Source organism: Tachysurus vachellii, chromosome 2 (genome assembly GCF_030014155.1).
Source record: "Tachysurus vachellii isolate PV-2020 chromosome 2, HZAU_Pvac_v1, whole genome shotgun sequence".
Taxonomy (NCBI): domain Eukaryota; kingdom Metazoa; phylum Chordata; class Actinopteri; order Siluriformes; family Bagridae; genus Tachysurus; species Tachysurus vachellii.
This window is the reverse complement of record NC_083461.1, coordinates 9,627,787-9,763,665: the sequence shown is the minus strand read 5'-3', so window position 1 is coordinate 9,763,665 and position 135,879 is coordinate 9,627,787. Positions and strand designations below refer to the sequence as shown.

Genomic DNA, 135,879 nt, shown 5'->3' with positions numbered 1-135,879 from the left:
AATTCCAATAAAATCCATGTCTCATAGTGTATTGTTATTATTATTATTATTATTATTATTATTATTATTGTTATTATGTATATTATATAATATACGTATTATTATTATTATTATTATTATTATTATTATTATTATTATTATTATTATCACTAGATAGATAGATAGATAGATAGATAGATACATTATTTACTTGGGTAATATGGCATATTATAAATTGTAAAAGAAATTTTTATAAATATACATTTAAAAAGTCTGTGGAAATCTGGGTGTTAGGGCGCATTGTTTAGTATGTTTCAGAACAGTAAAAATTGCCTGTCTTTAACTTGTTAGATTACATGCATGTATTACTATCAATTATTTAAAATACGACAATAACAATAAAATATAATCCAAATCGTTAAATTCCAAAATATAAAAAAAATGTCAAATGTGTTGCAGTACCGTGATGCAGCATCAAGCAAGGGCTTAAAAACAATTCAACTATCATTGAGCGAAATTGCTTTTGAAATAGCTTCAAACGGCTTTCACCAACTTTGTAATAATGTCAGAGTCGACATATTGATGCTAATTTCTTTCAGATCGCTAAACAGAAGTTTTAAGAGACAATTATGCAAAATAATCATACATTATATTATATATATAAAAAAAAGATAACAAGAATGTTTGTCTTATGATATTTGTAGACCATATTTGTACCTGCAAGGTGATATGAAAATTCACTGCAGCTTTGTAAGTCAATAATTTAAAACAAGATAAAAGAAACACTTAATAAGAAGAATAAAACATTTAAATAGTTATAACACACCTGCTTATTAATTTATTTCTACAAAAGGTTTTGTCTTAAGTGGCACAAGTGACATTATATATGTATATGTTATTATAACCGCCCCTTAAATCAACCTTTGAGTATAAAAGCCACTTTGGTATACTTTCTTACATTTATGGCATTTGAGAGACACCCATTATCTAGAGCAACATACATTTTTTTTCTTTTTCTTTTTCAACTAATAAAAGCAAGTAGTTGTTGCCTTTTCCCAGTACAAGAGGCTGCACTTTTGTAGGTGTGCAGGTGTGATATGGATGTGGCTAAAGAGTTCAGAATAAAACTAGTAAATTGTTTGATCTGTAATTTATCAGAAGGAGGTAAAACACAGACAAGGTAAGACAAATAAAATCACTGAGAAGCACGTGTAAAAATCCCTATGTAGATCTAATCTGATCCCATTAAATCTTTATTGCCACTTTTGTTGGAATTTTTTTGATTGCTGTTACTTGCGTCATTCAGACATCATTGATTCCTGGGAAAAGGTCTCAAGATAAGATTTTATGGTTTGTAACACCTTACTCCATACTCTCTGTATAGTGACCTCAGTCCAGTTAAAATGGTAATGAAAAGAATGGTTAATAGTTAAGAATGTTAATTCCAGAGGCTGGTTAAATGGTTTGTTATAAGGTCATAAAGATAGTAATAGTAAAATAATCCAGTCTGAATATGACTATATGAAAAGCTATGATAAATTGCAAATGATCGAATTAAGCCACATGATAAAATGGATGAATCATAAGCTATAGATTACTGGCACTTTCACTGGAGCCTATCCAAGAGGACACAAGACAGGGGACACCTTGGACAGGGTGCCAAACCATTGCAGCGCACAATTTAAAATCCATTCACACATCTTACACTCCATCCTAGAGTCTACAGCACATGTCATTGGACTGGGGAGATTACAGGAGTACCCAGAGGAAATCCCTAAAGCATGGTGAGAACATGAGATCTGTATGGTCTGGTCTTTATCAGCAATCAAGTCTGTGCTGAGTTTGCCCATAAGGATTCATTAGTTCCTCAGGAGCACTCGGTTGCACTATTATAAGCTGTTGTAGAAAGGACATTGTTTACATTTACAATATTTACTGTAGAGTGTCACCCAAATGAGGATGGGTTCACTTCTGTGCCTGGCTCCTCTCAAGGTTTCTTCCTCATATCATCTCAGGGAGTTTTTCCTTGCCACCGTCGCCTCCGGCTTGCTCATTAGGGTTAGGGATAGATATATACAGTCAGGTCAATTCTAACATTTTTGGCTCTATACACCACCACAATGGATTTGAAATGAAACGAACAAGTTGTGCTCCTATTTAATTGTATATATTCATTTATTTATTTTCTATCTTATATCTTCTTCTTCTTCTTCTTCTTCTTCTTCTTCTTCTTATTATTATTATTATTATTATTATTATTATTATTATTATTATATATTTATTTCTTTTTCTCTCCCTTCTGTTTCCATGCTTCTGTAAAGCTGCTTTGAGACAATGGGAATTGTTAAAAGTGCTATGCAAATAAATTGAACTGAACTGAAACATGCAAACTCTGCACACACAGGGACTCGAACTCAAACCCTCATCCCCCAGGGGTGTGAAGCAAACATGTTAACCACTGCCCTCTAGAACTTGGAACCAATGTACACATTTGAATTAAGTAAATTCAATAAGCTTTTTTTCTTTAGTGTGTGTTCTCAACTGTACTGTACAAAAAAAAGTAGCCTCGTCAAGTAAAGGACACTACATATGCGAAAGAACCGCAAAACACGGGATATTAAAATCAGTGAGTACGCTGTCCGTTTATTTATTTTTTGGTCCATATGGCCTTCCATAGCAGGCTTTAAACTTGCCCTCGCCAAGACGCGTGGCTGAGAGAGTTTTCCGACCTTAAAGCGCTCGCACCTCCCCGCCTGCTTTACACCGGAGAAGCAGTGCAATCCTCGGCAGTGTTCTGAGACTGCACTTTACTACTCCGACACCTCATCGGAAATTATTTTGAATCCAGAGCATGGACATTTCATCAAAATAAATAAATAAACGACAACGCTGGAGTTGGATACTGACCGTACTTTTACGCATCAAACTTTTCTACCCAAGAGTTTTATGAACTGCACTATTTTAGGGTCGGGAATTAACCATGGCTTCTGAAAAAGACAAGAAGAGGTAAGTCGTGGGAAGAGGTTATTTATTTATTTATTTATTTATTTATTACTTTAGTCTATAGTAGGAATAGTATGTTTGTAGAATGGTGTTTGGTGGGTTTGTTAAGTGCGCAGTTATTTCCCGGTGGAGAAGCGCACGGTTTTACACTCATCCACCTGTGTCCAACACTTTTTTTTTTTTTACTTAAATACAGGAAAAATAAATAAATAAAATCGCATCTTATCTATTGACAGTCAGAAAGCATCTTAGAAAAAACTTATTCAATGGTTTTTCATTGGGTTGTTTGAATAGTTCAAGGTGATTAGTGTCTACTTGGGTTCTAACTTGGATTCCCTTCTGAGAGGGAAACAGATTTATAGGGTTCCAGGATATAAAATATTCACCAAAGGGTGAAATTAATTTTTATTTATGACTCAGTATTTAAAAAAAAAACTTTATAAAGTCTGATAAAAGAAAAAGTGCTTAATAAGACGAGGTGCCAAAAGAAATAAGCATGTTATAGTCAGTGATTTAGTTCAAAATCCTGATGATCACCTAGCTCAAAAACCTGCTTTAGACTTCTGAGGTGGTTTCCTCACTGTTTCCTTTTTATTCATAACCATTTCCTATTTTAGACACAAACAGAAAGAAAAACAATTCTACTATTTATGACTAACATTTTTGGCAGTTACAATCCAACAAGGGTCATTAAAGTTGAACCAGATAAGATGTTAAGCTTGTGTCGGACCTTCTGAGAATATCCTGAAGAAATGTAGCATTCATTATTCAATAATTCATTTCCAGTACAGTTACTTTGTCAGAGAACATCTACTGCAGTTCTCTGTTATAAAAGAAAAAAATCATCTGGAAATATATAGATGTTGAATGATGTTTTTAAATGTTGTGTTTTAGTAAATTACACTTTACAGCAACTTCACATCAGGTGGTTTAAAGTTTCATTTAAATTGTATTACAGGGTAAATTCTCACGATAAACTTAAAATGAATAATAAAGACACTTCGGGTAATATCACTCTTTCACTGTCTCCCTATCTTTCTCTCAGTCTGTCTGTCTGTCCGTGCTAAAGAAATTGTTCTGTTTTGCATTTAGTACAAGCAAACACTGAGCTCGCTTTTATTGCCACCTTCACTGCACTACACAGTCAAAAAGATCCCTGTTTACTACATCGTCCCAATTCACTGCTACTGGTATTTTCTTTAGTTGAGGTTTTTTGCATGATTTTCATTTTGTATCCTCATATCTACTGTTTGGGTATTTAATCAGTATTAATCAGTGCGTTAGTGGTGTGGTTAATGGATGTTCAAGGGACATTTACAGAAGGACTAATTTGTTCTTAGTTGCTGCACTATTCAGGCTATTATTTGTTTGTTAGAAGGAACATAATGTTCAGGGAAGATTAAGATTATCCCCTTTCTAAATTGCCATTAAAGGACAAAATGCATGGTTAGGTATATTCAGTATAGCTCCAGTCTTGTCTAGTCCTGTCTTCGCTTTATCAGGTCGTCTTAAGTGCCTCGCGCTTAATTTTATTTTAACTTCATTTCTTTTGAGGGAGTTTGTGGTTTGAAAAGAGCTAATGCCTGCACTTGTGTCCATAATCATTTAATCAACTATAAAGACATTATCAGTGATTTTCTTTTCTTTTATTTAGTTAGTCATCATCATTTTTCAAGCTTGCGTTATTTTATACAATAGCACCCTTTGAACATGTCTGTTATAAATGGCTTCTTGTAGATTGTGGGGCTTTTGTATAATAATTTAAATACCCTTTCAGTGTGAATGGATACACTGTGTTGCCAGAGGTCTCTTTTTTCTGAATTCAGTGTAATCTTGTTATGTGGAGAGAGCGATTTGAAAGAGGGGCGAGGGTCAGCTAAGCAGTCATGTGACTACCTGTTTTTCTTGCCAATCAAGAGTTAAAAAGGCCACTTGCTATTTGAGGATAGATTGAAGCTTTACCTTATTTAACCCTGATTATAACCAGCGTTGTGATATGGATTTGAGAAGTCAGTTTCCTTCTCTTTTATATTGATTGGTATGTTTTATTGAATATTACAGAATATATTTGCTTAAATGTATGGATTTAAGTCTATAATTAATCAAATGATTCTAGGTTACAAATACACAATTGTTTTAGTATAGCTCTTCATTTCAAAGGGGCGCACAGTTACTGCTGAGTCAGAGCATGAAAAATTGGATTAAACTGTTGCACGAAACAAAAAAAGTTGCCTTCCCTTTCTATCTCTTCCTGTCCCTCCCGAATGTCTTTTACATCTCCACCAAATCTGCTTTAACATGAAGCACTTTTCCCCATCTAGTGCTTGATTGACATTTTTAATCAAAGGCAATCTATAACTAAAAGCCAAAGGTAATGGCTAGTAAGTTGCTGTCAAACCACACAACATTTATAGCTCATTTTGTTGTAATAATTCAGTGAAAGAAATAAGAGTGATTATGCTGTCAGCCTAGGGCATGTGCGAATAACACACACGTGTTAAAATTGCTGACAGCAGAATGTGCAGCAGCACACCTTGACCTCCTTTTTTTCGTTATCGAATGCTACAGAAGCTTGTGAATTCTTTTAGTGAGTGTATGCAGAGGCCCCTTTGCCCTGCTAAAGCTGAAGCCCTGTACAGTGCAGACTTGAAGTGGAGGTCAGCAGCTGGAGTGTGTGGGAAAACGACTTGGTACACTAGGCCACTTCATTCTGATGAACAGAGCCAAGAGGAATGAAGCCAAGGCTACTGCAGAGAGAGAGAAAAACAGCAGACGAAAGAACGGGAACAAACTATCAGCCAAAACAACATAGCTACTCAAATACATTGAGTTATTTTAATAACTACGTAATTGCTTTTCGTTTATTATAACAGCTTCTATGTTTATTATAGGATAGCTATTCAAATTGTGACATTACTCCAATATGTTATCATAATTCTGTTGGGTCTCATGTTTTGGAGGCTCCTACTGTATGTTATACTGTAGTGGGCCTCTGTACACTTCTCTTCTAAATAATGGCCTGGTTTATACTTGCGTGACTGTGTGTTTGCGTGCGGATGCAGCAGCAAGGTGAACAGCATTGTTCACATACCTGTGTGTCTTAAGTACTTCTGTAAGATTAACAGCGACATCCACTAGATGGCACGTCAGAGCCGAGCCATCACTCACTGTCAGGTTTTAATGTAAAGCTATAAAATAGTGATTTCATGTCATATCTCTCTCTGTACAGAAGCATGAATCTGACCGTATGTTAGTTTCTTGTTAAAACTTTACATTGTTGCCATGCTTTGCCTCTTAAATGGAAAGCTGTCCCTTCAAACATATTCAGATATAATGACTACACTAGAAGCTGCAGAAATGTGTAATATATCAATCTGAAGTAAAGGCACAGTTGTAGTTTATTTGTTGTGGACAAGAAGAAACCTTTATTGGTCACATATACATTACAGCACAATGAAATTCACTTTTCTGAACATATCCCAGCTTAGGAAATTGGGGTCAGAGCACAGTGTCAGTCATGAAACCCTTTTGACTAGACTAGAGGTTAAGGGTCTTACTCAAGGGCCCAGCAGTGGCAGCTTTGCAGCGCTGAGACCTGAACCCACAACCTTACAATCAACAACCCAGAGCCTTATCCATTTGAGCCACCACTGGCCCTGTATCATATATCATATCATATCATATCCAACTAAACTATTCCACCATCACTATTTACACTGTGTCCACCCAGAGTTCAAAATCAATGCAGGAGAAAACAAACGCAAACCAATTAAAGCAAACCATTCAAAAACTGCAGCCCTCATCCTGTAGATAGATTAGTGTGTAGTCTGAGAATGGGCTATTAAATGGGTTTATTAAATCAAACCATAGATCAGCCTTTGAAAACCAAGCTCTAGCTACAGCATACAAAGTATAGACTAAGCTGGAACCTTATTTGCACATGTTGCTTTGCCTCGGGCTCGAAAAGTTTCAATAACAGATTAAATAAAAGCTGACAGGGAGAACATCCATGTCATCATCTGTCATCTTTGTCATTTGCACCTCTTGCAGTAATTTATCATCACCGGTTTTTTACTCTTTATCTTTTTTCCTTTGGACTGCAGTTTGCAGTGATGGCCCTGTGTTTTCACTGCATTTCTGTCACTGTGACGACTGAGGATGCGTCAGGTACACTGACTGTCAGACTGATTGATTAATCAGCTGTAGGTTTTGTTTGACACTTTAAAAACCATGTACATTTTTGTATATTTGCAAGTCCTCTTTTCCTAGGGTTTTGTCTGCTTGCACGGATATTAGTACTGTAGTTGATGGTATAGTAGTATAGATAAACAAATAAATAAATAAATAGATGCATAATATTTTTAAGCTTGCTTAACTCCTTGTTCCTTTAAAAAAAATCTTTGTGTTTTTCCAAAATGTCTTGATAGATTTATGTTTTATTCATATTGAAATTTCACCCTAAAATTCTCATCATGATTCACAGAGTATTAATATAATCTACACTAACCTTTAATTAACTTTCCTAACACCGCAGAGACAAGCATGAGCCCACATTTCTGCTCGACATTTTAATCTGCAGTTTATGTTTAGCATATAATAAGATTGATGAAAAAAAATCATTTCCCAAGAACTATCCTAACCGGCTTCTTACACCAGTGGCAAATTTGTCTCTCTCTCTATCTATATAAAACCAACTCTCACAATAAAAGCACAACCACCAGACAGCAGTTAATGCAGTTCATAGCTCTGATTTTTGTGTTTCCGTTTCTGTCTGTGTGTATAATAATGCAAATAAAGGTAGTAAAATCCCAGTGTACTGAGTAATTTCTCTTCTACAATGAACGAAGAAGCAAAGGAATATGATTTGAGCTGTGTGTATTGGTGGCATGGGTTACTGTGGTGTGCCACACTGGGGCATGTGGAGTTCAACTTCTCTCTGCCACAAATTTTCATACTTTCATAACCCAAAATTCTAAGCCTCAGACCACAATGCCTTCACTTCCGGAAAGATAATGCCTTCTATATAGAAGTCTGTTGATCATTGTGCATTTCTATATATAGAATTTCTTTTCAGCTAATATCAATGATACAGTTTTCCTTATGTACATACAGTATGTACAAATATTAGACAGGGGTAAAAAGTTTCTTTTTTTTTTGGCTAAACTATTTCTTTAAGACGATCTATATGTTTTGTCAAGCGTCACTGCTAGTACGTCAATGGTCATGGTATTTAATAAAGTCAGACTATTGAAGAATTAAAATAAAGTTGAGGTCTGTGAGTTCAAGGTCATTAAGGACCCTCATGATGATAAGCCACATTTGGCCATGCTGTAATAACCCTGCCTCACCCACGCGTTACTGTCTAATTTCATACTGTTGTCTGGCTCTGTGCGTTCTGATAATGACTTCATTGTTTCCCTCGGAGGGCATGTCCGCACACTCATTTACAGCGGATAAACAGGAAGTAGTAGCGGCCTGCTCAGGTATAAACTGAAAAAGATCACCAGACATTCTGGCTCTGTGCTACAGTACAATCAAGGCCACTGGAATATTCATCCTGTTTTAAATATAGTAGAGCTGTTTGGCACACCCTGACATCCTCCAGCAGTTGATTGAATTGTGTTGACTTTTGACCTTTGGCCTGTGTCCACAGGCATCCTTCAGAACGGAGAAAAGAGAAATCGCGAGATGCAGCACGCTGCAGGAGGAGTAAGGAGACGGAGGTGTTCTATGAGCTGGCACATCAGCTGCCACTGCCTCACAGCATCCGCTCACACCTGGACAAAGCATCCATCATGAGGCTAACCATCAGCTTCCTGCGCACACGCAAACTGCTCACATCAGGTTTGGGTTACACACACACACACACACACACACACACACACACAGCTCCAGTCATATTAATTGCTGAACTGCTCCCACCCATTTACATATATTTATTTGGTTAATGGGTTTATCCAAAGCATTGGGCAGAGCAGATGAGGGTTTTCCTCTGTACACACCCTTAGTTTTTTTCCACTGCAGGTTCTGCTGTGTGTCTTATTATAATTATTTCCACTGAAAATTGTTTCGTTTGTTTTCATCATGGTGCCTTCAATTTTTAGCCTTTGTTAATCAATTGTATTAGTTTTAAGCTGAAGCATACAGATATTGCCGTATGCAGTATTGCACTGCTCAGGAGGCAATGAGGGGTAAGCAATATTGATTTGATAATTAATTTCATTTTACAGAATATTATGATGCTTTTATGAAGTCTCGCCTGATTTTCAGCGAGGCTAAAATAATCAGGTTTGTAAGGAGAACTCTAAACTCTGTGGTGTTAGTCAGACCGAAAATAAATAAATAAATAAATGGGGCTATATGTATTTGGGATTTAGTAGCAGTAATAATAATAATAATAATAATACATTATGAGACATGGATTTTATTGGAATTAAAAGTAATGAATCTACACAAAATAGCCAATATTATAGCAGCCAGGGGAAAAAGGCTATTTGTTAACAATGCTGTGATGTAATATATCTATATGTAATCATGTAATACACTTAATTATTTTCAAACCTCCTCTTCATATCTATCTATGACTGTTTGTCTCTATCTATCTATCTATCTATCTATCTATCTATCTATCTATCTATCTATCTATCTATCTATCTATCTATCACAAGGCACTGTACGCAGCACATTTTAATGCAAGTTAAAGGTTGAAGCTAATTATTTATACTTGAATGTAACAAATTACAAATATGATTTAACGTGTCTTTTAATATCACAGTGCGTTTTAGTGTCATTTGAGTTAACTCAAGACGATGAGCAGTAATATTAATATATAACACATTACAGACAGAAATGGTCTAGTTTTTTTGCTGTTGTTGTTTCTTTTGTATTTCAGATTCATGTATTAAAAAACAAAAAAAACAATGGCCATGAGTTTACAGTGAACAACCGTCCACTTTAATTGAATTCTGTTTTAATACACAGTTGCCAACCATCTGAATCCATCTGCTTGCTGTCCAAACCGTCTGTTCTCACAGGCCCTTAAGGCTAATGTTTGCAGTTGCTGCATGTTTTTGCTTTAGTAAACTGCAGGTCAATGTGGTCCAGCTTAGATGAGTCAGTCAAGAAGTAAATTTAATTTGCTAGACAGGAACATTTTATTTTTTTGACCTGAATAATGCATCTATGCTTTTAGAAGTATGATGCAGATCATCATTATGTCTTTGAATGTGGGTGTGTGAGTGTGGGTGTGTGAGTGTGTGTTTGTGGGTGTGTGTTTGTGGGTGTGATTGTGTGTGGGTTCATGGCTGTGTGTTTGTGTGCTTGTGTGTGTTTGTCTGTATGTGCAATTGTGTGCGAGCGTGTGTGTGCTTGCGTGTGTTCATCCGAGCGTGCTCGTGTGTGTGTTTGTTCATGTGTTTTTTTTTGTGTTCATGTATGTGCTTTTCGGGTGTGTTCTCGTGTGTCTGTGTGTGTCTGTGTGTGTGTGTGTGTGTGTGTGTGTGTATGTGCGCGCGCCATTACAGAGCAGCAGCAGAGACGTTCTGTACTCTGTGACACAATAAGATTATGATCTCAGGAACATAGACAAAGACCGTGGGTGGTTTCTAAAGTTCATCACTGATTACTAACTCACATGGTTGTGTGTGTGTGTGAAAAGTGTTTGCAATGGCAGGGAGCATAATTCAAACAGAAATATGGTCAGAGAGTAAGCAGGTGGTGATAATGCAGAGTGATGTAAGACAAATTGTGGTGAGATTAGATGATGTAGTATTCTGTGAATGATAGTCTTTCTTGTTCATCTTCTTCATCCTCTTTGTGGTGGTGTTCTTTTTCTTCTCGAAAAGCCTAAGGTCAGATATCACACCTTGATGTTAACAAATGAGAACTATGTTTTTGTTATTTTGTAGGTGACGTTATTCATCAAGCAATATCAAAGTGTTTTGTCTTTTTTCCAGTACTGTAGTTTCTCTTATCTTTCTAGTGCATCTGATGGCCTACAACATTTGCTTGGTCTCGTGTTCTTGTGATGTTGAATTGAAAATTAATTTCATTTCAGTTCAATTCATGTATTTAGATTTAGATTAGATGAACAGCAGTTTATTTTTAGTGTCCTTTACTGCATGCAATTCAAATTTTAATGAAACCATTAACCAGTGCTTGACTTCACACCCACCTATTAACTAAAACAGCATTTCTATTCTTGATGTGGAGGGAGATCATTTCTGGAACGAAACAAACTCTGATGAAAAAAAAAAACAAAGAAAACTAACATAGTCCACTGCATTATTATACGACCAAACACAATTTTGCGGAGATATAAAAGTTATACCTATAAAGACCTATTAAAAACACAACTGTACTTTTAACCTTTAGCTTATTATTCCATTATTCCAGCATTGTTGGTATTACCATGAAAACACTACCCTTTTATTTACACATTGTCCTGCAGTGCTAAGAAGCAGTAAAGTTGTGTTCAGGTATTAGCATTACTGATTGACACAATCTAGAAAAATCCAGTCCTGATTGGATCTGTCATCTAGATGCGATCAAGCGTGCACTTGGCAGCTCAAGCATATCTGCTTGCCTCACTGTCAGTGGTCCGTGGCGTTCTATCAGAAAAGCGTAAGAAGATATTTCTGCTTCATGTCAGAAAAGCACAGTAGAATAGTCCAAAATGAATTATTATACACTGGCACCATTAATGTTAGAACACTACTACTAGCCAAAGTCTGGGTTGTTACTGTTACCATCAAGCTATTTTAACTAAATGGTGTGTTAAATGTGGTTATTACTTGCATATCTATCAAACTCAATTTTGCACCATTAAGCATCTATTGAACTGATGTTACTTGCACTATTAATATTCATTTAGCATAATAATCAGTCAGACGTACATTTAAAAAAAGAAATGTACCACAAAAAAGGCTTTTGGGAGGTTATGCTAATTTTTTTATAGCATAATTAAATTTCATTCATTTCATTCAATTTTATTTATTTGTTATTTTTATTTAATATTTTTTATAGCAAGAACTGAAGAGTAACAGATAAATGAGAAATTGCTTATTTTTCTAACATTTCTCAAATATTCAACATCTGCTTTATTTTAAATAGGATACAAATGCAAAGTGCTTATCTGTGCTTATTTGCATGTACAAAAATATTTGTACATCTCTAGGGAACAAAAGTGGGGGAATAAATGGCCTTCAGTAGAAAACGTGCTTTTATTTCAACTGAAATTTTCATGTGGTTTTGATTTTAAAAGTCATTTTTGAATCCAAATCAAATCATAAACTAATGAGTGCAAATTGAAATTTTGTATTAGTATTTTATATTCTAATATTTTATTTATCTATATAAAAAGGGTTTTATTTGATATTTGCAATTTTGGCTAAATGACTCATACAAATTATGGCACCTCCAAATTAAAGTACTTAAATAAAGTTATTCAGTAAAGATTGCTTGGTAAATACACTGAAACCTATAGAAAGCTAATGTAGTTAAGAGAACACAAGGAACCTACTATAAGTTTAAGTGGTGAAAACAGGCTAATTTGAGAAAAAATGAGCACAGTTAGACATGCTCAAACAAGAACTGCTTCTCAGGCTGTGGTAGTGATTGACAGAAAGCATCAGAAGAATGCCAGGAATGTCAAAGCCTGGCACAGAAGTAACCTAGTTGGACATCAAGGTGCAGTATTTTATAGTGTGCAGATGTTTTTAAATACTGTAGTTGTAAAAGTAGAAGAAAGAACAAGGAGCCTGATCACTTGCTTGAGGAGAAAAAAAACTCTGAATGTAGCAGAAAGAATGATGTCCCGTCTGGGTCAGAAAGACCACAGTCAGACCCTCGCGCCCACTCCCAGCCTTTGAGGGAAGGAAGGTCTTATCAAGGGGAAGCAGATTTCCACCTCCCAGCATGAGGCCTAGCTTTAATTATTGCCTCAAGTTCTTGAGATTGTTCAACAGCATTGTGTGTGTTGAAACTCCTCCTAGTGCTGATGTTAGATCTGAGATTTGTTTTGGTTCTCATGATGAATTAGTCAATAAAATAAATAAAGGGTTTTTTTTGTAATGTAGTTATTTGGTGAATTAATAAGATTTAGAATTTCACATTTAAATGTTTTTAATGCGTGTTATTCACAGCATGCTTTAGCGGACAAGTGAAGGAGGATACACAGATGGACACTCTGTATTTGAAGACTCTGCAAGGCTTTGTTGCTGTGGTGACATCAGAAGGTGACATGATCTTCCTCTCCGAGAACATCACTAAATTCATGGGTCTCACACAGGTGAAATTTTTTGACCTCTGTCAGTCCAGTATGTGTATGATTGTGATCGAGCTAGCCAGGATGCTAAAGTGTTGTATGTTGTCTCTCTCTTTCTCTTTGAATCTTTTTGGTACATCTAAACAGGTGGAATTAACAGGACAAAGCATTTTTGATTTCACACACCCCTGCGATCATGAGGAAATCAGAGAAAACCTTACTGTCAAAGCAGGTGTGTAATTGTTGACTTCTTGTTTTATTTGTGTTTTGAGATGCGGAGCCTAACATTTAACCCTTTTTACATTTACAGCATTTGGCAGATGTAATTGTCCAGAGCGACTTACAAATTTTCTCTCATTTAATACAACTGAGCAATTGAGGGTTAAGGGCCTTGCTCAAGCGCAATTCAGTATTGGATTCAAACTCGCTAGTCTAATACCTTATCCACTAGGCTACCACATTTTGGCTTTCAGAGTGAGATGCTTTTTCCTTCTGTTGATAACCTTACACTGAGTTTTAATGGTTTAAGATAATACCTTCAACTTTTAGATGCACTTGGGGCATCTCACAGTGCAGAAATAGGTTTGATCACTATTCAATGTGAAGATATAAACCTTTGTGTTAAAGGTTTGTTTTTCAAAACAATATTCCTATTAATATATTACCCAATGCAAGCTAGGGTAAACCAGAAATACTTATACTTACAAAAAAATATATACTGAGCCGATAATAAATTTATTATATTGCTAATAAATGGCTTGAATGTGTTTGTTAGGGCCAGCGTATGGCAGGAGATATAAAGAGCTAAAAACAGAGAGAGATTTCTTTATGAGGATGAAGTGCACGGTCACCAACAGAGGACGCACAGTCAACCTTAAATCAGCTGGCTGGAAGGTAGGTGCATGTGGATACATGCAAACATAAACACGATTATTACTCTTCCATTATTACCTAAGTTTTTTTTACTGTTATGTTTAGATGTAGTGTGTGTCTTTCCGCAGGTGCTACACTGCACGGGGCATTTAAAGGTATACCCCAGCCGGCCTCCTCATGTTTTGTGTGGGTTTGCTGAGCCCCCGCTAACTTGCCTGGTAGTGCTGTGTGAACCAATTCCTCATCCGTCCACTGTGGACACACCAATCGATGGCAAGACCTTCATGAGTCGACACAGCATGGATTTGAAGTTCACCTACTGTGATGAAAGGCATGTAACACTCTGTAACTATTCTGGCTGTTAAGTGTTTCAGAAACACCTAAGGGGTAAAATGAGGTGGAAAAAACAAATATATATTTATGATACAGCGATTGCTGTACAAAAAGGCTTGATGTCTATTATTATTTATGGAGTTAATTAAGTTAGCAGTTTATATACAAGTTGATTTTCTGTGACATTTTGCCACTGGTTTTAATGGAAAAAAGAAACAGATGTTAATCTTGTATGAAAAAGTATACCGGCCATCGGATATATAAAGATTTTAGATGACCGTTACTAAGAGGTCAAAGCAATTACAAGGGTAAGAGGAGAAAATACATAAGGATATTAATCAACGATATAAGTTGTGTGTTGATTAAGGTCTACTCTCAAAAGGCAACTTCTCAAAAGCAACAACGTGCCCTTTACTCGCACCGTGTTATTTCAACAAGCAGGAAAAAATCTCAAAAATAACAGACAGGGAAACATACTACAGAGAAAATGAGTGAGAGAAGGATTTATTTTCTCAGAAAACAAAAAGCTCCAATTGTCAACAGTTGGCACTAAAGTGGGAAAGGCACTTACTTGGCTCCTCTGGTCTCATTTAGTGAACTGATTGCTTGTCCTGGGTTTCCCCAGCATGTTGCAAGATTTGTAAATAGTTGCTCCCACCCAAACTCTTCCCCACACACTTTTATGGAATTTTTTTTTTTATGGAAAAAAATCATTTGGATTTTATTTTTATTGCTTATAACAAGTTCGGAGTTGTGATTCTGAATCGTTCTGTTATTTAACCTCGTTTTGCAGTGTGAGAAATTTAATGGGCTACACGTCAGAGGACTTAGTGGGGCGCTCTGTCTATGACTTCTACCATGCACTGGATGTGGACAACATGACTAAGGGCCACCAGAACTGTGAGTACATACTTCTCTTATTAGCTACTGTATGTTTGTACATTCTGTACTTTTTCTACTGCACTGTTGGTATATAACATACAAAAACAATATTCATCCTCACACTTCAGCATGTATATCATGTCCTGAATCTCACTTCATGAGCAATCAAATCATATCATAAGCAGATCCCGTTCCAAGGATGCAGTATGACCTTAACCAAAATGACCCTTTATTAGGCAGCGATCCATGTTTTTTATCTCTTAGAATGGGTTTGACGGCTGTCTTAAAATCAGGCTTCCCTGGACATGAGGCACTTCCCATGCACCCGCTGACTGAGGGAAGCAGATGTCCAGCTTGCGCCTAGGAATTGTTGAGTTATTTATAAGCTCAATGGTTATTGCACTGCACTGTTTATTTGCTTAGCAGATGCCATAGTGCAAATTTTCCACTCTGGCCCAATAGCAATACATGTTTACATAGTGGCTTTACCCTTTAAAGTAGTACGGGATTGAAAAAATCATGCGGTTTACAGACCTTGGCTCTGTTCTTTTCAGCCAGCAAAAGATGAATTGAGTTTTGGATAGTAGTGTGTTAGTCAGAAGGATCGTCTTGTGTCCTTTTTATGTTTTTTCCACTGTGTAGTTTGGTATGTGCAACCTGACCCGTACGTGAATTCAGCTTGGATCTGTCTACACTATATCTGTATCACCACCCATGGCATTTTCTGTATGACATTACTATTTTATAAATTGCAAATTCTTGGATGGCTTTTGCTAACCTCATGTGTCATCAAGTGACTGTTGACCTATCCATACTGACCATCTGCTATTTTTATTCAGATATGAAAGAGCTTTCTCTTATTATTACATGTATTAATAATCACAATTGTCAACACGAGTTCATATAAAGACTTTATCTTCAGGTTTATACATAAAATCTTCAATTATGTGCTTAAATACTACTACTACATTTACTTTAACAATTTGTCAGAAATCATGATGGTTATCTAGCATTATCAAAAGCAGTTATGAGTGTTTATGACTAAAGTTAATTTTAGCAATGAATTTTTTTGTTTGTTTCCTTGTTTGTTTTTTGTTTTTTATAATATTTAGAAATTTTATCAAAGATTCTGTCTAGTTGGCTCATGTGGCAGGCCTGCTAGCATGATACTTAGACAGTGATAATTATGGGTTACATTTTCTGTCAGCAAACCTGTCAAATTAAGTCTTTAGCTATTGTCATCACATTATTATTATTATCACATTAGGTCAAGTTAGATAATTGGCAAATATTTGAAGTGACGATTATGAACAATTATGATTTTCAAATTCTGTCAGAAGGGGGCACGGTGGCTTAGTGGTTAGCACGTTCGCCTCACACCTCCAGGGTTGGGGGTTTGATTCCCGCCACCGCCTTGTGTGTGTGGAGTTTGCATGTTCTCCCCGTGCCTCGGGGGTTTCCTCCGGGTACTCCGGTTTCCTCCCCCGGTCCAAAGACATGCATGGTAGGTTGATTGGCATATCTGGAAAATTGTCCGTAGTGTGTGATTGTGTGAGTGAATGAGAGTGTGTGTGTGCCCTGCGATGGGTTGGCACTCCGTCCAGGGTGTATCCTGCCTTGATGCCCGATGACGCCTGGGATAGGCACAGGCTCCCCGTGACCCGAGGTAGTTCGGATAAGCGGTAGAAAATGAATGAAAATGAATGAATGAAATTCTGTCAGAAATCCTGTTGACGCATGTTAGCTAGTTAGCAAATCAAATTAAAGACTACTACACATCCTCTCAAAGCTTTATTGTGATCTTTTGTGATCTATGATATGCAGATGTACTATATACAAAATGTACTACATTTTGTTTAAGGTTAGTCATTATGTAATGTCCTTTGCACCACTAACATGTATGGACACAAGCTGGTCCTGTGTACAACTCATTTGTTGCCTCTCTGAGGTAAAATTAGCCCATTACAAGTGTGAAAGTCTGATTCAATTTATCAGAGACAGTGACAAAATTTGATTTAAACAGGAATGTCCACAACATCCTTTTATCCGAATTATTATCTTATGAGCAGGAAGGTCCTCCTGGGTGCTGGGGGCTTGATTAATACCTACTAATTGAAGTGTCCTGTGACTTATATGATTAGTGTCTTGTGACTGCTTTAGCAACTGTTCAATCTGGAGTCTGTTAGGCAAGTCACCCCCAAATGAATATCTCACTGATTAATGACATGACCAATTGCCATGGTCTCTCTGATCTTACCCCAATAGTGCTGTCATGTCAGTTAGGTTAGCATCAACAATGAAGATTATGAATCAGGCTGTTAAACTCACTCACTCTCACTCATTTTCTACCGCTTATCCGAACTACCTCGGGTCACGGGGAGCCTGTGCATATCTCAGGCGTCATCGGGCATCAAGGCAGGATACACCTTGGACGGAGTGCCAACCCATCGCAGGGCACACACACACTCTCTCATTCACTCACGCAATCACACACTAGGGACAATTTTCCAGAGATGCCAATCAACCTACCATGCATGTCTTTGGACCGGGGGAGGAAACCGGAAAACCGGAATACCCGGAGGAAACCCCCGAGGCACGGGGAGAACATGCAAACTCCACACACACAAGGCGGAGGCGGGAATCGAACCCCCAACCCTGGAGGTGTGAGGCGAACGTGCTAACCACTAAGCCACCGTGCCCCCCGGCTGATAAACTCTGTAGTAAAAATACATCTGCTGTATGAATGCCAGTGGCGTCCTTCTTTCTGTTTGAAGACAAACTCTGAGAGCTACTCTTGCTTTCAGATGTCAACACAAGGACATACTTTCTGCAGTCTGTGATGTACAGACATCTCCGAGACACTTACTCATCTCTCACTCATAGTGTGGTTAAAGTGCATTAAAGTACACACATTAGTGTGTATGTGTGTATGTGAGAGTGTATGTGAGAATTTCTATAACGCCTTCTCACTGATTTCTGTAAAGGCTTTTTTCTTCGTTTCTTGTAAAAATAAACTATACAAATAAAACTGAATTACCATTATGAATTAAATAACATAAGTAAAAGTAAAAACAGCAAAATAAGAAATACAGTCTAAACATATTTAGATAATTATTTAGCTGTATAGAAACTGGTCAATGCTACAGCTTAGTTGATTGATATTCCAAACATTACAGCATAATGTTGCAATTTTCTGTAAAACCCATATGTTTAGCTGTTTTTTTGGGGGTTTTTTGGCGATTTTTTTTGTTGCAATGTTTTTCCATAGCTGTTTAGTCCAGCCCCTTTGGGTGGCAGTTTGTATAAACAGAAAGGGAAGATTAATCTTCTTAGAAAAATGCACCTTTAAATGTGTAAAAGAGGTCATTGCACAGCCTGTTCTATTGAATAACTTTGGACAATTTGAGAATTCTCTTTGAGAATTTCAGTTCATGTGGAATGGGCAGTAATTGAATTATCACGGTTATTATATCATCCACCATGTATTGTACATGAACCAAATTGTGAACACCTATAATGAATATCTTTTAAAAAAAGGTTTACATGAAACATTATTAATTTCTTTTGTGTGCAGTGTGTGCTAAGGGCCAAGTGGTGAGTGGTCACTATCGGATGTTGGCTAAGCACGGTGGTTATGTATGGTTGGAGACACATGGCACGGTCATCTATAACAGTCGTAACTCTCAGCCACAATGCATCGTGTGCATTAACTACGTCTTAAGGTAAGAGTTCATACGACGGTAAGACCATATAATAGTATATTCACCAAAACCTATGCGGCGTATAACAATTTACAACGACATGCAATATGCCCAGTCTGTTTAGTGCTTAGGTTCCAGCATGATCTCAGATTTTATTACTGTTCTGTTTCAGCGGCATTGAAGAGAAATCCATTGTGCTCTCCATGGACCAAATGGGGTCATTTTTCAAACACCAAGACATGCTGGTCACCAGTGAACTCTTCTGCCCAACCTCAGAAACATTTACCAAACTCAAGGAAGAACCTGAAGAGATCCCACAGCTTGTGCCAACACCGGGAGAAGCAATCATTGCCCTGGACTTTGGTCAGAATTCCACCCACCGCTACCTCTATCCCCACAACAACTTCTGCCTGTACTCCACCCTATCCTTTGACAGCATGCCGACTCCCCTCCTGCATGCATGAACTCATTTAATTTATCTCAGTATTTATCACTGCCTACCTCAGAACCACAACACACAGGTTACCATGCCCATAGTCATGAGCTTTGCATTTGCAGCCTTTGTAAAGATGCATGATTGTAGCTTGGCTTTGCAGCAGGGTGATTCCTTATATAGTGATTTATACAAATGAAAATGATTTTTTTTTTTTTTTTAAATAAATGTTTTTTGGGAATGTTTCCCTGGTAAAAAGCATCGAGTTTCATACTGCTGGGTTGCTGGTGGTGTGTCATCCTCTTTTGGTTTTGGGTTATATTGGGTATGCACTTTCATCTATTATCAAAACTTATTGCATGCAATGGAAATCAAACTAATTTCTCTTGTGTCCATTTTAGATGAAACCCTGGGAGCATGTGTGGTCTCATTTTATCTTTGCCAATCTAACAGTCTCATTTTTCATTCATTAACACATTTTGGCCAGAAACACTAATATCCTGTTTTGATGGCTTACAGAGGACCAGATGCAAAGCATATGATATTGGTCTCAGAATACTTCAGTTTTTTTGGTCGAGACTATTTATACCACATCTGTAGCATATGTGTGATTACCACAAACAAGAATTGTAGCACATTGCGCTTTGATGAGAAAACAGTAAACGTGTTGTACACTTTTAATTAATGTCTAAGGAAATGTATAAAATATAAAATTTCTTTTCTTTCATAACACAGAGACAGCAGCATTCTTTTTCCATTGTATCCACACATATGCTACGAATATTAATATGCAAAATGCTGGACTATTCCTTTAACATTTTATATAATACGATATTTGTATGTATAGATGTACTGTACGTAAATCAGTGTTTCAGTCAGCATTCAGCTTTTAGACTGAATTTTGGCTACAACAATGACATCAACAACCACATGCACTTTGTATTTGCAGGAAATCCAGATTTTGAAGCTTCTGCTACGTTCTATAAATCTCCAAGTCATGTTTCAGTCAATAAGCTGTGGGAAATGGAGTCTCCACACCATAGATCTGACAGCAAGACGGCCAAAGCTTCATCCAGCACAAATTCAACCCTGAGCAACAGCAGCAGCTCCACTGTTCGTTCCCTCTGTGTCACTCATATCAATTTAACAAACAATGCTGATTACCACTTAAGCACTAGTTGTTTACCTAATCATGTTGTTTGCTTGTGGTGTGCAGCCTGATAATGCAGCAGGAGGTTACTATGGTGGTGAAGAGACTGAGCTGAAGGTTGAGCTTACAGAACGGCTTTTTGCCCAGGACACTGACAATGAAGTAAGCTCATTACACGTTTTGGCACAATTTGAGGTGCCAGCGTCTACTGTTTAACCATAGCATTTATCATTTCTGACTCCTGAATAATAAGGCTAAGTGACTACTAAAAGGCTTTTGGTTTCTTTTTTAGCTAAAGCTGCAGTCACAATAAACAGAAATCTAATGTGCTCGGCAAGAAAAATAAATTAACTGAAGGGGAAAGGACTAGAAAGATGTGCATTTGTTGTTTACATTACTGCAAAAAGAACAAAGCATTTTATTAAGTTGAAATATATTGAATATAGTTACATTTGACCAGTGTTTTTTATTATAAAATTAAAATTACCCCAATTTACAATTAGTAAACCAATACATTTCTACTAAGTAATTTTACTGTCAGTTATGTTTTATATTAAATACTAAATGGTCTTCTCTCATGGCAGATACTTTTGCCACTTCACTTTTTTTAATTTAATTTAATTTTTTTTTTTACTATTAAGAAGCTATAGTATAATAATGAAAGTTTGAAATAGAATAAAAATTCTCAAAATATGATTATAATCACCTTATATTTGGTTTATTGGAATCTTAAATACTAGATAAATTTGAACATTCGGATAACATGCCAGATTTATCTAGGTGAACTTTGTCATCTGAATCCACAAGCTTTGTGAGCTAACAGAAACCATTTGTGTGAGATTGTAGTTTATTTGAAAGGTAAATAAAAAATGTAGCTGCTTATAATTATATATCAGTCAAACTGGATTTTTTCTCATTTTCTTGTTTTCTTATTTTTGTCTACTGAAATTTTATTTTTGTGGTAAAATTCTGTTCTTTTTTTCTTCCTGAACATTCAGATCATTTCAAAATGTCTGCTAGTAGTTGAGATGACTTGACTTGTTATAATCAATCTCTAGAACTGAGACAAACTCAGTCATTTTTTTGATATGTTAAATTTAAATTTAAAAGCGAGTGTAAACTGAATTTGTCATTCTGCTGTTTGTCATTTTCAGCAGTGGGACTTTAGTGAACTGGACCTGGAGACTTTGGCTCCTTACATCCCCATGGATGGTGAGGACTTCCAGCTCAACCCCATTGCTCAGGATGAGTCCTTATCCGAGGCCAGCTCAAGCCTTTGTGTTCAGCCTCTGTATTCATTCAGCAATGTTACGAGTTTCTTCCAGCCTTTAGCTCCCCTCAACTCAGAACACAAGAACTGCCCAAGACCTTACCCGGAGATACCACTTGTTCCTCCTTACCAGGCTCCTCCAAATATCCCGCACTCATCCAGAGCAGCCATGAGCCTTGAACAGATTACACTGGATAACAGCTTCAAGCGCAAGAGACAGGATGAATTTAGTTTTTCCTGCTCGTTTCCAGATATTCCTCAAGTAAGGTTTAAGGAAATTTCCCATGCAGATTTAAAAATGATAAATATTCACACAATTGTCCAAATTAACATGCTTCTGTTTGTGTTTGAAGTCTATTAAACAGGATGGAATAAGTCGCAGTGAGTCAGTAGACAACATGTGGAAGCGAATGAAGACTGCAAACACAGATGGGTGTGCCTTTTCTACCAGGAAATCCCCTGATCCCAGAGGTACCTAGTTTCTAAATATGCATATTTTTGTTTTGTCTGTCTCCCATTCCATAACATTTGATGTGCTTGATTTTTGTTTTTTTTTTCAGACCCCTTCTCAGCTAGGCAAGTAGGCAAACATTCTCAACCTCTTCGTTGTCGGCCTCCTCCAGATCCCCGGATCTCTGGAGAGCTCAAACAGCCTTTTATTGAGCGCTTCTGCTCTTCAGCATACAGTCCGAACAGCATGCCACCTTTCAGTAAACTCACAGGTCGGTGCTGTAAGCTACTTTCATGCATGCATTTCTTCCATTTTTTATATTATTTTCTATACACTTCTATAGGCAGTGGTAAAGATGTTGGACAATTGTGAATTTTCCACTGGGACGAATAAAGTATCTATCTATCTATCTATCTATCTATCTATCTATCTATCTATCTATCTATCTATCTGTCTGTCTGTCTGTCTCTCTGTCTATCTATTTGTCTACCTACCTACCTATCTACTTATCTATCTACAGTACCTACCGAGCTACCTGCCTACCTACTTATCTATCTATCTACCTGCCTACCTACCTATCTACCTGCCTATGTTACTTTACTTACTTATCTGCCTACTGTACCTGCCTACCTACTTACTTATCTGCCTACCTACTTACTTATCTGCCTACCTACGTATCTATCCATCTCTCTCTTTACCCGAAGGTTGTTCAAACCCCAGCAATGCCAAGTTGCCACTGTTGGGCCCTTGAGCAAGGTCCTTATAGTGTTCAGTTGTATAAATGAGTTAAATGTGTGTTGCTATGAATAAGGCCGTCTGCCAATTACCATAAATATATTTGCATCTTAAACAAATTTTGACAGCGTAAAGGCCAAGATCTTTGAGTATTTGAAGTTTCAACCTTGTGATTTCTAGCTCACAACCTGAGACTTAACATCACCTTTAACGCATCTTGTGTCTCTTAGGGATTACAAATCGATTGCTAGTCCCCTCCTTTGGCCCATACTGCCTGGCGGAGCTGACGCAGTATGACTGTGATGTGAACGTTCCACTGCAGGGAAATCTTCACCTGCTGCATGGCAACGATTTGCTCAAAGCTTTGGACCAGTCCACGTAGACTGAAATATTTAAGTTAAACCCAGTCTGGGGGTCTCTGTTTATTCAATGCCTACTACTACAGCCATGCCATTATTTAATGGTTGCCTTTTCAGTTACATATATCTACAATGTTAGAATAGAATATTCAATATGCATATCTGTTTCAGCTTCAAACTATACAGTAATTGTTTCTACCTTATAAGCTGTTAATACAGGTTAATAATGTGTAATTTTACATGCTTTTGTTTTGGTGTTGCAATTTTTGCCCACATTCAGACCTATTATTCTGAGAGTAATTTGTTTAAGATGGTATAGCTGAATATTGGTATGACTAGTGCAATTTTCTCGTTTCACTTTTAGATATGAAACATTATTTTATTAGATGGTCTCAAGTCAGATTTAATGTAGTTGTTTATGAGTAACTAAAACATTTTTGTTTTTAAAAAAAAAAAAATTTAAATATTCCACCTGCAAAAATGTTTGGAAATTCCAATCATGAATGTGTGCTGCAATTTAGATCATTTGTAAAATACACTTTTATTTCTTTTTTGTTTCATTCGCTCTTTCCCAACCTACCTAATCAACTGCGATGCTGTATGTTACGTATATCTTCTCTACATCATGTGAAGCACTTTATTTAAAGAGCATTAATATGGACCCTTATTTGTTCATTGACCAAATACAAGAGAACGCTATATTAGTTTTGCAAGTGGTGCTTACTGTAGCTTTCAGTTCTTAGCATCTCTTGACTACATCTCACTTTAACCTGCACCAACCATTATCTGTCTAATCCTTCCCACCAGCATCAGCAACATGATATTCTCAGATATAAACAGTTAAAAATATATATATGCAGTGTCTGATCAGTGCTGATCGGTACCTTATCTTGTGTACCCTAGTACAAACTGTAGCTTTATTATTTTTGCATTCTTAATGCCGTTTAAAGTTAAATGTATTTTTTTGCAGCTCAGCTAATGTACATACGTTCTGTTAATACTGTGGAGTTCTTATATCTTTCATTAATTTACATCTAAAAGGTTTTCTGTAAGTAAAGGTGATAAACATTTGGTGCACCAAACAGTGGCATATAGTAATAATAGTAGTTTATTTTTATCTGTTCTACTCAAACTATGTAGCAGTTCGAAAGTATTCAGGATTCATCATGAAATATAACTGAACATCTATTTAACACATAGCCTTATAAGCTATATTACTGTAACTCATGCACATTTTAATGATGATCCATTGTACCTGGTCAGTATTTATTTTTCTAATGATCCTCATATTTCTGAGTGCCTTGTTTAAATGTTGCTGATAATAATGTCATAGTAATTGCCTTTCATGCAAATATTAATCTCCCAGATATAAACACTGTAACACAAAAAGTACACACCATAGTCATTTTCATCAGTTGACATTTATTCAATTACTGCATAGCATTTTCAACATAAAAGAATTTATTATCAGTTCATTAATTTATTATACTAGTGTGTCCATAAACTGCATATTTGTTATCCATGCAATGTATGACTTAACTAGCTCTGCGTTTAGGACAAACAGGGTAAACCAATTGCAATGTTACATAACTTCTCTGAAGGGAGATCCACTGCTGTTTTTTTTTTTTTTTAGTCTGTAAGTCAGGAAGCCTAAAATACTGAAAGATTATTCTAACTTTACATGATATACTATACATGATTGCCTAGATATCAAGATGTTACCACCTTCTTGTTTCTTTTACTCCATGTAAAGAAGCACTTTGTTGGGCTCTTTTTGATAATAAAAGAGTAGTCAATAAAGTCTGTATCTTTTTGTACTTATTTTATTTGTGTGTGTAATATTATAATGTGCATTAGCTGTGAAGAAGCTTCAGCAGCGCACCAGTTTGTGATAAAGTCTGTCCAGAGCAATGCTACAGCTCTGTGGAAGAAAAGATCTCTGTGTCTGGAACTTTTGGGTATCTACAGTAAATAGGTATCTTACCCCTGAAGGAAGTGGTTAAAGCATGTGAGAATGGTGTGAGAGGTCAGAGACCAGATCTTAACTGCATTCTTTTTGGCTCGGCTGTTATAAAGGTTGTTGAAACGCTCCCAAGAATTTCACTCACCAAGGCACATGTGCTGTGGTGATGTGACAATAAAAGTGACTTGACTTGACTTGACTTGAAAGAGTATAACATATAACACATTGGTGGCAGGTTGTAGAGCCAAATACTGCAAGCAGTCATGAAGACACATGTAACTTAAACACACACACATTTGGTTACATTTATTACAAAATGATGCAAGATGAGGTTGAAACAGAAAAGGTGTGTTATAAATTAACATTGCACTACTGCATGGCACTATAGTAATACATAACTGTTTGTTATATGCATCTTCATGACTGCTTGCAGTAATCTGCCCATTATCCAACAATGTCCTTTTTATTGACAAATTATTATTATATTTATAATCTGAAATGGATTTTTCCCTCACACCAGATGAATGTCCGAGTTCAGGGATTTCCGAGATGCTGAAATGATCTGAAATGAAACTTATGACCTTATGACCATGTCTGACTTCTTTTTTTTTTGTATTTCGTGGCTGCCACTAATTCAGTGCACAACACAAGCTGACTGTTATCTTGTTAATTTTGTTCTATTTTGTATTGAATTTAAATTTTTTTATGCTGGTAATATTAGCCGTGGGCATCTGTTTCTCTAAGCTTCATAAACAGAGCTGTTCTTTCTCACAAAAAGCTATGGAGCCCAGCCAAGTGCTCTTATTCTCGGTGGAGCACACAGATTTCTTTAAGAGGTGCAGGGTCTCTGTAGTGGAGCACTGTTTTCCATTGCTAAAAGGCAAATCACTGTGTCCACATATCACTTTAAGCAAATAGGAATATATTTCAATAATTTCTTTCCAAATGTGAGACACGACTCCAGGTAAGGAGTTCAAAACCTGAATGAACTTGAAGGAATCATATCTTTTATTCTTACGATGATTCTCCAAAATGACACATCATGATAATACAGAGTAGAGTAGACTTTTCTGGAACAGGAAATTCCCATTGACTTGTTTATCCCAATAGTCCCATTGAACTTAAATTATGTCGTATTATACAACAAAGTCAGCTGGTTTATTAATTTTTTTACCAGTACACTCACTTGCTTTGATTAATATGTTGGGGCCAGAAAGGCTTAAAATAACAAACTGATACAAATGTGAACCCACTGCTAAAATCTTATTCCCGTATAGATTACAGAACAATTTAATATATTTTAGAACTTTTCAGAAAAGATGTTTTGTCATTTTTATTTATTTATTTTTAATAATGATCACAGATCTCTTGATGGCTGCAGTGTAATGTTGCTGATTTACGACTACATTTTTGACTTCAAACAATGATATCTATTAACTCAAATGGTTTTTCATGGTTTTAGTTTTTAGAGAGAAGCAAAATAACATAAGAATTTACACAACCATTAACTGTGTATTGATTGATTGAAACCTTTATTGCCCCGAAGGGAATTTGTTTTGCACTCAAGGAAGCCACATTAACATCCAACAACATTACAAACATAGAAGACACACAAAAAAAAAAAAAACCATAAACAACACAAATACAGCAATGATAGTGACATACAATAATCAGTCCAATATCTAAACATGAATCGATAGCTAATTAAAAAATCTCTTTAAAAATTCTATGTGCCTGTGTCTGATCTGTTCAGTAACTGAATGCTCCTCGGTACAAATGATGTAATGGCACGTTTAGTTTTTGTTGGTGGCATCGAAATCTACATCCAGATGGGAGTAAGGAGAACTCTAGGAAAAGTGGGTGGGATGGATCATCCAGTATCCTCAATGCCAGATTGAGGGTGTACTGATCTGTAAGATTGGAGATGCTTTTAACATCGGATCCAGTAATTTTTCTGCCCATTTTAGTCACCTTATCCAGCATATTCCTGTTCTGGACAGAAAGACCTCCCCCCAGCACTGGATGGTGAAAGTCACCACACTCTGAATAAAAGTTAAGTAAAACAATGTCAAAGTCGTTGTGTCTGCATGAATCTATGAATTTATGTCTGAGTTGATATTTTTTTTGCAGACAGAGTACTTTTTTAATGTCATCAATCCTAGCTATAATCTTAATTTTTCTGACAAACTTTATTTTGTAATTTCTTTTCATTATTTGGAAATGAAAGTTTTATTGCTACCCAGAAATGACAAAACTGTAAATGAACTAGTTTAAGATCTAGAAGTTTAGAAGGCTTGATCGATGGTTGGTAACTGAAGCATCATATACTGTTGTCCTGGTGTCAACAACTGGTGATGAAGAAAAATCAAAGTTATCAGGAAGAAGAAAGCAAATTTATTTGACTTCATGTGTTAAAACCTGTGTAAAATGTATTCACCTAAAACACAAGATTTTTGATGGATCTTCAAAAGTGGCATTCTGTCTCCTCTGTCATTTTTATTTACAGTTATAAATAGAGCTTACACTTGGCTAACACTGGGAGTTAGATGAGACACAAGAGAAACCTGGCTGTGATTATATCTGGGTACAACATCCTGTGTGACCTCTGGATGACTTTTTGACCTGAATGTATCAAGGCAGCCATTCTGTGGCCATGTGTGGAACATGTAGCTATAACCTGTGAATGTAACATGGTTCCATCTGTGACTTGCCATTGGCAAGTGCGATTCAAACATGCTCTGGTCTGGCATGATAAAATACACATCTGAACATCTCGTTTGAGCTGATAAGGTTGTAACTGACTTCAGTCTGCTGTGCTTTGTGATGTCTCTCAGTCAAGTCGATGCTGTGTTATAAACACAGTAAAAACCACACTAACCACAGCTTCCGGCATCGAGGCACACGACAAGAGCTTTCTCGTGGGAACTTGTTCGTTTCTTTGCTTTGCAGCCCTCCCACACACACTTCTGTCTGTCATGTGTTTCATGTGTTCTTATGCATGTAGTGTATCTGTGGATGTGTGGGTATGTCTCTGTGCTTATGATTATGTAATGAATCTGTGTGTGTGTGTGTCTGTGTGTGTGTGGGTGTGTGTCTGTCTGTCTGTGTGTGTGTCTGTCTGTGTGTGTGTTCATGCTGGAGGCAGAGGTATAATTTGTGGTCATAAGAATAAGAAAAAGTCCCTTTATAAGCCATCATGTGATGGCTGTGTGTTATTACAACTGACTCTACACCCTCTATACAACAACTGCAACAGCAAAGATCATTCTGTAGAAATTCTAAAGTTCGCTGGTACTTGATTTCACCATCAACTTATTTGGCTCTACAACCTTCCACCAATGTGTTATATGTTATACTCTTTCAACAACCTTTATAACAGCTAAGCCAAAAAGCATATCAAAAAGAGGTCTCTGACCTCTCACACCATTCTCACATGCTTTAACCACTTCCTTCAGGGGTAAGATATCTATTTACTGTAGATACCCAAAAGCTCCAGACACAGAGATCTTTTCTTCCACAGAGCTGTAGCCTTGCTCTGGACAGACTTTATCACAAACTGGTGTGCTGCTGAAGCTTCTTTACAGCTAATGCACATTATAATATTGCGCGCACACACACACACACACACACACACACACACACACACACACACACACAAACACACACACACACATTTCCATTTTATTTCATCCCATTTTTCCTTGTATCTTTTTAGTTTATTTCATTTAGTCTCTATCACTAATTACTCAAATAATTGAATTATTCTCATGATTAAAATAATTTAAAATACAATTAAAATGATTACTCATTATCCATTACTTATTTTAAGTGGAATTGTACTTCTTTCTGAATCTAAAGCTAATATCTAATGTCTGACAGCTATGTGGCGCCCTCATGTGGCCAACAATATAAGCAACAACTGTCTATTTACTGTCTAACATTTCTCTAATTTTATTTCTGTCATAATTCTTTAGTGAATTTCTTTAATATAAATGCAGATATAAAGAGTTGTCTTTAATAATATGATTATAAACAAATCTAAGATATTGTTACAAGCATGTTTGAGCTGTGGACTTTCATGATCTTGAGCTTAGCTAGTAGACCATTGGAAAAATATTTACTGAAAGGTTTCCATGTGTAAAATGTGTCTGAGAGTTTTCTGTTTGCTTTTGGTTTGTTTTTTGCTATTTAATTCCTGCTGCTTATATGATTACAGACCTAAATGTGTCTCTGCCTAATTTGTGGAAATTCTTCTCTACATCATGATACGACTTTTTGACTTGAATTGATTCCTTCAGTAGTAATTAAAGACGTAGTCTAAGTGGAAGACAAGCAACCTCATAACATGATGCCACAACCACCATGCTTCACTGTGAGTATGCTGTTCTTTATGTGCCTTGTTTTTGCACAAAACATTTTTGGTCTCCTCAAACCATTGCACATTTTAATACATGGCCTGTCCTACATGGCCTCTGATTTACTGTAGATATTTTGTTTTATTGAAAAATGGCTTCCGTCTAACCCTTAGCCCAGACATGTGAAGAATACAATAGCGTCCTATTCAGGAAGTGACCACTACTTTCCAGATATTCCTGCAGATTCTTAAGTGTTGCCATAGGACTCTTGGCAGCCTTCCTGATTAATTTTCTTCTTATTCTTTCAGACGTTTTGGAGGGATGTACCATTCTTGAGAATGACACTTTAGTACCCTGTTTTCTCTATTTTGTTGATGATGGCTGTCACAGTGTTTAATGATACTAATGTTTTGGAAATTCTTTAGACAGTGAGATGCTGTATATGTTTTGTAAGCTTTTTACAAACCATGAGATCAGTAGTCAGTTAAAACCAAGAAGATATCAAGGAAACTCTACAAAATTATTTAATATTTATTTTGTGCTTAATTAGATTTACTTTACTGATGACAGGTCTATGATAATTACTTTTGAATGTCATTGGTTCATTCTGACCACAGTTATACAGTACATTTAAAGATGCACATTTCTTTTTTTGCAAGATGGTAATCGTATATTTTTGCCCTCCTCCATAAATTTTGTTGGTTGCTCTATCACTCTAAAAATGACCTTACATGATTTACCTTGGTTTCAAATTTTAACAGCAAAAAAATGGAAATTATAACAATGTCCAGAATATCAATGTCCAGAATATCGAGACATGAACAAATCACTTGTTTTTACTTATATTAGCATTTGGCATTATGACAAATCATTTTAAAGAAAGCGTAGACTGTAGCATAACCTCAAATCTGAATCAGATTTCCAGTCGATGAATACCAGGCAAACTTTTCACACAGATTTAAAAAAAAATTGTTTTTTCTTAATGCCACAATTGTAAGACTTTATTTTAGTCTTTAGGTCATTAGGGTGTCCAGTGTAAGACGCTTAAACAGATTGGTCAACAGGTCTGGTGTGTTTGCTGTGTAAGCATATAGCATGTGTGCCAAATGCCAAATGAGTGTCATATTTCTCTCTCTCTCTCTCTCTCTCTCTCTCTCTCTCTCTCGGGTTAAACGTGTGTATACCAAATCTATATTAATAAATTCCTTAAAATTCAGCTATGAATACGTTTTTTTTTCAATCCAGTTAAATTTAAAGCTAATAGTAAAATATGAAGATTATTTCTTTAATAAATTAATCAATAACCTATATCATTTTCTGATTTGTTGATTTCATTTGAACTATTTTAGCACATGCATTGTGTCACGTTTTTTGTTAGATCTTTCTTAATATATAAGAAATAATACAGTATGATTGTATCATTAGTATTTGTTTTATGAATGTACTGACTATGGCTTATGAGACCAGCAGTTGGACTCATGCTGAGAAAAACAGCAAGACGGACATTGTAATTAAACACTGCTGCAACAAACAAACACCCATCCCAGTATATATATTGATGAAAGACGAGTGTAGAGACGAGTGAGTAGTATTGTCCAATCAAATTTTGTGTATGGAGTGGGTCAAAGCATAGTATTTTACTGTCTCCCCACCACCACCCTCGTCCAACCACATGGTGGGTGTTGTCTGTGTGTGAGCCAATGATGTGCACACACTCCCCTTAGTGAAACCTAACCATGATGAAATATCACCACTGACAGGCTACTGAACAGGAGGGCAGACTGGAGAGGAGAAAAAGCAAGGCATGCTGGGAGAGCTTCCTTTATCACAGACTGTACTTTATGACCATTATTTATGGCTGTGCTTGATAAAAAAATAATAAAATCAGGTTCTTGTCTGCTCTTTGTCATCAGATAATGGTCCACAGAATATTCCTGTATATCACTGCATATTCTCTACATATTTCTATATATATGTTGATAAGAATATATAGGATTGACTGATTTTTACTGGGGAAACCAGCATACAATTAAGCAACAGTTTTCAACTTGACTTGAAGCGGTGCACATTGTTGCCTCCGATTCCTGTTCTTGGCTGACAGGAGTATGTTGTATGTATGTTGTATTATGCTGCAGGAGCACATTCACCTCAAGGTTGTTGTGTTGTATGCTATGTGATTCTGCTTTTCTGCTCACCACATTTGTAAAGAGATGTTATTTAAATGTCTTATGCTTTCCTGTCAGCTCAGAACAGTCTAGCTATTCTCCTGTGACCTGTTTCTGCTTATATACAGGCCCCAGAACTAAAACTACGACAGTAGCTTAGAACAACAAATTTCAACACGAGAGAGTTCAGAGTTAATATTGGTGAGAAGGATCTTTTCCAGTCCAGAAAGTGTTTTTAGTCCAAAAAATCTCTTTAAGTGTAACTTTATCTTTAAAAAGTGCATGTTTAATGGCATTTAAATGATACTAAGGAACACTAAAAGAACACGACTAACCAGTAAAATCGTTTAATGTTTGATTAATGTGATGCAAACTGTGCAATTCACGCTTGGGCACTGTTTGTAATTAAGATGTAATTCTTATCTTGCCCTTTGAGAGTCCACAGAAACCTGAGATCCTATCAGTCTGGACAGAACCAGACTTTACAGGTCATCGCCGTTGACTTGTGAAGCTGAGTTGTGAAGGAAAGCGTGTTATACTGCGTTTCCCCAAGGTTGATCTCTTACCTATCTTATCTGTCGGGCAGAGTCCATGTGGGCCAATTTAGGGTCAGTGCGAAAACCTGTGTAGTCAGCAACAGCAAAACGCAATTCCTGTTTTCACCGTTCACTGAAGATACAGTTCGTCTGTGACAGCCTGATATATAAGCCAGTCTGTCATTGGGATATACTATAGAGCAGAGGATGTGGACCATCTGAAATCCTTTAAGTACCCCTTGAGATATCTGGCAGGTTAACGTTAAGCCCGTGCAATGCCACCAGTGTTATTGTCATTGTTGAGTTTATATAGTCATAAAACATGCCACTTTAGACGTCTCTTTCAATACAAGCATTGTGCTGACTGAGTCTGAGTATGACAAACAGGTAAAGGGTAAAGGTCTTGTCTGTTAAACAGGATTAAATCATTAACCACAAACTAATGAAGGAGAATGACATACCAATATCAGCAAGACAAGGCTGAAACATTCTGTACAGGACTTTCTACTCAATTTCTGAACCTGGGATGACATCCTTTTGTCTATTTAGGTTGGGTTTTTGTGTCCAATAGCCCTCTGAAGTGGCCAATAATGTGGCTAGTATATTACAGCTAAACAGTACACACACACTTTTCTTTTTTATTCAAAAAACTACAGCTGGTCATGAACTACAGTGGGACTGTAACATTCTCATCATGTAGAACAGAAAATAGAGGTGTGCATGTTAAGCTGTTGTTCTTCCATGTATCTGTGTTGACACTAGGATGTATGTGTTTAACCTTGATTCATCTAAACAACCAAGAAGCTAGTATCCTATAAAAATCCCAAAATAAATCAATTCAATTAAGTAATAGAAAGCACTTGCACTTATCTGAGCAAATAAAATCAATTTCCATAGCAGAAGTGCTTCGACTACAGAATGAGTGATGTGAGTGTCACTGGAGTGTTACACTTGTTTTTACATCAATGTTAGTAGTGGTATCTCACTTGCTAAGCTAGTGCACTACTGGTCTATAGGTCATGAGTTTAAATCCCATCACTCCCAAACTGACACCCTTGGGCCCTTGAGTAAAGCCCTTAACCCTCAACTGCTGTTAAATAAATGAAAATTGCTCTGGAAAAAGATGTCTAAAAATCGTTGTAAATGTTTAGATATATTTTTCTGTTTGTTCTTTATTTTTTCTATTTTTCTATGTTTGTGTATGAGTGTGTATTATGCCATGAATCTATTATTGTATGTATAATTTAGCTAACATTCAATTTCAATTTTCAATTTCAGGTTTATTTATATAGCGCTTTTTACAATTGACATTGTCTCAGAGCAGCTCTACAAAACATAAACATAGAACAAAAGGTTAATATAATGAATAATATAAAAATTAATAGAATACAAATTTCAAGGTTAATAACATAATTAACATAGCTGCTGTTCATAATATTTGCAAGTCTGATGTAATAGTGCACAATATTATGGGATGTATTATGTGTATGTCTTACTAAAGAGATACCTTTTTAATCTACATTTAAACTGGGAAAGTGTGTCTGAGCCCCGAACACTATCAGGAAGACTATTCCAAAGTTTGGGAGATAAATACAAAAACGCTCTACCACCTTTAGTAGATTTAGATATTCTGGGAACTACCAGGAGTCCTGAGTTCTTTGATCTCAGGGAGCGTGAAGGATTGTAATGTGTTAGAAGACTGGTTAGATACATGGGAGCTAAACCATTAAGAACCTTGTATGTAAGTAGTTTGTAATCGATTCTAAACTTAACAGGTAGCCAGTGTAGAGGTAGCTAACTGTAGCCTATTTATTAAAGATGACTAGAACAACCACCTAGTAATGCATTACAATAGTCCAGTCTAGAGGTCATGAATGCATGATCTAGCTTCTCAGCATCAGAGACAGACAGGATGTTTCTCAGCTTGGCAATATTTCTAAGGTGGAAGAAGGCTGTTTTTGTAGTATAGGCGATATGATTTTCTAAAGACAAGTTGCTGTCTAATATAACATTTAAGTGTATAGTTCATGCATTAACAGTTAGATTAAAACAGTTAGACAACATAATGTTTTTAGTTTTTATCTGCTCTCCACACCCAAATCTACTTATTGCACATCGCATTCCAGATTTAGTCCACTTTTGTTGTTTTAATATCCTCTACCCTCATGAGAAGGCTTTCCACTAGATGCTGGCGTGTGGCTGGGTGGATTTGTGTTCGTTTAGCTACGAGACATGTTGGGTGACGAGGCCTGGGGTGCAGTCAATGTTCCAGTTCATCTCACTGGTGTTCGGTTGGCTTGAGGTCAGGGCTCTGTGCAGGATGCTCTAGTTCTTCCACTCCGTAACTTGTGCATATCTTTGTGCACAGAAACACTTTTATACTGGAACAAGATTGGGATCTTTAGTTCCAGTGAAGAGAAATCTTAAAGTTTACATTAACATTTACATCATTTGGCAGACGTCCTTATCCAGAGCGACGTACAAAAGTGCTTAAGTCTCCGTCATTACATACATTAACTCTGGTTCACTAGGACTAGGCCACATATGTAAGATAATGCTCCTCTCCACGGAATTCCTTAGTTTTATATACACATACAACAAACAGGGAAGGAAGTGCTAGTTAAAGTGTTTCATGAATAAGTAGGTGTTCGTTACAGAGTACAAAGACATTTTCTTCAACTATGTGCATCCACACACACATCCTGTCTGTGGGCTTTGATGTTTACTTAAAAACATCTATATATTGTATTGAGACAGGCGCTCCTCCCCTAGACGCGCCCCCTAGTGCCCTTTGTGCTAAGTGCACTAGCTCTGTGCACTCGGAGGCGCCTTTTAAAGCGAGTTGGATGGCAGGAGCGCTGTCATTTCTAAGCTGAAGAGAGGTTCACGTTCCCTTAGCAGGCCTCATTGTTATCCCATTGTTTATTCTAATCGCTTCTCTTCCACCTTAAACAGTAGCCGCTTTCCGTGCTCGACATGTACCGGTATTTTGGAGAGCTTGTGAGCCGCGGAGCGAGCAGCGCGCTGGCAGCGGGCTGTGTAGAGGCAGCGATGCCGGCTTCAGCGTCTGTAATGCGGCTACGACACTACAGCGATGCCGCGGACAAAGAGGACGACCCAAACTTCTTCAGAATGGTGGAAGGCTTTTTTGACCGCGGCGCCGCCATCGTAGAGAACAAGCTGGTGGAGGACCTGAAGACGAGAGAGACACCCGAGCAGAAGAGACACCGAGTTCGGGGGATCCTGAAGATCATTAAGCCGTGTAACCACGTCCTCAGCGTGTCGTTCCCCATCAAGAGGGACAACGGGGAGTGGGAGGTGATCGAGGGATACCGGGCACAGCACAGCCAGCACAGAACTCCCTGCAAAGGAGGTACAGAACATGTTTATTTATTTATTTGTTTGTTTGTTTGTTTGTTTGTTTGTTTGTTTTCCAACGCATATGGTCAAGAAACTCAGCTAGCGTTGTACTGTAACGTTTGTTTGCAACGCAGGACACAGGAGTTCCAAATCGCTCTTCAGTCACTACATTCGAACACTACTTAGGGAACGACGTAACCGTATAGACACGTCATACTGTACAGTATAGTGCACTTGACTTTCTGTAATCGGGCAATCAGGACGCGGTCACTGGCTCTCTTGCTGCTAGTTCTAGGAACTAGCTTGTTGTATCCAGAAACTGTTTTTAATCAGTTGTTGTTACCATTCGTACAAACAAAATGTATATAGTTGTATTACAATATTTGTTTTTTGTTGTATTATAAATATGTGCGACCGCATCCAAACGTTTTTTTATAATGTTAGTAACTCTGGGTCATGTTTATAAATCTGACTGTCATGGTACAAGGGGGACATGAAGGCAAGGACATGGTGTTGTCCTCATGACAGGTCTGTTTCCAGCATCCAAAAATCCTCTCAGTCGTATCCCTTTGTCAGAGGACACTTGAACACTTTGTGTGTGTGTTTGATTAGTGAGATCATGTAGAGTAAAATATGAATGGGACAAAACACTTCTACAAAGCATGTTAGACAGAGCACAGAGCTCTCATGTCCTTTGGACTCTATTAATAACTGCATAAGTGTTATGAGTTTTAAGAGTCCATGCCATACACTGGAATACAGAGGTGTTCAGAGCAGCATGCATTCATGTTCAAGAACAGTTGATCAACCCTGTGCTCAAGGATATGAGGTGTGGGAGGAAGAACACCGCAATAGGTCGTGGGTAAAATCTGAGTTGAGGACATGACGTAGACTTGCAGAGGGCGATTTTGCGAGGGTGGGACTGGGGGAGGGTGATACTGGCCCAGACCCTCCTATTTTTCAGCTGCATGACACAAATGCATTTTTAAACAGAGTGCCTCAGAGTGCATGGGCATATGGCCCATGAGGGTAGTTCCTTCCATGTTAAGCACAGTACAGTGTTAGTTTTTCTAATAGTCAGACTATTAACTAGACAAGAAGTGCCAGACAAACCTGTAATACTGTTTGTCTGGTGTTTTAAAATGATCTTCCTGTATATGATCTTTTAATAATGTAGGTATTTGGCAGACAGTCACTCAATGTGGACCTGCAGTAAGGAAGCTTGCTGTGCAGTGAAGTCTTCTGTACGGTGGCCGAGAAGTGCAAAACACATTAACAAATCCGAAAACACATTAACAAATCCGAAAACACATTTACAAATCCCGAAAACACATTTACAAATCAAGAAAACACAGTAACAAATCCGAAAACAAATTAACAAATCCGAAAACAAATTAACAAATCCGAAAACACATTTACAAATCCGAAAACACAATGACAAGTCAGACAACCCGGAAGAGGTTGGTATAGTTTGTGATTGGAACACGTACCGATCATTGGACAAGACACCTGTCACTCAAGGTATACATGAAGTTCAACAGTCTGCTGCAGGGAAAAGTTGGAATGGATGGATAGAATGGATTACTGTGGATTAATTCTGTTATTTTCTTATATTTAAATGGAGAACTTTACACATTACACATAAGATTCCATACCTGTATATCTTGAGTGACCGGTGTCTTGTCCAATGATCAGTAAGTTTCCATTCAAAAACGATACCTACCGTTTCTGGGTTGTCTGACTTGTCGTTGTGTTTTCGGATTTGTTAATGTGTTTTCGGATTTGTTAATTTGTTTTGCACTTCTCGGCCACCGTACTTCTGCAACAATGAGAATCGAATGTACCACAGGTTGCTCAAGCATTTTCAATCATTTAATCAGCAAATTTCTAGCCAGTGAGGTTAACTAGTGGATGGAAAGCAGAAGAGCTTAGTGCTGAGTCATTCCTTCTCTCTCTCATTGGGCTTGGTGTAGCTTATCTGTCCTTATATGATGTAGCTTATCTGTCCTTTCATTACTGCATCTTTCTGACCGTATAACACGATGTCTCACAGGTTAATTTCCATTTGAAATAGAAATCGCTGTCTTGTGTTGCACAGTACCATCCTGTGCAAATGGATTTTATATAGCTGTCAGGATCTGCTTTAAACCGGATCAGACGTTTATTACAATGTATGATGGACTTGCTTAGGAGATTATCCGCTTTAGACACCACACACACACACACACACTCACACAGCAGGCTTTAGCAGTCAAAGTTTATTTGCTTGACTTGGGGTGGAAAAAATCCAAATAATGATCAGACAAAATGACAAAAAAAGCCTTAAATGACAAAAAATAGTCTGATATACTATATGAGCTTTTGTGGCATTCTTTAAAATGTACTGATTCATTACAGCTAACACTTAATTATTAGAAACTGCAGCTTTAATTAAGTCCACATGAATGTGTCACATTTAGCAGCTTAAGCTTTAAACTCACTGCTTGATTGTTGGGTCTGTATCAATAGATGCGTATGCTGTTTTTGCCTCTATTACACAGACCTGCTGTATTATCCATGCAATCTACCTGATGTGTGTCAGTGATATAGTAAAATCTGCTTCTCGAATTCATTCTGTACCCTGAGTGTATGATCAAATCATCGATGAATCATGACTTAATTCTCTCAGTTTTCAGCATAAACTTTTTTTTTTTTTAGCTCTTCAGTGTTCTGCATGGAGATCAGTCGGCTGTTTATATTCTGCTTCTCCTAGTAGTTTTATTCAGAAGAATAAATGGCCTAGAGAACATTTGTTTTAAATATAGTGAGATATTAGTCCAGTTATTAACAGCAAATAACCTCAATGTAAACAGAGATGAAGGTTTTTTTTTTCAGCTTCACTTAAATAATACTGACATTTCTGCGTTTCTGTGGTGGTTGTTCTGCAGGTATCCGCTACAGCATGGATGTGTCTGTGGACGAAGTCAAAGCCTTGGCCTCACTGATGACCTATAAATGTGCTGTTGTGGGTAAGTGGCTGCCCAGTTGATGGTAGACAGATCAGTAGTTTGGACGTTTGGATCTACTAGTCCGGGTCAACAAGCAGAAAATAACGCATTCTTTCTGCAGTTCACGATAGCTCCTACCACCTTGTTCATTACACTTCATTTCTGCACTTTACACCTCAGCTGAGGCATAAGCCCTTTTGTAATGGGATGTTATTACAAGGCAGATTAATGATTAATTAGTGGCTTTATTTCTGGTGTCCCTTGTACTTTCATGGTATAAAAGAATATAACGTATAAGGAAAAGGATAAAAATCTCTCTACATATATAGAGAGATTTTTATCCTTTTCCTTATACGTTATATTCTTTTATATATATATATAATAAAAATGACAACAGTATACAAAAGTAAATGCAATAATAATATAATAAATGCATAGTATTAGCAAGTATAGGTATGTGCAAAACAGGTGCAAACAAGTAAAGGATATAACCAGTAGCATTACTGCACCACAGTTACACTGCGGAAAAAAAATATTCTCTGAATTTACTGTTCAAGAGGGAGATGGTCTGTGGAGGGGAGTTCTTGTGGCTAGGAGGAGAACATGAAAAACAGCGACGAATCAAAACACAATGAAGTTTGCGACAAAGCCGTGACCTCACTGTTAAATACGAGAGAAGAAAAAGACGCTTTTATTAAAGAATGTTTTACATGCAAGACGTCTCATAGCTGAAATGTTGCCCAACAACTTGCTGAGATTTTTGTGTGCTCATGACACAACGGAATCTATGTTAATTCTACACGTTTCTGCTTTGTGCTCAATCCTGCAGATTCTGTTGCAGCTCATATGCAAACTTAAAATATTTTAAACATCCTTTTTAGTTTTAAAAAGTTACAAATGCTTGTGATTCTTCTTCAGATGTGCCGTTTGGAGGTGCTAAAGCTGGAGTCAAAATCAACCCCAGAAATTTCTCTGTAAGTAAAAAAACACTCCACCATAATATTATACGTGAATATGAACCGTACCCAATGCATTTTTTTTTTTTTAATCTGCCATTGGGGAAATTTAAGGACAGCAGCTGAGGGACTTACTCATGGGACCAGCAGTGTCAGCTTGGGGCTTCTGGGATTTAAAATAATTAAAAAATCAGTAGTCCCACATCTTAACCCAGGGGTCGGCAACCCGCGGCTCCGGAGCCGCAAGTGGCTCTTTCATCCCTCTGCTGCGGCTCCCTGTAGATTTGGAAAATAAATATTTAATTTAAATTTGTTTTATTTTAGTTAGTTTTTAAAAAAAAATGTAATTCTAAGATTATGATGCTCTTGTAACATTAACAGGGCTCTCAAGTTTTGAAGACAGGCAAGCGTGCCATCTCCAAAGCACAAAAATACCCTAGCCAATGAATATGCCTTTTTTTCATTGGTTGTTGCGTTAAATCTTACCCAGATCGTGCTATTTTCTGATTGGCTATTGTGTAGCCTCTTTTTTTTGATCGGCTGATAAGTGTCAGGCTCGACTAAGAACTCCAGTGGAGATGCGCTTGATTCCTGCCCGGTTCCATAGAGACAATGGCGCGGACTGATACATTTTGGGTGCTGCGGCATATTAAATACATGAAAATAGTCAAAGTTTTTCTGCGTGAGAAATACGATGTGTGGCGGGAGAGCGTGAGGAAAGACAGAAATGCGTGACTGTCACTCTCAATGTGTGACTCTTGACAGCACTGCATTAAAATAAACCGTGTTTAAATTTTTTCTCGCTCAAAATATGCATCATAACTGCCGACTTGCGAAATCCGACACACAGAAGCAGACGCATTTTTGGTTTGCTGCAGCCGGCAAGTTAAAATTTTGATGTCATGAATACGAAGAGGACTCGATTAGACATTGAACATTTTATTTGAAAGTAACCTTCAACCCAGCGTCTTTTTTGTTAAGGTTAGTTCAAACTGTTCAAAATATTTTTGTTTGCTTGCAGAAATAAAATTAAGTTAATCTGTAGCAGTTCATTGATTTCATAAATGCAACACACTACATTTTTTTCTATACTTTCCATAAATGTAAAAACAATATATGCAGTGTTACTGTATCTTCATTTTAGATGTCAAAAGGGTTTTGTGGGTCCCTGTGTTTTTTTTTTTTTTCTGTGGGAAACGGGTCCAAATGGCTATTTGAGTGTTTAAGGTTCCCGACCCCTGTCTTAACCACTCAACATTTCTCTTAAGGAGGGTTTGTCTGCCTGCTTATGTTCAGTAAGCGTTAAATTCCTGAAACATGTTCTCTCTCTGTCTCCTTTAATAGATTTATCAATTGATAGATGGCGATATGGTGTCTGTATAATGGAAATGTCTGTAGGTTGAGTCTAAACTCAGACGCACATCTCTGACTTATATAGACAGAGCAGGCTCCTATGGGGCTCAATAGCGAGACAGAGGAGGTGCATTTAGCCTCTTTCTCATCTGAAATGTTCTTTCGGTATCTCACGTTAGATCCCCCTTTAACTTGTCTCTGGTATAAAATACAAGCACATCATTTATTTTTGTAACTTTTATTTACTTTGTAATGCTTGAAATCTGAACATTTTGAAAAAGAGTCACGTTGCATGACAAGGTCACTACTGCAAGGTTACGTATATTACAGAGGTCATTCAGCTAGTCACTGAACACGGTGCATGTTGGCAGAAGAGATTTTAAAGGAGTTTTGCTCTGAAATTTTGCACTCTGCTAGCTCGGCAGTCGTCCTGCCCTTCGTAGTGAAAGTGCTGATCAGCCAGAGAGTGGTTTTGCTTCTTTAGCTTTAGGTCTGAAGTACCAAAGCTGCAGGAACAAACTAGCTTGCTTTATTAGTTTTGCTAGTCGAAACAACATGCAAAGTGCAAACCAAGTTTTTATTACATTACGATTTCAAATGTTTGTATGATTTTATTATTTTTTTTTTCTAATTTGGTTGTTGATGCTTTGTAGGACAACGAGTTGGAGAAAATCACAAGAAGATTTACCATTGAGCTTGCCAAAAAGGGATTCATTGGTGAGTAGCACGAACACTGATGATAATGATTTGCTTCAGAAGGTTTTAGAAATCGTTCAGCTGCCAGGTAGAGAGTGGCGTATCCATCACGGTGCATTTATTGCTTAGCAAAAAAGACGTGTTTCTATTTAAGCAACGGTAGTAGAGCAAGCTTCAACCATGATAAAGCCTGCTTTCTGAACTCTGATTACACAGAGATAAATGGTCATGGATGTATTAGCAAAAACATACCCTTACCCTTCTACATTTACAATAACACTGACTCTAAGCCTAGGGGAAGTGAAGCGTTTAGCACCTCTTTAAACCTTTTATCCTTAACTTCTGGTTCACATGGCCTTTTCTCCCCGAGTTTGTGCGGAAATAACCTCCCGCTTTCCTCCTCCTCCAGAGCTGTTTTTGGAAATGTATTTATCGTGCTGCCTTGTCCGTGACCCTCGCCATGACAGATGGCAGGAGCGGAGTGAAGATTAGACTGAAGCAGAGATTCGAAACAGTGTCTATTGGAGTGAATGGAAGGAATGTCGAACTGTCTCAGGTTTCGATCATGAAACTCTTAGTTTAGACGAGCGATGACCTGAGTGTAATGAATACATCAGTAATGAGCCCTTGTACCAGACTCTTAAGGCTGAGCAATATAACAGTAGCATTTCAGTATCATGACCAAATTATGTTTCCATAATTTCCAGAGATATCGGAGAAATTCATATTTTGAGCAATAATACTGAGCTGATATGATGATATCTAATCTCTACTTCTCTCCTGTCCCACCTTTGCATCAGTGGCTTAATACTGCAGCCTAATATAATCCTTGGAATATTGCACGTTTTGTCATGTTTTATCATGAAAATATGTAAATGTAGGCTACATCTATGACATCTAAGCAGAGGAAGACATTTAGAAGAAATTTCTGTTGCCATTTTTTGCATCAAATTACAAAATAATAAATATATAACAGATATTAAAAATTGTTTTCTTTTTGTAGTGCCATGATTATTATATTATGTATTCAATGTATTACTTGTATATCTGTATATTATAGAAAAGAAGCATTTTATATGAATGATGTACTGTATATGACTTGTTGAAAGGGGGGTTAGTGGATAAGTGTTTCGTTGGTTTGCCTCACATCTCCAGGGTTGGGGGTTTGATTACTCTAGGTTGTGGGTTTGCTACTAGGCTCCCTGTGACTGTGTCGGTTCAGAAAGTGGATGGATGAACTGAGGAATACAACATTTTAACCGTGATGATTAGAACATTCGCGTAGATGGCAGTTTATAATTAAACCTCTCATTTTTTCTTTCTGTCCCCTTTCAGGACCTGGTATCGATGTCCCTGCCCCTGACATGAGCACCGGTGAGCGTGAGATGTCCTGGATCGCCGATACATATGCTAACACTATTGCTCACACTGTAAGTCATTATGCATTAATATGTCTGCTACATAGTGCATATAGAATTTATTATTTTTCTTGTTGTTCAACCTTTTTGCACTTTTCCTACTTCCGAGCCAGTCTTTGAGTTTGCCAAGGAGATGTTATTGTTAAGGATATGTACACAACAAGCCCTGCAAACACTAATGTCACCAGCAGCAAACAGTGTTTCAGATAAACGCTCAAGCTCTTTAGCCTTAGTGTAGCTGAAACAACTCAACAAGTTATATGTACATATCAACACTGGCTCGGTCAAACAGGCTCTAATGTCTCCAGGCAGGACATATTTATATTACTGTTGGTATTAGTGATTTGTTTGGAGCTTTAATGGTGGTGCCCTACTGATAGAGAGCAGCAGCTGCTATGAATTACGTTACGCTCTCGTCTGGAGACACGGGAAGCAGTACTGACATTAGGGCATGAGTAACAAATCAGCTTTCATCTCATCCAGGAACCAAATCAGATAAGAAAAATAATGTCACGTGAATGCTTATAGAATGATGCAAATTATCTGAGAAATCCTAATTAAATTTACTTTTCCACTGTAAAATTTGCCTTTACACTGTATTTTGTATCAAGTTACTACATTTTTGTCCCCCAATGTAGACATTCTCTTAATGGAATCCTCTCTCTCTCTCTCTCTCTCTCTCTCTCTCTCTCTCTCTCTCTCTCTCTCTCTCTCTCTCTCTCTCTCTCTCTCTCTTTCACTGTTACTATCTCTCTCTCTTTCTCTTTCACTCTTTCTCTCTCTCTCTCTCTCTCTCTCTCTCTCTCTCTCTTTCACTGTTACTATCTCTCTCTCTTTCTCTTTCACTCTTTCTCTCTCTCACTCTTACTATCTCTCTCTCTCTCTCTCTCTCTCTCTCACACACACACACACACACACACACACACACACACACACACACACACACACACACACACACGTGCGCTCTATCTTTTTCTGTATTTAGCATTTCTCTCTGTAGACATGTTGGTTTTTAAGGTTGCTATACAGTCCTTAAACAGAGTTCATGCACTGACAATGCCGTTGCCACGGCAACGCAGCACTTAATATAGCCCAATTTCCTATTAGCATGCGAGAACTGAAGCGTGCAGAATGTAGGATATGCCTCTGTGCTAGACTCGGCTCGGCTTTCATTATTCTTTCGCTCTGCTTGAATACAGTGAAGCCAGGTCAAGTAGTTCACTCGCACTTCATCTAATCTCTTTAATGCAGAGATAGATTTCGGATATCCTCAGTTTAGCCAGATAGATTGTGTGTATGAGGTGTTTTAATCGTATTTGAGCCACCCGCATTGTACACAGGATAAAAAGCACTTTGCTTGTGCATTCAGTTGATTCAGATGAACAATAAGAGCTGTTGTTCAGCTCTGCCTCTGAATAGGACACATCCCAAATACAACACTGATGCTCCCTATGTTTCTCTGTGACCTTTGGGGTTTTTAAAAGCCACATGGTCCTTGCCTGTGTACAAAGCTTTCCAGGTTTCTTTTGGATACTTTCAAAGGGCTGATTTTCTGACAGATTAGATCTGGGACATTAGATAGCTGTTGGCAATGTTTTTGTTAAAGTGTCCTTTTACTGGAAATGGCAGCGAGACAATGTGGTGCTGACTCACAGGTCAACAGCAACCGATTCATCCGTCTACAGAAAGCATCTGAGTGGGATGAGTTGATCCAGGTTTAAGTGAGGGAAGCTTTTAAGAAGACAAACATTTGTTACAAGCACTGGTGGGGGGGTGAATAAATAGAAATACAGGTGGGGGATATGACAAATAGATCAACATGCTAACAGGTATCATAGCATTTTGGTTTGCTAGAAAACTTTAAATTCTGTAAATAAAAGTCAATTATCTGTTGAGGGGAGCTGCAAAAAAAAGACATCTTAAAAGGTGGAATAAGTTTTAATTATTTCCTGTTAAGATTTCAGTTCAATGTAAAACATATTTAAGATTATTATTATTTTTTTCTAGATATTGTTCTAGATATTGTTACTTTCAAATGTGTTATTTTCTCGTTCTATATATATATATATTATAATTAGATAGATAGATAGATAGATATCTAACAAAGCATGTGATACTCTTAGGGCTTGGTGTTGTGATCTTGATTATTAGATTATTGTCATACTGACCAGCTTGAATTGAAGAACATAATTAAAGAGCAGTGTATAAATTCCTGTATGTATATAACATGTCTAGAATCTCATCTTTTAGCACTTTTTAGCTCTATAAATCATCGCTGTGGTATCTAGTATCTGTTTATTGTATATGAGTTTGTAGAATAATAAAGGTGGTTGAGATGACTTTGAGGGTCAGTCAAGGTGGTATTAATAATTTTTTTTACTTCTCTCGTGTCGTCTAACATCGTGACCTCTTCTCCTTTCTCTCCCTTGTTGCCCTGTTCCATATACTTGGTCATGTGAATAGACCTCATGTCTGTAATAAAAGGAAATAACACTGCTCTTAACTGACTGTCACATTAGTCCTGTAGTGCATGGATGATTTCACAGTTATAGTACAATTTAGCTCCGGTAACACTAAACCTTTTTTCAAAAAACCTCATTGGTACAGATATCACTGTCGATAAAGGCGTGAAAAAAAACCTTGCTTTTTTCTTGATCATCAGGAAATTGGGATGTTGTGACTTCCTCTTGAACATGTGACTTGTGAACTCAAATGGACGTTTTTTTAAAACATAATTGAATATAACTTCTATAAAATCTAATAGAAAAGGATGTTTAAAGTACAAAAGTACTTTAGCGATTGTATTTTAAGGAAGGGTTTAATTTATTAATTTATTTATCTAACACGTAAATACAAAGGTGTAAAAACACTATGTTAAAAATGTCTTACCTTTAGTTACCTACTTACAGTAGTAACATACTCAAGTGCTCATGTGTATAACAGGGGAATTCGTAGAACATCTGTCAATATTGTAACTTCCTATTATTTTTGGATTAATAAACAGTATATTAATGTGCATTGTGTGTTTTTTTTTTTTTTTTTTCCCCTCTATAAAGGACATTAACGCTCATGCCTGCGTAACGGGAAAGCCCATCAGCCAGGGAGGAATTCACGGCAGAGTGTCAGCCACGGGACGTGGGGTTTTCCACGGCATCGAGAACTTCATCAACGAGGCATCTTACATGAGCAAGGTCGGACTCACACCAGGATTCGCCGATAAGACCTTCATCATCCAGGTACAATGAGTGAGCAATGTGTGTTGCACACTCGGTATACACAAGGTTATATAAATATGTGTATTATTTATAATAGAGATTTAGTTGAATATATCCTTGTTCCTTTAATGGTCACTGGTTTCAAACAGGAAAATATAGTTAAGCATCAGGTAGAACTTTCAGTTCTTTCTGAGTTCAGACGTGATGATTCCTCTTGTCTCGTCTCAGAAAAATGAACTCCAGTTGCTGTCTTTTCCTAAGCTTAAGAGACTTTTTCCTTTCCTCCACTGACATTTGTTCTTAATCGCATTAAAAATAAATCTGCTGTGAACGCAGATGGGAAGGAGAAATCCCCAATTCATTCCTCTTATCTTCTACTATTCTGTACAGATAATCACCTTGCTGTATTCAATTCTGTTTGAGATTGACTGACTAACACTGTACACATGCAGTGAAGTGAATTATAATGACGGTGAATATTAATGTAGAATAATGACGAAACGTCCCTTTCGCAGGGCAATTACACATTTTAGTCGATAAACTGGATCTGCATTTTATTGCCCTTGTACTCTCTGATGGTAAAATGTATTAGCTGTTGCTTTAGCTCATATTTAACACACGGTGGCAGCAGAGATCATTTCTCCAGCTTGTCCTGTAGAAACGCTGATTCAGCCAATAAAAGGTCTTTGAGCAGCTTCCCAGATGTCTAGCATCATGTAATAATTCGTCATAATACAGAGACTGATAATTAAGTCATTTTCCTCAGACATTACAAATTAATTAGTTGTTCATTTCCTACTGTTTTAGGCAGATGATTAATTATCGTCTTTTCTTGTTACTGTAATAGCAGTTAGTCTCAGCGCACCCTGAATACAAACAGCTTACATCATTTAAAGGAATTTCTTTTCTTTCACAGGGTTTCGGAAACGTCGGCTTGCACTCAATGCGTTACCTCCATCGTTACGGTGCTAAATGTGTGGGTATCGCAGAGATTGATGGAAACATCTGGAATCCCAATGGCATGGACCCCAAAGAGCTGGAGGACTACAAACTGGTGAGCACAGAAGAATTTTAAGTCTTCTTTCTGACTCAACTGTGCTATTCCTTTTACAAATGGGTGTCCATCTACTTCTCTCACAGCAACATGGCACTATTGTGGGCTTCCCTGGCGCTCAGCCCTATGACGGCAACATCCTGGAGGCAGACTGCGACATCCTCATCCCTGCTGCCGGAGAGAAGCAGCTGACCAGGAAGAACGCTCCCAACATCAAAGCCAAGGTCAGAGGCACGCACCGACCAACCCACTGCTTAGAAAGACGTAAAGTCAAGCATATCACATAGCTAATTATCTCTCCTAAAAGATTCATGCCTCTAAATGTCATCAGGTAATGTAAGTCTGTTCAGGTGAAAGGCTGGAGGGTTAAAGCATTTATTTTTATCCACAGTGATTTTGGTTTTGATGAATGTGTCTCTCAGATTGTTCTACTCTGAATGCAGGCATTGATGCTAGACTGTTTATCTAAATGTGATCCCCAATGCTGGAATTAATGAAACCCATTAATCCTGATGACATCCAGCAACTCACAAGCACAGAAAGCAAGGGACTGGTAGAGAATCATTACATTTAAATATTCACTATTCTACTGACTAAAACAGCTTTCACACTGGGTATGTTCAGTTTTCCTGCAGCATTGGTCTGGCTTCAGATTCCATTGGTTTGCGTTTCTTACATCATCAAAAACGTTCATCAAGAACACAAGACACCATAGTTTTTCTTTTTTATTATTTTTGTCCTTTTATGTGCAGTAAAGCTTTTTACTTCTTCTGTGTCTCTCAAAGCCTCTGACACTCATAGACCATGTGGAAACTGATTAGGCTTAAAAACATGCACTGGTTACTTTATTTGAAATCGTGTTGACCCGAATACGAGTTGCGTTCATATTTATGGGAATTGCAGCACAGATCCAGTGCAATTCAGTGAAAAAAAAGTCAGCTTTTATTGTATACAAGCCACTGAGCTACCAGATCTTTGGCCCCTGAGCTACCAGATCTTTGGCCCCTGAGCTACCAGATCTTTGGCCCCTAAGCTACCAGATCTTTGGCCCCTGAGCTACCAGATCTTTGGCCCCTGAGCTACCAGATCTTTGGCCCCTGAGCTACCAGATCTTTGGCCCCTGAGCTACCAGATCTTTAGCCCCTGCGCTACCAGATCTGTAGTCCAAGAGCTTTAACCACTGAGCTACCAGCTCTTTAGCCACGGAGCTACCATATCTTAAGATCTAGATACATTCTAGACACCAAGTAATGATTGTATGTGCAGAAGTTTTGCATTTTGTGTTACCTTTTGTAGTTTTGCTGCACTGCGTTAGAACCAATACTAAAATTTACTCAGCTGCTAGAGAACACCAGAATGTATTCTCATTCATCCTGGTATACCACCTTTCATTATACCACGCTGTCTCAAACATCATCTTTTTGCTTAGCTTAATACACATTTAACCTGTGTATTGTGATGGTTTAGATCATCGCAGAGGGAGCTAACGGCCCCACCACACCTGACGCTGACAAGATCTTCTTGGAGAGGAACATCATGGTTATCCCGGTAAGATTCTCCCCAAACGTGCGATCAGGAATTTAAATTAGTCATTCTTATTTGATCTTAAGAGAGTTTGCTTCTGCTCTAACTATAGGACATGTACCTGAACGCCGGCGGTGTGACCGTCTCCTACTTCGAGTGGCTGAAGAACCTGAACCATGTCAGTTACGGTCGTCTGACCTTCAAGTACGAGAGAGACTCCAACTACCACCTGCTGAGTGAGTTTTAAACAAACTCCCTTACTCGCTACGCTATAATGGAACATGTCCATTGTTTGTGTCCATTTCTGCTCAATCAGTGTGTCTAAAGCAGTCATTCAACTCTCTTCTAATTAATATTTGAAATTCATTAAGAGGAAGAAAAATAAGGATTTCTTTTGTTCTGCTCATCTATATAGAATATATATATGCTCGTCTTCTGTGGAGCATCTTTGTTTATTAGTAACTCAGCAGGGCAGAGCTAAAGAGCCAAATCCACTTTTTAATCTGCCCTTTGTTTACACCTGAGTCATCAGGGTTGTGCCTTTTTTTTTTTTTTTTTTTTTGCCACACCGCAACATGAACATTCCTACCTTCACAATGTCAAGTGCTTAGGCATTAGGTTACACGTGTTGTTTTTCCCTCTCTTTCTCATGGAAATCATATACATTTTGCTGGATGATGTTGGTAGAACATCAGAGGTCTGAAAGAGGAAAGAGGAGGACCACCACTGTTGGAGAAGCCTATTGCTAATTCTGATTAAAAAGATATTTTTTCCCCACAGTGTCTCACATACAGATAGAGGCATAGAGCATGTGTGGAGATGATTAGCATTAGATATTTTTTCAGCTTATTGCCATGTCTCATGTAATCCTTTACATGAAAGGATCTTTTTAAGTCTTTGTTTATTCTACTGTATTGTGATGTATTTGAAAGAAGTCGTCCTAGTCGAAACTAGAGAGTTGCATATCTGTGTCTCTGTTATTGCTCATTCCACCAGCGGTTGTTTTGCAGGAAGCCGCTCATCATTTCACTAATCCTTGCCTTCATGTCTTCCAGTGTCTGTGCAGGAAAGTCTTGAGAGGAAGTTTGGAAAGCAAGGTGGCCCCATCCCTGTGGTTCCCACTGCAGAATTCCAGGCTCGAGTAGCAGTGAGTATCAGTCAGCTGTGTGTGTGTGTGTCTGTGTCAGAAAACAGCATGGAACATTAAGAGAATTAATAAATGTGAAGTTTTAATTACATTAGCTGGAATTACAGAGCACAAGCGTGACAAAGAGCTGACTAAACTCGAACAATCAACGTCGTAATAGAAGCCATGCACTTTCCAAACAAGAAATGTCATTCATCAGATTTCAGATTCAGAGTAGTACGATTCATCAGACTTGCTGCAGTTTTAATTTTTTTCCACAAATAAAGGTCGTGCCCTGCACTTGTCAGGATTATATATAGATGGAACACAAAAGTCCAGACACACCTCATTTCTCAGTTAAAACATATTTAGATCTGATTCTGAGAAGCATTTTTGCGACTCAACTATAAATGCAGCTGTTTCTCTAAGCCAAACAAAACCCCACCCAAAAGGTGAAAGACTGAAAGCTTGAATAATTTGACACATTAGCTTAAAATGGATAACCGTGGGCCCGTTAGACATTCCTTGATATACCATTATTTCATTTCTTTAATATATAAAAATGGTCTAAATACTTTTGTGGGGGTTTTTTTTCCAACAAGTTTTCAGGCCTTGACCCTCTTTGCTGCAGAGGTGCTGTATCACATCTGCCCCTGAGCTCTGACCCCAACCTCCAAAGAAAACCTTCCACTGTCTATTATAAACTGGTCTAATATATTTTCTGTGCTATGTAGGGTGCCTCTGAGAAGGACATTGTGCACTCTGGTCTCGCTTACACAATGGAGAGATCTGCAAGGGTAAGTTATCCTGTGTGAGATTTTGTATGAAAAGCTGCGGCTAGTCGCTGCAGATGAAGTCTGGCAAACAGCCATTTTCCTAATATTATAATACAATGAGTTTAGTATAGCAATGTGATGTTCTTAGTAAATGATGATTGCAAGCAAGCCACTTAGCCCTTGTTTGAGGCATGTATAAATCAATGATCACTGTGGAATGATCATTACTGTGTGTGTGTGTGTGTGTGTGTGTGTGTGTGTGTGTGTGTGTGTGTGTGTGTGTGTGTGTGTGTGTGTGTGTGTGTGTGTGTGTGTGTGTGTGTGTGTGTGTGTGTGTGTGTGTGTGTGTGTGTGTGTGTGTGTGTGTGTGTGTGTGTGTGTGTGTGTGTGTGTGTGTGTGTGTACACCTCTGGGGCTTTCTGATGCCTGTAATCAGTGTCAGTCCTCACTGTCTGGGACCAAATTGTCTTTTGTCGTCTTTCAAATGGAAATAATTATTTTAATCAGTATATTCTCAGTAATTATTCAAGAACCATTTTGTATTTAAAATTATTTCTGTCCTTTGTAGCAAATCATGCGTACGGCCAGCAAGTACAACCTGGGCTTGGATCTCAGGACAGCAGCTTATGTCAATGCCATTGAGAAGGTCTTCAAGGTGTACAACGAGGCTGGCCTGACCTTCACATAAATCCTCTACAAATCTCCCAATCTATGCCAGTTTATTCATTCTTTGTATACCGGCCTTAGTCTAACCCTGTGCCCCGTTACACCACAGCCATTTTACAACGACACCTACGGAATCTCTACATTTATATAATTAAGTTAAATATTAAATTTGCCCACTCATATTTGCCAAGTTTTTTCCCCATGTAGTTTGTTCAAATGAAGATGTAATTGCTGTATTCTCCTATTCTGCATGACATGTAAACAAGCTGCTGGTTATGTTATGCTACAATGTTTTTCAGTTCAAGTATTTCGCATTACTGTGTTAATTTTGTACTAAATTGTTGCTAACTGACGTCTGCAGTATTGGCTCTGCTTTCACTGTTCAAATGAGATGTACCTACTTTTCATCCTCCAGACATCAAAACATATTTAGATTCCTTTATTCATGTTGTTTGTTGACCCAAAGCTTGTGACCCTACATTCTGAGTATTGAAAGACAACACTGAAGATGCCTTAGACCTTAGAGCAGGAGTTTTATGCTCAGAGGATTTCAGTCTTTAAACCCATAGATTCATAAATTACCTCACATAGGAAGAAAATTCATCAGACACACTGGTTCTTGTTCAGGAGTTTGTGTCGAAGTGCTAAATCTAAACTCTTCAATTTACAATGTCTGAATATTAAGTGTATGTGTGTGTATGTGCGCACAAGAGCGAGAGCGTGCAGCTCAGGGGAGGAAGAAAACCATTCAGAAAAGCTCATCTGTACCGTCATGTGGAAATTTCCTCTGGAAACATTTGTATTATCTTTTTTGGTTGTTGAAAATAAAGAAATGCAACACGATTGTTATATTAGTGTTTATTTAACATTTTCAATGCAAATGATCTGTAATAATGATACAAACAATTAAAGTGCTTTTTCTCTTATAGTAGAAGCAGGATTTGTTTGTTAGTTAATTAGTTATTTAAGTCTGGCTTAGATGTATAAAATTATACATAGCTTTTGTGTTCCCAGGTGTAGTTGTGCATACAGGACAGAATGATAAGATTTTTTAGGGGGTGCATTAGGAAACGTTTAATCTGCAGCAAACGAATGAAAATCATCCGAGAAGCTTCTTCCCTGCAGCTATTGCCTGTTCTGCTGCTTTGTTAGCTGCATGGTCTGCTGCTGCCTTGGTGGCCACACCGGTCACCATATCGCCAACACCTGCAACCACAGTCGTGTTACAGTCCACACTGATCGGAAGAGCTTTATTCCAAACATAACACCATCCATCACTGCTTCTTAAGAATATTTCTTATACTTATGATAAGAATTGGGAAGATTTAAAACTGTTAAATCTTTGTTAAACAATTTTTTATTTTTATTTCAATAGATAAATGAGAATATCAAACAAAAGCAAAATGATTACCTCCTGCTTGTTTCTGGTCCTTTTTTTGGTTTCCCATTATCCCACCAATTTGTTTTTTGGCAGCAACAGCTTTAAATGAAATACATTTTAATATCATTAATAATGCAGTCAATGAGATGAAAACTGCCCAGAACTTCATGCAAACATTTAAAGTGTCATGGGACTGTAGCAGGTTTTGTAAGATTTTGTAAGGTACAAAACAGTAATGCTTAAAGAAAATTCGAATGAAATTTGTAGTAATAATAATAACAATAACAATAACAATAATAATAATAATAATAATAATTATAAAACATGTCTAAACTCTAGCATTTGTAGAAATTTCTTATTTTATTTACATTTGATTCACCTCATTCATAAATATCTGTTTAAATGTATTGATTTACTCACCAGCCTGATCGATGACCTTATTGACCTGTCCGTCCAGAGAACCCTTGGCAAGGTCCATGATGGTGATTTTAGCTTTATTATCAAGAAGTGATAAGTCAGAAAGGTTTGTGTTTGTTTGTGTTAATGTGAGAACGGCATACTTTTTATAGAAGCAAAACTCCCATACAAACACACCCCCTGAAGAGGAAGAACACAACCACTCACAGTGGTTCTCACACACACACACACACACTGCCCAGACAATATTGTCTTCTTTTTTTTTATCTCAGCTTTGTTATTTAATCCCTCTGAGGCTCCCTGACCTGCTCAGTAAACTCAAATAGAATTATTTTATAGAAATGATCTAAAAATATAAAATCAATCATTTAGTGCTCACACAGGGACAAAAAAAGAAATATTATTAGTCATCTAAACTGATTTGGATATCCAACTGCAAATGTGTTGAAGTCAGTTTTTATTTTTTTCCATTCTTGTTTATTTTCCAAACATCTTGTATAATGATAAACTGGATGACACACATTCGCAGTATGGGCGGTTTCCTGCTGAACAGGAATTACAGGAACCACCATAAGAATGCTGCCTGGTAAAGCATCATTAAAAAGACACCCAAAACAAACACGCCAGTGCTTATGTACAGTTTTGAGAAACCCTGCAGTGCTTGTCATGTGGAGGTTGTAGGTAATGTAACATTAAATTATAAATTAACTGGAAAAAAATACTTAAATAATCTAAAAAAGTCCTCTGTTTACGTTCTCTGTCTGTCAAGACATTATGAAGTTTCTCCAACTGGGTTTGGCCCGTTTGATACACAATGTCATGCATTTGTGTTTGGGGTGCGGTGTGCAATTATTTTGTTTTGATGTTACTCAGTCACTATGGCGTGTACTGTGGTTCAATTAAAAATCCTGTATGACCAAATCATAAATCAGCTTCACTGCTAAGAGAAGACTATTCAGACAACAGACCAACAGCTTCTGTGATGTTTCCCCCAAAATAATGCAGTAACAGAACAGAACAGAGTTTAGTTGCATACGTCTCATTGCATTCACATTGGAGCTGGAGACAAGAGACAAAAATATTTAGAACATTTTCTACATACTGCATAGCTAGCCAGTGACTATTAATAGTGGTAACATGATCTGTACTTTTTAAGCCTAAAACATAAAGTCTTACTACTTCTGTGCAAGAGTCTTTGCCTGTTCTTAATACAAAAACATCTTAATACATAAAATTTCATGTAATAAAGCACTGACATAATGAGTAATTAATTAGTAGTCAAATTTATTCACTTAATTCCAGTAAACATGATGAATTCATTCTAATGATCTGTTTCTTGATGCCCTGTTTTCTTTCTATTTCACATTTGATGTTATTAGACCAAAAAAAGTGGAACTCCAGAACACCTTGCAGCCTGCAAAACCGTCATATTCCTGTTGACCTGATTACTGATAGCACCTAGAAACTGAACCCCAGACATTCAGGTAAGTGTGAGGTAATGCTCAGTGTACACTAGTCTGACTTGGCAAACCTTCATTTCTTTGCTGAGACAAAACATTCTGTTTTAGTTCCTCTGGAGCTCTTGGTTGCTTAATTCTACTAAACTACAAACTGTAGTAGAAAGGACATTATTTATATTGACTATTTTCTGTCCAGTAAGTCTGGTTCCTCTCAAGGTTTCTTCCTCACATCATCTCAGGGAGTTTTTCCTCGCTTCACCTCAGGCTTACTCAGTATGGATACATGTTAGAGATAAATGGAATTGTTTTTTTTTTTTTGGAATGGTTTTGTTTTTTTTACTGTTTCAATACTGTTTTTTCTTGCCACTGTCACCTTTGGTTAGGCAATTAAAAATGTATAATATATAACATTTGGAGCTCGTCTAATTTTTCTAAAATCAATGCCATAAAATGTGATTATTTTGGATTGTATTACATGAAAGTGTATGTAGTCACCTTTGAAATGCAAGTACATAAATTTGTAACTCGAGTGGGTTAGCTTCTGCAAGTTAATTTAAATGTGATTAAAAACATCTAAGACTTTAATAGATTTCAACAAAACTTTATTTCGGTTTTTGATTTCGTTTATACTCTCTATAAAATCAGCTTTTCTGCTTCAATGCCAACTTAATCGGAGATGTGTGTGTGTGTGGGTGTGTGTGTGTGTGTGTATATGTGTGTGTGTGTGTGTGTGTATGCATGCGTGTCTATATGTGAATTTGTATATCTTCAGAATGACACAGAAAAACATCAGCATGTGTGATGAGTGACGATTAGAGTGCTGATAAGGCAACATGCAGTCTTCGGGATTCAATGGCTTCATACAAAGAACACACTGCGATATTCGACATATTTTCCTTGCTAAAAGCCAACATAAGCGTACATAGACCGAGCTGAGACACAACGTCTAAGGGATTTCAGCTGGAGAAGCTGTAAACAGCGATGGATCAGGTCATCAATTATCGACACATCATGGCATTCATTTAATAAAACACAGTGCTAGAACATCATCACTGCAAACTGCTACAGAACAAACCATGGACAAACTCTGCAGTGGTAAAACTATTGCTTCACGTCACAGGCATTAGAAATCTCTGCTATGTTGGCACACCGAATTCACAACATGCACTGCAGGAAAATAAAAACCAAACAATGATTTTTTTTTTTTTCTTCCATTTTCCCTCCAGCTTGTATCATTTCCAACCCCCCCACCCCCCCACCCCACCCCAACCACACACACTCCTTCTTTTAAATAAATGACAATACTCTCTTCTTGAATTTCTGCCTTTTCACAAATGTACAAAGACAAGCGAACAAATAGATGCAAATCTTCCAGTGCTACATAAAGACTAATCAAAATAGCATAGTGTTGAAATGTGGATAAATATCCATTTATTTCTTTACAGAATTCTATATATATTAAATCTACTATTAGTGATCAAGCACACATCGATTCTGTCACCCAGTCTGAGATAAGGAATGTAATGAATCTGAGTGTACACACCTCACACAGTAGCAAAACAACTCCATATATGACTGCATTCATCAATTACAGAGACGCAACATTGATTATTACATGCTCTAATGGATGTTTTGAAAATGCCTCACAAAACATTGACCATCCTTCACTCACATCATAAATTTACAGGTTCACACCACTGATCTTACTTGTTTAAACTGCGCATAAGAAAGATATGATACTATAAATTGTGTTGTTTGTTCAATTAGACTGCCTAGATGAAGGTTAAATCACATTTTGGGAGTCAAAACGCACCACAATAATTTTCACACAACTACACATAGCCAAGCATGAGCTCCTCGTCTTGTTTGCCGTTTAAATGAACATCGCTTGTGTATGAGATTCGTAACAAAGTCAAGGCGTGACAATACCAGGAAAACAGCATGACGACACTAACACTTGGTTTTCCATATCCTGTCACAATTTAAAAAAAAATAAATAAAAATATAAAAAAAAAACCCTCAGAGATGTGTGAAGTGTTGCTGGGATGAGGGAACGGGTGTGAAGAAACTGACGGAGCTGAGGAAGAGAAAGGGTGTTGTTTCTGACACCAGGTTTAATAACCCTGTTTAAAAGAGATGAAAATGATTTATTAGCATCATATTTGTACTGCATATCAATCAAATAGTTTGTGGATGTGAAACAATGTTCAACTGGCATTTACCTGCCCACCATCTCCACCCTCCATCCCGCCCTGGGAGAAGTCCGCCTGAGGACACACACACACACACACACACACACAAGATTCAAGTTTCATTGTCATGTGCACAGTGAAAACGCAATACTTTAAACCATACAAATAAATTCTTACTTTGCACGTCTCCCTTACAATCAGAGTAATAATAAATAATAGAAATTAAATGTATGAAATAAAATACAGCATATACAGATTAAGACTTAAACACACTTTTCTAACTACACTTGTCAGGACAATTGTTCTGCGTCTAATTAACGCTATTCTACACCTTAAAACCCATCCATAACCTTAATAACTGAAAAGAAACATTTTGACATTTTGATAGTTTTGTGTAATAGCTGTCATGGTGGCTCTATGGGTAGCATTGCCATCTCCAGGGTCCCCAGTGTGATCCATTGTGTAATGACTTTATGTGCTGTTGGCAAAGCTAAATTACCCCTGTATGTGTATGAGTGTGTAAATTGTGTGTATATAAAGCCCCAAGGTGGACTGGTGTCCCATACAGGATGTATTTCTGCCTCAAACCTGGTGTTTCTGGGAGAGATTCTGGATGTACTGAGCTAACCAGGATATAATAGTTAATGAATAAGGGTTATTTTTTGCAGCAACTGTCTCCACAATGTCAAAATTGTCAGATATTCCGAATCTTGTGGGTTTATAGAGTTACATGAAAATGTGTTATGTTTGTCATAGCAAAAGTCTTTGCTTTGGATGGATTGTTAATGCCACCATCTCGTGGCATCTCCATCTCGATCTCTCTCACGACACTGCAGCTAGATGATTCTGCTGAGTCACTGGACCAGGAAAAAGGATCCAGACGCCCACATTTCTCTTCAAACTCACATGGCTCTTTGCCTCTATGGCTCTTTCCATATACTTAAATCTCATTCTGTCATTTTCACCTCTGTGCAATGCTTCATGTACAGTAATGAGAAAAATGAGATCTGCTGCCTGCCATTCAGACAAAAATACTAGTGAAAACAGTCAGGCTTGTGACAGAAAGGAATAGGACGCTCTTTCTGTTCCATGCTCAGAACTGTATTTCAAGGTTTCTCCTCTTCTGCTCTATTTAGTTTATTTCATGCAATATGAGTCTATCAGGGAAAATCAAGGCAATTGCAGAAGCAAGTATTCATGCTTTGTGCTCTAAAATGAATATATTTTAATGCTCTTTTTAATTGAAGCACTTCAGTTCAAGTCTCACTTACATTGTAACTAAAATATTTATAAAGGTATAAAAAACAACAGTCAGGTCTATATACATACATACATACATACATAAATACACATACATACATTCATTTCCATTTACACACACACACACAACAACAAAAAAATTCTGAATCCAATTTAGATCTTTGGTATTTGTTACAGGAATGTTACTGGTATCGTCCCATTACGGATGCAGGGTATCTCCAGTATTAATCAAACTTTGCTGTAATTAGCAAAATATACCTAAATTAACTAAAGTTAGTTCCATGTATAGCAAAAACACCATATGATATGGATCATATCATATTGATATGTTTTCGATAAATTAAAAGTTCACATGAAACACTATAAATTAAATTAATGGTAAATTAAAACCCATGTTGCATTTTTTTCTCCATTAATTCTAACAAGCATTAGTAGTGAATTATGCTGTTAATTCATACTGGGTGCTGTGCACTTATCTGCGGAATAATAGATAGAAAATGTTGGATAAATCAGGTGCTCATTATCTGACTTACTTAGCTCATTATTATTTGCATTTGCAATAGTATTATTTTAAGATGAATCATTTCTGGCAGCATGCCAGAGAAATGAAAAATATAAAAAAATGTAAAAAAAAAAAAAAAAAAATTTATTCTACTGTTATGAGGCTCTGTGTGTATTAGACACTGTATTATTTCTGTTGCCATATCAGGAGCAGTGTGCAATCTGATCTGTTCCCTTCAGTAAATAAAATGTTAGTCCTGGATTGAAACATCCTTGAATCTTTGTAATGAAGTTAGGAGTCATTCAGTGGAAGAAATCTGTGGGATAAACTAACAAGAAAACAAAGGCATGTGATCTATAAGTAGGTAGAAAATGTATTCTGTGTAGTGTTAGTAGGATTTCTAGTTATTGGGTGTAATACTGATGGATTGAAATGCAAGCACTGTTAGAAACTCAAAGGCATCACAGTGTAAGATTGTGTTAACCACCAGCCTCAAGGCATCTCTTCATATCTACAAAAATGAACATATCAACATGAATACATCTTATCTATAAGGTAAGACATGCATTCATCAGTATCAATGTCTCAATGAAGAGAAATATCATAAGCACAGGGCCATCGTCTGCATGATATACATGAAATACACAAGCATTCTGCTTCATCCTGTATGTTAGCTTCCATGCTATGCATTCAGTAATCCTAGCAAACCCATAAATTAGGCACCTCATATACAGGTTCATCCTGTAATCAGCATGGAGATAAAAACAGACAGAAAGGGTTAGTGCCACACAATATTTCAATACACAAGAGAAGAGAAAATCTCAACCGAGCCAGTGTTAGAAAACTAGGTTAAGCGGTTCATTTCCTGCTCTTTCTGATACACAGGGTAAGTCTACAAAAATAGGTTAGCGTTACACAGTATGAAAGGAAATACATATTTTGATATATGTATACATATTACAGCACAGTGAAATGCTTTCTTTATTTATTAAACTTTGGAGGTTGGGGTCATTGCACCGGGTCAGCACCCCTACAGCAGACAGTGCTGGGGACTGAACCCTGATCTTCCAATTAACAACTACTTGAGACACCACTGCCTCTTACTTCTACTTACTACACTCGTTATCTATTTCATTGTGAAATGCATAGTAGTACTAAATAAAGCTGTTAAAATCTCAAAATCAGAACTCATTTGTGGTTTGTAAAGGTAAGTAATGAATAGCTAAATATCTTTAGAATAGTATGAACAATATATCTTGCTCTGCATAGCTACTATAATACAAGCAGACATATTTTAAAGGTACAGTTTGTAGACCGCTAATAATTATACAATTTCAAAGGAATAATGCAAAAAAAATTATTTGCAGTTTGGCCTGAGTTTGAAATTTGATTTATTGGTAAATTTCATGGTTCTTTTTTACAATTCTTCTGACCCTGAAATGAGCTCCACCCTTATCCAGAATGGACCTGCCCAGCTCTGCCTCTTTCCCTTTAAAAGCAACCACCAAATCATATATAGCAAGGGTGGGCAAACATTTTAGAATATTTATTATATTTATAATAATATGACACTTTTTTAGTATGTATTGTATTGATAATATAATATTTATTTATATTAATAATATTTAAAATATAAACTATCATAAATTTAATGTGAAACCTTTTTGGCATTGACTGGTTGCACTACCATAGTTTGGTGGAAAAGTGGCGGCTGATATTGTATTTTCTGTAAATCACACCGGATTCTTGGCAAAAAAGACATACAGCCTTAGATTGAACCTAAAAATTAGTGATGTTTAGCTGTCCACTCATTATAATCTTGATGCTCACTGTCTACTTCTTTTCTTTGGTACATTCATTGTTACAATTGGGTTCAATGCAATAGCAATCATAAAGAATAAATAGCTGTCTATAGGGACGATAGACTCGGTTTTAGCAAAGATTGGTAGTGTTTGGAGTGCACCATCTAGTGGAATCAACTGAAAAGCAGGGTGGTGCAGGTAAAAAGAGAAATGAATGCAGTCTTTAGGACAATTTTGTAAATATTTGATGAGCTGGATTATGTATGTGGCCCGCAGGCTGTAGTTTGTCCACCGCTGATATATAGGCTAGTTTTAACTGAGCGGGTGATGTCTACTGGGAGGAAGTCTAAATCTGTAGACAGCAGAAGGCCTTAAACATTACATACTGCTCCTTTAATTCAACCCTGCACTTCATGCAGGCAATAGAACTCATTTTTGGGAAAATGTGTCATCTGCTGGTACTGAGAAGAAAAGCTGCTTGGATCAGATTGATGTGCACTTACTGGATTCACCATGCCGGTTGATGCAGCCACGTTCTCCACTCCTTCCACAGTGTTCTGTCCCAGTTCATTAGCACTCGCCACTGCTGCGTCACCAACTATGTTTGCCTGCCCTGTAGTCCTGTTTGTCACTAGTGCAGGTACAGAGAGAAGAAAGTTTATTTATTAACATAACACACTTATTTCACCCAGTTAACCCATCCTAGTTAGTGTTATTCTTACCTGTGCTGACACCTGATACAACTCCCTCCTTTGTCTTATTACCTGTGACACAAAAGAGTACTTATTAATGCAGTAATCCACACAGATACAGATCAAGAGTTTTAGCTAATATTTCTATCAAAAAAACAGAATGGAGAAAAAAGTCAGTGGTTTTGATCATGGCATGGTTGCTTATACTAGACAAGATGGGTTAGGTGTAAACTGCAAATGCCCTGGGATTTTCTAGTTCATGTGCTAAATACATTGTGTGGAAAAATAAAAAACATCCAGCTAGTGGCAGTTCTGTAGGAAGAGAATTCTTGATGAGTTGATGAGAAGATGAGTTCAGAGGAGAACGCTCAGCCTTCTAACAGGAAGTGTGTGTAGGTAATGCCCTAAGGGAGCTAACAGGAAGTCTGTGGAAAATTATATAATTAGTCTTTGCAAGCATTGCAGATGGGCTACAACATTAGAAGACCATGTTGGGCTCCACTCCTGTCAGTAATGAAGTCATGAACAGGCACAGATTTACATAAACTGGACAGCTGAAGATTGGCAAAAAGGCCAGAGAGAGAGAGAGAGAGAGAGAGAGAGAGCTCTAAAAATTTAAAAAGAAATCTCGATGGTCGGTTATGTATTACTGATACATATATGCTGCTGATGGCTGAACCTAAAAGCATTCTGTTTGTTTCGTAACTGGCCGCGGGCCGGCTTTCAGATGCTTCCCTGCTGATTAAATGGCAGTTATATAACAGGCTGTAGGGAGGCTGAGAATATGGTTATGGGGTGAGGGGAGGGAGAAAGATGGAGATGGATGGTGAGAGATAGAGAGAGAGAGAGAGAGAGAGAGAGAGAGAGAGAGAGAGAGAGAGAGAGAGAGAGAGAGAGAGAGAGAGAAACTAATAATACCAAAAATACCAATAATATTGTCAGTAAACTATTTATCTAATCACATCATTTGTTCACATATAAATGGAGGAATCTGTATCCTTTAAGAAGCATGTGTGTGTTTTAAGACCAAATCATCTGTTTTTGGTTTCTCTCACATCCAAATAAGATAGCAAACCATCTCTCTCTCTCTCTCTCTCTCTCTCTCTCTCTCTCTCTCTCTGTCCCCCCCTCTCTGTCCCTCTCTCTGTCCCTCTCAACACACCTAGAGTTTCTCAGAGCCACGTGACTCTGGCTGCCTGAGCTGGGCTGTGTGACGAGCGTCTGCATGTCTGCTTATTCTGCCATTTCTATTCCTGTTGTCTCTGAAAAACTGCATCACACTATCCTAGCCTGCACATACTCAGAAGCAAGAGCACGTCCATTTTGCTTTTCCATTTGCCTTTAAAACAGGGAGCACACCAAAAAACATATACTGATTTATGAAAAGATTTGCCTCAATGTCTCAGAGAAGAAACACACAAGGCTATGCATGAGAAATATAAAGATAGTAACACACATGAAATATTTTAAGGGCCCAGAGAGTTATTAAAATCCTATGCCACATACAGTATCAGTGACAATCATATTGCCTGCTCTGAGACGTTCCCTCTGAGACATTCTCTGCAGAGCTATGCATTTTATCCCTTCAGTACTTCACAGACATCACAGACATCCTATCCTACATCATACAGAGCTAAAGACAAAACCTCAGCACTGCAAATAATTATCTTCAAAAATTTGTATTGATGTGATGAGCTAGTATACTGTTTTTCATCAATGAACGAGTCATTTTTCAATTATACTGAATGAGATTATAAATAAACTAGCGCAAGCAATGGGGAAATGACCTTGGTGAGAAAAGTGGTGCAGTCCAGAGAAACAGAGCATGCAGTTCTTTACTGCAGCGGTAGGACATTAATGCTGATGCTGGCTGGCGAGCATGACTGATTTAATTGCATTAATTCATTTCATCACCAAAGAGCTAGAAATGAACAAGGAATCATTATCATCACGGTGTAAAAGTGTTAACCTTTTACAGAGTATGTAAATATCACATCCTGGAATTAACCTATTGGTGATGAAAAGCTTCCTGTTGCTTAGGTAGAGGCATCAATCAACCCCTAATCCCATTTAATGATCTTCAGCATGCACTAAGGCCACAGTGAAGATGTAGCAAAGATGTCCTTTGCATTTTTTCTGGTGCATTACGTCACTGGGCTAGTAACAAGTGGACACAGCCGGAGCTGCATGCCTGCCACAGACCACACTGCAACGCACATTCCAGCTTCTGTCTCTCTTTCGATGGCGGTGGAGCTACTGATCTCAAGCAGGCTAACAAACCCTGCCGCAGAGGCACGTTCTCTCTCTTTTACACACACGCACGCACACACGCACGCACACACGCACACACACACGCACACACACACGCACATACACACACACACACAAACACACACACACACACACAGGGAGGAAGGAGACACAAGAGGAGGGGGAATGACTGCAGCAGTGCTCAGCTGATCTTTAGTTATCCATAGACAGGTACAGTCCTAGATTGTGAGGAATAATAATAATAATAATAATAATAATAATAATAATAATAATAATAATAATAATAATAATAATAATTTATACTCCATTAAATCAGTCAGTCAGCCGTCAGTCTCAAATTATCATGCAACATTCACAGATAGAGTAAATCTAATATTTTGGCAATATGTAGGTTAAATATTGTCCTATAATGTAAAATGATGCAAATGTTTTCCCCTCATTTTTTTGCAGTAAATGATGGAAAATCGTGCACATTTTTGCATCAAAAGTCACACATCAGAAGCAATAATATGCTAACTATGATTGCTTTGCTTTCGTATTTTCTATTTTGCAGTAAATCTGATCTGAAATTCATTTCATTTGGTTGCATCTAAAACCAGCTTGTCCCTTTCTGTTCCCTGGCACTGGCTCTGCAGTACCATAGCTCATCTGCCATTCTCATTTCCTCCAATCTACTGAAACATTAAAAAAAAATAATAAAACATGCATTATCTTATTAATACACGTTCATACACAGATACACAGGAATTACAGAATGGAGTCCTTCACATGCACTTAAACTCCACAGAGATCACACGCCTGAGTCCTCTGCTTGGATTCTTTTACATAACAAGCAGATCATCACCAGGATCATTGCTGCATTTTGTTATATTACATTAGGACACATTATAGCACCTGCGCCCGCAGTAGACAGACAGTCCAGCTCTCCTCTTCTCTCCCTCCCTTACTGGCACTTACCTACATACATGACACCTTCTTTGGTCTTGAGAGCCGCCTCTTCAACGCCAGCTTTGGTCTTTTCTGCAGCAGCAACCATTCCCTCTTTGGCCATGGAAAATCCCTTCATTAGTACATCCATCCTGGATGATGTGTATGGAGCTGAGGCTGAGATGGAAGAGAGGAGGTTGGGACTCGAGAAGCTTTCTGTGATAATGTGTGTGTGAGTGTTTGTAAGTAAATAGAGCAGCGCAACGAGATAGGGAGAGAATAAGGGAGAGAGGATTATGGGACGAAACAGAAACACACTGAGCCACCTTTGACGTAGAGATTGGTGTATCGAGCACGTGAGAGTGAGTGAGCAGGAGGGAGGGGGAGAGACAGAGAGAGAGAGTGAGAGAGTGAGAGAGTGAGTGAGAGAGAGAGAGAGAGAGAGAGAGAGAGAGAGAGGAGAGAGAGAGAGCAGGCGCACCAGGACTGAGTGCAAAGAAACAGAACATGCTGGATGCTGCAGCACTCACACACACACACACACACACACATCAAATATATTGATCATGAATGAAATACAATGATCTGAAGTAGGCACTTTTACACCACAGTTTTTAACATCAGCATCTTTTTTTTCACATTATATACAGGTAATTTCTTGTTCATTGTTGTGCCTGTTACATTTGTGCTTTATGTACTGTGACATAAAATCTCAGCAAATTCAGACTGCTTCTTAGTTGCTTAAGAGTAAAGGTGATTATACTTAGGGATTGTACTTTACATAGTGAAAATATTCGATTAATATTCTGCCAGCACTTTTTTCCCTCTAAAAGAAAATTATGAAATGCCGCCATGTCTAAAAACTGACTAAAAATCCTAATAGAAGAAAACCTGACCACCAAAAACAGCTGAATCAGTTTGTTTTTATCTTAGAATAGGATATGACTACACAGTGTGCTGTATATTGATGAACATCCACCCTCTTGCTCAAAGCTGATTGGTTCATGATATGTGAGTGGGTGGAATAGAGAGACAGGGTGGAGACACAGGCAGTCTCTTGAGGCCTGTAAGATGGAATGAGCCCTGATGGCAGCAGATGGGATCTTTCTCTTTCCTTTTTCAGACTCAACGCTGGGCTTCCAGTCGGCCAGCTGGCTACCATTACCTCCAGACACAATATAAAAAGCATGGCATCAAACACACAAAGTAAAGCAGACAAAACATGAAACATGTTTATACTCCCTTTTCCAGTGGCTTACAAACACGTCACAGACATAACACCCTGTTACATGAGACAAACTGCTGACACAGCTGCATGCAGCAAAATACCATGTCATTTAGTTAGCAATACATTTACCTTCAGCTTTATATCTGAATAAATTGATCTTAGATAGTGCTTTCACTAAACATATTGTGAAACGTAAGCCATATTGTACATGACACTGTTTACTTACTTTTTTGTCCTTAAGAGACAAGAGATACGTTAATAGTGCATACGTTGTAACTTGATACAGACAGGCATATTAAATATACTGATTAAATATATATTTATATTTTCTTAATTTTTTTTTCATAAGGACTTGGTATTGAAATCTTGAACAAAAGTAAATAGTGAAGTAAATACTTGTCTAAATTTCATAAAGTTGCTTTTCTTTTCTCTTTCCTTTTTCCTTAAACACAGTTAAGGAGCTCTGCCTCGTCTTTTTGGGGAATCTCCCTCATTTTGTTTGAAAAGATCATGGCATACAACACTTCAGGCATACTGTTAGCTATTTAATGGGGTTATTTATTTATTTATTTATTTATTTACACGTCAACCCAGTCTCGTGGCAGTTCGTGACAGTCACGAAATTTAATCTACTGATTCGTGTTCGTGGACACGAATTTCAAATTTTTTTCGTGTCACTCAGCATGACTTTCGATCTAATGTATTTCAATAGGAAGCATCTTTCGTGTCTGCACCACGTTTTTCTTTCTGCCACTCGGAAGCATTGTTTTTGCTCATTTGTTATTCATTTTTAAACTTTAAGCACTACATTACTCAACATTTAACCAGAAGATTTTATCCTTGTTTTCATTGCTTTATATTCTGTAGGGTTCTTTTCTGAGAAAAGCCATTTTTCCATCTATTTGTTGTGTCAAATCAATAGATTAATAATCAATAGATTAGCCGTTAGACTGGGTTGTAAATTCATTGCTACCATATGAAACCGCTTAAGAGAAATAGTGGTCATTATATCAGACAGTGAAATACCACTAGAAATGATTGCTTACTTTTCAGTCCACAAAATCATCTGCAGCAACAAAGAGTCACTTGAGGTTCAGTTCACCCATTTTGAGACTATATTTTGAAATCAATTCTAATAATTATTTATGAGAAATAAGCAAGAAGCCAGTTGAAGGGTAGCCAGATTATCTTTCTCTTTGAATGGTTTCAGGCTCACAAAGAAAATGGACTGAATCCAGTCAACGCCGCACAATTTAACATGGCAATATTGACAATTATAGGCTCAAAGTCTCTACAGGACGAGTTCTGAAAGAAATATGACTGCACTACTGTATATTCTCTCTGTCTGTCAGTCTGTCACCACAAGTTATACTCTCTTAACAGAGATCTCAGTTCCCAGGGGAAAATCTGCAGGATACAAAATGACTAGCAAACCGCAGGCACCATATTCTTTTCACATGTCCATAATTAATGTTTTTCTCCATTTTTTTGTCTGATTTAGTTGGTGCCAATTCCCACCAAATAGCTTCTTTCCTATTGCATAACAGTTACAAGTCTGAAAGTGTGAAGTTGATCAAGGGCTTCCTCTGAGACATGAGACACTCAAGCAGTGTTACATGGCAGCTGAACATGTTTGACAGGGATTACTAACTTTCTTATTCTCTGTATAGACTCACTATCCAATTCAATAGGAATACCTGTACATCTTCTCATTTATGCGGTTATCTAATTTGTCATTTGGCAATTAATTGTAGCAACAGCACAAATCAGACACTCATGCAGATGCAGGCCAAGTTATTTTTCACCACAAAAATCAGAATGGGGAGGAAGTGTGATCTCTGTGACTTCAAGAGTGTCATGGTTGTCAGTGCCAGATATTCTGGTTTGAGTATTTCAGAAACTACTAACCCATCTGCCTCAATGTTTGATGTGTTGTGTGTTCTGAGATGATTTTCTGATCACCATGGTTGTAAAGAATGATTTTTTTTTACATTTATGGCTACTTATTAAACTATCATCTGGTCATTCTCCTCTGATCTCATTCATCAAGAAGATATTTCAAACCACAGAACTGTTGCTCACTTAATGTTTTTCCCTGCACCATTCTGTGTAAACACTATAGACTGTTTAATTCCCAGAGATTAGCATTTTCTTACCCAAAATATAGTCAGTGACTAAGGATAAATAAATGAAATACATTGCTTCATATCTGAAGAATAAACTTCCACTCATAAACACATTTTGCTGCATGACTTGAGATCTAATTCATGATGGACAGGTCTAATCTTTACCAAAAAGGTTTCCCTTTTAAGTGGTTAAGAAAACCAATTGTAGCTGCATTTAAAACCTTTCTCAGTTCATTCCATTTAATGTTAGTTAGTTGGTTACAACCCAAGTCCAAACGGTCATGTGAGTGCTTAGAAAAACCTGGTAAGGCGTTTTTAAAATGTGATAAATTTTTCCATTCCAGGGATATAACACAAATAATGGCTAAAATGGGATGACACAGTGGTTCTGAAATGTGAGGTCACTAAGGGTCAGCTCAGCATACAGGAAACTCTTGATCAGTGAGCAGGAAACAGTGAAGTTTTGACAGGGTCTGAGGCCAACAGCATGTGTTTGTTGTCACAGCTGAGCCGCACACGATAAAATCGGTCGGACGGACACTGAACCCGTGGCTCTGAGAATCACCACACTGCAGAGCTACACTGAAGCCTGCCTTTCTTCAACTTATCCACACAATAGGAGCCTTCTCCCTGAGACTGTCGTTATTCCAAACAGGGCGAGCCCTGCACAGCTGCTTCGCTGGTGGGATGGTGTCTCCTCAGTTTGAGAAAGAGCAGTTGATGTCTGCTAAAAGGGTCTGGGGTCAGCCCGGAGAACAAGGCCTCCAGTGTGTGAACATGCTTATTTTTAATTGATGACACAGCCGTAAAACCAGAATTTTGGTCATGGTTAATTTTCACCTCTTTTGCTCTGGTTAACTTTGCAATGTTTAAAAACACCTGAAAATCTATTCTGAAAGACAAACCTCTAAAGTCCATAGCAGTTTGCAAAACAGTTCAAATTTAAACTGTTTTCCTTCAGGTTAGAAATGGCACGTGTGTGTGTGTGTGTGTGTGTGTGTGTGTGTGTGTGTGTGTGGCCATACCAACCAAAGCCCAGTATATATTTGACACCTGGTTTATTGCCTCAGCACCTTTAACCCTTTGAAGCTGGCAGCTTCTTTCCTTCAATTGTCTGAGGGCGTGATACTGTCAAGGGAGAGGAGGGGGTGAGAGAAAGATAGACAGGAAGTGGGCGCAGGGAGGGTGGGGACTAAGAAAGTTTTGTGAAGTCTGAGAAAGAAGAGCACACAGCTAGAAAGACACAGGGAAAAAAAGGTCCAAGGCTGTTCTCAGAAGCAAACCACAAACTTGAAAAACATTTCTAGTGCCTTTTTCCTGATGCTGCATGTGTGTTTTCGAGTAAGAGGCAGAAGGATGGACCTCACAGTGCTCATGCTGCTGGCCATGCTGCTATGCTCATCCTGCTTAAGTGAGCTTGGAGTCAGGGATCCAGATGTAGAGGAAGAAGAAAAGGCAGCACTCAAGAGCAGTTTTAGTACATCTGGTATTCCGGTACCTCTTGGACATCTCAGCAGATCTGGACAACTGGATACTCAGCTGGAGACACCTCAGAGCCCATTGCCTTTCTTGAGAGTGAGTTCACACCAGCCTGCACGCAGAGGGTAAGCACTGATTTAACATCACTCTGGAAAAGTAAACAAAGATTGGATCGATACAATGAGGCTTGCAAAAAAGTAAAAAAAAAAAAGAACTACCATACGAGACCTCAATTCTTTAAGTAAAACTGCTACAGTTTGTTTATGGGAAAACAAACTAAAGATCTCAGGGCTAGGTAGAACGACTCAGTTTGTTATGGTGGACATTTTCCTGACTATTGACTATTTCACATATTTAAATAAAATACAGTGTGTGTGCCATGTGATGGGTTGGCACTCCGTCCATAGTGTATCCTGCCTTGATGCCCGATAACGGGGGCACAGACTCCCCGTGACCCGAGGTAGTGATAAGATAAGCGAGGTAGATAAGCGGTAGAAAATGAGTGAGTGAGTGAGTGAGTGAGTGAGTGAGTAAATAAAATACAAGTAATCTGTCCTGGTTTACTTATCACCATTTTTATAGTTTAAATATTCAATTTGACTGACCATCGTTCAGAAAAACGTGTGACTGTGGGGGTACAGTTTTGGTTCCCAAGGAATAAATTATATAAATGAATCCTTAAAGAATTCACAGTGGTTTGTGAAGTCAAATTATTATATAATATAATAATTAATTGGGTTTTACAGGTATGTTATGTTAGATTTTAGGCACTTGCATCTTACATTCTCCCAAATTGCCCATTATACATTGAAGGAATGTAAGTATTTATACACTTTTGATTATGTTATTTAATATACTTTCAGGACAAATATCCGTTTAGCACAGAAATTTTGCATGTAATGTAGGAAAAGACATGATTGGGGTGCAATTAATTTCTTATTAACTGTCAATCCTGCTTTTATCCTGTTGACTTCTTTGCTTACTTTCCTTTTCTATAATAATTAGAGACTTAGAGTGTGAAATCTGAGTCCATGTGAAATCTTGCATTATGCACATATCCAGGGACAGTAGTGAAAATAGTGAACTTATATCTGCATATAACTGAACCACCTGTTTTGCCAGAGATGTTTAAGGTCTGAAAAATGTTAAGAAGGCGCATTACCTTCGCCATGATTATTACTGGTTAGTAAAAAAGTTTATATTTAGACACAAGGTTTAATTTGCACAATAACATTTACCATGCAGCACTTATTCACATACACACATACTCACGGAGCACTTAAATAAGAACACTATACTAATATTGGTTAGGGACTCCATTTGCTCACAAAACAACCTCAATACTTCATGACATGTTGGAAACATGAATTAGAAATTCTGGTTCATGTTGTCAATTTTTCAGGTGCATTGTCTCCAATTCTCCCACATCCCAAAGATCTGGTGACTGGGAAGGTCACTGAAGAGTACGAAACTCAATCATGTTAATGAAACCAGTTTGAGATGAATTTGGCTTTGTGACATGGTGCATTATCATGCTGTAATTAGCCAGTAGAAGATGTGCAAATTTTGGCCATAAAGGGATTCACATGGTCACCAACAATACTCAAATAGTCAGTGACATTCAAGGTATGATTTATCGGCATTAACAGGCAAAAACATTTCCCACGCCATTACGCCATCTCTATCAGCATGGACTGTTCACACAGAGCAGGTTGGGTTCATGAATTCTTGTTTGTAGAGCCAAAATTTCAGCCTACCATCTGTGCAAAAAATTGAGACTCAGCAGACCAAGCTGGTTTTTTCAGTCTTCAACTGTAAGGTTTTGGGCAGTTTGTGCCCACTGAAGCCTCAGCTGTTCTTAACTTTGGTTCCCAACATGGTCTTCTGCTGTTCTAGCCCACCTGCTTCAAGGTTTGCCATGTTGTGTATCCTGAGATGCTTTTCTCCTCACCACAGTTATACAGAGTGTTTACCTAAGACATGGTAGCCTTTCTGTTAGCTCTAGCCAGTCTTTCACCAACTGAATAAACTCTAGAGACTGACAATCATGCCACATTGAAAATGAATGAGATTTTTCCCTAATCTAATGATGACACGAACATTACCCAAAGGTGCTGTACGGAATATGCATGATATAATGTCTTGCACTGCTGCCATATGAGTGGCTGATTAGATAACTGCATGATTGATTAAGTGTACAGATATTCCTAATAGATAATTATAAATATTGTATACGGTCTTCAGACTGTATCGATTACATTTGCTAAACATATCTGCGTTTATGTTCAGTTCAATTCTATTTTATTATATTCGATTCTGGCATTTTTATTTATAAATATGAAGTCAACAGATATTATGGACATAAATTCATAGTGATTCTATGCACTAAAAGTATATTAAATAGCAAAAACGTGTGCCCAAGTACTGTCAAAAATAAATATATTTGATGCTGCTGATGCTACAAAAACAAAGTTAATGAAATGTGGAAAGCTATAATTCAATTTAAATGAGGTTGAAAGAATATGTATTTTCATTTGAGGACTTAATTTGATATGTTCAATATTATCGTTTAAAGCACACACACAGTGAATAAAAATATGATCACAGGACATGCTCTGCACTGGGTCACTCAGTATAACTCTATCATCAGCAGGTAGAAGAAATCTGGGTATTTGAGTCAGGACCATCATGAATCGGTGTATGTGTGCAGACATGAACCAAAAATGAGGTTCAGAGATAAATAATGTGGTGTTTAAAGAGAGAATAATTGATAAAAGCTAAGAGGGATGAAAGAAGGACTAAAGATTAAAGAGAGACGAGATGAGAGATATGGAAGCATGAGTAAACAGTACTAGATAAAAGTATATAGCACACAAGAAACAGGACAGTTCGGCCACATGATAATATGATAATGATAGATGATAAGCAAAACCATTTTAAGCCATGCATGTGTAAAAGCAATTCATTATACCACTGTAGACACGAGAAGTTTCTGCTAACTGGTGCTTTAAAAAAGGAAGTAATTCATAGTCAATAGGAATTAATATTTAAATATCATCATAAATATTGGTATCAAAAATTCAGCTTTACTGATCTAGTAAAGGGGGGCACGGTGGCTTAGTGGTTAGCACGTTCGCCTCACACCTCCAGGGATGGAGGTTCGAGTCCCACCACCGCCTTGTGTGTGTGGAGTTTGCATGTTCTCCCCGTGCCTCGGGGGTTTCCTCCGGGTACTCCGGTTTCCTCCCCCGGTCCAAAGACATGCATGGTAGGTTGATTGGCATCTCTGGAAAATTGTCTGTAGTGTGTGATTGCGTGAGTGAATGAGAGTGTGTGTGTGCCCTGCGAGGAGTTGGCACTCCATCCAGGGTGTATCCTGCCTTGATGCCCGATGACGCCTGAGATAGGCACAGGCTCCCCGTGACCCGAGGTAGTTCAGATAAGCGGTAGAAAATGAATGAATGAATGATCTAGTAAACGGTCCTAACATTAATCTTATCGCTAATATACATGTTGGTATAGAATAAAGAACCCTTATTTTTAGATTTTGAAAGTCACACTATCAGTCTCAGAACTTAAAAGAGCCAAAAGAAAGAAAAAAGAACCTCTAATGCATCTATTCATCCTCGCTCACAGCTTGTCTTATCTCAGCTCTCATCTTACGTATTGTGTATGATTTAAACCTAGATTTCCTTCCTTTTTGTTTCCTTTCCTTTTGTGGTGCTCTCTGTCTACATCCAGAAACTGGTGTGCATTTATTCATCATCGTTTGATAAACATGGAAGAGCTCAATGGTGCTGAGGAGGATGTAGTGAAGTCAGTCAACCCCTGCAGTAATGGTGACCCTGACTGCCAAAAACCTATGTGAGTTAATTCATAAATAAATGCCTCATGTTTAATGCACAAGGCTTAATTGGTGTCCAGAGGTTAAAGGCATTCAATCTCAGTTTTTCTTATTACCATAAATGCAGTTTGGTATGTTAGTTAGGGCATCTATTTTGTTCACATCAGAGGGAATTTAAAAACAATTTTTGGCTTTAACTGTATGCTGATGTTTAGGCATCAGCTCTCACAGCCTACATACAGACAGAAGCAGAAAAGTATTACTGCCCTGCAATGGAAGTGCTGCCCAGGCCACGGAGGTAACAACTGTCAGGAGACAGGTAAACACATTTTATCCACATTAAGTAATGACTAACTCCCAACTACCTGTATGGCATTTGGCAGACACCCTTATCCAGAGTGACTTACATTTTATCCCTCTTTTTATTTAATGCAACTGAGAAATTGAGGGTTAAGGGCCCAGCGTGGCAGCTTGGAAGACCTGGGATTCAAACTCACAACCTTCCGAACGGTAGTCCGAAGGTACCTACCAGACAATGGCGGGGAGTGTGGAGCTTCACTTATGTGATTTTTCTGCACGAGATTCTAAAACATACCTTAACGCTGTATGCAAACAAGTAATTGTTTGGTGCCAGTTACAACCATGACATAGTCTACATTTTTATTTCAGTAGCACTACTGGCTAAAATATAACCAGATATGTTTAGATTATAGGCATAGACTGCAGAATATAGCCTGAGTAGTGTAGTTTTCAGTTAGAAATTATTTATGTACCCTGTGTAGCAAGCAGCAGAAATAGAACCCAGGCCATTAAATATGCATTTCATTGCACACATTTGATGTAAAAGGCCACGTTAATTAGCACTGGTGTACAATGGGGCTAAGGAACAATGTGGTTTATGTCAGAGGTCTGAATTTTACTGGGAAAGGACCAGAATGCAGTTACGTTTTCATAACCCATCCAATCTCATAGTATAAAGAACAACACTGATTGTTTAAACAAGTGGAATGACTTGTGGGTTCTGTTGGATGATAACCTGCAGCCTCACTGACTTTTTTTTAAAGCTTTAATTAATTCTTTATATTTTATTTAGATTATATTTCATTAAGCCCATGTGCAACTTCTCTGTCATCCACAGTAACTCTGATGGGAGAAATTCAGTCTAGTCAAGAACACCCACCAGCTCCAACAGATGCTTCACAGCCTGATGACTCTGACTCTGGCAAGTATTCTCAGTACTCTGGTCTGGGACTAAATGACCTCACTTCTGGCTCATAACCCATAATCACTCACACAGTGATTATTTGCAGTCCTTGTTTGCTTCTTTCAATGACGCCTGATTCTGTAACACATAAATATAATAATAAATTCCCTAAATGTGTCTGGCTCTTTGATGGACTTTAATTGACTTCAGACAGGAAATTGAGGGTGTACTGCTCTTCTGAGAACAGGGAATATTGTAGAAGGGGAAAACAAACCTGATGCTTAATATTCCCATTGACGTTTCAAACAATGTGAAAGATTTTTACTTAAAACTGTTAATACAACAATTATAAAAAATAACATTTCCAGGTAAGCTTTAAAAACATCTCTATCATGTAACCCCAATTAGATTTGAGTTATCGCTATCCTTATTACTATACTTAACTTTACTGTTCAGCCATCAAAGTCATTACATGATCATATCATACATTGGTTATATCCTCTAAGCAAAATCTCATTCCTCTCAGTATTCATATGTATGTCACTATACACAACCTTCTTTAAATCAGGTTCTGAAAGATGATGAGATCAAAAAGAAAAACAGTGATTTCTGATTTTTGTTTTTTTTTTTTACAGACAATTTTTCTGCTCCTTAATGTGTTAAGGTAGTCTCTTGTTGCAGGATACACTCATATTTAATTTTAGAGTTGCATTTTCTTGTTCTGACCCAGAAAATGAAGGAGTGAAAGATTTTGCACTGAACTTTAGGATGTCCTGGGATAGGCTGCAGATCTACCATGACCCAGGCTGAAGATGAGTGATTGAAGGAAGCTGGGATTGCTAAACCAGAGCAAGTTATTACCAAATGTATATTATTAAGATAGTTGTAGTAGATAAGAACTCAGCTGTAGGTAGTAGGGATGGGGATAATCCTGTTCAGCAATCTGATATTGTTCCTCCTGTCTCAGGGTAAAATATTCAATTCAATTTAAATTTATTTGTATAGAGCTTTTTATAATTGACATTGTCTCAAAGCAGCTTTACAGAACATAAACATAGAACAAAATGTTATTATAAAGAATAATATAAAGATTAAGATTAGATATCTATTTAAATGTGTATGTATTTATCACCAATGAGCAAGTCTGAGGTGACTCAAGCAGCAGTGCCAAGGAAAAATGGAGTTCACATGGAGTTCACGTCTCCTCTTTAGTATAGCAGAGTCTAACCGGAGCTGGTAAATCTCTAGATGCCTCAGGATTCTCAGCGTCAGAGTCAGCGTCATCCAGTGGAAGTCCAAAATCTTCATGGCACGGAATACAATAGGAGCTGGTACAATTTCTGGATGCCTCGGGATGGGTAGAAAGAGAGAAGCAGTGTAGAGGGTAGAGGGATTAACGTAGCTGCTGTTCATAATATTAGCAAGCACTAGATGATAATGTGCATTTGGTCAGATGTATGAGAGCACAATATTATGGGAAGTATTAAGTGTACGCCTGACTAAAGAGATAGGTTTATGGCTTCATGAGAATACTTCTGCTAAGAATAAAGGAGGAATGTTCAGGAATACATTGCATTCCTTGAAGACGTCAGAAAACAATCAATCCAGAACAATATAATCTTTTATTGAAACCTATTCTTTTTTTTAAAAGGAAGAAAGAGTTGATGGCTATTTTTGACAGCATGAACAACTCTGGTAATAAAGGTTCAGAGCAGATACTGACATGCCTGAGGTGAAATATTTAAGGTTACTAATATCAGTGTTTTGTTTTAGGCAGTGGTGGAGATATCCCTCCTCCTCCTCCTCCTTCTTCTTCTTCTCTACCCTTCATGGATTCCAGCAACCTCTTGGCATTTCAACAAATATTTGCAGCAGTAATGGCCCAACTTCAACCAGTGCTGGATGGCTTTAATAGTACTTTAGAGAATTTGTCCAGAGAGATGGAAGATCTGTCCATAGATCTGACGAAACTAAGGCATGAGCAAGAGAACATGTCCAAAACTAGACATGCCCATGAAGCAAAATGTGAGAAACACTTGGAGGAGAGCTTTGAACAGATGCAGCAAATATGGACAGAGTTGGACTCACGACAAAAAGAGATAGAACAAAAACTACACATGCAACAAGAACATCATCTTCATAACATGACCGGTCTAAAAGACAAAATGGAAAACTATATCGACACGAGTCATGAGGAAATACAGGTAACGCTTTATTACCCAATATTAAATAGCCTTTAGAACAGTATCAATGAAAACTCAAAAATATTAGAGTGTATTTAGAGTTTCCATTTGTTTGTCGTCATGCCATTTAGGTGAACTTACAGTCTCTGAATAAGTCCATGGAGGAAATTCGACTTGATTATGAAAGGCTGCAGGAGACAACACAGGGAGAACACAGTCTCTCAGATGCTGCCAGTGAAAGCCAATCACCACTGGAGACCAGTGTTTGGGAGGCCATCAGTAGTCTGGACATGAAAGTGCTGAATAACACAATGGAGCTCAGTCCACTAATTGAAAACTCCAAACATTTGATTAATATTGTACAGAAGCTGGACCATGGCTTGAGGAACTTGAGTGAAAGACTGGAGTATGTCAGCCACAACACAGAGGTTCATTTGGCGCAGATTGGGCTTGAAGTGGAGGCGGCTAGAGTGGCTACGCTGAAAACTGTTAATGAACTAGCTTCTAATCACAGTAACCAAGAGAGAGAATTGCGAGAGACTCAACTTGATGTGGACAATATTTATCAGCATCTCCAAAATAATGAGCATTCCACAGCAGGTGAGATTTGCAGCTGTAAAGAAATCAGTGACTCACTGGCTAGGTTGGAATCTGAAGTGGCTAATGTTACGAACATTGTCAAAGAGAACCGGTATGCCCTGGAGGATGTTGAGGCAAAGAGAGGACTTAGCCAGTGGACCCCAGAAGTTGAAGATCTCCATCAAGGCTTGTGGAGTGTGAGAGAATCACTAGCATTTGAACAAGTCAAACGAAAGACTCTTAATGACAACTTGGATCAGTTAAAAACTGCACTCCTGGACAGCCAAAAGGAGATTATTGGGCTTAAAGACCAATTTGTTGCTAAAGAAGCAGAAGTCAGACGTCTCTCTGCATCATTCTCTTCTTTACTCAAGGATGCCATCCGCCATTCTGAAGTTCTTGAGATGATTTTGGGAGATGAAGTCATAGAGGTCTCAGACTGGTCCAACATCCAGCAGAAGGAGATTTCAATTCCTGAACTGCTCCAGAAAATGCGTCTGATGCAGGAAAAGATTGACAGTCATGAGAATAGCTTGTCCTCTCTAAGGAATAGCAGTAGTGAGAAAGTCCAAATGACCAACGATGACCCAGTTGCATTTACAGAATGGAGCCTCACAAAAGACCAGGGAAGTAATGCTGAAGACACTTCACCAGACATTTCCGAAAAGGAGGACGATGAGGACTACTCAGTTAGTGACTTCTGGAGCCTTGGGAGGGAGGTGGAACAGCTCGCTAACAGACTCAATGTGCTGGAACTGAAGCCATGCAACTGCACTGCTGCCTCCAGTGGTTCTGTAGTGGAACTGCAGAAAGATGTTATAACCTTGCAACAAACACTGGAGGATCATTTGAGAACTTTCCAGAATTTATTTCAATATACAGAACTGCTGGCTAGCTCCTCCGACGGTGTGAACTTGGACCAGCTGCAGACCATGATCAGGACAAAAGAGAGAAAGAGAAAGAAGGGACAAAATATAAGGAAAAATGGAGAGTCAAGCAGCAGGCACAGTAAAAGACACATTGGGAAAAAGACCAATCCTGGTGACTATTAACACAGCACACACTGTGGTGATCTGTTAGATCATCAGAAAATCATTAAGGGGAACTCTTTGACAGTGGGCTATTTGCAAGCTTCCTTACACTCCAAAACTAACAGGAGGACAGAAAAACAAGCAGTTATATACCACTAAGACTAGTTTAAATAGTACATATTCTTTGGGAAAAATCCTTTTGAGGGTTCTTACTTTTTGTAAAAATATTCTACTTGGAAGGATCCAATTCTACCTTCAAAGGCATTTTCAAGGGAGACATCAACCAAAAAAAACCCTTAATGCATAGAATCGTAGTAAGAATCCTAATGATCTTTTGACAGATTTGCATAATGCAAGCTGCAGATTTGTATTTATTTCAAAATTGTGAGTTTTTCCCAAGTTTGGAACAAAGAATGTTTAACGGAAGACTAACACTACAGTATATGCTAGTTTAATGCTATGATGTCTTTCAATGAAATTAAAGACCACTAGGGCTGGATGGCACGATATTCTAACAATATCACAACATATAAACATGAAGCATTTTTTCCAGTGTATCTATCTATGGCTACTCTAACATGTATCTGTTTATATATTATATTCTGTTTCTACCAACTGTTTAAGTTCTTTTTAAAAAAAAGTGTTGATTAGAAATTTCTTTGTTTCTCATGCTTATTTATAGTCTCGCAATATAATTTTGCCATATCGCTCAGCAGTAAAAATCTTATATATTTCATGACTTTCATCATTGGTGTCAATTACAGCACAAGTCCCAGAGGCAGCAAGATGTTTCTAAAACATGCTTTAATTGTCATTATCATGAGCATGTTATGTAGCTCACGCTAGCATCTACCTGACATTAGACTGGATCATTTCTATCCCAAGTGAAGTATAGTATCATACCTTTAGCATCTCCCAGTCTGGGACAGGAGGAGGTAAGGCTTCTGGGGTAAGTGTGCCTCCTTGTGAAGCTTGTGAAGCAAAAGAAGGGTAAAAGAGCATCTCAGGGATTATTCTGTTCAACACTAAATAATGACTAAAAAAATAATAGAACAAAACATAGATACTGCCTGGTTTCCTCCAAAACTGCCAAAGATCATGTTTCAGTATTTTTGTTTTAAGGTTTGTATTTGTGCCCCCTGGTGGTCATTTTGTAAACTACAAAAACATGTACAGGTCTCACTGTTTAACCTTGGTGTGTTGCTACAAATCAGTCATGATGCTTCAAATAAATGAAATGCTTCTTGTCCAGGTTGCTGAAACTTTCCCTGAAGAAGGGAAAGGCTCAATGTAAAGAACAACTCTGTCTTTATTACCAAGTCAGTGGAGATCAGATTATGATAGACATTTAAACCTTTTTTCTGTATTTATTTTATACAGAAACGTAATGAAGAGCTCACCAATGACTGTGTGTGAAGCAGTTTTTCCACAAAAAAGGTTTAATATTATCTACCACTATTTTTAATTAATTTCTAAACATTCTCTATGGGTTGATAAATCTCTTATAGCACAATTAATATTTAAATATTATTTCTAACCACGAGATTAGCATTTCAAAACAATGTATTTTACTAGCTAGGTTTGAATAGACACGTTAAAAAGGGCACTTTTTAACAGCTCTGATCAAGTCTTATGGTGGTCCTGGGACACGTTCTGCATTCAACATCAATAATATTTAGGCGACATATATATATATGGGAAAAGAAACCTAACATTTGTCTAGACTCAGGCATGATCTAAATAACAGACCACACTTCTCTTACCTTATGTTGCACTTTACAAAAAGAATTACAAAGGGTTGCATACTAAAATATTGTAATTTACTTTAAAATTGATACATTGGACAAATTGTGTGTACAGAACAGCTTTTCTTGGTAAACATAAGGCACCTTTCTTTAACCCAGATGCTATACAAAATAAACAACAACAAAAAAAACTTTCTACACAAGCTTCTTTTGAACATTGGACATATAAGACAATGATAAATTCTGTAGTCAATTCCTGATACACATGAACGTCTACTGGCTACAACACATTTACTTAATCAAGAACAAGGTAAAGGTCATGCATTGATGAACCGATCGGGAGTGCACAGATGTGGAGTGTTCGTGATTAAACAAAACAAGCTCTGATGTACATTAACACATGGACACTGCGGTGTGGAAACGCTGTACTTTGAAGGTCTGGACATTGAATGCAAAATTCATTCCCAAAAAGTACGTTCCGGTCTCAGATGTTCCTTTGGCAGGAATAACTAAATAAATCATTTAAAATCGATAGTTACTTCAATTCAATTATCCAGGCTAAATATAGGCACGCCGTCAATAAGCAGTTTCATTTTTTTAAGCTGAATTCATGTGACTACTCCAATTAATATACTTGGTATATTTTCTGGAACATTTTTTTTTAATTAAAGTTTTTTTAAGCAGTAAAAAAAAGATGAATTCTGGTACAGAAATTATGATTTTTTTTTTTTTTTTTTTAGCTGTACACCAATAACAGGATATTAAGCTAATGTTAAGCTGTTCTGTAATAATAAGGAGTACGTCCCCTGACCCCCCCCCCCCCAAACTAGGTCATTCAACATGACATGAGAATAAATAGCACATGCAGTTGTATTCTTTATTCCCATCTGATATTTTTGAGATTCTATATGTAATCAGTCACATTACCCAAAATTCTTAAAAAGTAAACTCCAATGAATCCAATGTGGCATGTAGTTCATGTGATTTACTGCCTTGATGGTGTAGTGATTAGGCTCTAGCTCAGATGACGACTGAAGGCTGCCACTGTTGGGGCCGTGAACAAGGCCCTTAGCTCAAACTGCTCGGTTGTACTCCGTCTCGACTGCAGGACACTTTGGATTAAAGTGACAGCCAGATGATGAAAAGTGAATGGAAAATGTAAGATGGAGGATGAAGCGAGGCTACGTGGCACTACATGACAGTCAACCAAACCATGCTTGTTATTCAGACAGCATACATAACTAACAGTCCTCTGGTGTGGAAGACCTGGGAGGACATTGTTAAAGCCTGCGTACAAGGCTGTTTCTAATCCTGTACAGAAATCATGCATATCCATTGCCTCTGTACTGCCATCATCATGAATTACATTACAAATATCAACTGGAGATTGGTGTTTTGTTTTGTTTTTTTAAATAGATAATGTGTAAGAAATTCTTCGAGTATTTTTTTAAATATCAGTGACATTATTGATGAATAATATTTACTTATTTATAATAACGAGAGATCATTTAAAATAACGATGCGCTTTCCTTTGCACCTGTATCTGTGTGCTGCACACAGTCGGTGTTACACATAGTCATGTTCGAGTTCCACGCTGAAGAATACCTCCGGGTTTGGTGCATCCGTCTCGCTGGCTGCTGAGGGATGGAAGAACAATACTGTACAGAGAATGAATCGGCCTTCTTCAAAACGTTCCTGTACGTCAGGGTTTTCCACTCCGTCGCACGTTCTGCCATTCGAATCACGACACGCAGCTTTCATGGAAAGCAATTTATTTGGCAGATCTCTCCCAATAGAGTGACTAAAGTAAAAAATAAATCATGGACGGTTGAAGTAGGGATACAGCTCGATCACTCTACTTTAGAGTTAGTGTGTAGGTACAGGACAAAAAGGCCACCACAAGGTCTGGCTGAAGTTCTTTGTGGTGGTGACATGGCACTCCCGATCCAGCAGAGGGTGCTACAGGGACACTGTGGGATTTCAGTGAAGGAGAAGTGCTCTGTTCTGTAGCACTCTGCTTCACACGTATGCTTGGGAACTCGGGATACAATTCTTGTTTCGAAGGAGTTCAAATTTCCACTCTGCTCTGAAGCATGCAGTGTAAAATGTGCAGTGATGCATTCTCATATTTTGATGTCTTGCGATTCCACCATTTTGGCAAGTGTTTTCTTTATTCTCAGAGCAGTGAGGCGAGAGGCCGGGTTATGAGCCCAGCACTCGGACATCAGTTTCAGCATGGCTCTGAGACACTGTAGGGAAAAGGAAGGGGGTAAAAATACATTCTGTAAGCAGGATCATGTCAGCAAATCCTTAGGATCCTAATAAACTAGCCAGAAAGGCACATTATCTAAACCTATGCCCAAGAACTATGAAGAAGTACTACCTCGTCACTGTTCCAGCGATTGGAGACTGTAGGACGTGTGCCCTTTACACAAACCACTTCCCTCATGTCCTCATAAGACGGATCTGAAGGAACTGCATCCCAGTACGGTAACTGGTACTCTTCCACAATACCTGCACAAACAACAGAACACGAATGCGGCTGATCTTTAATCAGGATCAGTCATTAACATGTATAAGGAATGTTACAGATATTAAAATAATTGCAAATTTTAACAGACCTCCTGTCACACACCGCCGCGCCATCTCCCAAACCACAAGACCATAACTGTAGATGTCTGCCATGATGTAGGCCTGGAACTGATTCTTATTCATCGTCTCATCCAAAACCTCAGGGGCCATATACCTCCGTGTTCCCATCCGAGTACTCAGAGGGACATCCACCTCGTTAGTGTCACTGATTAAAACAAAGCAAGGGAGTTTGGATAAATGTGCATTCTGGCATCTGAAAGGCTGAGAAAGGCTTTATATTATACAAACTAAAATCCATCCATCTTCTTTACTGCTTATCCTACACAGGAGCCTGGAGTCTATCCCAGGAGACTAAGAGCACAAGGCATGAGATGTGGTGACAGCCCTCTCGCGCCCTCTAGCACACACACACGCCCACCCTCTCCCTCAACCCCCTCGCCCTCTCACTCACTCTCCCTCAACCCCCTCGCCCTCTCACTCACTCTCCCTCAACCCCCTCGCCCTCTCACTCACTCACTCACTCTCCCTCAACCCCCTCGCCCTCTCACTCACTCTCCCTCAACCCCCTCGCCCTCTCACTCACTCACTCTCCCTCAACCCCCTCGCCCTCTCACTCACTCTCCCTCAACCCCCTCGCCCTCTCACTCACTCTCCCTCTCACTCACACACTCTCCCTCAGCCCCCTCGCCCTCTCACTCACTCACTCTCCCTCAGCCCCCTCGCCCTCTCACTCACTCACTCTCCCTCAACCCCCTCGCCCTCTCACTCACTCTCCCTCAACCCACTCGCCCTCTCACTCACTCACTCTCCCTCAACCCCCTCGCCCTCTCACTCACTCTCCCTCAACCCCCTCGCCCTCTCACTCACTCTCCCTCAGCCCCCTCGCCCTCTCACTCACTCTCCCTCAGCCCCCTCGCCCTCTCACTCACTCACTCTCCCTCAACCCCCTCGCCCTCTCACTCACTCTCCCTCAACCCCCTCGCCCTCTCACTCACTCTCCCTCAACCCCCTCGCCCTCTCACTCACTCTCCCTCTACGCACACCCCATCCCTCTCACCCACTCCTAACCATTTAGAGATGCCACTCATTCAACTGCACGTTTCTTCGGCTGCACAGGTAATCGAAAAGCCCAGGCCCAGAGCTACTAGTTAAATGTGCTGACCACTAAGACACTGTGTGCCCAAATATATACATCTATATACACAGGTATACATGTTCAGAGAGTGTGCCTTCATGTGTACCTGTTGTATTTAACAGCCAGACCCAGATCTGCGATGCAGCATGTTCCGTTCTTCTTAATGAGGATGTTCTTGCTCTTCAGGTCTCGGTGAGCGATGGCTGGTTTGCCTTGTGTGCCATAGATCTCGGTGTGGAGATGGCACAGACCACACGCTGCAGAATAGGCCAGCTTCAGCAAAGCCTGAGTGTCCAGGGTGGTGAACTTCAGGTAGTCATAAAGAGAGCCATTCTCATGGTAGTCTGTGATGAGGAAGAGCTGTGTGAAGGCTCCTGTGCCCTTAATGTCAGCTGCAATAAAACCTGGACAGAGGAACGAAAGCAGGTCCACACGATCAGTTCAACACTGAAAAGCTGACAAAGCTTATCCATATTCCCATACAAACATTTGTGTATTTTTAAATCAGAAATAAGTAAATAAACACGCATTTATAGGTGCATTATCTATTGCTGGGGCTTATGGGCCTGCTGTGTGTCAGCTACATGGTGAAGCTGCATTCATTTGTAAAGATAACGTCCGTTGATGTGCTGTGTGACATTACTGGAGAACAGCATGAAGTTGGAGACAGACATTTCCGGATTTTAAACAAGAAAATTGACAAGATGTTCTAATTCAGATCTATTCACTTAGAGGATCTTGACCCTGAGCAAATTTATATAATGATTTGAAGAAGAAACATGAATTTGGTACAAAGAGATTAAACCTTACAGACATTTGATAGTTTCCATGAGAGTCGAGCAAGAGGGAAGTGTGGTGAATGCACTCGATCCTGACGATGTTTCAGCTACCTGTTTACCTGCCGTCAACATGCCTACAAGGTTTGATTAACATTTCCGGATTTCCAAAAATTGAATATTAGGGATGCAGCATGTGTATGTGTGCAAAGTAGCAAACCTGCATGCTGCTATTTGAATATGGCAATAATGTGTCCTGGTAGAATAAAAGGCGTCAAACGTATTTTTCTAGATCGGTCTGACATCTTCGGCCCCTCACCTGGTATTGTTTTTGGAATCTTGCAGCCTCTCTAATGAACTATTGAAATAGCCCTGTCCTTACACTGATGGCTTCGAGTTAAGTGCAGGTGAAAATCCGCTGGTGTGACATACCGAGAATGTTCTCATGTCTCATCAGTACAGTCTGGTAGATTTCCGTCTCCCTGAACCAGCTGGTCTCTTCGCGTGTGAAAAACACCTTTACTGCCACTTTCTCTCCTCTCCAGCGGCCGAGCCACACCTCGCCGTAGCGCCCCTTCCCAATCTGACGCACCATCTGGATCTGTTTAGCAATAGTGCGCTGTACCTGGGGGAAAAAAAAACAAGCCCAGACACTTTACCATCAGAGCTCACACCTTTAAATAGATTGGCTTTAATAAGCCAAATCAATGGCAGATTTTTCATTTCCTACATTTCGTTTTCCTAATTATGTGCGTCTGTAGCCATGCAATCAATAAGCTTTGCTAGAAAATGGAAAGTGACTGGAGGCCAAGGTGATTCCATTTCCCTGTGAAATTAAGTTTCAACAATTAAAGCAGAATTTAGGTGTAATACGTTTCTTGTATCAAGATCCTCTGTTTCATTATGTTTGAATAATAAAACACACACATTGTAGCTAAATAAAGGAAGCCCTGGTAGCTGATACTGTATTCGTACCAGCAGGGGGAGGCCTGAGCCTGAGCCAGTGCTCGACTGGCTGATCAGGTCTTTGAGAGACTCGCCAGCAGGAATGAAAGCCTCAGCCTGCTCCAGGTCTCTTTGATAGCGTCTCCTCTCTGTCTGCAGCTTATACCTGAACACACACACACACTTTTTTAAAAACACAAAGTTTCAGTGTGTTCTTCAATAGGTGTTCAATCGGTTGCCAGATCTCTCACCTTGTTTCAAAGCAATCTTACCTGTAGTAGCACACAATGGTAACTGCGATGAGTGTGAAGCAGCACACGGTGACGGAGATCAGGAAGGCCAGCCAGTGGGCATTCACAAACAATGGGTCTGCATTAAGAAAAAAAAAGACCCAAGAGGAGGAAAAATGTTAACAAAAAAGGATGAAAATCATCACAAAATTAGACCAAAGATGTGTGTAGGCATAATACTTTGGCGACTTCAGACAGACATAACCATGTTCCTAATCAAATACTTATACACTGTTCTATACCATTTCAGAAAATTATAACATGAAGAAGTGTACAAAGTACCAGGATGATGCACTTATATTCAACCCGTAACCAAAGTCTGGAAGGTTGGACGCTTCATGCACTCAATTTTCGCAGCTTTGCTTATGTAGAAGAAAAGGGGCGGGGCAAATGAGAAAGTTTTGTTTAACATTACACAATTTCAATGTATTCTGCTAAAACTATTAGCGGCATCCTATTACGTGCACTTGATGTCATTTTCTATAGGCTGGGAAACGGCTTATACTTCTGTTCACAAGAAAATGTTTCCATTTGAGATGAAACTACCTTAGAATATTCACACACTACATGTTGTGCAAGTGTATAGTGTGTAGGACTGCATTCAAGACACACGTATGGCAATTTTATTCCAGGTATTTATTCCATGCTCTTTTTTTGTCAAAATCACGTTAAAATTTAACAGATGACCATTTAACAGTGACACTGTTAATGCAGCAGGAGGCGTTTTAGCAGCATTGTTTTGATCCCACTCGTCCTCAAAGAGAGAAGAGTTACTGCAACTCAGGACAAAGTTCTTCTGACTGATCTCTGATCTTCTGATGGGATTGTTCTGTCAGGATGACTCCGCCCCCAAACACAAGGCACTAGGGCTCACTGAATAGTTTGATAAGGATGAAACTACCAAATGATATGCTAAATCTTTCACTTCCCAGATCTCCATGCAATTGAAAACCTCTCCACCACCACTACCACCACCACCAATAATAATGTGTGTGGAGTTTGCATGTTCTCCCCGTGCCTCGGGGGTTTCCTCCGGGTACTCCGGTTTCCTTCCCCAGGTCCAAAGACATGCATGGTAGGTTGATTGGCATCTCTGGAAAAATGTCCATAGTGTGTGATTGCGTGAGTGAATGAGAGTGTGTGTGTGCCCTGCGATGGGTTGGCACTCCGTCCAGGGTGTATCCTGCCTTGATGCCCAATGACGCCTGAGATAGGCACAGGCTCCCCGTGACCCGAGGTAGTTCGGATAAGCGGTAGAAAATGAGTGAGAGTGAGTGAGGTGCTCATCTCTCTAGTACAGTTTCAGAAACTTGGAGAATTTGTGAAGCTCTTCTGGTAAAACACTACTGTTAATTTAAAGTAGTAATAAAGCATCGACTAGAGTTGTGCCAGATCAATCTTATTTGAACTTTGAGCTCAAGTTCACCTTGGATAACAGGAGGTGGAAGAGTAGGCTGCAAGTCTCGGTTACAGAAGTCTGTGGAACAACATTCGATCGTCCTCCTCGTCTGAGCGTTTGGAGAATCCTGGAGTGAAATAAACACTCGTCAAGTTATTCGTTACATTTTAAAACGGGACACATCGCTACTGAAAATAAAACGATGTAATACAAGGTCATGTTTATGGTTCAGAAATATATATTTTGAACTAAATAATATGACAGATGCGTATTTAACTCATTTATAGTGTAAGATGTGGATCCTATTAAGGGTTTCACCTTGCACTGGAAGTGAGAGCCTTCATATTTCATACAGCCAGATGTGAGGACAGCTTCACCGTGCTCGTCTTCCTCAATGATGGCAAAGCACTGCCCGTTGGTCCTAATCAGATATACACACATCTAAGATGAGTACAGGCTTTGAGGAGTTATTCAGAGTTTGACAGAGAAGAAGAGAGGAGTGTGAATGGTTCGTTTAAAGCCAGTGGAATAAAGTGGTGACTCACTCGCAGGTGTTGTTGGTGGCGTCCTCTGGGCAGTGACCTGAGCAGTAACAGCTGAGGAATCGGGCAGCGTCTTCTGGAGCAACGGTGGAGCCGTCCTCAGCCAGAGATTTCTTTGGCTCTCCATGTTTTACTCCCGTGCCATGGAGCACGTAGTCTGGATTCTGCCCGCCTACAGGTTTAAAGGAAAAAAAAAAAAAAAAAAAAAAAAAAAAGAGGTTTACACTTGATTTAGAGAAATAAACTTTTTAGACGGTTCACTCATGTTAGCCATACTGTGTTAGCATGCTAATAAACCGTCTTTATGCTATTTAAAACAGACATGTTGAAAACTTCCATTTAAATACAAAGAGAATCAGGGCCACTTTCTGAAAATGATCACGTCTGATATCCAAACTATTACAGGACTATGCCAGATTAACCAGAGGACCCGTGTGGTTTGCACATCTTCTGTTAAACAACCTTGAGGTTGCTCTGGTACATTCTGTTAGGCTTGTTAATTAATCTGCTAAGAGTAGGACGTAAATCAAGAACACCAAAAAAAAAATCAAAATACCAGATTAATTGGGATAGCAAGGTTACAACTGGGATGTGGTAGTTTAGTGGTTCAGGCAGTGGACCAGTAATCAAAATGTAGAGTTGGAATCATAGGTTCATCAAGCATCCACTGCTGGGCCCCTAAGCAAGGCCCTTAATCCTCTATTGCTTAATTGTATAAAAATGTAAGTTGCTCTGGATAAGGGAATCTGCCAAATGCTAAGTGTAAATAAATGACGTATTTAACTTTTAGAACATTCATTGTATTTTTACTGACACCAGATATGTTAAGATTTGAATCATATCTTGTTTATTTCATCGAACTGTATCACATTACATTACTGTATAAAATAGAAAATGTTTTCTTTGCGTGAACTTTAGACACAATCTTTATAACCACCAAAACAAATCTGTCTTTCCCCAAAAAATTCCAGCTAATCATGTTTAAGATGCATGAAAAAGCAGCTCTTTATTTTGTCTTGATTGTGTCACAGGTTTTATGCACGGTTTGAACTGATCCAAGAATGAACGCTACGATTAACCTGCAGACTAAACAAGTTAAATTGATTGTTATGGTAGATTTAGAGACTGACTCATCTCACCTCACTACAAGAGTCCAAGCTGACTCATTAACGACCAATCTCTTCTTTAATGAAACAAATCACACACACAGAGATATACAACACTTATGTTGTAAGATGATAGAAAAGCACAAACCAGTAGACGCGTGGAGCGTAAAACGTGCTAAAACCATAAGGAGGAGATCGTGTGATGGTGCTGTTGGCTAAGGAGAGAGAGTCATTAGCTCCCTCATTAACTAGCAATCGACATTTCCCTCTGCAGGACAATTAACCAGCACATAAATGTTTCCCTGATAGTGGAGCGCATATTCAATTACAGAGCAGAAAAACACTGAGAGAAGCTTTGTCTAATACATGGCAGGCGGTACAGCATGACCAAAACAGACTCTCCGGCTGTGAGTAAGAACCTAAGATAAAGACTAAAGCAGGGACACAGGGAAGGCAAGAGTCACTGATGTCTGAGAACTGTAACCCGATCTGTATATGTGTGTGTGTGTGTCTTAAACAAGCAGTGTGCATACTCCCCAAGCACAAAGACTCCTGTGTTGAGAACTGTGGTTTCTCTTAAAGTCACGGTGCTGCTCCTCAGCCTGCAGGTCCAGACAGGCCTTCTGGAGGCCTCGTCTCCGTCAAAATAAGCCCACGCTAAGGTTTACTCAAACTCCACATTCCTCCCCTAGAGTCCCGCTTCATTGCTCGCATGGACAGAAGATGAGAGAGCTATGAAATCACCCTATAAATCACGGCCGCACGTTCCCCTCGTGAAATTACCGGAATAGGCTGGGGGGAGGAGGAGGGGGAAGGGGGAAGGAGAGGCAACCTTGGAGCATATACAGTAGGCAGATCCAGTCATGTATCAGTGCAGATAGTAGTCAGTGACACCTCGACATCTATCAGGCTGGGTGGAGTTGAGCTCGCTGATATACGGCGTGATATCCCGTCAGCCGTGTGGAGCCAGGCAATCAAAACGCTTTCAACTCCAATACTGATATCAGCCGAGGGGGTGCAAAGGCAGGGGGAGCGACCAAACACGCTGATATGACCGAAAGGGTGAAGGGAGGAGTGGTAGGGTTTTACGTGCTCTTTGCTAAATAGGAAATGACCTCTGTGTCCCAAGGCTTTTGTTCTTTACTTCAGTCAGCATCTCATGTTCCAAAAATCAATGAGTCCACGACCGCCCTAATGAGCGCCTTCAACAGAAAAGAACATGATATAATGCCGTGTTCGAATGGAACCGAGAAACATGGGCTCCGACACGGGAACGTGATCGCACAGCACATTTTCGGTGAAACTGGATAAAATTGGTCAGAGCACTGTTGCTAGGCAACTGGGGAAATCTGACTACTGAACACAAGCTAGCTAATGAATGATGTAGCTAGAAACTACATGTCCAGGGTTTTATATGGACCACATGAAAATACAGCAACGATGCAAAACCGAGGGGAATATGAACATTTCTTACAGACGTGTCAGTGAATTACTAAGGAAATACACCGTCACGCTGTAATTGCGCTGATCGTTCGCGAGTTCCACCACGTTGAGAAATGTCAAAACTCATGAACTCTGAGCCTTCAATGGAGTGAAAACCACTCGTGTGGAACCTTTTCTTAAACACGGTTTTTGACATTTTCACCAAAGCTCTGGGACCGTTTTTCTAAAGAATTTGTAGAACGCTCCTAAATAAGAACGACACGTTTCCTGGATGAGGTTTTATTTCACGTTTCCACCAGAGAGCAGAAATAATGACCATTAAAACAAATATACCTCTTGTTATGGAAACGTTTAGCAGTAACATTTTAAAACGTTAAACAACATTTTATTTAATTAAGGTTACTAAAATGATCGAGTCATTTTCTTATACTCGTGTTTAACTTTAAATGATGTTCAGCTTGACTCAACCCCAACAGATTACTGTATTCAGTAATCTGAATACTTACAGAATTATTCGTCACTTACAGAATTATATAACAGCAAAAAATAAGAATAAATAGAGATGATTAGATATAAGAACAATATTTAAAACAAAAATGGATATGATGTGCAAATATGTTACACATAGTAACAGTAAAGAATGTATAAACAGTACAAAGTAAACATACGCCAACTAAAAGTATAAGGCTTGGGACCTAAAAACAGCCATAACAAAAATAATGTAGTAGAAACAAACATATAATGTAAAATCTGTAGCTCTTGAAGGTTCTTTATGGGTTATTTACTTTTGGAGCCAGGTAATTGTGATCAACAGATTCCTTCATAAAACACTATATGTATAGACAGATTTTCTTATAGTTTTCTGTACAGACACACACAAACACAATGTATGTTTTTATATATATATATATATATATATATATATATATATATATATATATATATATATATATATATAAAAAACACACGCAGACACATTAGTGTCTGAAATCCGTCCAAGACATTTGCTGGGTGCCAGGGATATAAAATAGAAATCCTTTGCTTAGGGTTTGATTTTTACAGCTGAGAAATGTTTGTTTGATGCCACGGTGGAAAGCGTCCCTCAGCTTCTCCATTAAGCTGAGCATAAAATACACATGTTGAAAGCGTTTAATTTTACATCTTTGATCAGTTCGCAGTTTAGGCCAGGCGCCGCTGCTGTTAAACAGAGCCCTGAACGATAATGGAGGAGGAAGTGGGTAATGTAAACACTGCCTGATGGAAAAAAAAATAAAACGTCCTCCTGTGAGGTGAGAGTCCACACTCTGGAGTCCCTCAGAGATCACGCTCACAGAGGCCTGTTTTCTGTCGTCCTCCCCTCCCATCTCTCTCTCCCATCTCTGCAAGAGAGCACTAAATTTAAGGAAGGAATGTGAGTGGTGGGGCCATGATACAGGCTAGATTTAAGCAAACCCGTAAAAGTCGGTCCAATCTGTCACAAAGTGTTCGGCTTGCCTACGGTGATGACTACAAAACTGGGGTTGGGGGGGATGGAAACAAATAAGGTGCAGGTTGGACTGCACATTAGTCTCTAAATCAGAGCACATGCAGCTTGGTGAGTGAACTCCACCGAGGGACTTCGACAGCTCAAATTACTGCACCAACCAAAGCCGGCCTCCAAACCCTATTTAATCTATTCGCTCTTTCTGCTCCTCCCATGAAAAAGAGCTGCAGTGTCTCCCTGCTCCTACATGTGTGCTTAATTCTGGCTGGCCGTCACAGCGGAGTCTGAGGTCTGGCAGTGCTCAGGCAGTAATGAGTCCCTCTGACCACATTCTCCCAGCCGGCAGACTTCTCTTAAAGAGACAGCAGGCATAAAACGCACCCGGCTTCAGTCGCCTTTGCTCTCTGAAGATGGCTTAAAGCACAGATTCAACACTTTAAAACAAAATTAGAAGTGAGTGTGAGTCATGTGGTGGAACAAAGTGAAGTCTAACAACTTTGTTATCATGCAGGTTCTTTATGTCCAGATAGGAGCTACCTGGGAATCAATGTTTACAGTTTGCAACAGCTCTAGCACATCTGGGGTTTAACCCCCATAAATAGGAGGGCAGTGCAGGCAGCTTGGAGAGGCCTGTGCAAAGCTCACAAGAGCCCAGAGCAAGATGCAAGCTGGGATATGCTGAGAATGCAGACATGAAGGAGTGGAAAATTCACACCTTGATAAACAGGATATGCTAGCTGGCTTACAGTTGTTGTCTGACAAACAGGCCAGTGTGAGGAATTCATCTAAACCGCAGTGAATACCAGAATAATCAGAATTAACTATATAAACAAGTAAATAAACAATAAAGAGCTTCTTTATAATAGTATAAATGCTTTGATTTTTTTCAGCAAACTAACTTTCTTAGAACCACAGGAAAGTCTGAGCAGGAAATGATGCAAGACCTCAGCCAAGTCTCTAAGTCTATAATCAAGGCAGAGCTCATTCTAACTGTGCCTCGACAACTAAGCTAGAGCTGTGGAGAAACCCAAATCCTCGGCTATAACAAGTCCACGGCCGAGGATTTGTTCTCCAAAAAACAATAAATACAATCTGCTAAATAAATGGAGGGCAGTTTTTTAGTAAAATCAGAGGTCCTTGTTGTGTGATGCATAAAGAAAGATCTATAATGCAGTTAAGCATTTGCTACACATCACACTTAATGAACACTTACACTTTCTCTAACGGCTCGATGAGAAAGTCTACGATGATTAAACAAAAGCAGACCAAACTCCAAATTGGATAGTTAACACTAGCGGCTTAACAATAAATCACAGTGCCTGTAATGGTCAGAGGTTTTCAAGACATGGCCTCAGGTTTCAGAAGAAAGTCTCCAACACTTAATAATCCTTTGCTATTAAAGGACTAGCTTGTTAAAAGAGAATGAAGGAGGGGAAAAGGAGAACATATGGAAAACAAGTGCCTGCCTGAGACAGACTCGTAAAGTGGACTGGATTCATTAAAGTGGGTTTCTAATGGGTTGCGAGACACCTCCTGAACCTACGTCCCCACAACCACACTGCTTTTTCTACAACACGCATACAATAGCTGGGTCTTGTTAATCGCTTTCTGTCAGCGTATGAATATAATTTCCGGAGAGCAGTGAGAATTTTGTGTGCTTAGTTGAGAATAATGACCATCACACAGCATTATACAGGAAATGGTTAAAGTGTTGGGGAAACGCAGATCACCAACAATGGACTCGACAAGCTTCCTGTAGTATGGCCTGGGCGGCTGGCCCAACACAGGCGCGAGGGACAGGGGGATGGAGGAGGGAAGGATGAACAAGCGCTCGCAGGACAGAAGCGATGGAAAACGGCAGGGTCAGCACCACAGAGAGATCCCCAGCCATCCAAATATTAAACAAGGGCTGTGCTAAAGAGATGACCGAAATGAGAAAGAGCAAAATAGTAAAAGTGGTGAGCCACAGCAGACATGCAATTCTTAGCATACGGCCCGTGTGATTTTACTGCACTGGCCCACAATACGAATAAAAATGGCTTCATTTAGTCAGTGTGCCTTAGTAGGTCTAAACTTAAGCTTTGTTTCGTCGAAAATGTTTTACATACCATCAGCATCTCTTTGAACATTTTTTAGAGCAAAAGTTACAAAAGAAAATATCACCATTCAGGCAAATTTTACAACCCTGACCCCTCCTCCTCCTCCTCCTCATAACACGACTCCCTCTTGCTGTTTAAAACGAACCTCTGCCGTGACCGAGGTGGTTGCCCTTTGTTTTAATGGCTCTGGACATATTTTCAGTTTATGAGCTCAAAGGAATTGCTTCCAGCGCCTGTTTCTGCACCCGTCCCAGGGTAGAGATAGAAATAGCAACATGGAGGACATATTTTAGGCTGTCGGTGACCGCTCTGAACGGTCACATGACTCAAGACGGCACAGAGGACTGGTCACAAGAACGCTGAACCAATATATCTACAGCAACTTCGTGAAGGAAAACACTCGGCCGCTCGCCCTTGAAGGAAAACAGAAGGAAAACAAAACAAACCAACAGAAACTTATCACAACCTGTGTAAGACCTTGTGTGTGAATTATAACACTGTTAAACAGAACTAATGAGACTGTGAGCAAAAATCTACTTTCCCAGTCAGGCAAACGCTAGTCCTACTGATCTTTTCCTGCAGCTAAGTATAGTCGCTGTTTAAGACGGCAGGAAATTGTACCCCAAAATAGAGAGTCTTTTAGAAAAAAACAGTCCTACAAAAAAAAACAAACCATAAGTTCTGCTTATGATGATGAGTAAGACTCCAAATACAAAGAAATGACTAGCTAACTGAATAGAATTGCAAAATGACCAAGAAATGTCACCGTTTCCACACATTATATATATATATATACTATATATATATATATATATATATATATATATATATATATATATATATATATATATATATATATATTAGTAGATTGTTCATGTTTTTAAGAGCTTGGTCAAACAACTGCCCTGTTAAAGTGCTTTTAACGATAACACACCGTATTATCTGTAGAAATACAATCAGCTCAATTCACCTTCACACAATCTGCTATATCTACAGATATATGCCGCTTTCAACCCTCAACTACCGGCGACTGCAAACAAAGAGTGCTTTGCTAAACGTCTCTCCGTACATCTAACCACACTTTTTGCTTCGCACACAATGTTCCAACCCCCTCTAATTGCCCGACAAGCACCAAACCTTTCATGCAGAGCCAAATGGTCCTCACTGGGAGACCAATGGCTCATTCACACCTAACCAGCAGGGGATGAGAGACGCGGATTATCACGTTACATCTCGCAGGCCATAGATTTGTGTTGGTTTGTTATTTGTCATGCAAGACAGTGAACAGGTACAACCTGGGAGTCAAGACCGTTTTTTTTTGTTAGGTTAAGGGGTTTTAAAGAAGAAGAAGAAGAAGAAGAAGAAGAAGAAAAAAAAAAACAACCCACTCATCCTGCATCATCCATCTGCAGCTTTCAGGCACTTTTGATTTCCTCTTTTTGATATATACAATTAAATGTAACTAAAAAATGTGGATAATTATTAGGGTTTGTGACTAAAACACTAAGTAAATTCTATTATAAATATTATGATTTCAGAATACTATGTTTTCTGAGATATCCCAGTTATTATTTTACTAAAAAAAGAAAAGACAGTAAAACCCTAAGTCCATATTCAGTCTTTCACATAAAGGGAAAAAGGATACACAATAATCGGATGCGAGTTCTGTCCCCATGGATAACTTTGAGTCTTACCTTCTGTTTGACTGCTGAGAAGGAAGACGCCAAAGACTGCAAAGAAGACTGTGCTTGTCTTCATGGTGGCAGTCAGAGGATGAGAGGCTGCAGAGGGTTCGGTGCTGTAGAGTGATGGTGTGGAGGGACGTGTCTCGGGATGCAGACAGCAGGGCAGCAAGGCACAGTGGTGAGGACTTCAAAGCCTGATCATGGATACCTCCTGGTTAAAACCCTACAGAATTCAAAGAGCACAACTAATTAGTCACTGCAGGCATAAGCATCCTGTAATTATGTGGCATGAACAAAATATATAGATATATATTTTTTGTACATTTAAGCAAATTAAGCCATTTTTCTTTACTCTGTCCTATCATATGTTTTCCTTCTGCTGGAGATTGACCCAAGAGCTGTGATCACTGAGTGTATTATACAATGGCTGGCACTGGGCCCTAGTCAGCATTAATAATAATAATAATAATAATAATAATAATAATAATAATAATAATAATAATAATTTTTGCCCCCTCATAGCAAGCTCTGTGCAATTACTTGGTCCCCAGGGCTGATTAGAGCTCAGGGGAGCCAAGTCTAGTAAGCTGCTTTCTGTCACTTTTCATTTGTCCAAGGGGGAGAAAGAGCCCCGACCTGCGCCCTACTTTTCACACTTCTAAGGTAAGGGGAAACTAAACTAAAGGAGAGGCTTTGGCGGCTGAAGCGGGACCCATAAAAATGCTGCCTCGTTTCAGAGGGAAGAGAAGTCATAGCTATACCCTGGCCTCCAGCCAGACAGCAGCAATAAAGCATTTACAAAAGTAATACATTTTAATTTAAAAAAAAGTCTATGCAAAAAAGTTCAGTACTTTCAGGATTCAGTACTTATTCTCATTTTTTGAAATGACTTGGATGAATCAGAAGTTTAGGTCTGAAAATTCACAAGCTAATCTTCTGAAAATTGCAAACAAGCCAAAGCACCAGGGCTGGAGAAGATTTAAGGCACATGGCAGTGAAGGGACACAAAGAAGGAGGGTCTGGGGCAGTGAACATGCTAGGGCCTGGGGATGAGTTTGTGGGTTTGTGAGAGAAGACGGTTACATCACACTCACACAAGGCCCCCTGACACTCATAATCCCGTCTATAAACAAGAGCTTCCTCTACACACGATCACACAGAGCGTGCTTAACACACAAACAACGCTCCGGACTCCACAGCAACCCTCGTCCCACTCCAAGAGCTTCGGACTGGGATGTTAACAGACACATCCATAAGATTTTACTAAACAAACTCTAAGCTTGAACGCTCTCCTCCCAGACACGAGCCAATATTATAATGAACTAGTATGTAAAATAAAATGCTTTATCATGCATTTGATCCACAGAGGAACACTGACCTCCTTTAGCTTTTTTATATCTTTAGCTATATTATATAACATATATTTCCAAATCAAAGTCACATTAATAAGTGATCCACCAGTGGATGCATCTGAACAGGATGTTAATTAACCTCACCAATGTTGCAGCTATGCAGAATTCTTTAGAAAGTTTGTGTTCTTTACTTTGGCTTTACATCGGTAGAGAGATTTATTAATGTGTGTGGGCATCATGTAGAATCTCTGACCTTCATAGCAAATCACCGAGGAATGGGAAGGGGATTCTGGGAAAGGAATTTGCCAAAATTATCAATCACGCAAAACCTAGAAGAGTGTGTGGGGAAAGAGTGTGTTGGTCTGAGAAGAAATCTGATACAGAAATCTGAGCAGCAGCGTTGACCAGAACAGCCTGAGAAGATCCAAACAGTCTGAACTATACGATTTTACCACTTTCCACTACATCTGGCTCTGCCGCCTGCCTCACAATCTGAGTAAACCTAAGAGCAAACAAGGCATAAGCAGCCTGTGTGTGTGTGTGTGTTCCCTCTTGCCCCCCCAGCAGGCAATGAAGCACCTCGACTGCCTCTCAAGGCCTCAGGGAAGCGCAGACTTCTCGGCTCCACTCGCATTGTTTGCTTGGCTGCTCCTGTGCCTCGTTCCAGGCTGGATTAGCATAAGAATAATGAGCACTCCCCCTTCCAGCCCTCCTGCTATACTCCTCCTCCTCTCCTCCCTTCATCTATCATTCCCTGCTGGCTGTAGCCCCTCCAAAACCTCAGTTATGTTTGGTTGCTAGAGACACTCTGGCTCTCTCATATCCACAGTGCGTCTTTGGCTTATATCTGAGACTGATCAAACATGTGTTTGTCTCACCAGAGACAGCAGCCAAATACCGTGATGGGGAATCACCTGAATCTAACAACTGGGATCATTTATGCTTGAATTCTGAGTAACAGTTGGTCTTAGGTATTGGAATAAAGGAAGAATTTCCAGTCAATTTCAGAACTATTGGCAACCTTTAAGAGAATGGGGAACAATTACTAAATATACTTTGAAATCAAATAACAGTAAAAACTACTCAGCTCCCCTGACAAAGAAAAGAATAGAAGGGAAAAACACACTTCTCTAACATGCATGACAGGGCACTCTAGGAATAAAAAGAGAAGTCATAGTAATGAAACACTGAACAAAGTTGACGGTTAAACAGGACGTTTAGCACTTTGACCAGATCCTGTTTTCCCATGGCTTAAACATCCCTTTTTTATCCATCACCCCAAAAGAGAAGTAGTAATGAACTCCATTCAAGTCACAGTCAGGAAATTTTAGATTTTACTTCATTCCTGGGGTTACAAATCTGTTCCACATGACACAAGATGCTTGAAAAAGTTGCATCAGAAAGTCCTTCCTAAAGTAAATATCCACATCGTACCTATATACTGTGTACTGTTTCCTATTTCATTTACTACATATGGTATTCATTTTTGTCCGTTTTCCTTCTGCACACAGAGAATGAACAAAGAATTCCAGGAAGAAAATAAAACATCTTGCTAAACGTATTAGCATGCAATTAAAAAATAAATAAATAAATACAAATAATAATTTTATTAATATTAATATAATAATAATAAATATATATATATATATATATATATATATATATATATATATATATATATATATATATATAAAATAAAAAATATATTAAAAAATGTATAATTTTATTCATTTTTTATTATATATTTTTTTATTTTGAGCTTTATTTTTATATATATATATATATATATATATATATATATATATATATATATATATATATATATATATATATATATAATAAAGCTCAAAATAAAAATAAAAAAATATATAATAAAAAATGAATAAAATTATACATTTTATGTATTTTATATATATATATATATATATATATATATATATATATATATATATATATATAAAAAAAAATAAAGCTCAAAGAATTAATATTTATAGTTAGATATATATAGCAGCCTTTAGTTTCGTTCATTTTCTGTCAGATCAGAGATCACTTCCTCGACTGTGCTCTCAGGGCTCGGGGATTTCTTCTGCAGGTGCAATTATTCTGCTAAAAAGAAGGTTTAGAATATAAATCAAGGCTGAGGTCATGTGTAGAAAAAAACAATTCTAATACAATGTGTGAATGTGTGGCTGAGACTCGCACCTCCAGTCTGACCTCCAGCAGTTCCTGGGAAACTTGTGCAAAGACTCTTGTGGATTTGCTGGCTGGAGAGTCTCAGGCTAGCCTGTAATTACTTCAAGCAGCTGAAAATAAGGCAGCGCTTTAGAAGACCCACATGCTCCGACACATTCCAAGAAAAAACAAACAACTGTGTTATCTGGACCAGGCTCAAGTCATCACACACAGGATCGCACACAAGGCTGCAATGCTACAGATGACTCGTGGTCCTTAGCGAAAGGAACGACTGGCCAACATCCATGTTTCGGTTCTCATGAATTTCCCACACTGGTACAAAACGGCTACCAGCAGAACAAAAAACAGTCATCTGTACAATCTACAACAACCCTAGTAGGAGAATTTGTCATTTCAATTGGAATCCTCGGTCCAAAATAATGTTACAAAACATTCCGAGAAGTCCAGTAGAAATTTAACAACCTCGGTTTTTCACGAAAGCATGTGTGCTGACAAAAACTTGAGAGCTTCACTGTCTGGATCAGCTGCTTATCATTACTGGAACACCACATCTCTGAGGACTTCATACGCCATAACCAAAGGCATTCCTCTCCAGAGGTCTGTTTTACTTCAGAACACACTTTTCTGTACCTGGGAAAGATCAAGCCTTCTCCATAATGTGGGCCTTTTTAACGAGAGCGAATTCCTGCCTGCCAAGTCACTGATTCTAATGAATACAGACCTGCGAAAGCCGTTCTGAAAGCATTCGGGGGGAAACAACGTCCTCATTCACATGCGCTCCTCGTGAATATAAAGAGACATGACGTAGGGCACGTTAACGGATGTTAAAACACTGAGCACCGTGTTTAAGTGGTGCAAGTTGAAAGACAGGATGCCATATTAACTAAGGCACAAAAAAGTGCTTCGAGCAGGTAGTCAGATTGACTCTGTCACGCCTCGCAAAAAGGCCTTAATGGATTCACGAGGAGGTTCTTCTCTTACAGATCGCTTTCACACTCGTCAGAATTTGTGCTGCCACACTGTCTGCGCAGCCACTTTTCCATGGGCTTACAAATCTAGATGTCTGCCACACTGTGTTTAAAAGCATGCCTCATTCCCCCGCCCTTATCCATACAGACGGAGGAGACATGCTTTGCTACTGTTGGAGATCTGTTTTCTTATCGCTTGGGGTGGGGTGGGGGAGGGATAGTTGTTTTGCTTTTTCCTGTGAAATTGAGCTCATCTGGTGCCACTGTTCGCGCCACTCGCTTTCACGAGGCATTCGGGCCCGACACTGGTGGGGAGAGGCATTTTCCATTACCTGCCTGTGCATTCCGAGGGGGACAGATGATAAAGAGGTCTTATCTTGTGTAGCAAACCTTCCTTCTTACAAAGTCTTTCCTGGTTTGCAGAACAAAACAGACATTTTTATAGTTGGGTGTTAACTGCAGCTAGCACCAGGAAGTAAAAGGATCACCTTTTTCCCCCCCTGACGCCTAGGTCGCTGGATCCATCACCACGACAGCTTAAGCGCTACAAGAATATTCCTAAAACGTCATTAGACATTAGGAATAATTTAAAAAAAGGAATGAATGCTGGTGTTGCATGTAATGACCTACAAACTCCTTTTGCTTTGTATATTTATTCATACATCTTTCAGCTGCTTCATCCATGTCAGGGATTTACAGCACTACAATCACACCTGCTATACATATAGCCAGTGTTCTATAGATGTGGGGGGAAAAACTGGAGAACCAGGAGAAATCCCTCACAGACACATGGTCAGTAACTCAAGTTCAGGATCAAACCAGGAACCCTGGAATGGTTATGCATCAACCGTACCCACTTCACTGCTGTGTCACCCAGTGCTGTGGACAGACAACATATTTTGCTGTACGGAGGCCAATCGTCACTCATAGGGTTGTAAAACCATCTTTTTTACATTCATGAAGGTTCTAAAACACGAGCTGGTTGCGCATTAGATTAGTGGGGAAACCGGTGGAAACGCAGGTTAAAACCAGCACTGAATATATAGAAAAACATATAGACTCCTCAAAGCTCGCTCACTAGTCACAACATTAACAACACGTTATTGTTTATTAACAATAACAATATATTGGAAATCCCGAACAAAGCTATCCATGTATTGACCGGTAAACGTTCTCAATCTTTACAGAAAGATAACAGTCTGCTGACTATTTTTTTTTAGTGGATGTGCATTTTAGAAAGTGCTACAAAAACTCAGCAGTTGCAACTTTACAGCCTTAAGCCTAGGCTGTCTAATTAAAGCAGCGTGAGGGCTGTAAAAGTGCAGATTTTACGCATGTTCTCAAGCCATCAGCCTCCTCAATGCCACATTGTCTTCAAAGACCAAACATGACGTCTGGTTTGTTTGATCCTACATCCAAGGGTACAGCTACACTGAAGCTCCGCCTGCCTCCATGATTTCATGTTCATGTTTACCAGCGGTGGGAAGAGCTGGTATCTAGACGGTGGAGAGAGCCTTACGTGAAAAACACAGATTTATTTTAAACGCAAACAAGACAAAAGCCATTTTCTTCCCATACATCAATGTAAAGAAGAGAATCTTTACGACTCTATGGATCAAAAATTTCCCGGTTCAGCTTTCTTTGTGTGGTCTGTAAAACTACACAAACTGTAAAACTGGAAACGACTGGAAAAGTATGTATGGCTTATGAATGCAGGAGTGTGAAGCGGCATGGCAGCATGTTTGTGCTGCAACCACAGTAACAGCAAGGCTGGAGAAACACACTGGAAAACTTCTGAACTGCCCACAGGCGAGGACCCTGTTTAAGTCTTGCAGATCACACAACCTCGTTCAGCTCCACGTCCTTTGCAAACATGTGGCTGCAATTTAGTGGAACAGCCCCTCCCCCAGGTCGCCATCTCACCAGTGCCGTGTAAACATCCCTGAGCCGCACGGCTCACTGAACCGCATACGATTGGGTCCGACTGATCCTCGTCTTTAAGCCAAAACCTAAACTTTCACTCGGGGCCAATCAAATCTAAGGTCTGCAAATTGGCCAACCTCAACGGCAGTAAAAGAAGAGCGAGTACTCTATTCTGCTCGGCATGGAGATGCACGCTCAAACTCATATACCTCACTGAGATTGAGGGGTGAGCTGTTAACATGCAGCAGTGCTGGGGGTAGTGGGGGTTTGATAGAAGGCTGTGTGGTGATGTGGACTCTGACAGAGCAATCAAGCTGGATAATCAGGAGACAGGAAACCCGCTGATTGCTCAGATCGGTTTCTGCAGGGTTAGGGGTCACATGCTCAGGCTCACAAAGGTAAAAAAAAAAAAAATAGAGCAGTCAGCAAGCTGGCCTACAAATAGTTCCATGTCAGAGAGTTCCGTTTACAAACTGACACATAATTATTTTATTGGATGTGGAAAAAAGCAAAGCAGGTACAGCTACATTCTTTGCTTCACTCTAAATAAATGTAAGAAATGGCGGTTCCTACCTGAGAAGGGAGCCAGTGCGACAAGGCATGATGTTTCAGCGAGCAGGGGCTGGCCAGATTCATGAGTGCTGATGGACAAGATGTCAAACGTTGAGGGAATTTCCAGCAGCAGCACCACCAGCGTGCCCACAATCCCTCAATGTTACTGCAAAGATGATTCGGAAGAATACAGAAACGGTTATGTACTGAAATTAAAACATGATCAAAATAAAATCAGTTACAGCAAAACTATTAGTACTAACAAATACCTTTACATGTATTTCAGCACTTTTCCCCCAGAACCTTTTGGAAGTACATTAAAGACGTTTAACCCAAAAAGTGATGGCATTTGTAAAAACACCTATAACCTTTAAGAGTCCTTGTACATTGGAAATAAAATACCAAACACTAATAGCCAGCAAAAGGTTTCATGATCCACCTTCAGCATTTGCTGATGTTTCTGATTTACACTGGAGCTTGGCCACATGGACAGGGAAAAGAGAGAGAGAGAAAGAGAGAGAGAGAGAGAGAGAGAGAGAGAGAGAGAGAGAGAGAGAGAGAGAGAGGTTTCAGTTTACAGAATATTGAGTTAGAGCCTGTGCTTATAGTTGCACCCGGTCAATGCAGATACACAGCTTGGATTCATACTAAAAGCTGCTTGGCACAATAACCATTACTATGTTATGAGCATTCGGTTTGGTGAGGCGTGTAATTGGCTCCTCGAAAACTGCGAGTTACAATTTTACTGCAACATTAATACCTGCATTATTGCCAACCCGCCTTCTCGTTCTTCACAAAAAAAAAAAATTAATAAAAAAAAGACAAAAATTGCTGAAAGTTGCAAATTACATTAAGATGATCTGACACTTCTTTCCTCACTCAAGAGGAAGACCGCAGCCAGTTTTCCGAAGGCCCCTAAACCAAGTTGTGTGTGCTCACGTGGAATTTCACAGTTTATTTTTTTACTTTAATGAGCAGGCCACCCAGCAGAAACCATTCAATGTTCCAATAAGGTATTTAGTCTCTCAGACACACACACACACACACACACACACAGCAGAAACTGTACTTCAGCATGTCAACCACAGCAGACATTTTAACTGGGGGCGGAAAGACAGCAGAAACATGAGTAAAAGCTGAAGGAAGCACAAGTCAAATGTTTGAAGATGCCCTAGGCACAGTTAATTCCAAAGGGTTTAGTAAAGCCAACAGAAACGCATGTGGGTGTAGGAAAAGCAGCTGGGGTGACTGTGATCAAAGCAAACGATTAAGCATATCTGATTGAAATTAAAGCCCATGAAATGAGAAGGCTAGCGCGGCTTATAGGGGCACAGGCTCTCTGTTTGGGGACGACTGGGGGTGGGGTGTGTGGTGGTGGTGGTGGAAACAGACATCTCATCTTGTGTGGAAGAGAATTTCCATTAGATTCAGAAAGATGTTAGTGTCTAGTGTTATTAATGTTCTGTCACACCACATAGCTGCTTATAATCAAATCAGAAGAAATGGATTCGTTTTCCTGACCTGCAATTCGGGAAACAGTTCCAGATGCGACATATGGGACATGTTTTTATTAATAGGCTCATTTAAGAACATTATAGGTTCTATAGCAACAGCTAATACACAGTCCTGTATGGTGGAAACTCCACACAATTTATATTTAATAAGAAGATAAAGTGTTCTGTAAACAACAAATAATATAATGGCAAATATGGCAATATGTTCTGTAAAAATACCTTAAAAAAAGATCTGTCATGGACTGAAAGGGTTTTGCTTTTTGACCTTTTTGTAACACAACTTTAAGAAAGAAATTGAGACAGAGGCTGATAAGAGAATGAGGAACTAATCTATTTCATTGGTGATCTACAAATAAACTGTAGACTCTCACAATAGACATGTCTATAAACTAAAATATAGACATCTCTACAGATGAGACCAATTATATAGTAATCACTATAGACTATAATAGACATCATCAGAGCAATTCCCTTAACCTTAACTGTATCATGGCTGACTCTCAACCTCCAAAGTTAGGATATGCAAAGAAAGAATTCCATGAATATGTGACAAAATAAAGGCTTCTAATCTATTATAGTCTATAGCATAGAATAGACCACAATATAGACTTTAGTCATCTCTATAGACCTCACTGTAGATTATAAGACATCAGTATTAATTATAATAGACCTTACTATAGATTATAAGACCTCACTATAGACTATAATAGGCCTCAGTATAGATTATAAGACCTCACTAAAGACTATAATAGGCATCACAATAGACTTTAACAGACATCACAATAGACTATAATAGGCCTCACTATAGACTATAACAGACATCACAATAGACATCACAATAGACTATAGACTCTATATACTACAATAGACATCACAATCGACTATAGACTCTATATACTACAATAGACATCACAATATATACATCTCTACAGACTAGAGGTCATAAAGAGCTTCTTTCTGCAGGCCATCCTCAACATGTCCACCATACAGATTTCCCCATAAAGTCATTCTGCACTCGTCTGGCAACTCCTCAAACTGTTACTACATTTAACACAACTGCACATTTTGCACATCTATTTGAGCACGTTCCTAGTACATATACTATTTCTTTATACTTATAATCTCTGATTCATATTTTTCATGTAGTTGTGCATGCACACAATAAGCCAGAATGCCACAGAACTGTGCATGAGACAAATAAAATATTGAAAACTTGTAACATTTGGCAAATGGGTGATATGAGGAATAATCCACTTCAGTCACAGTTAGCCTCATGTTGGGTCATGTCACACCACTCCTGTGTGGATTATAGTCTATAAAACAGCATAGCTTACTGTGTGTTATTTCTTACTCAATGCCTTATGTCTCTTGGAGCTAACATACATTTTTAAACCAGAGTTCTGTTAAAAAAAAATACTGCTGATTTTTATTATTATTGGTTAATAAATAGTAGGCCAAAGACACAAACCCTACATAAATTACACTAAGTGACTACACTAATATCATGAATAAATGCTTTTTGGTGCAGGACTACATAAAAACGTCAGCGTCTTGTGATGTCACCGAGGCCACATAAGATGAAAGAGAGAAGCTGATAAAAAGTGTTCATAATGAAACTCGTGCTCTTCTGAGATTTTTCCAATCAGAGTAATGCTAGTTTACAGTCTGAAGTACAGCAGCTATTCATACTCCCAAAGCTATTCAGAAAGCAATTTGTCAAACATCAGGCTTTAAATTAGATTTACATCTGAGTACAAAATAAAACAAAATAAAAATAAATAAATAAACCGGAATGTGATCAGATCATATCATATCGGCGGTTTAATGTCAAGGGACATAGTTGAAGACTTTCTGTGATATGAGTGAAAGCTGCCCTGTATGTTTACCAGCATTTTGCCGGTTGCTCATTTGTATACGAACGGTCCACTCTTTAGGCATCTGTTATTTACAGGGAAGACAAACAGTCAGCTGTCTACTAAATAAATGTACAAGGAGGGAAATGGAACGAGGAGGGACAAGCTAATGTAACAGAACGCAAGGTTTTTTTTTTTATTACTAAAGTAAGACAACACCGCGCTTTGTGCTGAAGTGAGTCCCAAATCATACTTGTGCACTAATCTGTGCAATTTTGTAGTAGTGTGTCCACATCTAAAACTCCAACATGGTGAAGTGCATAAGTAACCTGATGATGCATTTATTCACCTGAAAATCAGTGTGGAATGTTGGACACTTCATGCACTGAACCCTCGCGGCTTTGATTACGTAGAAGAAGAGGGGCGGAGCTCCCGGGTGCTGACTCTGGACAAGAACTATTTTTTCAAGATGGCTGACGACACTCCAGTGAACAAGACATCATACAAAACTCTTATAAATGAAGCTTTTAATGAGTCGCTGTATTCAGCTAAAGCTAGCATTTTTCAGTAATTTGCCATCGACTGGGAAACGACACTTCTAGATAGAAAAAAAAAAAGCTTCAGGCTTACGTTTGAGGTGATACTAACCATCTAAAATTCATACACTACCGTAGCGCATAGTGTAAGTGTATAGTGTGTAGAATGTCAACGGGGATAAAACTACTACAGACTACAGGGAAACAGGGAAGAGAATTTTAGAAAAAAAATACTATTTAACTTTTTCAAAGTGTCTCAAATAACACACACAGTTTAATGGATTAGGCCTTTCTCCACTAGTGTGTGTGTGTGTGTGTGTGTGTGTGTGTGTGTGTGTGTGTGTATACGGTCTACTAGATGGTATACAGAACAGTATCCGTCTTTGTACTCACTAAACAGGGCACATACCATCAACATTTTAAAAATAAGCTGAATTTAATAGCACACTTAGGAGCCGCTTTGCTAACTTTGCACTTGTTTACACAGAGAACCGCCTCACTTCACAGAGATGACGAGTGACAGTTACACTACAACTTTCCCACATTTCACACGTGTTTGAGATGTGTAAATAAAAACACTGTACAATAACTTATTACTGAGACACAAAGGCATACATACTGCACTGAAAAGAGGAGACCAAGTATTTTGGAAAATAATTAGAAAAAAATCTCTGAATTAACTGCTGTATAGGCTTCAGACTCGCGGCTAATCCGCAGTGAGCATGTCTTGATGACAAGCAAACCAAGTCCACACTGAAACGTAAAGCAGATGTGGTTCCTCTTTAAAGACACAGACTAGCAGATGGACTAGCAGTGTCCTTCTCTTTAAAATATTGCCTCCAATACTTGCCCATTTCACACCTTTTGCTATTATACCGAGAGCCAAATGGGACTGCAAGCCTTTAGTTACAATTTACACGTCTGATGAACAGTGAATATAGAGCAGAGACCCAAACGCAGACCAATGGCCAAACATCAACATGCCAAAATTTCTTGTTGACACTGTTGGCTCTGGTGTTCTTACTGGCAATCCTGATCCACATCTGGAGTTTAGTAAAGCTGTTTTGTGACAATGTTCTATTGTTAAGCCGACAGACGAGTGAAACTACACAAGAGCTGAACAGACTGCTCTTCTGCTCGTGAAACCCAGTTACCGATCAACAGAAATTGATGCTTTTTAACTTTACACTAAATTTAATTTGGAAGCAAAAAAATAATAAATTTACTCTATTTAAAAAATTTACCTCAGTGGAACCCATCTAGCAAAACTACTTCTGTATAAACACACTGTAGACAAGACCAGGGGTGGGTTTGTAATAGGGTCCAAGCATGGCTCAGAATGAGTGTATGTACTTTTTACATTCTCAAGCTGTCACAAAACAAGCTAAAATAATATGTACTGCTGAAACAACGGACCAACCGGGTGACCAACCCTTCCTATAGTGGGCCTGAACAGATGGCCTTACAGTGATGCAAAGTGAAAGCTAAGCATAAGAATTAGCTTATTGTGTGATAGTTGATAGCTACCATGTCCATAGAATGAACGTTTAAAAAAAAAAAAAAACACTTAACGAGAAAAGAGAAAAAGACAGGTAGAGGAAATCAAATACCTGGACTGAACCATTACATCGACCAGGCAATTGAGGCAATGACAAAGTATCACTGTGTACGAACAGTCTTACTATTCTGGGAATAATCTGAATAAAACCATGAAAACAAAGCAATGCTATTGAATTTAACAGCCCTCTTTTCTCTCTCTCTCTCTCTCTCTCTCTCTCTCTCTCCCCAACTTTCTAGTTTTTTGTTTTTTTTTAACCTTTTCTTCTATCCTCAGAGCTCCTGAAAAGAGGTGTTCTTTGGTTGCCAGACCCACACAAGTCATTTGTAGACTCAGTGCTCATTAAGATCTGCCGATAACATTCAGTGAGAAAAAAACTTGCCGAGCCAGGAAGTGCATGCCTGGCTCAGCAGTAAAAAGGGAAGTAAACAGGTAGGCTATTGCTGCGACAAGCGATAAGATCTCTCTAGACACTGTTTCAGCCTACATTCATTGCCGCTACCGTAGCCTTCCTTTGGCTTTTCAAAACCATGTCTTGTGTCAGCCAAAGGCCGGATTACAAAGGAAAAGCTCTCAAAGTGGACGGGGAATACACACGCACGCGCACGCACACACGGCTACATCTTAAAACTGAAAATAGATTACTTTGTGGTTAATTGAAGAAGGTTGGGTAAAAATACTGTAACCAGTCTACTGAAAGTTTACAAACAGCTTTGTTAAAGTGAAGCTGAGTAACTAGCATATTGCTTTCTCCTGTCCTTCAGAAACCTGACTCTTGTGCCTCAATCGCCCCCACCCCCAAACCCCAAAGCAGCACTATACTCTTCCTGGTGAAAGCTTGAGGGGTCGGAAAGGAGCCTCGGCTCTTTTGTTAAAAACGAGGCGTACAGGCAAGATGTTCGAACTGAACTTTCTAGATAAACTGACAGCAAATCTGAACTTTCCTTTAAAAAAAAAAATTAATCACACAATTTACAATCACTAACAAAGGTGTTAAAAGGACAGTGTCTAAACTGTTTATCAATCCTACTTAATGGAAATCACATGCGTGTAAAACAGAGGAAATGATATCTGCACTCCATCTGCCCACAAGTTCACTAGTAACATCAGACTCGCCCCGAATACACGAGCAAAACCACAGCCACCCTTAATAAAAATTAGATTTATTAATATGCCTGTTTGACTCCATTAAATATCCAGATTACTGCACACGCATGAATAATGAGGCCAAAATCTAAATAGTGTACAAGATAATGCTGTGTGTACATTTTTCACAGTTAAAGAAAAAGTTCTGATTTAAACCAAACACACAGCAAGCTGAAGAGATGGAGGAGAAGGAGAAGGAGGAATTCCCACTGTTAACCGCAGGACAGTTGCTATTCTGTTCACACACAATGACGTCCTCGATGATAATTATTTGGAGAGCAGACGGCTTCACACAATCTTAACCGCACATGCGCTGGGGTGATAAAACCTTCAAAGAGACGCCGCAACAGGGAGCTGAGAGTTAAAGCCACAGTCCATATACAATATGATAAACACACACACACACACACACACACACACCTCAGTTGTAAAACCTTGACATACTACATTCCTGTCTGAAACTTTCCCTCAGACGCTATTAAGAACCTGCATTTTAAACATACAGACAAGTAAATTGGCTCGATGCTTCCTGCAACAAACTCTTACAACCATGCTGATTAGCTAGAGGCTCAAAAAAGGTCTTCCAGACCTAAGCAGCATAAAATGTGCAGTGTTTACTTGTGGGTCTATTCATATTCTCTGCACTGAGACAGAGAATAAACCACAGGCACTAAAGCCTCTGCCCATTTTTTTTGTTTCTGAACACTGGCACTAAAAGAAAAAAAAAAAAACAAAAACGTTTTCCTTTCCAAAGCCAAGAAGCAAGCGCAGCTCACTCCAAGCTTCTAATTTCCCCCTCAGTGTTTTTCTCCTTTGTCGTAGAGCATGAGAAGTCTGATAGCACTCAACCCGTGACATAGGGCCTTGATTCTCCAGAACTTTATCCCTATTACTATTTATATACACAAGTCCACTGGGAAGAACCAAAAGTCAGGTCACGGTTGGAAGGACTGAGACGCACAGATTTACTGAAAACATATTGTACGTCAGGAAGCCATACATTCAGAGTCTTATAGATGCACATGGCTTAAGTTTTTGATTCAGGAAACATCCAGGTGATGACAAACCCTGATGTTATGATGTTCTATATAAAAATCTCACTGAATAGTAGAACATTTTTCATGAAGTATAGCGAATCAATTCGAAATATCCGAAATATCCAACAAAGCCTGACTTTTCTCAAGAGCTCAATCACACACATGTAAAACCTCAAAAATGCTTTTAAAACAAAAACTTCTTTAGTTTATTAAAGCAAATAGATGATCAGTGTAAGCAAAGAGCCAAGTTTTCTACACAGGGAAGATGTTGTGCCTAGTTTGGACACACACTAGGCCTACAAGGTATGTTTCCACGTTGCAGGTTGGAACTTGTAACACAGATCTAAACACAATACAGACCGACAGACACTCCTAACATCATAATAATAAATACATCAATAAATACACCATAAATAACCATAACAATAACAGGCTGATGTAAAGAACTGATACAAATAAGCTTTTAATTTTAGTATGTGATGGTCCACATGTATTCACACACACAGACTCACTCACTCACACACACACACAGACTCACACACACACACAGAGACTCACACACACACACACACAGACTCACACACGGACTCACAGACTCAGACACACACAGACTCAGACACACACAGACTCAGACACACACAGACTCAGACACACACAGACTCAGACACACACAGACTCAGACACACACAGACTCACTCACTCACACACACACACAGACTCACTCACTCACACACACACAGACTCACTCACTCACACACACACAGACTCACTCACTCACACACACACAGACTCACTCACTCACACACACACAGACTCACTCACTCACACACACACAGACTCACTCACACACACACACACAGACTCACTCACACACACACAGACTCACTCACTCACACACACAGACTCACTCACTCACACACACAGACTCACTCACTCACACACACACACACAGACACACACACAGACTCACAGACACACACACACAGACTCACAGACACACACACAGACACACACAGACTCACACAGACTCACTCACTCACACACAGACACACACACACAGACTCACTCACTCACACACACACACACACACAGACTCACTCACACACACACAGACTCACTCACACACACACAGACTCACTCACACACACACAGACTCACTCACACACACAGACTCACTCACACACACAGACTCACTCACACACACACACAGACTCACTCACACACACACACACAGACTCACTCACTCACACACACAGACTCACTCACTCACACACACAGACTCACTCACTCACTCTCACAGACTCACTCACACAGACTCACTCACACAGACTCACTCACTCACACAGACTCACTCACACAGACTCACTCACACACACAGACTCACTCACACACACAGACTCACTCACACACACAGACTCACTCACACACACAGACTCACTCACACACACAGACTCACTCACACACACAGACTCACTCACACACACAGACTCACTCACACAAAAACCCTGAACAAAAACAGATTACAGGAGTGAAGACAGGCAACGTGCCAGTCTGCACACTCACCTACTACATAGTATGGAGAATAAAAACAGTACGTTGCCTTAGTAACCAACACACTACACTATTTAGGACGCTAGTAGTCTAATAAATGTAGAGCGCATCGGCTTTTAATGCCTTAAACTGCACCAGGATTTAATCAAAAAGCCTCCATTTAAAGCGATAAAGATGTTAAACGTGAGAATACTATACGTGTATAATATATACACATATATGTGTGTTTAAAATAAACAAATCCACCCCCAGTGTGTAGAATAAACACAAACACTCGGAATTCCCACTTACTTACTGCGTAAATTTACACCGACGTTTAAAACATCCTTACAAGACGACCGGGTGATGGTAATGTCAGAACAAAAGCAAAGAGAAATATCACGTATTGTGAATTAAAAGCGTATTTATCCAGTTGGTGTGGCGTGAAATCGAGGCTGCAGCGTTGTTTTTAACGTTAGTAGTAACCGGAGTCAGACACATTCCGCTCGTGCAGCTCGGCGCTGAGCGATTCTCCAATCAGTGCACGGTAAGAGGCGGTGTGGAAGGCCAAAGAGGACACATCGCCTTAAAAAATACATGCAGTGAGACGCAGCGTGAGGACGCGTGGCTTTATCCCAAACTAGTGCGTTACACGCCATCTAGTGGACACTTGAGGTAGCGGAATTCAAAATGTTACTGCTTTTTTATTTTTTATTTATTGTTTTTTTTTTTTACAAAAAAATATATATACTATATACAGAATGTAATGTTATGCACAAAATGTGTTGTGTTTAGCAGATGAATAATACCTGTAGATAGATAGATAGATAGATAGATAGATAGATAGATAGATAGATAGATAGATAGATAGGTATTAATTTTAAGACCACAACCACTGATTGTCCACTTATTATTTGTAGCAGCCTACACTTATATAATTGGCTGGAGCTGGTCTTGGTCACACACCCCTTCAAAAACAAAAACTCTACACATACTCAGTTCAGTAGAGTTTTATGCAAGCTCTAAGCTCTGCTCTTTTATTATCTTGACACAAAAAGCATTTAATGAACAAAGCTTCAAAATTCCTGCTTGTTCTGTTTACTTTGTTCTAAAAGTGACTGCATTACATTCAAATTGAATTCAAAAAGAAATGGACTGGAAAATGACAGCAGTAAAGCACTGAACTTGATCAACACCCTTAAACAGCTCTGGTGCTGTGTTATGTGACTCATTTTGTACTGTGAGGTCTAGTTGCATTACTGCTATACTGGTCATACTGGTCATGTTCACCGCCTTTCTTTATTTACATTTGCAATACATTGTCTTACATGGTTTAAAGCTTAAACATATCAAAGTGAGTCAACAGTCTATTATTGATCCTGATGACTGTTTATTTCTCTACATATAATCACGTGTGATGGGGTGAAGCTACTGACCATGTGACCCAAGTGGACTCCAGTATTTATCTCATTCAGTGTATAATACATTAATTAACTGTAAAAACATGTTTAATGGCAGTATCTAAAATGTTAGATCTTAGATAAAGTTAGATGAACACTGTCCCACATGTCTTCCTCTTTCACGTGCTTTTTGCATCTACTTGAATGCTGAATACTACGGTGGCCGAGAAGTGCAAAACAAAATAACAAATCAGAAAACAAAATAACAAACCAGAAAACAACATAACAAACCTAAAAACAACATAACAAACCTGAAAACAACATAACAAACCAGAAAACAACATAACAAACCTGAAAACAACATAACAAACCAGAAAACAACATAACAAACCTGAAAACAACATAACAAATCAGAAAACAAAATAACAAACCAGAAAACAACATAACAAACCTAAAAACAACATAACAAACCTGAAAACAACATAACAAACCAGAAAACAACATAACAAACCTGAAAACAACATAACAAACCAGAAAACAACATAACAAACCTGAAAACAACATAAAAAATCAGAAAACAAAATAACAAGTCAGAAAACAAAATAACAAACCAGAAAACAACATAACAAACCTGAATACAACATAACAAACTAGAAAACAACTTAACAAACCTGAAAACAACATAACAAACCTAAAAACAACATAACAAACCTGAAAACAACATAACAAACCAGAAAACAACATAACAAACCTGAAAACAACATAACAAACCAGAAAACAACATAACAAAACTGAAAACAACATAACAAATCAGAAAACAAAATAACAAGTCAGAAAACAAAATAACAAACCAGAAAACAACATAACAAACCTGAATACAACATAACAAACTAGAAAACAACTTAACAAACCTGAAAACAACATAACAAACCTGAAAACAACATAACAAACCTGAAAACAAAACAAAACATTTCAGACAAACTGGAAAAGGTAGGTATAGTTTGTGAATGGAAGTCTTACTGCTGATTGGATGACACATCTGTCACTCAGGAAATACAAGAAGCACATCAGGCCGAGGCAGTAGAAAGTCGACTCTTGTGTTTATGAATGTTTAAAAATGTATTGTCCTAAATGTGGATTAAAATATGTCAAATTTCTGCAGTTTATTTGGAATTAATAAGTAACAACATTAAAACCAAGGGTTAAAAGAGGTTTAAGAGACAAAGGTTTAAGAGACAAAACTGTATTAAGCCAGAAAAAAAGATAAATTCATTTTACTGTAGAATTAAGATATTTCTCTTCAAAGTCACCATGTCTGTAACATAATTTATACAGAAAGCAGTGTTTTACTGAGGAATTAATAATAATTAATAATCTCTCTTATCTTCAGTCACAATATCTGGCCATATAATTGTGTAAAGAGGCACTTTTTAATCCATTATAAAATTCATTATATTTCAAAATGTTACTTAATCACACCATCTCAGATCATTTCATAGTTACCTACCCAATGCTCACAATAAAGATAATCCAATTTTAATGTGGATTTTTGAAGTAATTGTTTATTTAATTAATAGAAAAAAGCAATAAAAGAATTTTAATACATTGTTAAATATGCTCACAATAAAAAACTGATTAAATATACTCCAGTAAAATTACTCCCAGTTTAGAGATGTTAGAAACAATCAGATTCAATTGGCATCAAGTCAGAATATAGTAATTCAGCATTGCTTTGTTCTGCCTGACAATTAAAGTGTTAAATGCATTGCATAATTTGAACCTTTTTTATGTTTTCTTCTTGTAGGTCTGTAATAACAGCAGGATTATTGTTAATTGGTCTACAAAAATTGTGTCTCGAAAACCCATCAATACATCCTGATATAGAGAAACCAAATGGTTTTAGTGTATCGTAACCATCCACGTGCCACAGATCGTTTGGTCCCATGGAGTTATAATGTCGAACAAATCTACGACGTGTCACATAATGTCATCACATTAAACACACAACTTGTTTTTATGCTGAAATGCTAACCACATTGTCCTCTGCTCTTATAGCATTCCTCTGTTTAATCTGGGATAGTTTTGTCTATGAAACACACCTGTATTCCTCAAGTGTGTTTTTTTTTTAGAGATCGCAAACTAATCTTTATGCCATGAATATTTATATTCTATCAGCATATTAAAAACCACGGCATAGGAATGTTCTTCCTTTTCTTGCTTGACAATTGAAATTGCTGTTTTCTTAGATTTAACGTGAACGCAAAACTCCACGCATGCACAAGAAATAAATTTAAACAATTTCCTACTGCATGTATAGTTTTAGTGACGGGTGTATCGTCCAATCAGCAGTGAGACTTCCATTTACAAACTATACCTACCTTTTCCGGTTTGTCTGAAATGTCATTGTGTTTTCTGAAATGTCATTGTGTTTTCTGAAATGCTGTTGTGTTTTCCGTTTTGTTATTTTGTTATTGAATTTTTTATTTTTTATTTTTTTAAATTTATTTGTTATTTTGTTGCCGGATTTGTTATTTTGTTTTGCACTTCTCGGCCACCGTAGAATACTGTTTGGTATTCTTTTTTCAATGTAACAAAGGCTACTTTGGCTGACACAGACTAAAACATAATAATTCATGTTAGATTAAATCCACAAGAGTGTTATCTTTACACTTTACATTTACATTTATATCAAGTCATTTGGCATTTGCCCATATCTAGAGCTACTTACATTTTCCTCATTTACACAACTGAGCAGTTTATGGTTAAGGGCCTTGCTTAAGGGCCAAGTGGTGGCAGCTTGGCAGAACTGGGATTTAAACAGGATCACAGCCATCTGATCAGGTGTCCTTCAGTGGTAAGGATATGACTCATGGAAAATCTCAACTTTTGTACCAAGGAATTATCATATTCAATATCACAAATCTGTTACATTTAAATAGTGAACTAGAAATCTGAAATACTGAATAGTCAAGATATTGCAAACTTCTTCTTCTTCTTCTTCTTCTTCTTCTTCTTCTTTTTTCAAATTAAAAAACAGAATTGTCAAAAACATTCTGTTTACTTTCCAGTTTTAAATACAATAAAACCCTTTCACACATGAATTAGATTTTACATTTCAAAAGATATCCAGATTCTTTAGCAGTTATTCACGAACATATAATTGCATGTGATATGAATTGTGACTTTAACTATTACTTTAATAAAACGATAGGTGCATGTGTCTGAATGCCAGAAGTAAAAAAAAAGGATAAAGTATTCTACCAGGAAAAAAAAAACACTCCCAATGCATTTGTATTTATTTTTCAGGTATTGAATATTGATTGAATATTTATGTTGATTATCAAAATTTTAGAAAATATAACTACCAAATAAAGTGTAGCAACATCATTTATGTGTATATTCTATATAATTTATACAATTTATAGGGTTAAGGACTGTTGAATTTGTACTGAAATTTAACAATTTCTCTGTTATAATGAATTATATGTCAGAATAATTGATTTTGAATTACAGATGTGAAGGCTCGGAGATTTGGAGTTAGATCTCAAATCTTTCTCAAAGCAATCTGGCTGCCTATAAATGTGGCATTAAACAGTCTCTTTTGCAACTAAATTCTACACAAGATGTTGAGATGAAACAAAATAAACTTGTAAAATGAAAGAGAAATAAAAGAGAAATCTTTAGCATGAGACGGAATACTGAATTTTTTAAGCCTGTACATCCTTCAGCATTATTTTCAGTCTTTCTGTGGACTCTTAATTAGTGCTTAATTACCCGATGTTTTTGTAGGAAAGAAAAAAATGAATAAATCCTTTACTGATAATTTGGGACATTATTCTACAGTGACACACAGCCACATTTCCAAAAGTGAAATGAAGAACTTTAACACTAGTTAATTGGTTTGGATAAAAGAATAATGTTTTATTCACATTAATACAGTACATTCAGTTAATATGTTTGCAGGACGTATGGCAGCGCATTGCATAGTATACACAGATTTAACTTTCTCTAAGGTTTTGTCTTTGTACATCAATAATTCATTTGAATTTTGAATAAACAGCCAGAAGAAAAAGAAAATAAAAGGTATATATTATCTTATTGTCAGGAAGACACACAAAACAAACATGACATATGACCACATAGCAGCAAGGGGAGCATTTTATCTAAAATATTAATTTACTGCATTAGCTCACAAAGCAATCACTACAATGCTTTTCACCTTTACCGTCTTTTTTCTCTTCCATCTTTGCTTCACATTCTTATTGTTGCTTTCCTTTGTAATCTCTGTCCCTCTGCTTTAGGAAGTTTTTACTCCTGGATGTTCAAGATCTGTGCAGACAGACCATGGTGCCAGTTTTTCAGTTTGGCAAAGCGTGGGCCTTTTACCTCTGATTCGAACCTCTCCCTGTAACGAGTGGAGTGGAGTATAAAGGAAAAATATTGGTTTTATTACTTTTTTTTACTTAATTAAACCGTGATATAATACAGATAGAAATGATAGAACAATGTAGAATACCTTGATTTCCTGAGAGCCTCCTCATCTGGATCTTGCACTGTAAACAAAGAAAGACAAATAAGACCGTCATCCTGGAATGATTTAAAGTTCTCAAAGCAACTTGCTCAAATAATGGTGATGTGATTCGTTTAACAGAACAGTACATCTACAGAATCACATACATACAAGCAATGAGACACTACAAGGGAAAACAGACAGGACTCACAGTATTCGGTCCCTGTGATGTGTGCTAGGATACGGAAAGACTTGGACTGCAGGTTGGCAGCGCGGCGAGCCCAGTCAGAAAGCTCGTTCTCTTTATCCTCCGATTTTATCACAGCCTGGTATACTGGAGAGGCACTGTCCACCAGAGGATCTTTAACAAGGAGTGAACTGTTTCCCAAAGATAAAGAGCATAAAGATGAAATCAGACATCTCAAGGCAAATATGGGGTTGTGGTAGCCTAGTGGTTAAGATGTTGGACAATCTGATTGGAAGGTCATGAGTTCAAATCCCAGGTCCACCAAGTTGCCGCACCTGAGCAAGACCCTTAACCCTCAACTGCTCAGTTGTATAAATTGAAATAAAAATGTGAGTCACTCTGGATAAGGATGTCTGCTAAATGCTGGAAATGTCTGGTTTATACATTTGTGTTTAATGTGAATTTGTGTATTTCTGGCAACATAGGAAGAAGAAGAAGAGGAAGAAGAAGCAGAAGAAGAAGAAGCCTCCTTTATTTTGTCACATATACATTATGTAATGAAATTCTTTCTTCACATATTCCAACTAGTGGAGCTTGGGGTCAGAGCCCAGTGTTAGCCATGATACAACGCCCCTGGAGCAGTGAGGGTTAAGCCTTGCTCAAGGGCCCAACAGTGGCAGCTTGGCAGTGCTGGGGTTTGAACACCGATCCTCCAATCAACAACCAAGAGCCTTAACCACCATGTGACCCTTGTCTTGTGGGTTTTTATTGAGGGAATCAGAGTATTTCAGCTTTAACCAATAAGGTTAGACAGCACATTTTTTTAAACTTTATTTATCAAGCTGACTATCAAACAAATTATTTGTAAATGTTTGAATGTTCATAAGAAATGTAACAAAAAATAAGTTTTTATTAAAATCCTGCAGAAGAACAAACATTGATATCCTATTTATGCTCCAGAAAATTAAAATTTTATAAATGTATCATTCTGCTGAGGATAACCTGCTTCTATTTTTCTTACAGATACCGTATTTTGTAAATGAATAAATCCAGAGCAACTTTTATAATATCCAGTCTTTTTTATTATTGTTAATGACATTAATTAAAGAATATATCCATTTACTACAATAAATAAAGCTACACAAAATAAATGTTGCCCTATAATCAAGCACAATCTGGTCTGTCTGTAAGCAAATGTCTCAGCTGAGGAAAGCCGAAGGTTTTTTAAAGACATTTATGAGTTGTTGTTTTTTTAATGGAATCTGGATCACATAATTTTCATTTGCCATGGCCTCTTAAGGTAAGTCAAGTCAAGAAGCTTTAATTGTCATTACAACTATATATAGCTGACACAGTACACAGTGAAATGAGACAATGTTTCTCCAGGACCACAGTGCTACATAGAACAAAGACAGCGCTACCGAGCTAAGGACTTAAGTAAGTTAGTCCTAGCCACATAAAGTGAATCTGTGCAGCCTGGTGCAAACAGTGGAAGACAAAACACAAAACACAAACGCATTGCCGACCAAAGTACATACTGTATATTCTATAGTGCATGTGCAATAATACTGGAATGAACACTTAATATAATAGCAGCAGGTACAGTATATGAGGTATTGTGCCAAACAGCAATTGACTGAAATGTGCAAGACAGCATCTGCAAACAGCAACTGATCTTCTTTCAATGCAGTGTAACACTTCAGATATCATTTTCCTGTGTGATATATGTGGTGTGTTTGTGATCTCCTGGGTACAGTCTAGATCCTTTTTCTCCTCTGTATTCTTGTCACATATTCTCTCCACTTCACGTAATTCACACCAAATTCAGCTTTTCTTAAATGTATTTCTAGAATTTGACCTTTTCATGTGCTGTTTGGCTGCCTTTCATCGTTTATTTGTCATTTTGTGTTTCTAGCCCTCTGTGTGTTTGACCTTTCAAGGAGTTTTGGGTGTCACTAAATGTGAATGAGATGTACACACACGTGAAGAAAATCAGTCTGTCATATTTTTTGTTCTGTTTGCACACACAAAACTTGACCGATAATTAAATGAGGCCCATTGTTTATATTTTTTCATAAAAGTTGAAAACTAATAAAAATTAATGCTATTGAAAAACCTGATTGTTGTTGTAAAAGCCTAAATTATGGTTCTTGAGCACCAGTCGTGTTACATTAGATCAGGGGTGTCAAATCTTCTCTGGAGAGGGCTGAAGTGAGTGCAGGTTTCATTCCAGCCAAACAGAAACCACACCGTCTACTGAAAACCGAGATCAACTGATTAAACAGCTGAAATCAGGTATGGCTCCTGCTTAATTGGCATGAAACCCTGCACCCACACCAGCAGGTTGCAAAGTGGACACCCCTACATTAGACAGTTCATCATATAGGACTCAGAGGTACTCAGAACATTCCTTAGTATTTATAGTCCAAACAGGAGAGTGAACTCCCTGAACCTTTACCAGAGACATTTCCTGCTTTTATATATATATATATTTAAGTTGGGAAATGGTGGCTCAAGTGATTAAGGCTCTGGGTTGTTGATCAGAAGGTTCAAGCCACAACACTCCCATGCTGCCACTGTTGGGCCCTTGACCAAGGCCCTAAACCTTCTCTGCTCCAGGGACACTGCATCATAGCTGCCCCTGTGCTTTGACCCTAACCTAGCAAGTTGGGATATGCAAAGACAAGAATTCTCCTGTGTTGTAATGTATATGTGACAACAAATATTTTTAAGAATGAAATTACACTTGTAATGAGAAGACAGTGAGTGTATGAGGCGACCTGTGACTACTCACCCCAGTGGAGATTCAACAGCTTCTTCCCCACTGATTATCAGGGGACAAACCAAGATGGAAGGAGCGATATGGGGCCATGCCAAGAATGGTGGAGCAGTGATGAGGTATAACATGAAGTTGGGGTGGATGACAGAGTGATAATAAAGTGAAAAGGAAAGGAAGGAAGACAAAAGATGAGGCTGACACAGATGATGCCTAATCCACTTTCCTCACGGTCTCTTGTAAAATACATCACAGCTTAAAATAACCAATAACACCACCTAGTGTACATATGAAGAAAAACTTTTCTTCTCAGGTTGTTTGCTAGTCTTAAAATTGACCAAATAAAATATAATCAGACTACAAAAAATCATAATTATTCTCAGTAAACTACTTTTTCTTGCAATAATTTGCAAATAATTAGATGGGTAATATTCCATGTATATAAATGACAAAACACAAAAATGTGAAGCAGCTTTGTGTGCAGTTTGTTTATTTACATTTCCTATTGTGTACCTTACTCAGATTAAAAGTACTTATGAGAGAACTTGCCTCATATTGCTGCCTCTTGCATGAGCCTGGCCGGCGATGGCGTCCATGATGGCATCCTGTGAGTACATGCTGATGGGAGTGTTGTACTGGGCATGGATGATGGTGGCTTTGCCTCCTGGACCCTTCACCTCAATAGGCTTGTGAGTGGACAGAGCAGAGTCCTTCAGTGCAATAGGGTTGAAGCTGGGAACATACTCTTGGCTGTCAGGGAACATGTGAGTAATGGTTGGTGAAGAGAACATTATTACAGGGCAGTTGTCTCAAGTCCTTAGGGGCTCAGACCAGGGTGATGTGTGGTGATTTGCAAGCTTTAACACAACTACGGAACCTGTTGATTAACTAGTGAGCTCAATCAGGGTCTCTGAGCATGAAAATCACCAACAAGAGCTCAACCCTGGCTTTCTAAGACTGGAATTGATGATGTTTGTGTAAGTGTAAGGACGTTTAAGTGACTAAAAGCTGCTTACTTATTAAAACAAGGAGTGGTAGCAGTGTTTAGTACATAAACACAAGACAAGCTTACAAAGTAAATTAAAACATCTATATATAATAAAATATTGGGGTGTCAGTGTATTATAGCTATAATTTAATCAATATAATTTTTCATCTGATGGACTTTCCCAGACCATCATGCACAACCTTTCAGGATTCATCGATGCATGTTATCAGCAAACCAGAACACAATTTGTGTATATATGTATCTATTTTTTTAAAATATTGATATTTTTTTATTGTGCATAAATGTATATAAATTTGCAAAGGTATACAGACATATTAAAATAAATCAGATCACGTTTACAGTAGTTCAGCATTATGCTAGGGACATATGCACTTCATAGACTTTACATATTTAATGTCTAGCATTCAAAGGTAATTTCTTTAAGTGCTTGATAACAAAGATGGCATGATTTTCATGCAAGATTCTAAAGTAAATAATTAAGTCTGTATTAAAATTTTGGTAGTTTCTGTCTAGTTTTTAGATGTCTCATGACAGACTGATGATGTTATTTGTGATTAAATTAACTAACAAGCAACTTGCAGTCAAAATGTTCAAGAAACATGCTTGTGAACATTCAAGCACTCACACAATCATTCAAGTTTATGCACATTCAAGTTTTACTAACTTGGCAGCTGTGTTGGCAATGACCTGGAGTAACATGTAAAAATTAGATACAGACAGAGAAAAAGAGAGGAATCAGTGTTAACGTTGCTGTAACAACAAGGCCATGGAATAAAATAAACAAAGAACCGAACGAATGTTATTCAGAGCTTTTTCTGTTTCCAGGAACGAGTGTGACAGTAATCTGACACACTCATACATATTCAGATAGCCTTTCCCCAGGTCACATGATAAAAATTTCGGTTATTAATGGTCTACATGGCCCATATGAGTGACATTCCAGTTAGCTAGTGTGTACAGAATGATTGACTGCAACAGAGGTTCCTGCTCTGGCAACATAGCCAGAGAACAGGAACACTGAGATCTGAGCCGTCTACTGAAAACAAGCTTGGTTTACATTTAAAGAATCATATATTAAACTCATATGTAATACCTCATAAAAATTAGAAATAAGAATAAGAAAATTGGCCAGTAATTTCATTTTGATTGACCAGTATTAAATGGAAGAGTATAATAACAAAGGTGTCATTGTCAAACATTAAGTAACAAAAAACATTAAAAAAGAACAGTGTACAACATGCCATGTTATTGTGAAAATCCTAGTCATAGGCTCTATAAATGACAACAGATACGTGACAGGCTATGTGAAGTTATTTGGGATACAAGAGTGTTCTAGAAGCTGTGGTATTCAGGTTCATTAAAAAAGCTTGTCAGTAGCTCACACCTCCATTAAGTCATGATGAGAACATCTCTCATGGCACAGGGCTCACCTTTTGTTGTGCCAGCCCTGGAACACATCTGAATGTTCCCTAATATTCTGGGACTATCCAGAATTAGAAAAAACCTTTGCGCTAATTACAAAGACATTGTATCTGAAAATAGATGGACATCTGCTTTAGTGTTTCTGAGACCTTTATCAGCTGTGCTTTCACCAAACACACATCTGCACTTATAGTACAGCATTATAAAAGCAAATATATATAAAAAAAATCGAAGCAACCCAATTTGAGTTATTGTAGAGATTGTCCACTAGGGCACGGGGAACAGGAAGAGGATCATGTGGATGAAAAAAGCCTGTGAGATCACTAGCAATGTTATAGAATGTTCTGAGTATTGCTTTTTGATAAGATCACCCAACCAACCACCTCCCCTGTGAGCTTCTATTTAAATCTGAACAAATGTAATGAGGTTCATTAAGGACAGTGATGTTGGTTGAGTAAACAATATAACCAGTCTCTTTGCATCTTCTAACATTAACAACCCCTGGAATGGCATTCCAAAGTGTGCAGTGTGGCTATCCAAAGAGCCAGAGCAAAGTAAAGGCTGACAGGACACATACACCACTGGCTGAGAGTTATTTTTACATCATAGTCAGGAAAAAAAAAACATGTTCTTTTATACATAGACAGGTGTTTATCTCATCAAGCAAATGTCTATCTTCATCGGTTTCTGTCAGGATGAATAAATTATTTAGGGGCAGTGGTGGCTCAAGTGGTTAAGGCTCTGGGTTGTTGGTTGGAGAATTAGGGTTTGAACCACAGCACTGCAAAGCTGGAACTGTTGAGCCCTTGAGCAAGGCCTTTAACCATTCCTGCAGTATTATAGCTACCCCTGCTCTCCGACCCCAACCTCCCCAGCTGGGATATGTGAAGAAAAAAATTCCACTTTGCTGTAATGCATATGTGGCTATAATAAAGGCTCATTCATTATTAAGGCAATATAAAGTGAGAGTATAATCAAGAAGACCTGATCAAGCTAGACGAATGAGAGAAAAGCTGTGGCAGAAAATTCTCACTAAAGATCTAAAAGATCTAAAAAACGTGTTCTTTAGTGGTTCTTTGTGTAGTTCAGACTTCCTAGTATGGATAAAGAAATATTGTTGGATCCTTTAAAGAAAATAAACCAGAAAACGTCGTGTTAGACTTTATTGTATTACCAGCAAGGTCACTCAAAATGAAATCCCGATCAGATTTAAAAGCATATGACAGACTCAGATTCTTCAGCTACTAGATTTTTCGAACTAATCTACATGGCTTATTAATACGCATTTAACATTGCTTATTATGTAGCATAGATCTGATGCAAGCACTGTATTCACTTTGAAAAGTAAATAAACACACTTTATAAAATCTGAGAAATCTTGCATGGTTTTTTCTTGCTTGTTGCAGAGAGTTTTGGTGTGAGTGAGGAATAATATTACCTTCTGGTGAGGAATAACTGGCATGGGTGAGTCCATTCTTGGCGTAGCTGTGGGCACAGGGGCTGGACGTTTTGACCTGATGAGGTCAAAATAAATTAAATCAGCCACTTTATTGTCTTAAATAATAAATGAAAGACTGTTATTGGGTGGTGTAAAATAAAAGCACTTTCAGAAAGTTTTATTCCCTTTTATGCCACAGCAACTTGGCATAGTTTTTTATTCCAGCAATTCTTTACATACGATATATTTTTATTTACCTTTAATGTTGTGCAAAGCCATTTATGTCTTCAGCAGAAAAGATAGTTACAGTTTTTTATCTCTGACTTTTACAAAAGCTGGAGTCTGGAGTCTGGACACTGGAGTCTTCTTTCAAACATGTTAAATAATCGCCACCTCCCAGAAAATTTCACATCACATATTTTTTAATCGCATCCACTATAGAAAACATAAATAAGGTTTCATCATCATCTCAGGGAGTGTAATCCTCACCACCATTGAGGCTGGCTCATTAGCAATGAAATTTAATTTTATATTTATCGTTTTTATTTAGAGTTTTCTGTAAAGCTGCTTTGAGACAATGTGTATTGTTAAAAGTGCTAAACATATAAACATATAAATATATATTTAAAAGAATTCAATTGAAAATAAGATCATGTGCATTGATCTAAATCTTGCAGGTGGAATTAGTGTCATAGAAAATTAACAACTTCTGACCAGTCAGAATGAAGCATTCATCAACTCCTTAAATTATTAAGAGATTTTGTGATTTGTAGGCTGTCATGTTGGTGTGTTGTGTGTGTTTGTTGCTGTGATTCTTGTGTGTGCTCTTGAGTGTAATCCTGAGTGTGTCCCTGAGTGTATTCCTGAGTATGCTCCTGAATGTGTACCTGAGTGTGGTCCTGAGTGTGTCCTCAAGTGTGCTCCTGAGTGTGTCCCTGAGTGTGCTCCTGAGTGTGTCCCTGAGTGTGCTCCTGAGTGTGTCCCTGAGTGTGATCCTGAGTGTGTTTCTGAGAGTGTCCCTGAGTGTGGACCTGAGTGTGCTCCTGAGTGTGACCCCAAGTGTGCTCCTGAGTGTGTCCCTGAATGTGTATGTGTCCCTGGGACTGGTCCTGAGTGTGTCCCTGAGACTGGTCCTGAGTGTGCTCTTGAGTGTGTCCCTGAGTCTGGTCCTGATTCTGGTCCTGAGTGTGTCCCTGAGTCTGGTCATGAGTCTGGTCCTGAGTGTGTCGCTGAGTCTGGTCCTGAGTGTGTCCCTGAGTCTGGTCATGAGTCTAGTCCTGAGTCTGGTCATGAGTCTAGTCCTGAGTGTGTCTCTGAGTCTGGTCATGAGTCTGGTCCTGAGTCTGGTCCTGAGTGTGTCCCTGAATGTGTATGTGTCCCTGGGACTGGTCCTGAGTGTGTCCCTGAGACTGGTCCTGAGTGTGCTCTTGAGTGTGTCCCTGAGTCTGGTCCTGATTCTGGTCCTGAGTGTGTCCCTGAGTCTGATCCTGAGTCTAGTCCTGAGTCTGGTCATGAGTCTAGTCCTGAGTGTGCTCCAGAGTGTGGAGTGCAGCTATTGTTGTTGTTGTTGTATTGTGAATGAAAAGACGAGGTCAGGAGCATCATAGTGAAAGTGCTTTTATAACACACTTTAATGCTCCCATTAACACTGTGACCTTCATTTTGCTCTGTCTCCTAACATCATAATCAGACTGGAGGTCAGTTTCTTCTTGTTCCTAAAATACTAATCTGATTAATACTAATACTAATACTAATACTAATACTAATACTAATACTAATACAGACTAATAGTAATATGTCATTTGCTGCTGCTTTACTACATACAGATCATGATCTGTAGAAAAGCAGACTGATAAAGTGATGAATGGAATTTTTTCAAAAAGTTAAGGGTTCAGTAAAGAAAACAAAATACTAAAGCCCTAATATATCCCTCTTGGAGCTTGGGTCAGAGAAAATAAAGAAACATTGCAAATAGACAGACTGGATTTATGAGGAGGGCTGAGGCTTTTTAAAATGAATCTTACTATAAAAATCCTAAGAAATGCCTAAGGACCATCTTGTCCCTATGTGGTTCACCAAAATTCAATAAACCTGAGCTTGCCTCATTGAAATGTCTTTCAGGAATCTTCATGGTCTAATGTGAACTCATGTCCTGGCTCTTTTATTATGGTCCTATGATCTTAAGGGCAGTTGTAACGGTTGTAGGTTCAGAGCACTTCCTCAACCAAATGACAAGGAATTTGTTTTAGGAAGTGTAAAACAAACGTAGCAAAAGAGAAAGAGAGGGGAAGTTTTAGGATAATAAAGTGTGACAGTGAAAACTAGCTCTTGAAGATGCTACAAATCAGATGCTTTGATATCCCTCACTAACGAATAGTTACAAAAATACATAGAGGCTCTTATAATATTTAGCATTTAAGTTTAAACAAGGATCTTGTTCTACCTTAGATCGGTTACTTCAACTTCGCTGTCATGCTTAAAGCCTCATTGTGCAGTCTGACTGTGTGTCTCTACTCTGATTAAATAATTGAAAATGCAGCATTTAGGAATTACATGAAGTTGATATAAAGCATGGGTGCATTTTTTTATTTTTATGCAATGTATCATGTCATTGGTGTCTGTGTTTATTTCCCAGATCGTGTGTTTAAGTGTTTAATTGCAGGACACTTGCACAACGTCCCTCCACTAAGCAGAAGAAAGTAATCAAAATGAAGGTGGATATAATGGATTTACTGGTGTCTCTGTTCAACTTTAGCATGTGTGTGTATGTGTGTGTATGTGTGTGTGTTGTAATATTTACTTCTGCATGCTGAGGGTCAGTTTGGTTGTTGCTAATTTGATCTTGTTCTGGGCCTCTAGGTGGCTCATGCCTTCAGTGCTGACCCCATCAATGGCTGTGATGATGTCACCTTGGGCCAGGTTTCCAGTGGCTGCCTTGCTGCCCGGTGTAATCTGTAGACAAGCACAAATTTAATAAATATGTTACATTTAACACTCCTTTAAATGGGTGGGTCTGAGTACTAGGGAGCATTTCTTAGCGTAGCTTCCGTTTCATGTCCGCTTCATACCCATGAACACACAAAGTGTCAATTTGAGCTTCTGAATGATTTTTGGCATTTGTAATTATAATAAAAGGTTTGCCATTTCTTACATGCTTGATCTAATTGTTTTTAAATGTTTAGTTGTAAACAGAGAGCGAAACACCAACCTGCTGTGAGGTGGTAGCTTGCCTTACAGGCAGCTCATTAAAATGTTAAAAATAAAGAGTGCTGCTAAGGGGCACACATCTCCCTCCATTTGATCCTACACCATTCTCCCTTATTCTCCCACCTGCTGCTGCTACTCAACACACACACACACACACACACACACACACACACACACACACACACACACACACACACACACACACACACCGAATAACCCAGCTGTCAGCAAACACCAAACATGTTGCATTAAGGACTCCTAATCAAGAAACATTCAGATACACTTTATCTTATCATATGCAGTTTAATTTAATAAACAAAACAGCTCACAGTAGTGCACCACAAGCCTGGGGCAACATGTTGAGCCTTATTTATCAAATTGGATATGAATGGATATATTCTTAGAGTTCTCAGGGGCATTTTCAATTTGTCTTTTCATATTTAACATCCAGTAAGTTAGGAATAACATTTACTGTCTTACAAATGCTCCTGATTGTGTACATTTATGTATAAGCAAACTGCTAATGTGAACTTGTTATGGAAGTTTTGAGAGATGTAAAGTATCACACTGGTATGCACAGGCAAGAGTAAAAAGGTTTCACAATTTATTATGTGCTGCTGCACAACAGGACCCATCACTTCTCGTGTAGCATTAGTAAAGCAGGGCTTTCTTGGTTACATCAAGATTTTATATGCATGATTCAAACAAGAAAACATTTAAAAGGAAAACATCATAAATCATTGGCTTAGATGCACAACGCCTGCTCACTTCCTGATCAAGCTAATCTTGTCCTTACCAAGGCCTACTAGAAGCTGTCCTTACCACCAACTCGTCTCCAGTCTACAAAACAATCACTGGCAATAACAATTTCTAATTACTAACAACTACCAAAACAACTACCAGTCACGAGCATAGAAGGACAGGGCCTTACAAGCATCTCTTCAGTAAAAATTTTCACCACAATCCTTAACTGACTTGACATACTTTCCTGGAAATGTATTTACAGACTAGTTTAAATGACTTATTTATAGTTTAAATGACTTATTTACATGAATTTCAGTGAAAGTTTAGTGAAACTCATTTTATTGATTAAAGAAAACAAAAGCATCAAGATAAATAAGTCTACAGGACAAAAGAAATGGCAACCTAGAAAAAAGGAATAGCTCTCACATGTCTCTCGGTTAATGGCTGAACAACGTTACTGGAAGATATAGCACACAAGATCCAAGTGACATTTTCAGGATCGTAGAAAGCTTAAGCATTATTCACAGAGAATGTGATTGGCTGTCATGAGATGGTTTTCATCTACAATGCAGGATCATTTCTCAATGGGATAAGAGACAACCGAAACCTTATTTAGTGCATAAAGGGCACGGCTACAAGCTCATGAGCCGATCCTTCATTAAAATAATGAAGTTTCCGTTTCTAGCATGTAGGCCATTTGAAAAGTCCAGGATGCCAAAAAAATAGTTTTTTGTAAAAAATAAATGTAACTATTCTGAATAATGGGCACTGTCCAAAATCCCTTTATAGTGCTTGCAGCGAAATATGAAAATATCAACATAAAATCTCTCCAGCTCATGGCTTATTAGTACAAATCCTCTTTTGAGATGCAGTATATATTAGATTGGGAACTCTGTGAAGAACAGGATCACATTTATACACACCAGTGATTTATAATGAAACACAGCCCCATGTAGCTATTAAAATTTTTCACACTCAGGAGCACATAAACACACACACACACACACACACACACACACACACACACACACACACACACACACACACACACACACACACACACTTTAAATGGGCTCAAGCAGCTTGAGTAGTGTTATAGCTTGTACCATTGATGTGAAAGCTAAAATTGTCAATCAAGTCTCATGTTAGCTAAAAAATTGATTCAAACAAATGTGCACATCACCAGTCAAGGAACAATGTGCCATTCTAATATATTTCCCGAATTCAGTCTTGCTGTAAATATTCGGACTGGAGAGTCTGTTGTTCTTAACAAACTAATGTCTACATATACTTTCTTGGTATCTCCATCTGGTACAGACCGAAGAAACTGAAGAAATGACACTGTATCACTTTAAAATATACAAACTCCTTTAAGAACTTTTATTTAGTTTGACAATTTGTCATAACCTTAATCTCACTTTGGCACTTTTTAATTAAAAGTGGATAATAGCACAACAGCAAAAACATAGTAAAAGCAAAAACAGATGCTTCTGACATTAAAAAAAGGTCACTTCTGCTCTACAAATGTATTTGCTAACATAACAACTCCGACAGACGACTCCGGAAAATATCTAAACACCGGAAAGGGACTTTTTCATGCATTTGTATTACATCATTATATCCACTTCTCAAGTGCCTGCATACAGAAATGACTATTTAATAGGACAGAGAGATGCAAAGACTTTTTTTTATCTCAAGTCCACTTGGACTCAATGTTAAAAAATGATGCAATAAATCCAATTTCATTATTCTTCAATATGAATTAAAAAGGTCTTCTGCTTGTATATTCATTTGTATGATGTAGAACAAAACTATATTGTAAAGAGTAAATGCAATGTTATAAAAAAATGAATGTGTAGCAAATGAATTAACTGCAAGGAACTGCAACAATTCATAATGATTAACACTCTCGGTGTTGGATAGTCTTAGCTAGACTACCAGGCAAATAAACGCTCCAGTGTGCTGCTCAGTCCCGTGACTTGTTTGCCCCAAGCCCTAACTACTTAGCGTATAAGTGATATCTAGCAGAGTCTAATCAAGTATAGCATGCTGGTTAAGGGCATTAAATCATACAGGGAAATGCTGTAAACGAACAAATATATGATGATCTACAGTATCTCATCGTGTTTGTCCCTTCAACAAAAAGTTCAAAAGTCATTAGCCATCATTTGGACTGAGCTTTGGTGTTCAGTCCTCGTATCGGGTGTTAAAAATGTTACTGGCGAGATTATTTATTTTCTTTTGATATATTTCACTGCATCTCATGTAAGCCTCAGCTAATGTAGCACAGCAGGTAGAGTGAGTAGTGTGTACTTTGATGAGCACTTTAAATATTAAATATACATTACAAATGCAGATATTATTCTTGGAAAAAGTCAATAGGATGAAACTGCTTGTCTCTTAGGCAATGACAAATAAAAAAAAAAACCTGGAGATTTACTGGTGATGTTTACTGACTCCTGAGCAAGACTCCTAACTCTTAACTACTCAGTTGTATGAGTTACAAAAATGTAATGGATTTGCAGGGATTTAAAAATCGTACAACATATCAATGTCTGATATCAATATCAGTATCAATATCGATATTTTTCCCTTGTCAGTGTGCTCAGAGAGACAAAACTGCAGTTATATTACAGATTCTAGAAGTTTAATAATAAATAAAGAGATAAAGCTGGAAATATAGAGAACAGTCCAAAAAAGGTTTAAACCCATCCACTTTTATAAGTGCATGTATGTAAATTGTATGTCATAATACATTAGTAGTAGTTTAAGGTTGATTTATTTGTATTTTATCAATGCACTATATCTGTTTCAGATATAAACAGGACAGAAGTATACTTTTTCTTCAAATAGGCTATATTAGAATTAAAATAAATCTACTACAGACTGAATGTACTTCCATCCAGATATGCTTACACAAGCTAGTACAACAAGTAATTGATACAGTGTACATCTGTGCAAAAAAAATGAGTTAATCCTAACACTAATTTGAATATTAGTCTTCATTTGAATACTTCTCTCTTCAAATATACACGCAAAACATTACTCCAGTTAACATCTAGTTCCCATCATATTCTTCATTTCTTTTCCATGCTGGCGCCATCAACCACGTAACTCTGCATGCTAAAAAATTCTTCTCTATTAGTGTCAGTATCTGATTTCTCAGAAAACGGCAGCTATTTTAGCTTTAGTTACCAGCCCTGAGCTAAAACAAGGTTTGTCATGTGTGATTAACGAGGTCTGAAATGTCTTTCTGTGAAACGTAGCATTAATTCAAAGAAAGTTCTGGTGTAGAAGTCATCAGGTTTCAAGTGTTGCGGAGGCAATATTTTTGTTTGTGCTGCTAAAATCAGCGTCAAACAGGATCACAAAGCTTCTTGTTACGATTAAGACGGTTTTCTGTAAGTAAATAACAGTTTAACAAAGCATGCGTAATTTGGTCAGACAAGCTGCTAAAACACATGGCCCTAAAGGATAACACAAGCATAATACCTCAAATACAATAATTGACAAAGAAGTGTGTATCTAAGCTTTCATTTTCTCCTCAGCTAGCTAACGTCACACTGATATACAGTAGACTATTCATAGAGGTTTAACTCTGTAGTGCTTCTCGCTGCTCTTAGACCCAGCACTGGATACAGAATGTCAGGCTGCACTATGTCAGTAAGACACAACAGCTGCGGTACATAGTTATGTAATCCTGTCCTATGAATATGTAACACATTTCTAGTTGCATATTGGAACTAGTGCACCATATGAGCAAAGGAATATGACATCATTATAGACAGAAATTGCAGTTGATCATCCTTTTTAAATGATTGTATCAATTAAAAAGGATATCTAACATACGGCTTAAAAGTCAGTCAGATAATTAAGATATTCATTCATTTTCTACCGCTTATCCGAACTACCTCGGGTCACGGGGAGCCTGTGCCTATAATTAAGATATACATTTTTTAAATTTTAGGATTTAAAATGTGAAAAATTAAATGTTTGTCTTACCCTGGAGATTGTAAGAGGCATGTTGAAGTCTTTGCCTCCCTGCAGCCTGAAGCCCCATGGTGCAGGTCCAGCCAGAGTTATTGTGTAATTGCTCATTTTGTGGGAGAGTTTAGATGGAAAGCCTTGCCTCAGGACAGGTAACTCCTTTCCTCGTTAGCTCTTCACCCTGCAAACAGGATGAACACCCGGGGACGGGCAGACGTCAAGGAGCCTCTACAACACAATAACAACAATACAGGAATGAGTGCAGCGATACATACTGTAGCTAGTCAACAAAAATCTGTACTGACATAACATATCTCAAAGCCCATCACCCATAAACCATAACACATCTCTTCCTAAATTTGAGCAATTGCATTCTTTACTACATAATTGAAATAAGTGAGAAAAAAAGTTGAAATCAGAAAGAGCAGAGATCTTGCCTGTACGAATGGCCTGGACAGACAGCCTAAGAATAGACATCCACTGCAAAAAGCGATAGCACTCAAGCCCTCAGGGTCCATATTTGGTGTGTAAGGGGACACCCTGAGATACCAAGCCCCTATGATTCACAGGGCGAATATAGCCACTTCTTAGGCCAACACATTTTTTTTTGCTCTCCCCCTGTGGCCATTCAGTGAGCAAAGTGCACCCCAGAGTGGTGAGGAGCAACAAACAAACAAGAAAAGTCCATTTGTTGATGAAAGTGGGATAGGATGTGGTTGGTAGGTACATTGCCTGTCTCTAAATGGTTCTCTAGATAATCTAGATATTTTCTGGAACTCTAGTTATACATGTGCATTGTCAGAACCTACATGACAGAGACAAACTGATGTCTGATTCCACATTCTGCTCTCTGGGGCTCACACTGCGGCCCGTCTCACAGCTGATCCACAGAAGATAAATAAAAACAAGCATAATGTCTAATCAGCTGCTACCATACATTGTCTGATTTTGTCATTGAGTAAATCTGATTAAAAAAAAGACACAAAAGTCCTGAATTTCCTGATAACTAGAAATAGAAATAGAATAGAAATGAGTTGATTAAACAATACACTTTATTCTATAGCAATGTACAGAAATATTACATGAATTTCATAACATTTTCATTAAGTTTCTCAAATAATTCTGGATGATCTGTTTGGGTTCAGATGGTGAATAATTGCACAAACATTTTCAGTTTTTGAGTTATTATCGGATAATATATTTGTCATCTGGTGCATGGTGGCTTAGTAGCTCCAGTGTTATGGGTTTGTTTCCTGCCTCTATCCTGTGTTTTTAATGTTCTCCCTGTGCCTCTGGGGTTTCCTCTGGATACTCTGACTGACAAAGTGAAGTAGACTAAAAGTTCCTCAAAAGCTACACATCACGCCGAGATCCAAAGAAATTCAGGAACAAATGAGAAAGAAATTAATTGAGATCTATCAGACTGGAAAAGGTTATAAAGCCATTTATAAAGCTTTGGGCCATTATCCACAAATGGCGAAAACATGGAACAGTGGTGAACCTTCCCAGGAGTGGTCAGCTGACCAAAATTAGATTAGATTAGATTAGATTCGACTTTATTCTCATTGTGGTACATGTACAGATTACCCCAAGAGCACAGGGACGAATCATCCAAGATGTCACAAAAGATCCCACAACAACATCCAAAGAACTGCAGGCCTTAATAAAAGACTGGGTAAAAATAACAACAACCGCTGCTGAGAAAAAGAACATAAAGTCTCATCTCAGCTTTGCCAGAAAACATCTTGATGATCCCCAAAACCTTTGGGAAAATACTCTGAAACAAAAGATGAACTTTTTGGAAGGTGTTTGTCCAATTACAGTACATCTGGTGTAAACGTAACACTGCATCTCAGAAAAAGAACATCATACCAACAGTAAAATACAGTGGTGGTAGTGTGATGGTCTGGGGCTGTTTTGCTGCTTCAGGACCTGGAAGACTTGCTGTGATAAATGGACAGAACCATGAATACTGCTGTCTGCCAAAAAATCCTGAAGGGCAATGTGCGGCCATCTGTCCGTGACCTCAAGCTGAAACGAACTTGTGTTCTGCAGCTGGACAATGATCCAAAACACACCAGCAAGTCCACCTCTGAATGGCTGAGGAAAAACAAAATGAAGACTTTATAGTGGCCTAGTCAAAGTCCTGACCTGAATCCTACTGAGATGCTGTCATGACCTTAAAAAGGCGGTTTATGCTCAAAAGCCCTCCAATGTGGCCGAATTACAACTGCAAAGATGAGTGGACCAAAATTTCTCCACAAAGCTGTAACAGACTCATTGCAAGTTATCGCAAACACTTGATTGCAGTTCTTGCTGCTAAGGGTGGCACAAGCAGTTATTAGGTTTAGGGGGCAAGCACTTTTTCACACAGGGCCATGTAGGTTTGGATTTTGTTTTCCCTTAATAATAAAAACCTTCATTTATAAACTGCATGTTGTGTTTACAGAAACAAGCAACAAAATTTATATGAAATGCAACATTTTAAAATTTCATCCCCTGAAATTTATATGAAATTACTTGTGATATATTTGACTAATATTTACATTTGTTTGATGATCTGAAACATTAAAGTGTGACAAACAGGCAAAAAAAATAAAAAAAATCAGGAAGGGGGCAAACACTTTCACACCACTGTATATTGATGGACAGACGGATGGTTGGTTGGATGGGTGGGTGGATACCTGCATGCATGTTTTTATAGATTTAGCAGAAATACATTTGTTGTTCATATACATGAGATATATGCTAAAAGTCATAGATGAGTAGTTTATTCTACACAAGGAATCAGTGAAAGGTTTATGATACAGTAAGTAAAACATGGCATCCATAGGTTAATTCCACCCAAATAAATGAAGCACCTAAATCAGTCAAGCACACAGATGATATACATTTTACTTAATGTGGAGGACACATAAAATACAATACTTACACACACTGACAAAGTGCACTTAAAGTCAAGTCTGTGGGTAAAAGGTAGGGTCTCAGTTTCTTGAGAATAGATTCCTTGGTTTTTGAATGGTCCTCTTAACTGATTTTAATCACAGTTAGTGGTGTACCGGTGGTCCCACTGTCTGCATTACTGTAAGTGTCCAATCAGTAGTATGTCCAAGCATCAAAACACAGCTGACCCAGTATTCCTCTAATTAATCAGGTTTATAAATGTTTGAGAAATGTATGGTTATGTGGGATCAGCATGATAATAGAGACACCAGAAGGAGAGCACAAAGCAACATTTTATCTTGTGATAAAGTGATTTGAAGTGTGTAAAATTTTACATTGTCATCTGCTTTATAGAGATAACTCCCCTGAAGCATTGTCTGAAGCATACCACCTCATCTTATAGTGTGGGTGTGTGGGTTACAGTAAAAGTGTCTCCTTTGTGTTTATTGATGAAGTGACTGCTGAAGAAATTCTGCAATGTAAATGGCTGCTCAGATTCAGCTAAATCCTTCATTTGACAGCACTTCAGCAGACAGATAGACAGTAATGAGAAGCATACTTCAAAAGCAAAGCAGATTTTCTTACGGCAAAGAAGTGGAATGTTCTGCAATGGCCAAGTCATCTGACTTGAATTCATCTGAGCATGCGTTATACTTGCTGAAGATAAAACGGAGGGACCTACACCTCTAAAAA

At 38.3% G+C, this 135,879-nt stretch overlaps 6 protein-coding genes across 7 annotated transcripts; 3 read left to right on the top strand and 3 right to left on the bottom strand.

Annotated features, from left to right (window-relative positions):
• Nucleotides 1-2,680: 2,680 nt before the first annotated feature.
• Nucleotides 2,681-25,233, top strand: epas1a (endothelial PAS domain protein 1a). The gene is made up of 15 exons (XM_060896022.1): nucleotides 2,681-2,985; nucleotides 8,636-8,826; nucleotides 13,125-13,270; nucleotides 13,394-13,478; nucleotides 14,022-14,140; nucleotides 14,248-14,450; nucleotides 15,246-15,352; nucleotides 18,909-19,056; nucleotides 19,208-19,398; nucleotides 20,418-20,581; nucleotides 20,685-20,780; nucleotides 21,773-22,150; nucleotides 22,242-22,359; nucleotides 22,449-22,610; nucleotides 23,305-25,233. Exons 1-15 carry the CDS (start codon nucleotides 2,960-2,962, stop codon nucleotides 23,454-23,456), a joined length of 2,286 nt encoding a protein of 761 aa, XP_060752005.1. The 5' UTR covers nucleotides 2,681-2,959; the 3' UTR covers nucleotides 23,457-25,233.
• Nucleotides 25,234-35,290: 10,057 nt separating this feature from the next.
• glud1b (glutamate dehydrogenase 1b) lies at nucleotides 35,291-52,432 on the top strand. The gene is made up of 13 exons (XM_060895989.1): nucleotides 35,291-35,825; nucleotides 38,740-38,820; nucleotides 39,718-39,773; nucleotides 41,762-41,825; nucleotides 43,140-43,234; nucleotides 46,279-46,458; nucleotides 47,354-47,491; nucleotides 47,578-47,715; nucleotides 48,959-49,039; nucleotides 49,128-49,251; nucleotides 50,071-50,162; nucleotides 50,876-50,938; nucleotides 51,486-52,432. Exons 1-13 carry the CDS (start codon nucleotides 35,429-35,431, stop codon nucleotides 51,603-51,605), a joined length of 1,629 nt encoding a protein of 542 aa, XP_060751972.1. The 5' UTR covers nucleotides 35,291-35,428; the 3' UTR covers nucleotides 51,606-52,432.
• A 3,812-nt stretch (nucleotides 52,433-56,244) lies between these two features.
• sncgb (synuclein, gamma b (breast cancer-specific protein 1)) lies at nucleotides 56,245-64,835 on the bottom strand. The gene is made up of 5 exons (XM_060896001.1): nucleotides 64,518-64,835; nucleotides 61,320-61,361; nucleotides 61,101-61,228; nucleotides 57,064-57,108; nucleotides 56,245-56,964 (listed from the first exon to the last, which is right to left on the bottom strand). The coding sequence occupies exons 1-5, from the start codon at nucleotides 64,636-64,638 to the stop codon at nucleotides 56,956-56,958; spliced, it is 345 nt and encodes a 114-aa protein (XP_060751984.1). The 5' UTR covers nucleotides 64,639-64,835; the 3' UTR covers nucleotides 56,245-56,955.
• A 4,219-nt stretch (nucleotides 64,836-69,054) lies between these two features.
• mmrn2b (multimerin 2b) lies at nucleotides 69,055-79,804 on the top strand. Its single transcript, XM_060895963.1, has 6 exons — nucleotides 69,055-69,445; nucleotides 73,062-73,184; nucleotides 73,380-73,483; nucleotides 74,303-74,390; nucleotides 76,146-76,572; nucleotides 76,683-79,804. The coding sequence occupies exons 1-6, from the start codon at nucleotides 69,162-69,164 to the stop codon at nucleotides 78,180-78,182; spliced, it is 2,526 nt and encodes an 841-aa protein (XP_060751946.1). The 5' UTR covers nucleotides 69,055-69,161; the 3' UTR covers nucleotides 78,183-79,804.
• A 155-nt stretch (nucleotides 79,805-79,959) lies between these two features.
• Nucleotides 79,960-112,117, bottom strand: bmpr1ab (bone morphogenetic protein receptor, type IAb). The gene is made up of 13 exons (XM_060895977.1): nucleotides 111,880-112,117; nucleotides 102,411-102,555; nucleotides 95,411-95,624; nucleotides 87,589-87,757; nucleotides 87,362-87,464; nucleotides 87,071-87,170; nucleotides 85,627-85,723; nucleotides 85,385-85,520; nucleotides 84,842-85,034; nucleotides 83,740-84,037; nucleotides 82,528-82,703; nucleotides 82,290-82,420; nucleotides 79,960-82,155 (listed from the first exon to the last, which is right to left on the bottom strand). The coding sequence occupies exons 3-13, from the start codon at nucleotides 95,472-95,474 to the stop codon at nucleotides 82,030-82,032; spliced, it is 1,593 nt and encodes a 530-aa protein (XP_060751960.1). The 5' UTR covers nucleotides 95,475-95,624; nucleotides 102,411-102,555; nucleotides 111,880-112,117; the 3' UTR covers nucleotides 79,960-82,029.
• Nucleotides 112,118-116,859: 4,742 nt separating this feature from the next.
• ldb3b (LIM domain binding 3b) lies at nucleotides 116,860-132,748 on the bottom strand. Of its 2 annotated transcripts, XM_060895941.1 has the most exons (10): nucleotides 132,681-132,748; nucleotides 132,259-132,471; nucleotides 127,106-127,257; nucleotides 124,306-124,381; nucleotides 122,110-122,132; nucleotides 120,986-121,186; nucleotides 120,455-120,484; nucleotides 117,685-117,851; nucleotides 117,480-117,516; nucleotides 116,860-117,368 (listed from the first exon to the last, which is right to left on the bottom strand). In XM_060895941.1, exons 2-10 carry the CDS (start codon nucleotides 132,352-132,354, stop codon nucleotides 117,272-117,274), a joined length of 879 nt encoding a protein of 292 aa, XP_060751924.1. In that variant the 5' UTR covers nucleotides 132,355-132,471; nucleotides 132,681-132,748; the 3' UTR covers nucleotides 116,860-117,271. The 2 variants fall into 2 exon arrangements, with proteins under 2 accessions (XP_060751924.1, XP_060751932.1); XM_060895949.1 differs by lacking the exon at nucleotides 120,455-120,484.
• Between the last annotated feature and the right edge of the window lie 3,131 nt (nucleotides 132,749-135,879).

What these genes read in the sequence shown, in the direction of transcription:
- epas1a (XM_060896022.1), top strand. Translation starts at nt 2,960, where the DNA reads ATGGCTTCTGAAAAAGACAAGAAGAG. An exon ending in AAACCTTACTGTCAAAGCAG is followed by an intron (nt 13,479 to 14,021) that starts GTGTGTAATTGT and finishes TGTGTTTGTTAG; the next exon opens with GGCCAGCGTATGGCAGGAGA. An exon ending in TTCACCTACTGTGATGAAAG is followed by an intron (nt 14,451 to 15,245) that starts GCATGTAACACT and finishes CTCGTTTTGCAG; the next exon opens with TGTGAGAAATTTAATGGGCT.
- glud1b (XM_060895989.1), top strand. Translation starts at nt 35,429, where the DNA reads ATGTACCGGTATTTTGGAGAGCTTGTGAGCCGCGGAGCGAGCAGCGCG. An exon ending in CAGAACTCCCTGCAAAGGAG is followed by an intron (nt 35,826 to 38,739) that starts GTACAGAACATG and finishes GTTGTTCTGCAG; the next exon opens with GTATCCGCTACAGCATGGAT. An exon ending in AATTCCAGGCTCGAGTAGCA is followed by an intron (nt 50,163 to 50,875) that starts GTGAGTATCAGT and finishes TGTGCTATGTAG; the next exon opens with GGTGCCTCTGAGAAGGACAT.
- sncgb (XM_060896001.1), bottom strand. Translation starts at nt 64,638, where the DNA reads ATGGATGTACTAATGAAGGGATTTTCCATGGCCAAAGAGGGAATGGTT. An exon ending in AGAAGGTGTCATGTATGTAG is followed by an intron (nt 61,362 to 64,517) that starts GTAAGTGCCAGT and finishes TTTGTGTCACAG; the next exon opens with GTAATAAGACAAAGGAGGGA. An exon ending in CAACCGGCATGGTGAATCCA is followed by an intron (nt 57,109 to 61,100) that starts GTAAGTGCACAT and finishes GTGTGTCCTCAG; the next exon opens with GCGGACTTCTCCCAGGGCGG.
- mmrn2b (XM_060895963.1), top strand. Translation starts at nt 69,162, where the DNA reads ATGCTGCATGTGTGTTTTCGAGTAAGAGGCAGAAGGATGGACCTCACA. An exon ending in CACCAGCCTGCACGCAGAGG is followed by an intron (nt 69,446 to 73,061) that starts GTAAGCACTGAT and finishes GTCTACATCCAG; the next exon opens with AAACTGGTGTGCATTTATTC. An exon ending in TAACAACTGTCAGGAGACAG is followed by an intron (nt 73,484 to 74,302) that starts GTAAACACATTT and finishes TGTCATCCACAG; the next exon opens with TAACTCTGATGGGAGAAATT.
- bmpr1ab (XM_060895977.1), bottom strand. Translation starts at nt 95,474, where the DNA reads ATGAAGACAAGCACAGTCTTCTTTGCAGTCTTTGGCGTCTTCCTTCTC. An exon ending in GCGGCGGTGTGTGACAGGAG is followed by an intron (nt 82,421 to 82,527) that starts GTCTGTTAAAAT and finishes TTGTTTGTGCAG; the next exon opens with GTATTGTGGAAGAGTACCAG. An exon ending in ATCGCTGGAACAGTGACGAG is followed by an intron (nt 82,156 to 82,289) that starts GTAGTACTTCTT and finishes TTTTCCCTACAG; the next exon opens with TGTCTCAGAGCCATGCTGAA.
- ldb3b (XM_060895941.1), bottom strand. Translation starts at nt 132,354, where the DNA reads ATGAGCAATTACACAATAACTCTGGCTGGACCTGCACCATGGGGCTTC. An exon ending in GCTGTTGAATCTCCACTGGG is followed by an intron (nt 117,852 to 120,454) that starts GTGAGTAGTCAC and finishes TTTGGGAAACAG; the next exon opens with TTCACTCCTTGTTAAAGATC. An exon ending in CATCACAGGGACCGAATACT is followed by an intron (nt 117,517 to 117,684) that starts GTGAGTCCTGTC and finishes CTTTGTTTACAG; the next exon opens with TGCAAGATCCAGATGAGGAG.